The sequence below is a fragment of the Rhinoraja longicauda genome, chromosome 41, assembly GCF_053455715.1.
Source record: "Rhinoraja longicauda isolate Sanriku21f chromosome 41, sRhiLon1.1, whole genome shotgun sequence".
In the NCBI taxonomy this organism is placed as follows: domain Eukaryota; kingdom Metazoa; phylum Chordata; class Chondrichthyes; order Rajiformes; family Arhynchobatidae; genus Rhinoraja; species Rhinoraja longicauda.
The window spans coordinates 4,980,520-5,124,698 of NC_135993.1; the positions used below are offsets into that span (position 1 = coordinate 4,980,520).

General features: G+C 44.9%; 3 protein-coding genes across 3 annotated transcripts; 1 reads left to right on the forward strand and 2 right to left on the reverse strand.

The window, feature by feature from the left end:
• Positions 1 to 4,108: 4,108 nt before the first annotated feature.
• Positions 4,109 to 58,055, reverse strand: LOC144611846 (striatin-3-like). Its single transcript, XM_078431148.1, has 18 exons — positions 57,796 to 58,055; positions 49,707 to 49,810; positions 48,575 to 48,648; positions 43,829 to 43,910; positions 38,938 to 39,117; positions 34,408 to 34,567; positions 32,496 to 32,637; positions 31,516 to 31,620; positions 27,559 to 27,680; positions 26,184 to 26,359; positions 24,959 to 25,006; positions 24,252 to 24,373; positions 23,077 to 23,244; positions 19,330 to 19,470; positions 16,776 to 16,874; positions 15,854 to 15,940; positions 12,995 to 13,201; positions 4,109 to 11,043 (listed from the first exon to the last, which is right to left on the reverse strand). Exons 1-17 carry the CDS (start codon positions 58,012 to 58,014, stop codon positions 13,032 to 13,034), a joined length of 2,199 nt encoding a protein of 732 aa, XP_078287274.1. The 5' UTR covers positions 58,015 to 58,055; the 3' UTR covers positions 4,109 to 11,043; positions 12,995 to 13,031.
• Positions 57,604 to 67,488, forward strand: fkrp (fukutin related protein). Its single transcript, XM_078431149.1, has 2 exons — positions 57,604 to 57,641; positions 63,838 to 67,488. Exon 2 carries the CDS (start codon positions 64,005 to 64,007, stop codon positions 65,508 to 65,510), a length of 1,506 nt encoding a protein of 501 aa, XP_078287275.1. The 5' UTR covers positions 57,604 to 57,641; positions 63,838 to 64,004; the 3' UTR covers positions 65,511 to 67,488.
• Positions 67,489 to 107,580: 40,092 nt separating this feature from the next.
• slc1a5 (solute carrier family 1 member 5) lies at positions 107,581 to 142,296 on the reverse strand. Its single transcript, XM_078431172.1, has 8 exons — positions 141,348 to 142,296; positions 124,658 to 124,700; positions 121,852 to 121,938; positions 119,690 to 119,856; positions 112,780 to 113,013; positions 111,834 to 112,028; positions 110,712 to 110,846; positions 107,581 to 108,522 (listed from the first exon to the last, which is right to left on the reverse strand). Exons 1-8 carry the CDS (start codon positions 141,986 to 141,988, stop codon positions 108,297 to 108,299), a joined length of 1,728 nt encoding a protein of 575 aa, XP_078287298.1. The 5' UTR covers positions 141,989 to 142,296; the 3' UTR covers positions 107,581 to 108,296.
• Between the last annotated feature and the right edge of the window lie 1,883 nt (positions 142,297 to 144,179).

Sequence of the window (144,179 nt, forward strand, 5' to 3'; positions counted from 1 at the left end):
AAACTAAACCAATTGCATGACAAGTCTTAAAAATAAATCAACTGTTAATTAGATCAGCGGAATAATATAAAGATGCTGCTTCAAAATTCAAGTAATGGAAATCTTGGCTCAACTTTCAAAGCAGCCCTTTCGCACCTCCTGGTGGTTGTATCAGGAACTGCAAGGATTTAAAAATCCTGAATTTCTGTAGCTACTTTCACAGCTCATTTGGGATGTTCCAGAGTAGTTTGCAACAAGTGGGAGATATCCTGACATATTGAAATGTGATAAGGACATTGATCAGTCCTGGCTGGCTCCTCTGTCCTGGGTGTTGAGTTGGTTTCACTGGAGATTAGGGTTCCCAACTGCCCCATATTAGCCGAACATCCCATATTTTGGGCTAAATTGCCTTGTCCCTTATTAGAAACATAGAAAATAGGTGCAGGAGTAGGCCATTCGGCCCTTCGAGCCTGCACCGCCATTCAATATGATCATGGCTGATCATCCAACTCAGTATCCCGTACCTGCCTTCTCTCCATACCCCCTGATCCCTTTAGCCACAAGGGCCACATCTAACTCCCTCTTAAATATAGCCAATAAACTGGCCTCAACTACCTTCTGTGGCAGAGAATTCCACAGATTCACCACTCTCTGTGCGAAAAAAACCTTTCTCATCTCGGTCCTAAAAGACTTCCCCCTTATCCTGAAACTGTGACCCCTTGTTCTGGACTTCCCCAACAATGGGAACAATCTTCCTGCATCTAGCCTGTCCAACCCCTTAAGAATTTTGTAAGTTTCTATAAGATTCCCCCTCAATCTTCTAAATTCCAGCAGGCCCGGACGGCACTGTAGGCCCGAACACAGTAGCCCAGGGGCCACTGCTGTCCCGGACAGTGTAGGCCCTGGCGGCGCTTATTGGAGGTTGCTTAGCAACCCGCCTCCCGGTCTGGGCTGCCGCCATTGCTGGAGTGGGAGCATCTGGCCGCTGCCTCGGTGACGTCACCCTTTGTCCCTTATTTGGGAGTGAGGAAGTTGGCAACCCTACTGGAGATGGTCTTGGAGGGGAGGATGCTTCTCAAACTGCGGAGCATCTTGGATAATACAGCTCACCCACTCCATGACACACTGGTCAACCTGAGGAGCACCTTCAGCAACAGACTGGTTCCACCAAGATACAGCACGCCAAAGGAGAACCTTTTTCCCTGTGGCTATCAAACTCTACCACTCCTCCCTCTTCTGACAGGGGGTAGACTGACTCCCCCTCCCCCTCCTCGGGGTGAAATGAAAGTATGACCAGGGTGGTGTGGGTCTCTAATGATGCTGGCTGCCATTTTGAGGCAGCAACTCTTGTAGATCCCTTCGATGGTGGCGAGGTCAGTACTCGTGGTGGACCAGGCAGTGTTCACCACTCCTTGTAATCTTCTTTGGTCCTGGGCGTTCGAACCAGTTGTTGAACCAGCCCCCAATGCAAGTAATGAAAATCGTGGCTCAACTTTTAAAGCAGTCCTCTGCCACCTCCCACTGGCTGTGACAAGAACTGCAATGATTGTAGGTTAATATAAAATCTTGAACTTCTTTGTAGTTCCTTTCATAAACAGGGCACACATTAAAGGTGAGAGGGGTAAGATTTAATAGGATCATGAAAAGGCAAGTGGAGAGTATTCTATCATGCTCTTCATAGAGGGTGGAAAGGCTATGGGGTACCAATAGTCATTCACTCATGGGGTACATGGAGTGTGTCACTCATGGGATACCGAGCCTTTGACTCTGTTCTAGATCGTCATCACAGCCTTAAGCTCAAAGTGCTTAAATCTAGGTGAAGTTAGAATAGGGTTGCCAACTTTCTCACTCCCAAATAAGGGACAAAAGATGTCACCGCCCAGCGCGCCCTCACCCAGCCAGCGGCCACGTGCTCCCGCTCCACCAATGGCGGCCGCCTGGGCTGGGAGGCGGGTTGTTATGCAACCTCCGTTAGGTGGTGCCCGGACCCGTCCAGGCCTAATACGGGACAAACCAATTTAGCCCAACATACGGGATGTCCCGGCCAATACGGGACAATTGGCAACCCTAGGTTAGCGTGACATCGAGGAGGCCTGGTAAAACTGCAAACACTACCATAGTTGGGGGCCATACCTACCACATAGGAAGATAGCTGGCTTAGGCGGCAGGGCAGCACCGTGGCGCAACGGTAGAGTTGCTGCCTCACAGCGTTAGAGACCCGGGTTCGATCCTGACCATGGGTGCCATCTGTACGGAGTTTGTACATTCTCTCCGTGACCCGCGTGGGTTTTCTCCTACTCTAAAGACCTACAGGTTTGTAGGTTAATTGGCTTAGGTGAAATTGTAAATTGTTCCTGGTGTAGGAAAATGTTAGTGAGCGGGGATCGCTGGTCGGCGTGGACTCGGTGGGTTGAAGGGCCTGTATGTCTAAATTAAAGAAAAAACAGTAGTTGTTGATCGTGCGTTAGTAAGGGTGTTGGATCCTCTGCTGAAGAAGGCATTCCCTGCCCGTTGTGTGGGGTCAAAATTACTTCTCACTTTCCAGCCCTTGCCGGCCTATTTTCTAGGGGGGCACTGCTGCAGAATCACAGATGGAATTGAACATTGTAGAGTCATTGGCGAGCTTCCAGTTTCTAACTGGAATGACATTCATTGGTGAAGCAGCTCAAGGTTTCACGAAGGACATGGCCCTGAGGAATTCTAAAGTGAGACGCAAGGTCGAGGACAATTGATGTCCAACCAAAAATGGCTTCCTTTGACTGAGGTCACGATTCCACCAATTGCTGTGATGTCCGACTAATACCCATTATTTTCAGGTGTACACAAGCTCCTTGATGGCAATAAAGGGACGATGATTATATTCTTTGGCCCTGTGAGGAATTGCTTCTTGTGAATTATCTTGCAATGCTTTACCATTTTGGAGACTTTGTACAAATGTAAATTGTCAAATGGGGGGGTGCTTTTGAAGCTTGCCATATTTCTGGGCAGAATGTAGATACAAAGGGTTTGTTGGTTAATTGGCCTCTGTAAATTGCTACTCGTGTGTAGAAAGTGGGATAACATTGAACAGGTATGAATGAGCAATTGATGGTCGACATGGTCTCGGTGGGACAAAAGGCCTGTTTCCATGTTGGATCTTTCATTCCATCATTCAAGTGAATTTAGGACAAGAGGCCAGATACGCTGAATGACCTACATCTAGGTGGCACAGTGATAGAGTTGCTGCCTTATAGTGCCAGAGACCCGGGTTCAATCCTGACTGGGCCAGTTTCGATGCTGTATCTCTAAAACTAAAATGAGGAACTGCAGATTGTCGTTTACACAAAAAGACATAAAGTGCTGGAGTAACTCAGCGGGTCAAGCAGCGTCTCTGGAGAACATGGATAGATGATATTGCAGGCTAAGACCAGACTTTTTTTTGAGAAGGAGTGAGTTTGAAATGAGTGAAAGTTAGTAAACTAAAATAGTTGATATCATGCAGGCAGTTGGGAATAAAAAGGTCCAGACAAGGTAGAGGCTGGCACAGGGGATCTAAGCAGAGGGGGAATTGCAGAGATGGGAGAAGGGCTTGTCACTTCTGTTTGAAAAAGGGTCCCGACCCAAAACATCACTTATCCATGTTATTCAGAGATGCTGCCTGACACGCTAAGTAATTCCAGCACTTTTTGTCTTTCAGAAGATCATAAGTGATAGGAGCAGAATTAGGCCATTTGGCCCATCAAGTCTACTCTGTCATTCAATCATGGCTGATCCATCTCTCCCTCCTAACCCCATTCGCCTGCCTTCTCCCCATAACCTCTGACTCCGTACTAATCAAGAATCCATTTATCTCTGCCTTAAATATAACCAACTTTGCCTCCACAGCCTTCAGTGGCAAAGAATTCCACAGATTCACCACCCTCTGACTAAAGAAATTCCTTCTCACCTCCTTCCTAAAAGAACATCCTTCACTATTCTCCATTATTTAATCAACCAGCTTTCTGTGTTCAGATTATGTTGGTGAAATCTGGAAATACTATCACTGAATCTGTAGAAAACAAACACTTTACTTTCAGACCTTTCCACATACAGAACACTGATTAATCAGAAGACAAAAGTAAAATAAATATACATGAAAAAACAAGTGCCATAAAAAAGAGTTGCAGTAGTCTCTGATAAATACACAACTATTTGAGATACAGTGAGATGTACAAAATATCACATATTTAAAATTTTACATCATTTACAATAAACTTGTAGAGGAAGAAAAAGTTATTTTTTTTAGAAAGGAAAAATCGCACTGGCTGGCCAGTGGTGAATGATACCCCCCAGGCCACTGTGCAAAACAAGACCCTAGTCACGCAATTTCCAAAGACTTGCATTGATTTTGTTTGAACTGCATGTAATAATTTTTTTTTTAAACAGTCATTTTTCAGAATTATTTCGCTTTCGGTCGGCAGTGATAGAGATAGGGATTGATCACTCTTAGGTTTATAGTTGGGGGTGAGGGAGCAAACTCAGGTGGAGGGAGAAAGTAAGAGTAAAATGGCTCCAAAGAATGGCAGTCTGTCAAACACTGTTACTGCAAAACTAAAAACGTTCCAATAAAAGATTTGAATATCGCTCCCAAATGTAATGTTGCCGATTCAGGAATTAAAAAGAAAAAATGTGGGTAGGGTGCTGTTTAATAACTATACTCACCTGAATAATGATAGATTCTCATTGTTCCAAAACCAAGCCCATCTGATTTTGGAGATAGAGGGGAAAAATACATCGACTATTCTTGCAATGACCTGCAGTGTGCAGAATTGGACTAGATCCCCTGTTATCTGGATGGAACGTATGGGACTTTATTAAAAACTGAATGATTTGCAACAAGAGCACTTTGGACTGCATGCAACCAATATCAATCACTGGACAAAATTCTTTCCACCACATTCATGCCAGCCACCATTTAAGTAATCACAGAACATTTATTTTTAACCAGTACAAGTTTAGGTGCAGAACAGGGATCATGGTACCGAGTACCAATAAAAAATATACACCGGGAATTCTTTTTTGTGCTTCAGCCATATAAGTGACTGCAGACAAGTGCCCATTGTTGATGGCACATCTTACACCCAAAGCAAAAATTAGGGCAGGCGATAATTCGGGGTAGCACTGATCCACAAAGGATGTTTGTGCCAGTTATTATTTGTCTACCGCAGGCTGCCTGCTGTATGAAGGAAAATTTGAGAAGGGGAAAGCAACAGAGGTTCAATCTTGAAAGTTTGCACCTCGGATCTTTATAAAACAATATGGTGATTACCGTTTTTACTATGCGGACGGAATTTTTTGGGGGAAAAACACCAAGACATTTACCGATCGGTTCCTTTTCTTTTCTGAGCCATTATTTGAGATTTCATTGATGGCTGTTATGAAACATATGAAACCCAGCTCAACGTCAAGACAAATCTGGTGATAAGACAGGTAATAAATTATCAGGATTAAAAATATAAATTGAATCCTTAACCCCCTAGAGTTAAGTGTTCAACATTTCATTCCAAGGCAATCTAGAATATCCTGCTTGCAAACAAAACATACTTGTGACCAGAGATTCTAAAGTTGTGATCTTGGCTGCTTGCAATATTAACCTAACTCTGCACACATAGTAGAAAATGCCAGACTCTTGAGTGTTAAAAATAAATCTCCTTCCAAATGCACATAGACACATAGAAAATAGGTGCAGGAGGAGGCCATTTGGCCCTTCGAGCCAGCCATTCATTGTGATCATGGCTGATCATCCACAATCAGTAATCCGTGCCTGCCTTCTCCCCATATCCCTTGATTCCGCTATCCCCATGGACATTTGGATGAAGAGTCCACACTCAACAATGCTCCAACATTCAGTTCTCAGTACACGGACTGAACTGCTCACTATCAGTTAAAAACAAAAAAAAATTGAAGGGAAACTGACAGAAGGCCAATGTTCAGGTATATTATCGACGGGAATTTAGTTGAATATTGAGTTGTAAAAAATTCAGGTTTTAAGCTGAAGACCTATGACTGGGAAGTGGTCCCTTTACAATAGGAATGTCCAAACCAAGGTTCACGAGGCCCAGGCAATTTAGGCTTGTTTGCACTCGTTATTTGCCAGTTTACGTTGCTTGGATTGTGTGGAACTGGAGGTTTGAGATGTTGGTTCTTGCCAACAGATTGGCAAATCCTAACTAGGTAGCAGCAACACGTTGAGGTAAAAGCAAAGAATTCTCCAGGCTGGAGGAATCACCCAAACATCCCATGAAGTCCAAAAACCTTAGACATTCCCATTGTACAGAATTTAGTACTGAATGTAATAGAACGGTTTTTAGCACACCTATTACAACATAAATGATCTGAAATATATTTAAAGTCTTTGAACTGTATCTGTTATGTAAGTTTTTGCTTCCTAGATTGCTACATGGCTTGATTATATTTGTTAAATGCATCATGAAGGAAATGTTAGTCCGGAAATAAACAAAAGGGTAATATCACCTTGAGGCCTTTTGTTCACATTTATATAAATAACTGGAAGGCTACACTTGCTCATTTTGCTTAGCTTGTAATATAATAAAATACATTTAATACTTTCCTGCTGCCCCAATGCTTTGTTCTTGAAGATTACTATGCCATGACTACAAGCCGATATTCGGTATCTTTCCAATAAGTACGGCCTGGATATTTGACTGTGAAGGGGGAATCAAGGGGGGTATATCATAGCAAGACTGATCATATTTTCCCCAACGTTCACATGAGTGCTTTCCCCAGACAGAATCAGCTAACAGGAATCCTAGTACCAAGTGGAAATCCATTGCAGAAACCCAAATGGATAAATGAGATACGTGGTAACTGAGCACAAGAACCTCTTCATTAGTGGACCGTTGTGGGCTCCACCTTTCCTTGATCATCGTTGCTTTTTGCACATCTTTCTTTCATTTGTTCAATGTGTCGCCCAAATCTCTCCTTCTCCTTTCCCCCTGACTCTCAGTTTGAAGAAGGGTTTCGACCAGAAACGTCACCTATTCCTTCTCTCCAGAGATGCTGCCTGACCTGCTGAGTTACTCCAGATTTTTTTGAGTGCAACCTCTTCATTTGCATGCCTCACAATATCACTTCACCACTAAACCAGGACAGCAAGCGAATGCACTAAATACAGTATTTTTGTGAGGCTAATGCTGGGATTGCAGTGAAAGTATTTTTTGAGTTTGTTTGCTGATTTAACCAGATGCACAAGTCATTGTTGTGGGGTACCTCACAATCAAGCCAGCTTTGCATTCAAAGCCCATGCATAACCCAGTAACTCCCACCCTCCCTCTAAACTGCACTCTTCCCATCCTCACACACCTCTACCCCCAATCACTCAAACTGCAATCATCTCGATTAGAACATTTTCCACTAAACCTGTCCTCCCTTTGAACAGTTTCACCCAATGTTCCCTACTCACCGTCTGATCTATATTCATTCAATGCACACCAACATCTTCATTGGAGCGGCGTTAATTTGAGGTCCACACATTCTCAAGGGACTCGCCTGGCCCCTGCGAATGGACTAGCAACAAAACCAGCTGTACCCACCACTGCAGCCATCTGCATTGACTGGGGATTAAAATGAGAACTTTCCCAGCCTATAGAGTTCCACTACAAATAGAGATTCCGCGGAAGGCCAAGGTATTAACCGTACAAATAAAATAATAATCCCAATTGGATACCACATAATCTATAACCGTCTAAGCCCAAGAAAGCCAGAAGCAATTAAAACACATGAGAGGATGCCTCTTGATGTTACTGTCCCTGTGTATTTACATTCACAATAGTATTCGCTATTATTGGTTATCATAGTCTCATTTCGGAATCACTGATTTAAAAAACTTACTAGCAATGGGTTGGTGCGATGCTCAATTTATATATTCTCCTTGGAACAGTTGACTGAAGCTTTGCACTTGTTACTTAACTACGTGATTTATTAGGTATAAAGATATTAATAAGACATGAAGAAAAGGATGCCGTTATTTACCCAGTGCAATTCACAGCATTTTCTTTCCCTTTTCCCTCCTCTTCTGAAGGCATGCTCATATTGAGGTAAGAGTTCCACTAGCAGCCGCCACCCAAGTGTAAGCCTGCAAAGCGAGTGTTGGCAGGCTATTTCACTGCGGAAGAGCATTGGAATAGTTGTCATCTTAGAGAAGCACCTTGTCTCTCAACCCCAGCCCAAAATGGCTCATCAGGCTTGGATCAGGAATCACTGCCCTGGTATTTCTGTTCAACGACCCAGGGTCATGCTGGCGAGATATTGAGTTATTAACAACAAACACTGCCTCAGTTCCTCACCCACCAAATGTAAATATTCTTAGAATATGGGGAAGTGAAGGACAAATGTTTATTGACAGTTGTAACCAAGAGGATCATGTCCAACTATCTTATTAAATTGAGACTAGTTTGGTATATGTGATTTGCATGCCCGTCAATGTTAAAGGCAGTTAGGGGTAGGGCTAGAACAGGAAATAATTTCTTTCCTGGAAGAATTTTAGTGAATCAGATGTGCTGAAATAAAGACTTAAGAATCAGATTGTTATAATCCAGTAGCTTCTATGGTTACATGTACTATTATATATATTTTTTTAAATTCCAGAATCCTCAGCTGTAGTGGTAAGATTTGCGTTTAAGTCTCTGGACTTTGCCCTTTGCATTTTCATAATTGTATCCACAACAGCATACCTTATGGAAGTTGGCATTTCTTATGCAACGAACAAATAGGAAATGTGTTGTTGTTTGCCGGGGGTGTGTGCTGGAAAGGCAGGGAGTGAAAGTGAATCCCTTGAAGAAATAGACATATGTGATTCCTGAAGAGAGAAAGCACGATGGAACAAGTGTTTATTTTTGTTCTGGAAGCTCTTCTGAGTGAGTTAACACCAGGCTGGACATTGAATTGGTCCAAGATGGCCAGAATTTTATTTTTGTGTGTTTCTATCAAGAATGTTAGATTTAAAATGCTGGGCTTAAACCAGCACTCTGAGTGAGAGACATCGGTGGCAACATAACTAGTCTAAGCTGAAAAAATAACGATCGAGGTATGCAAAACTATAAAGGGAATGGTCAGAAATTGCTCCAGATTGCTGGTGCTTAATTGGAGCATCAAACTCTATTTTTAAAGCACCGCAGCATCACATTTTGCGGACAATATCATTGCAAGCTGAAATCTGGAGAAGCAACAGAGAATGAGGTGCCCATGACCTGTAATGGCATTGTGGCAGGCATTTCCTTGCTTGCGCTTCGCTTCTATAAGGATTTCAATGTGACATTCTCCTCACTGAAATGAAAGCCACATTGGGTGAAGTCAACTAGATTTTCTGCATAACACCCACCACACTGTGGCAGACGTTATGTTAACACCATATTACCACGGAGGGTTCCCACAAGATCTTTGGAGAAGCCAGTCCACAACCGTGCACATACACCGTCATCTCATTTCTACACATTCTTCTTCTGAGGGGTCGTCTCCCTCACCAGGCCTCTGGGTTTCGCCATTCCTTGACTCATTGGAACGTTGAGGACCACGCCACCCTTGGTAAATGGTCACATCTCTTGAGCAAGCCTTGGTAGCGATGCCTGACCAAGGGGGCAGCTTGGCACCAATCCAACGTCGCTCTGACCAGACGACTGCAGATTGCCACTTCCAGCAGGGGCAAGCGGCTAACTTGCGACAGCAAAGTAAGCAGAGATAGCATGATCAAATAACTGCAGATGCTGGTTTAAATCGAAGGTAGATACAAAATGCTGGAGTAACTCAGCGGGTCAGTCAGCATCTCAGGAGAGAAGGAATGGGTGACATTTCGGGTCAGTCTTTTCGCTGACAGGATAATACGCAACAAAAATCTTTTCGCTGTACTGACCCGAAACGTCACCCATTCCTTCTCTCCAGAGATGCTGCCTGACCCACTGACTTACTCCAGCATTTTGTGTTTACCTTCGATGAATACTCAGATGTTAAGTCACTCCTTCCTGGGACACCCAGAGCATCGTGGTCACAGGCCTATCCTCTGATCTCTGCAGAGTTTGCCAACTTAAACACACTTAACCAAGGCAGAGAAGTAGTAATCAAGAAACCAAAAAGATGCTGAACTATGCTAAGAACGGAAGTAGTCATGGCTAAATTGCACTTGGCAACACTAAAAAAGACATTCAAGCATTGGGGACAATGCCAAAAAGAGCCACTAGGCTAGTTATTAATGGCCTGAGTAATGGGGAAACATTAAACAAGTGCAGAGCTTTGAGTCTTCAAAGGATTCGTTAACAGAGTGAGCTGAAATGTTATGGAAAATGGTAAATCAGAAATACTTGCTTTAAAATTAAATGTTCAGAGTCAGACAAACAGGAACATTAATTTGCAAAATCTACCCCATTGTGTTAACAGAGTACATTCAACCGTCGGACTAAGTGATCCTCAGATGAGGGGAGGGGTAGTCACAACCACCCAGGTTGCACATTACATTTGTATTCTTGCATGCCCATGATACGGGACAATGGTCCTCTCCTTGTGATGGCCTCACAGAATTCCCAGAATTTGTGAAGAGGGCAGAGAAAAATAAAGATATTCTCTGTGTCAATGATATATTGGTTCTTAATGGAAAACTGTCTGGGAAAGGAAAATAACTATCGAGGTACCAGGCTGTATTAAAAAAGTAGTCCAACTGTTTAAAAAAATAATTTAGCAAAGCACAAAACCTATTCTTGCACCTTTTTTTCTGGTTTGACCCAGACCTTTGCTAGACTTTCTACTAATTTCACACAGCCCACTAGTGGGTACCCATACAAAATTTACCATTTTTCTTTCTAAAAGTTTAAAACTTTTACATGTTCTATAGAAAGTTCAGTGAACATAAGCCCAGAAAAGGTTTAAATGCAAACCCTGAGCTTAGTTGAGAAAAGAGTGGATAGGGCACAACCCAGGACTATGAACCCAGGACTAGTAAATGTCAAGGCTGGAGGCAAATCATTTTCATTCACCGATTCAAGGCAACCATTCAAAGAGAAACGTGGGATCAACCCTTGTAGACGAGCAGAAACCAGTCTGTAAAAGGAAGAGGGAAAGAAATGTAAATTGGAAGGAAAGATTAACCAGAGACTTATTATATACGTACATGCACTTGTTTTACTTTCAACCATAAGGTGGCAGAAGTGGGCTATTCAAACTGTGCAGGTATCACAAAATGCTGGAGTAACTCAGCGTGTCAGGCAGCATCTCTGGAGAGAAAGAATGGGTGACGTTTCGGGTCGAGACCCATTCTTTCTCTCCAGAGATGCTGCCTGACCCGCTGAGTTACTCCAGCATTTTGTGACACCTTCGATTTGTACCAGCATCTGCCGTTATTTTCCTATTCAAACTGTGCAGTTTAGTTTAGTTTAGAGATAGAGCGTGGAAACAGGCCCCTCAGTCCACTGAATCCGCGCCGACCAGCGATCCCCACACATTAACACTACCCAACACATACTAGGGACAAGCTTATATTTATACTAACCCAATTTAACTACAAACCTGTACGTCTTTGGAGTGTGGGAGGAAACCAAAGTTCTCAGAGAAAATCCACACAGGTCAAGGGGAGAAAGTACAAACTCCGTACAGACAAGCACCCATAGTCAGGATCGAGCCCGGGTCTCTGGCGCTGTAAGGATCTACCGCTACGCCACCATGCCGCCCTGACTTTCAGCCAGAAGGTGGCAGGAGTGGGCCATTCAAACTGTTCAAAAATTTTCTTAAAGCTACAAAATATTATCTTCCTTTATTTTGTTTTTTCACCTTTTGTGGCAGGGCTAGATTTTACTGGGAAATCAGACCTATGTTGTTGAAGTTTTGTTGACTTGTCAAGTTTGAATTTAACCAGTTTCAACAAATACCATATTGTCAGAGTCTAGATAGGAAAGATCTTTTTCTCTATAAAGCAATTGAAAAAAACATTAAAGGGAAAACGAGAGGTTCCTTTCACCCAAAGAATGTACGGTTTTGTAGACTTAATGTATAAGAACCTACAAAGCAGCAGAAGTCAGATTAACCCAAGCAGTTCTTTCTTGGCCAGCATGAACACAGGTCAATTGACCTCCTGGTGTACTGATCAATTCTATGACCAAGACAAACAATTTGTGTACAAGTTCATGAGAGGAACAGATTGGGTAAATGCACAGTCTTTTGCCCAGAAAAGGTGAATTAAGAACCGGAGAACATAGGAGGGAAGATTTAATAGGAACACAGGAGTATATTTTTTTTTACATGAAGGGTAGTGAGTATATGGGCCGAGTTGCCAGAGGAGGTAGTTGAGGCAGATACTATCATAACGTTTAAGAGACATTTGGACAGGTATATGGATAGGATAGGTTTAGTGGGTTACACGCCAGTGCAGGGAGGTGGGACTAGTGTGGATGGGGGCAAGTTGGTCGGCGTGGGCAAGTTGGATCGAAGGGCCTGCTTCTATGCTGTATGACTATTAAAACTTGGGCAATTTGGGCCAAAGGGCCTATTTTCATGCTGTGTGACTCTACGACTAATCATGCTGTGTCTTGCAAGAGTGAAAAGTAATGGCCCAGAAGGCAAATACAATCTGTCTGAACTTGCTTAAGATAGCACGGTAGGCATGTCAGGCTGCATCGACTTGAGAGGCAGGCAGTAGTTGCTTGATTATCGTTGCCAATCCTACTCTTGACCCCATCCACAAGAGAGTGGCAGTGAAACAGTTGCAGGAAATTGGACAACCTCTCAACCCCCTACATCAGGTAGTCGTGTGATTCAAGCATCAAATGCAATTATCCCGCCAGTTAAACTAAACCTTCTACTATTTTACCATATTGCACAAATGCATGGTGCCAATATTACCCCAACAATCCCTCACAGTGAAACAACTAGGAAGGGTCTCGACCCAAAACACCACCCATTCCCTCTCCCCAGAGATGCTGCCTGTCTCGCTGAGTTACATCAGCATTTTGTGTCTACATTACAAAGTGCTTTTCTACCCTAATACACTGATGCTCACCTGCTCAGAGGAATGAGACCAGGGAGGCCAAGGTCTGTCATACAAACACTTTAGCAAGGGCGTCTGCTCCAGCACTAGCAATGTATGCTTTGCTTGGGTGGAAGGTGACATCGTGGATTGCTTCATCGTACTTCTTCCGGTGGGCTGTGATTTCCTGAACGCAGGTCTTATTGTCTAGGTTCCAGAGACGTATCGAGCAGTCATGGCCTGTGCAATCAAGTACATTCAGGAATTTAAACCTGCAAAGTTTATATTAGCACCCACTCCAAATAATTCAAGCATTTGCTGAGTGCCCATCATTGTCCACGATGCTGCAAGGTACTTCACAGCTGATCAAATACAGTCCCTGTTATTATGCAGGTAAGTTTAGTCAATTTTCACACGGAAAGATCCCACAAAACAGCAATGAGAAAAATAAATTGGGATAGTTGGCCATACATCTCCTAAGCCAGTGGTGTCCAAACTTTTTTCAAAGAGGGCCAGATTTGATAATGTGAAAATACCCAAGGGCCAATGTCCCCCCCCCCTCCGGACCTTTAACTAATGCCCCCCCCCCCCCCCCGGACCTTTAACTAATGCGCTCCACCCCCCCCCCCCCGGACCTCGCGTCTGACAATCCACAGATCGGGCAGCACTGACCGCTGGGAGGTGTAGTCGCCGTCGCCTCTCCCGCTCGGGGCGGGGGTGGGATGCGGCACCTGCCCGACTGACGGGAGTGCCTGCCAATGAGCGTGCGGGGTGACGAGAGCTCAGCTGCTGCTCTCCCGACCCCCCCCCCCCCCCCCCCCGCATGCCCTCAACCCCGTCGCCGGGAAGTGTAGTCGCCGTCGCCTTTCCCGCTCGGGGCGGAGGGGGGGGGGGGGGGGGGGGGGGGGAGGTCGGGCAGCGCTGACCGCCGGGAGGTGTAGTCGCCCGCTCCCCTCCTCTCTCCCCCTCCCTTCATTCTGTTACAGTGCTGGCGGGCCATAAATAATACATTTTAAGATGGAAGCTGCGGGCCGTATAAAATCTGACCTCGGGCCGCGATTGGCCCCCGGGCCGGACTTTGGACATGTCTGCCCTAAGCCTTTCAATATCATGGCTGAACTTCTACTTCAAATCTTTCTTCTTGATTCAGCTCAGGAATCCTCGATACCCAAAAATCTATTGATCCCTGGCTTGAATGTACTCATCCACCGAGTATCCACAAGGCCAGTTTAAGCACGCTAGGGTAGAGTTCCAAAGGCGTGTGACATTCTGACTGAAATAATTCCTTCAACTATCCTATAGCCTGGAACTATAATCCTAATTCTAGACTCTCCAACCAGGGAAAACAATCTCTTCGACAAGGTTAATAAATCTATGTGAGCACTGTGAGAAGCTCACTGTTATTAAATCAGTACTGTCTGGAGTAGATGGGGCTCTGTTTAACAATTCATCCAAAATACAGAGTGAAGCAATCCTTCCATTGTACACAATCCCTTTGATTTGACTCTGTGGCAAGTGTTTCCAACTGAGCCACGTGTTTATTGTAGTTGTAAATTATCAATACAGCTCTTTAAATCTCAAATTCTTCCGTTTTTTCACCTTTCAATACAAACTATGGGACATTCTTTTTTGAAATTACCAATGGATATCTATCAGCTACAAAAAATGAGTGTATCTTCTCGTGTAATAAAACATTTCATGGATTCACCTTCTAGCCGTTGGCAGGTTTATCACTTCCATTTTCCAAATGGAATTGGCAAGGGATCAGAAACAAAGACCCATAAAGTCACTAATCTACAAAGTAATCAGAAGTGACAATAGACCAATGGGATTTAAATGAAGGGTCTCGACCTGAAACATCACCCATTATTTTTCTCCAGAGATGTTGTCTGACCTGCTGAGTTACTTCAACACTTTGTGTCTATCTTTGACAATAGACCAAATTAGTTCAAATGCCCCCATTACACCAGCACCCCTGTTCCATTATTTTCTCTGGTCTACTCTCAAACGAGGAGAGGGAGGTTTTGATAGTCTCTCTCACTGGGACAATCTTCCTCGTTGTAGACCTTGCACTTTTTTTAATCCCTACTTTCTCCGTGGCTGTAATGTTATATTCTGCACTCTGCTTACTTTCTCTTTTTGCACTACCGGTTGTACTCGTAAACATAAAAACTAGGTGCAGGAGGCCATTTGGCCCTTCGAGCCAGCACCGCCATTCATTGTGATCATGGCTGATCATCCACAATCAGTAACCTGTGCCTGCCTTCTCCCCATATCCCTTGATTCCGCTAGCCCCTGGAGCTCCATCTAACTCTCTTTTAAATTCATCCAGTGAATTGACCTCCACTGCCCTCTGTGGCAGAGAATTCCATAAATTCACAACTCTCTGGGTGAAAATGTTTTTTCTCACCTCAGTTTTAAATGGCCTCCCCTTTATTCTTAGACCGTGGCCCCTGGTTCTGGTCTCCCCCAACATTGGGGAAAAAAATCCTGCATCTAGCTTGTACAGTCCTTTTATAATTTTATACGCTTCTACGAGCTCCCCTCTCATCCATCTAAATTCCAGTGACTACAAGCCCAGTCTTTCCAATCTTTCCTCGTGTATTAAGACAGTACAATAATCAATTAAAATCAACACCAATCTTTACTTTTGTTCCTCCCCAATATCAAGCAACGCATGTGATGTGATGCTGTGGCTGAGATACTGGCAGATGTTTTCTAACAAGTGAACATCCTTCAAGAAAAGTGCACTTAATAGGCTCAGAAATGTTTAGTGATGTCTTGATGTCTGATAAATTTAATCTTGTTGTACAGAACATGACTCAATAAAAAGCACAAATCGTCAGGCAATTGGATTAAGATTAAAATTAAAAGTGGTGTGTGGGCACTTACTTCCAGACATCAGGAAAACTCCATTGGGATCTACTGCAAGAGAAGTGACGGCATCCAAATGAGCCACCATTGAATGGATCATTTTTCCTAAAAAGGTAAATTGAGGAATATCACAGACAAGAAAGAGGCAAGTATCGCAGCCTTATCTAGCCGACTCCATTATGCTCCTGTTCAGTTATCATCCAACCTCTTCCCATATTCACACAGCATTCTGCATCGCAACAGTGTTTTTTTGATTTGTTTTCTTCCTTTCCCAAGATAAGCTACCCTCAATTAACTGGTGTGTGTGCGCATATATTTGTATACATACATTATACAGTACACACACACATATATGTATATATATATTTGTATACACATATATGTATTTGTACACACACACATGTATATATATACACACATACACACATCTATATATAGTGTGTGTATGTATATATAGTGTGTATATATAAATATAAATATATATATATATATATATATATATATATATATACACACTCACTCTCACACACAGACTTTTCATGTTGTTTATTATGGTGTCTACAGAGTACAATGTTAACATATCTGTTGTGCTGCTGCAAGTAAGAATTTCATTGTTCCGTTTCGGGACATTTGGCAATAAAACACTCTGGACTCTAAACTCATTGATGCAAAGTTTTAATAATTGGGGGGAGATACTAAATATGTTAAATTTAAGGTTGCAATTACCATCAAGATCACGCTAAGACAAGCACCGGGCATCCAAAAAGTAAACACTTCACCATTGATGGTCAAATGATCAAATCTTTCAAGAGGTAGTTGCATGCTGTGACAGCGTGCAAAAACATATGACAGACTGTACCATTCAGAGCAATTTCATTGCCTCTTGTCTTACTGCTACATACGCAACCTTGTTAGAAACCAACATTGCACCTTTATTTACCTGTTTTGTTATCAAAAAAGCGAATACATCTGTCATCGTGTGCAGTGATGGTGACTGGCAGTTTGGGATGGGCGACAATCCGGTTAATCTGATTAGCAGCTGAGAAAGGAGAGAGAATGAAAGCATGTTATCCGGGCATTATCTTATTTTATTTTTAGAGACCCGGAAGCCCATTCAGCTTATTGGATCCACTCCAACTCGAAGTGGTGCAATCCTATTAGTTTCAGTGACAGACAGATTACACCAGCAGATTACAAAGGTCAGAAATGTCTGCTTATTTATCCCAGGGTTATTTTCTAAATTGAATGCATTATATCTCAACAATATAATCAAAACCTGCAGATGCAGGAAATCTGAAGTAAAGATGGAAAATACTGAAAATGCACAGCAGGCCAGGCATCTTCTGTGGAGAAAGAAACAGTTAATGTTTCAGGTCTGGTCAGTTGATTGTTTCCAGTATTTTATTTTTATGATGCAACTTCAAATTGCATCACTTTGAAAGTGGCGGCGCCTAGCGGCTGCGGCTCGCTAGCAGTCTGTTCGTCTTTTTTCCTTTTTTTGTTGTTGTGTGTCGGTGTTGGGATGTTTTTTTGTTTTTTTTGGTTGTGTATGTGTGGGGGGTGGTGGTGTGGGTGGGGGGGTGGTGGTGTGGGTGTGGGTGGGGGGGGGGGGGGGGTGGGGTAAACCTTTCTCTTTTAGGTCTCTTCCTCACGGCGCGGGGTGCGGCTCGGCTGCGGGGCCTTCCATCGCCCGGTGCGGCTCGGCCGCTGGACTTAACATCGCCCGGTGCGGCTCGGCCGCTGGACTTAACAGTGCCCGGTGCGGCTTGGCCGCGGGGCCTTCCATCGCTGGTACGGCTCGGCCGCTGGACTTAACAGTACCCGGTGCGGCTCGGCCGCGGGGCGCAACATCGCCCGGTGCGGCTCGGCCGCGGGACTTTACATCGCCCGGCGCGGCTCGACTGCGGGACTTTACATCGCCCGGCGCGGCTGCGGGACTTTACATCGCCCGGCGCGGCTCGGCCGCGGGACTTTTCATCGCTGGTGCGGCTCGACCGCTGGACTTAACATCGCCCGGTGCGGCTTGGCCGCGGGGCCTACCATCGCCCGGTGCGGCTCGGCCGCGGGACTTAGCTGCGCAAGGCTCGGTCGCGGGGCCTTCCATCGCCCGGCTCGGCCGCGAGACGTTTCAGCACCCGGTGCGACTCGGCCGCGGGGACTTCCATCCCCTTGCGGGGACTGTGCGGGTCGGTCGGGGACGAGCTGTCTGTCCGTAGGCGTGGGGAAGAGAGTGGAAGTTTTGTTGCCTCCATCACAGTGAGGGGGTGTTTGGAGTCACTGTGATGGACGTTTGTGTTGGGGTTATGTGTCTTGTGTTCTTTTTTGTGTATGACTGCTATGTAGTTTCGTTCGGTACCTTGGTACCGAATGACAAATAAAGCTCTGTTGAACTGTTGTTATTGAACTGAAATAGTTATCATCTCTGTATTAAAGTAGCAGCATCAATGGGATCATTTATGGAATCAATTGGATGGATGGAGTGGAACGATACAATGTGGATATAGGCCCTTTGGCCCACCGAGTCCATACTGACCATCGATCACTTGTTCTATGTTATCCCACTTTCTCACCAGCTTGTTACACAGTAGGTGCAATTTACAAATGGCAATCAATCTACAAACCCACATTGTTTCGGATGTGAGAGGAGACCCACACATTCACAGGGAGAACATACTAACTCCACACAGACAACCCCCATGGTCAGAATTAAACCTGGGGCTCTGGTGCTGAGAGGCAGCGGCTCTACCAGCTGTGCCACTGTGCCGCCCTGGTGCAGGATTTAGTTTAGAGATACAGCGCGGAAACAGGCCCTTCGGCCCACCAGATCCGCGCCGACCAGCAATCCCCGCACTATCCTACTACACCCACTATGGATTTTTTTTTAATTTACCATGCCAATTAACCTACAAACCTGTACATCTTTGGAGTACGGGGGGAAACCGAAGATCTCGGAGAAAACCAACACAGGTCACAGGGAGAACGTACAAATTCCATACAGACAGCACCCGTAGTCGGGATCGAACCCGGGTCTTCTGGTAAGACTTCGTTTTAAATTGGTAGTTGATTTACAAAACTTTGTACTTTTAAGAAATGGGAATAAATAATATGCCGCCTTACTCCCCCTTGTATGTTATACGAATCACCTGCTTTACAAATATACTTACATATGAGACAGAGTACTATGTTTAAATTAAATTTCAAAAATACAGGTGCTCCCCGGCTTAAGATGCGTTGACTTGTGATATTTTGACTTTGCGATGGTGCAAACGGCAGCGACCCATAGCTCGCTTCCGGCCACGCGATTGCATGTATTAAATGCATTTCGACTTACAATATTTTCGGTTGCCGATGGGTTTCTCAGAATGGAGCCCCATCGTAAGCTGAGGAGCACCTGTACGCCAAAAAAATGTTTTTAAGCCAAGAGGCCGACCTCGACGTGCAGGACAGGACTTAATTGCAGGATTGCCATCTTTCCACGCCTCCAGTCAGCTTACCACTGTCTGACGTTGTAGAGTCCAGGGTGATCACTGCCTGCGTTGTCTCCAAATCGTAGATGACCACATCCCCGCTGGTGAAGGAAGTCACAGCATGTGCAGCGTCACTCAGGAAGGCAACCGACGTAGGAATCCCATTTTCTGCAAATATGGAATTAAATCTGAATTAAGAATCCAAAGTTGAGTTCAAACAGAAAACGTAGTTATATTCATTGACCACTGGCAGTTCTATCTTGCACCCCCAATACAAATCACACACCCTCTGGGTCTACTAATAAATATTCACATTCCCCAGGTCTACCAGTAACAATTCTCACACTCCCCAGACCCCTGCAAATATTCACATTTTGATACTTTTGTTTTCCAACTATGGACGTGAATAATACAAAATGATGCATCAACTCTTGTGTGCTCTGTGTAATCTACTATTCTTACACTCTGTGTAAGACAGAACTGCCGATGCTGGTTTAAATTGAAGGTAGACACAAAATGCTGCAGTAACTCAGCGGGACAGGCACATCTCTGGAGAGAAGGAATGAGTGACGTTTCGGGTCGAGACCCTTCTTCAGTCTGATGTCAGGGGGGAGAACTGGGAAGGGGGAGGGGATAGAGAGGGAAAGCAAGGGCTATTTGAAGGTAGAGAAGTTAATGTTCATACGACCCAAGCAAAATATGAGGTGTTGTTCCTCCAAGGTCAGATTTGGAATGCGAGGGAGAGTTGAAGTGCTGAGCAACTGAGAGATCAGGTAAGTTAAGACGGACTGAGCGGAGGTGTTCAGCGAAACAATCGCCGAGCCTGCACTTGGTGTCTCCGATGTACAGAAGTTCACACCTGAAACAGCGGATACAGTAGATGAGGTTGGAGGAGGTGCAAGTGAACCTCTGCCTCACATGGAAAGACTGTTTGGGTCCTCGGATGGAGGTAAATGGACAGGTGTTACATCTCCTGCGGTTGCTGGGGAAAGTACCTGGGGAGGGGGTGGTTTGGATGGGAAGGGACGAGTTGACCAGGGAGTTTCGGAGGGAACGGTCTCTGCGGAAAGCAGAAAAGGGTGGAGATGGGAAGATGTGGACAGTAGTGGGATCACGTTGGAGGTGGCGAAATATATCCTCCGTTGGAGGATTATATGCTGTATGCGACGGCTGATAGGGTGGAAGGTGAGCCAAGGGGGACTCTGTCCTTGTTACGAATGGAGGGAGGGGGAGCAAGAGCGGAGCTGCGGGATATCGAGGAGGCCCTAGTGAGAACCTCATTTATAATGGAAGAGGGGAAGCCCCGTTTCCTAAAGAATCAGGACATCTCCGGTGCCCTGGTAAGGCAAACCTCATCCTGGGCGCAAATGCGGCGTAGACGGAGGAATTGGGAGTAGGGGATAGAGTCTTTACAGGAAGCAGGGTGGGAAGAAGTGTAGTCTAGATAGCTATGTGAGTCAGTAGGTTTGTAGTAGATGTCGGTCAATAGTCTGTTTCCTGTGATAGAGACAGTGAGATCGAGAAACGGTAGGGAGATGTCGAAGATGGTCTAAGTGAATTTGAGTGCAGAATGGAAATTGGTGGTGATGTTGATGAAGTCAGTGAGTTCTACATGGTTGCAGGAGGTAGCACCAATGCGGTCGTCAATGTAGCAGAGGTAGAGTTCGGGGATAGGGCAAGTGTACGCCTGGAACAGTGATTGTTCGACATACCCTACAAAGAGGCAGGCATAGCTAGGGCACATGCGAGTGCCCATAGCCAGGCCTTGGATTTGGAGGAAGTGGGAGAAGTTGTTGAGGGTAAGGACCCGCTCTGCTGGGCGGAGGAGAGTATTGGTAGACGGAAATTGGCTGGTTTTGTGGTCGAGGAAGAAACGGAGGGCTTTAAGGCCTTCCTGGTGGGGGATGGAGGTGTAGAGTGACTGGACATCCATAGGAAAGATGAGGGAGTGGGGGCCTGGAAAACAGAAGTCATTGAGGAGACGAAGAGCGTGTGAGGTGCCTTGGAAATAGGTAGGGAGGGATTGGACCGGGGTAACAGGATGGAGTCGAGGTATGTGGAAATTAATTCGGTGGGGCTTGACCAAGCAGAAACAATGGGGTCGCCAGGACAGTTCTGTTTGTGGGTTTTGGGGAGAAAATAAAATCGGGCCGTGCGGGGCTGGGGAACGATAAGGTTGGTGGCTTTAGAGGGCAGAAAGCCAGAAGTGATGAAATTAGTAATGGTGTTTGAGATTAAGGCCTGGTGCTCGTCTGCGGGGGGGGGGGGGGGGGGCATGGTCCAAAGATAAGTAGTGAGGATGTGTCTGAGAGTTGTCGCCTAGGCTCAGTCCAGTAGAGGTCAGTGCGCCAGACTACTACTCTTGTACTTAAGCATGATTGTGCCTATTTATTATTAATGTAATAATTATTATTACTGAATTGAATGCAAAAAAGGATTTCACTGTATCTTGGAACACGTGATAACGAAATACCATTGCACACTTGCAAGTGGTACAAACTTTTAATAGTCATTATCTAACACACAACACTGCACATCATATTTAATTTACGATGAGCAAATCTGCTTATCCCTACATGGCTCTTCCGTTTATTCGTAGAAGTATATAGAAAATAAGGCTTTGATATTTCGTGTCTGTACAAGTCGAGGATGTTTTTCAGACTAATCCCAGTTTTCACCCTCTAGGCTATGGATCCAAAAGTACTCTTTAAGTCAACACAAGCAGGATTTTGCCTCAACCCCCTCTCGGGCAGTGAGTTCAAGCATCCCTAAATGATGAAGTGAGAAGGAAACTACTAAGACCACATTATAATTAAGAGTTAGCCAAACTGAACTCGGGTGTAGAAACAATCTCTCTGTTCCATTGGTTAAGGAAGGGAAGAGATTGCTGCTTATGCTATCCTTTTAGTGGAAAGAGTCTGAGAGTCATGGAGAAATAGATCAAAGAAGTAGCCCTTTAGCTCACTGAGTTCATGCCACCATCAAGCATTTATTTTTATACTAATCCCAACCTAACCTATTTTATTCCTACCCATTATATTTCCATTAACTTCCCTTTCCACACGAGATTTTATTTCTCATCTTCATACCATCGACAATTTAAAGCAGCCCATGAACTTGCCATTCTGTACGTTTTTGTGATGTGGGACGAAACCAGAGCATGCAGAGGAAATCCACACCATCACGAGGAGGATTATGTAAACACAGGCAGCACTAGAGGTCAGGATTTAACCTGGGTCACTGGAGCTGTGCCTCCCAGGCTTTCATGTTTGTGTTGTGCACCTTTGCTACCCACACAATCAACTCCCTCCAGCTTTTAACAAAATCCTGGTGACATTCTGGTTCTCGGAATTGAACAAGAACAACAAATTTGTTGAGTTATCAGAAGATGGTGTAATCTAAGGGATTATCTTCCAATGAAGAATGATGGAACATTATGAATGATCGGGGGAAAGACTGAAAAACTAACAATCCAACTGTACTATGGTGCCACTTACTTATTTTCCTCCTTTTTGCTTTAGATCTTACAGTAAAAAAGTTTGGTTTAATCACAATTAATGACGGAGGAAAGGATTAGCCTGAAAGAGGTATATCTGGGAATGAAACATCCTTTACCACCCTTCATTCCAATCCAACAGGTCACTCAGCTTATGACACCCTACCCTACCCTTCCTCCCTGCCAGCATTGTCCATGTATATGTCTCCCTTCCAGCGATTAGCCGCAATTATTCCATGAGACCTATGCATTTGCCTACAATTCTTTCCTTCACTCACCTTTTTCTCTATTGTATGTACTAACACAAGCTGGATTCGCAGTTGCATCCCACAGTCTGACAGTCCCATCTGCTGAACATGAAATCAGGCGATTCTTCAGGATAGTAAACGCTAGCCCCCAAATCGCATCTGTATGACCATTTAGTGTTCTGGATAAATTGCTGTCATCTGTAAACAAAAAAATGTAGATTCAATGCGCTGAATGTCAAGGATGAAGTAGCCCATTTTATCTTGGAATGGCCTATCCATTAGTATTGTAGTATCTTCACCACAATAGCACCTTCACCAAATGGACTGAAGGAAATGAAATGGGCACCTTCTCAATAGCTTCTCAAAAGTTTCCAAAAATAAACTTTAATCAGAATAAAAAATATATTCAAAGCAAAACACTTTTTTAGACAATCTCAGAGCACCTGTACATTCATTAGTGTCATATGCAGTAGTGCTCACACCTATCCTTAAGCAAAACATCCTTGCCATTATTGTGGCCCGCCTGAGGTAATATCCCTTCTTTGTCTGAGGGATGTCCCCACCCAACTCTGCCCCTCAAAGTCCAGCAGCAGAAGGCCCTGAGACTGTGGTCCTTCCCCACCTTGGCCTTGGCTGTACCAAGCTTCAATGAGTCCTTCAGTACGAACTTCTGCAGTCTGGAATGGGCCAGCCGGCAACATTTCCTGATGGACATCTCGCTCGGCTGGGAGCCAACACATTTTGGGCAGATGTCAATGTTAAAGAGGCGTACAGCTCCAGGGAAGATCCGACCACAACCTGGTTCACCTCCTACCCAGGTGTAAGCCGATGGCCCAGAGGCTGCTCAAACTTGGTTCCTCAAACTGCGGAGCATCTTGGACAATACAGCTCACCCCCTCCATGATACACTGGTCAATCTGAGGAGCACTTTCAGCAACAGACTGGTTCCACCAAGATGTAGGACAGAACGCCACAGGAGATCCTTCTTCCCTGTGGCTATCAAACTGTACAACTCGTCCCCTTTCAGTCCTGGGGTAGACTGAGGCTGACCCCTCCCCCCCCCCCCCCCAACCTTTGCAGATCCCCAATCCTTTCCACTTGTCACTTTAATTTCATGTTTCATGTATTTTGTGTTTTTATGACTGTTGGCAGATCAATTTCCCTCCCGGGGGTAAAGTTATATCATATCGTATCATAGTACATACCGTAAGTGTCATACGGGTCAGTGTTCAAACTTGGGATATTCCAGCAGCAAATCGTGCCGTCAAGCCCTCCACTGAAGCATTGATCACCTTTAGAACTAACAGCTATCGCTAACACTGGGTCTCTGTAACAGCAGGAGGTAAACAGATCAACAATCTACAGTACAAAACGACCAGATAATATACCAGCAATGCAGTAAAGTACAAGCAGCAATTTCTCTCTGAATCATGTTGGAGTACAGACACGCACCCTAATATTTTGTCGTAGTAGGCTACAAGCACACATTCAGGTGCACTGATGAGATCAGTTTGGCACAGAAACTGGAACATATCAGGGACTTATTCTGCTACAGAATAAAGCTATGATAGTTTTAACTCATCAGCAGTTGATATTAGGAAAGAAAACTGCAGAATCTGGTTTAAATCGAAGGTAGACACAAAATGCTGGAGTAACTCAACAGGTCAGGCAGCATCTCTGGAGAGAAGGAAAGGGTGATGTTTTGAGTCTCCAGAGATACTGGCTGGCCCGCTGAGTTACTCCAGCATTTTGTGTCTACCAGCAGTAGATATTAACTGTTTGCACTAATAATGTTGTTAATCAAGAATTCTAGTAAGATAACATAATACAGCATGGCAGGAAAAATATCTAAATTATGTAATTTGTATTTTTAATAAGACCGATGGAGTAGCAGATTCCAAATTATACTCACATATGGCCCCTGAACGTGTAAATGGGTTCAACATCCAATGCAGTACTCCTGAAATGAGAATAATTAGTATGGAAACCATTTAGTTTTCAATGTAACATTCTACCTTATTTATTCCAAACAAAAACTAAAACCACTCCTCAGGGGGCTACTGTTCAGTGTACAGTGTTCAGCGGCACGGTGGCGCAGTGGTAGAGTTGCTGCCTTACAGCGAATGCAGCGCCGGAGACTCAGGTTCGATCCTGACTACGGGCGCCGTCTGTACGGAGTTTGTACGATCTCCCCGTGACCTGTGTGGGTTTTCTCCGAGATCTTCGGTTTCCTCCCACACTCTAAAGACGTACAGGTATGTAGGTTAATTGACTGAGTAAATGTAAAAATTGTCCCTAGTGTGTGTAGGATAGTGTTAATGTGCAGGGATCGCTGGGCGGCGCGGACTCGGTGGGCCGAAGGGCCTGTTTCCGTGCTGTATCTCTAAATCTAAAAGTCCTCCATGTTGGCGGTGTGGGAAGTGAAAGTCCTACTCTGGTATGACTTCCCAAAATGCAATATCTCACATTTATCGGAATTAAACTCCATTTGCCATTCCATTTTCCACTTATCCAGCAGAACATCTGAAAAGATCCTATTGTAATTCTTGATAACCTTCTTCACTTTCTACGATGCCATCTATTTTCGTGCCATCTGAATATTACTAACCATGATTTAATCATTCACGTCCAAATCGTTCATATAGATGACAAACAACAAAGGGCCCAGGACCATCCACGGAGGCACACAACTTGCAGCAGAGTTTAGACGGAGTATAAGGGTTTGGGGAGAAGATTCCAGACAACAAGGCTATACTACTGAAACCATCCTTTCAAAGGTAGTGCAATTATAATCAGGGACGTGGAAGAGGCTTCAATCCAGTATATATACCTATCTTGCAGGATGTAGGGTTGTCGGGAGATTAGGGAGGGATAAAGAAGGCTGTCAAAAGCAATCTTTGAACTAAAGTCATTTTGCTTTTGTGGATATTTGCCTGCAACGATTTGGGTTAAAACTAGCCACACTCTCATCCATGTGGATGGATCTGAAGCAATCACAGTGTGTAACCTACTGCTATACATAGTTCCTAAATAAGGTCCAGGACTACATGTAGATTGTGAATATCCCTTTATCAACCAGTTTTCCCTCTTTATTTTAAATACACAGAAATATTGTTCCAAACAGAAACAAGTTTTACTTTTTGGCAGGGACTGTTTTCTGCAGGTTCCACAGCTTGAGTGTGCGATCCTCTGACGCAGTAACAAGCACTGGCTCTTCCGGGTGAAACGCCAGTGCTCGGATCCCATCAAAATGACTCCGCAGCGTATATTTAGGATTCCAGGTCTTCCTGAAGGCATCCTTACTGTCAGACATCTGAAGCCAAGCAAGAGAAACTTCATTAAAGTGACCTCTTTTCACAGCATTGATGGAGGAGTATCTTACAGGGGGGAAAGACACAAAATGCTGGAGTAACTCAGCAGCATCTCTGGAGAAAAAGGATGGGCGATGTTTTGGGTTAGGAATCTTCAGACATCTTGCAGGGATGAGCCTTGTATGGTAGCTAGTTAGCTTCTACTATAACAAAGCAGTTTGTTCTAAAGGTTGCAAATAAAATCCAGCTTTAATATTACATTTTATGAAATTAAAATTGTACCCACTGACCCTGGAATAGAAGAGGTGAAGGAAAAAAAAATGTTCATAGCCCGTCACTGTGCAGCAAGATGAGATGCTCTAAGGACATCAGACAAGCATAGTGTGAGATGACAAATAAGAGTCTTACAGCGTGGAAACAGGCCCGTCGGTCCAACTTGCCCAACATGTCCCATCTACACCAGTCTCACCTGCCCGCGTTTGGCCCCTATCCATCTAAACCTGTCCTATCTATGTAACTGTCTAATTATTTCTTAAACATTGCGATAATACCTGCCTCAACTACCTCCTCTGGCAGCTCATTCCGTACACCCACCACCTTTTGTGTGAAAAAGTTACCCCTCAGATTCCTATTAAATCTTTCTCCCCCCCCCCCCCCCCCACCTTAAACCGGTGTTTGCTGGTTCTCGATTCTGGGCAAGACAGTGCATCTAGTTTAGTTTAGCTTAATTTATTGTCACATGTACTGAAGTACAGTGAAAAGCTTTTGTTGCCTGCTATCCAGTCAGTAGAAAGACAATGCATGATTTCAATCGAGCCATTTACAGCGTACAGGTATATGATAAAGAAATAACTGACATGGTAAGGGGAACTAACCAATCTATTCTTCTCATAATTGTGTACACATGATTATGTCCTCCACGGTTTAATATTCTACTAACACTCACTGTCTGGGATCACACTTGCTGAGTAGAATCTTGATGAATCAAGGTTGCTCATGCATGTGGAACTCAGCAAATCTGTGTCTTCAGGAGATGCAAGGATAAAAATAATCTAATTCAAAGTATTTTCTCCTTGGGTCAGCACTCCAGTGCACAATGTGGCTAGTGGTTCACAGATCAAGGTTTCAGCCTGGTAATTACTTAAAATTGTGATTCTCTTGCAGTTCCGGTGAAGAAGTTGAATTTTTGAACAGTACTTACATCATTGTCATTAGTGACAGTCAGGCCTGCCAGCTCACCCAAGCTCATCTCGCTGTCTCCAACCGTATCCGCTCCAAGTATAAATGGTTTGCTCGCATGTGGAGGAAATGCAATGGGAACAGCTGGGGGAGAACACAACAGGGCAGAACTTTAAAAAAATCATTATCAGTAGTCCAGAACAGAATTATTTTGGTCTTGCCTATTACTTCAATCTAACGTGTGGTTGAGGAGGATTTAAATCCCCACAAAATAAAACTAATTGTTATATTTGGATTACTTGAAGTAATGCAAAACAAAATTGGCGAGAGACACCATTGCTCCAGGATCAAAGAAAGATTATTTCTTTCAAGAGATTTCCAATCAATTAACTACTTGGTTGCACATTGGTGCAGTGGTAGCATTGCTGCCTTACAATACCAGAGACCTGGGTTCGATCCGACTACGGGCGCTGACTGTACAGAGTTTGCACGTTCTCCCTGTGATCACGTGGTTTTTCTATGGGTGCTCCGGTTTCCTCCCACATTCCAAAGATGTGCAGGTTTGTAGGTTAATTAACTTCTGTAAATTGTGTCTAGTGCGTACGATAAAACAAGTGTATGGGTGATTAACGTGGATTTGATGGTTTGAAGGGGCTGTTTCCACGCTGTATCTCCAAACTAAACTAAATATAATTACTGCTACATTGTAGGAAAGGTAGCCAATTTGGAGACAAGAATCCCAAAACAAAAAATATGACAGAGAAAATAACTTGTTTTAGTTTTGTAATACAAAATAAATAATGGCCAAAGTATCATGAATTAAGAATAATTCCCATTTTTCTTTGAAGACAGTGCTATGGGATTTTTGACGTCTGCCTGCTAAAGCAGAAAGAGCCTCAAGTTTAATTTCATTCATTTAGATTAGGATGTTCACATTTAATGTCATGAAACATTGTCCAGTGTCATCTCTTGATGAATGTTGCATGTTCATTTTATCCAGGCATTTATTCAGATTAAAACGGCCTCATTTGGAGGGCACCACAATCACACAGGAGTTAACTGAAATATTTGTTCTAAAGACACACAGTCTATTCAGACTGGCTAATACGTCTCAGTTTAGTTTATTGTCACATGTACAGAGGTACAGTGAAAAGCTTTTGTTGCGGGCTAACCAGTCAGCGGAAAGACAATACGTTTTCAATCGAGCCATTTGCAGTGTATAGATACATAAGGGAATACGTTTGGTGCCAGGTAGAGCCAGTAAAGTCCGATCAAAGATAGTCCAAGGGTCACCAATGAGATAGACTGCTCTCTAGTTGTGGCAGGATGATTCTGTCAAGGCCATAGTCAATCAAGAGGGGAATCATGTGATACTGTAATGCGCACAACATGTACAGACCTGTTTTTTTAAAAATAGTTAGTCCATTCCGTTGTTACCTAAAGGTTTGACTCAGCATTAAAAGTAATTGGATATCATTCCCAGTATCAAGTTTACTGTCTCATCTGAATGATAGCTTTTCCAACTGCGTAGCATTCCTCCACTACATAATTCATCTATTTTTATGCTTAAGCTTCTGGAATGGAATTTGAATTCTCAATCTGTTGACTCACAGACAAGAGCACTGTATGCAATGTCAGTAGTGTAACAATCCCGTGCTCTTATTTGGATAGAGCACAAATTAATGCAAAGGTGCACGAAACACTTTTATCGACTGGAACGGTCTCAGGTTATTTATTCAGAATAAAACTGCCTCATTTGGACGGCACCACAATCACACAGGATTTAACTGAAATATTTGTTCTAAAGACACCCAGTCTATTCAGACTGGCTAATACATCTTAGTTTAGTTTATTGCCATGTGTACAGAGGTATTGTGAAAAGCTTGTTTTCAAAATTTCAGAATTTTTTCAGAAACTATTTAGCAGCCTGCAAATTAAACTAGAGACTTCCAGACTGGATTAGCTACCATCAATGTTGCTTCATTGTTTCCTGATTTAGTCAAGTCAAGTCAAGTCAATTTTATTTGTATAGCACATTTAAAAACAACCCACGTTGACCAAAGTGCTGTACATTTGATTAGGTTCCAATAGAAAAAAAATGAAAACATACAGTAGCACGCAAACAGTTCACAGCGCCTCCTCAATGAGCCTCAAACGCTAGGGAGTAGAAATATGTTTTGAGCCTGGACTTAAAGGAGTCGATGGAGGGGGCAGTTCTGATGGGGAGAGGGATGCTGTTCCACAGTCTAGGAGCTGCAACCGCAAAAGCGCGGTCACCCCTGAGTTTAAGCCTAGACCGCGGGATAGTGAATAGCCCCAAGTCGGCCATAGTCAATCAAGAGGGGAATCATGTGATACTGTAATGCGCACAACATGTACAGACCTGTTTTTTTAAAAATAGTTAGTCCATTCCGTTGTTACCTAAAGGTTTGACTCAGCATTAAAAGTAATTGGATATCATTCCCAGTATCAAGTTTACTGTCTCATCTGAATGATAGCTTTTCCAACTGCGTAGCATTCCTCCACTACATAATTCATCTATTTTTATGCTTAAGCTTCTGGAATGGAATTTGAATTCTCAATCTGTTGACTCACAGACAAGAGCACTGTATGCAATGTCAGTAGTGTAACAATCCCGTGCTCTTATTTGGATAGAGCACAAATTAATGCAAAGGTGCACGAAACACTTTTATCGACTGGAACGGTCTCAGGTTATTTATTCAGAATAAAACTGCCTCATTTGGACGGCACCACAATCACACAGGATTTAACTGAAATATTTGTTCTAAAGACACCCAGTCTATTCAGACTGGCTAATACATCTTAGTTTAGTTTATTGCCATGTGTACAGAGGTATTGTGAAAAGCTTGTTTTCAAAATTTCAGAATTTTTTCAGAAACTATTTAGCAGCCTGCAAATTAAACTAGAGACTTCCAGACTGGATTAGCTACCATCAATGTTGCTTCATTGTTTCCTGATTTAGTCAAGTCAAGTCAAGTCAATTTTATTTGTATAGCACATTTAAAAACAACCCACGTTGACCAAAGTGCTGTACATTTGATTAGGTTCCAATAGAAAAAAAATGAAAACATACAGTAGCACGCAAACAGTTCACAGCGCCTCCTCAATGAGCCTCAAACGCTAGGGAGTAGAAATATGTTTTGAGCCTGGACTTAAAGGAGTCGATGGAGGGGGCAGTTCTGATGGGGAGAGGGATGCTGTTCCACAGTCTAGGAGCTGCAACCGCAAAAGCGCGGTCACCCCTGAGTTTAAGCCTAGACCGCGGGATAGTGAATAGCCCCAAGTCGGCCGATCTGAGGGACCTGGAGTTAGAGAGGGGGGTTAGAAGATTTTTGATGTAGGGGGGGGAAGTGTCCATTTAGGGCTTTATACGTGAATAGGAGGAGCTTGAAGTTGATTCTGTACCGTACAGGGAGCCAGTGGAGAGAGGCCAGAATCGGGGTGATGTGGTCCCTTTTACGGGTACCCGTCAGGAGTCTCGCTGCGGCGTTTTGGACCAGTTGCAGGCGGGACAGGGAAGATTGGCTGATCCCAGTGTATAGGGAGTTGCAGTAGTCTAGGCGGGAGGAAATGAAAGCGTGAATGATTTTTTCTGTGTCGTCGAATTGGAGGAAAGGTTTGATTTTAGCTATGGTTCGAAGTTGGAAGAGGCTGGCTTTTACCACAGCGTTGACTTGCTTATCAAATTTTAATGCAGAGTCAAATATCATGATTTAGGAAGTGACAGAGTCAGTGGCCACGACTCTGAAAGCCAGGAACATGTTTTAGAGACATTTTCTATTAACTTGTGAGACGTGGTTGTTAAAAATTGTACGCCATAAGAAACACAGGAATAATTTCAAGAATTTTATTCAAAATTTAGACAGCCACAAGTATAATCTGTGCTACACTGTGTATTTCAATCACTTTGAGAATTCTGATGCACATTTGTTTGGGGACAACATTAAATACTGGATACCTTCGTTTGGCTTGGGATGGCCAATCGCCCCAGATGGAATGGAAGGCAAACCGTCAATGTCTGTGAAATCAGTCAGCACATCCTGAAGTTTGGAACGGTCGTTTCCTGCGAATCAATTATGAATACAGGAATATATAATCAGCAGAAAATTAAATTCACAAAATATTTTCAAAATACAGATTTACAGAACCATCCCACCAACAACTCGAGAGCAGTCCTGGGCTACTGTCTGTCTTATTGGAAACCCTTGGACTATCCTGGATTTTATCTTGCACTAAACATTATTCCCTCTTTATCATGTATCTGTGCACTGTGGATGGCTTGGTTATATTCATGTATTGACTTTCCGCTGACTGGTTAGCACACAACAAAAGTTTTTCACTGTACCTCGATACACGTGACAATAAACTAAACAATGAACAAAGCACTAAAATAAGCAGATGCAAACCATATGAACTGGTTGACAATGCTGTCTTCATTGTACACTAGCCCATAGCATACTTAATGCAATATTTCAGCTCTCTCCCATGCTATTGACATATCATTCTTCAGTACCATCCATGATCAACCAGTTGCTGATTTTTCACTCCCTAACCTGTCCGTACTCCCCTATTACTTTTAGTGTAAGAAAATAACTGCAGATGCTGGTACAAATCGAAGGTATTTATTCACAAAATGCTGGAGTAACTCAGCAGGTCAGGCAGCATCTCAGGAGAGAAGGAATGGGTGACGTTTCGGGTCGAGACCCTTCAAAATTTCTCACAGCGTAAAACCTATCCCCTCGATGACTCCAAACACTAATCTAGAAGAGACACTGGACTGAATACGGTTGCATACTTCAGGTCTATGTGACCGAGCCAAATAATTCATTTTTGTAGAAGATGCGATGAGGTGAAAATCTCCATCTTATAATTCTCCAACAGTCGCGGAATGTTCACTCTAACGACATTTCAACTTACTCCATTTATGACATATCTTACCTAGTTCTTTCCCATCCCCCGAGTGCCTCGAATCTTCAGTCCTTTCTTCGTCCTCTTCAGTGTCCAAGAAGTGAAATTCACTCAGAGCATCCACTGTCTCGCAGTCCATGCCCGAATCAACAGCGGTCATTTCAGAGCCTATCTGTAATTACAGATATTTCACCAGTAACACCAACTTGTACCCAAAATACGAAATCAAGTGAGTCACCTGAATGGCTAAGAAATTTACCAAATTATCTCCATGGCTATTTTTCCTAAATAGATTTAATTGGTTATAGAGTAGAACCTGCAGATGCTGGAATCTTGTGAAGAACACAAAGTGCTGGAGTAACTCAGCAGGATAGGCATAATCTCTGGAGGACATGAATATGAGAGGAAAGAAAACTGCAGATGCGGGTTTAAACCGAAGGTAGACCTCATTGCATCTTCTACAAAATGCTGGAGTAACTCAGCGGGTCAGGCAGCATCTCTGGAGAGAAGGAATGGGTGACGTTTCAGGTCGAGACCCTTCTTCAGACTGATGTCAGGGGATGGGGCGTGACGAAGATAGGATGTAGTAGGAGGCAGGAAGACTGTTGGGAGAACTGGGAAAGGGGATAGAGAGGGAAAGCAGGGACTATCTGAAGTTAGAGAAGTCAATGTTGATACTGCTGGGGTGTAAACTACCCAAGCGAAATATGAGGTGCTGTTCCTCCAATTTGCGCTGGGCCTTACTCTGGCAATGGAGGAAGCCCAGGACAGAAAGGTCAGATTGGGAATGGGAGGGGGAGGCGACGGAAGAAGAGGTCTACATCATGGCGGACATGGAACTCGTTGGAGGGTTAAAGAGCCTGGTTCCATGCTACATATCTAAACTAAACTAATGTAACAAGTATATTGAAGACAGCAAGGAAAGGTTGGTCAGTGCATGCTATATCACAGCAGGAGAAAATTTAATAAAGCTGTGGAATTCTTTAAAAATTCCTTTGTATCCAACTTTCAGTATTAAAGAAACAAAATAACCAAACATGGATATCTGTCAAGGTAAATTCTTTTCAGCATTTAAAAGTCTGCAAGGTGGCACTCTTAACACACCACTCAATATCCATCAAGAAAATAACTTCCAATAAGATCTGTCCTGCTTACCTTCACATTTCCCCCCCCATTTTTTTTAGAGATACAGCTAGCAACTAGTTCATTCAACTAGCAAGGATTGAAACCAATCAAATAATGAATCCCAAGATACAAGGGATTTTTTTAAAAAGAGCGATCATTTAGAACATTTTGCAATTATTTTTTCCATGGGCAGTTTTCAGATCTAACAGGATTGATTAATTATAGCTTGTGATAGTAATGACAAGAAACTACCCCCACCCCCTGGTAATTAGGTAGGGATACAACACACAACACGATTTAAATAACAACATATGATTGATTGAGACAGAGGAGGACGAATTAGTCCTCCTGTCTCAATCCATCATAGGAAGAGTTCAAAATAAACAGTCATGGATGTGATCTGAAATTTATATTGCTGTCAAGGAAGACATTAATGTTATGAATAATCTGGGTTGGTTACGGGTAGTTGGCAGTGAAAGAGGTGGAGTCATACCTAGGTATTTAAGTTGGATAGGAAGTAAAAGATGATGGCGTCCCTATATTTAGTTAATAGAAATATTTCTTCATGCAAGACTGGATGTTGGACAAAATGTCAACTAAGAGGCATTGAGAAGAGTGAAGCAGAGGTCGAGCTAGGTCTTGTCAGAACAAATGCTCCCATACCCTGACAAAGACAGGAAACTTATTGAAAGGACTTAACAGGTTCTGGGTAAAATTAATTTACCTTAATTCTGAACCCAATGCTCACCTTCTACATGTACACATGAAATTAACAAAACATCTGAGAAGTTGACAAGTTAAAGGCATTATTGCTTACCCTTTGTTTCTTGCTTAGTCTCTGTGTGACAGAGAGCTCTGATGGAATGCTGTCCAATTCATCATCGTCCTCATCACTATCATCGTCCACATTCCGCAAGAAAGGCATCTTCTCCAGCATCGACTTTCTTAACCCATCCCGAGACTCATTGCCTGCATTTCTGTAAAAGTCAGATAGAAGTATTAAACTAAAGCAACTTAAAAAACGAGAAATATGACTCTCTTTTCATTTATTAGACCAGGGAAAAAAAGAGGCTAATTTTATGATCCTCTTATTGACCGTTATATTAAGCCAGGGCGGCACGGTGGCGCAGCGGTAGAGTTGCTGCTTATAGCGCTAGGGACGGGTTCAATTCTGACTATGGGCGCTGTCTGTATGGAGTTTGTATGTTCTTCCTGTGACTGCATGGGTTTTCTCTGGTGCTCTGGTTTCCTCCCACATTCCAAAGATGTGTAGGTTTGTAGGTTAATTGCCTTATGTAAATTGTCCCTAGTGGGTAGGATAGAACTAGTGTAAGGGTGATCATTGGTCGCGCGGACTCGGTGGGCCAAAGGGCCTGTTACCACGCTGTATCTCTAAACTAAACTACAAATTAGAATTTCTTGTTTGCCTCCTCATATCAGACTTAATTTATTTTTAAATACCACTGTGCAAAGTTTTGATAAAGTGTCTTTGACGTTTCTTACATTTTTGTTAGATAAAGTCCTGCTCACAATGATCAGAAAGGGTGTAGTGCTGTGCTCCCCATGTTTATAATATACATTTATCATCTCGATATTGAAGTCAAACATCAGACTGTCAGATCTAGAGAGAGAAATGAAGTACGGCACATAACACAGCCATGAGGAGGCAATAAAACAGTCTGCAACTGAGCAGAGGAACAGCAAATAAAATGTAAATCTTTTCCCACATTTCTCTTAATCACATGCGTTATATAGACAAATAATTACTTTATGATTTTTTTGGGACTTATGAGAATGTGAATTTGCTTTCACAAAGTGGACGAAACAGAAAGATTGACCTATTTACAGATTCTCATTGCACACACAAGGGAGAAGGGAATAAAAGATATTGAGTCAAAGTAGGTCGTGCATGAATACTGACAGAGAACACTTGGTTCAAGTAGCTGGTTTAGTTTAGAAATACAACGCAGAATCAGGCCCTTTGGCCCACTGAGTCCGCACCGACCAGCGATCCCCTCACACTAACACTATCCCACACACACAGTACAGACAATTTACACTTGTATCAGCCAATTAACCTACAAACCTGTGCGTCTTTAGAGTGTGGGAGGAAACCAAAGATCTCGGAGAAAACCCATGCGGTCAAGGGGAGAACGTACAAACTCCTTACAGACATCACCCATAGTCGGGATCAAAACCATCGAACTGCAAGCGCTGTAAGGCAGCAACTCTACCACTGCACCATCGTGCCCCGCCCCCCACCAGCTGGTGTTGAGATTCTGCGTTATACATTAAATGGGAATTTGCTATGAGAGTTATAATGGGATCTTGGAGAGATGGTACACACACACTTTCAATGTCTGGAAAATAGTTGTTTTAACATAGGTGTCTACAAAATGAGGAGATTGTACGAAAGGAGAATGAGCTTTAATGGCTTGTGCAGTCAGCTTAAGGATCTTTTTGTCCAAACCTTCTACCTGGGCCTCAAGGATAGATGAAGGTATGATGTCTCCCCTGACTGAAGTGTTCAGAACCAGGGGTCACAAGGGTGTTGGAAGGAACAGCAGATGTAAATTGACTCCGAAGATAGACACAAAATGCTGGAGTAACTCAGCGAGCCAGGCAGCATCTCTGGAGAAAAGCATTAGGTGACGTTTTGGGTCAAGACCCTTTTTCAATCTATCTTCAGGGGTCATAAGTGTTGGCCATTTACAATGAAATGAGAAGAAATTTATTAACTCAAAAGGGGAATGAATTATTGGCATTCTCTGCCCAATGAGGCTGTGGATACTCAATTGTTGGGTTTATTCAAGATTGATTTTGATGGATTTTGTTTGTATATTGAGCGAATTGAGGGATACGGAATTAATGCTGGAATGTGATGGTAATAAAAGACTAATCATGATGTTACTGAATGGTAGAGCAAGCATGAGGGGCAAAAGATCCATTCATGAAAGTATTTTTTATGTTCTGACCATCTTGCCTTCAAGCATAACTCCATTCACTAGTTTATTTCTTAAATGCCATTGCTTACAATAATAGTGAATTCATACACCAACGTTCATGCAGTAAGCATGTTAAGGGACTTCAGGGGATTGTTTTATTGAATATAATTTGACAATAAGCCACATAACTAGATATTCAGTCGCACTATTTTGAAGAGTAGGGAGTACTTCCCAGAGCCCTGACCAATATTTGCATTTCATCGCATTTCACCCAACATTATCATTGATTTATCTAGTCATCATAACAGGGCCATTTGCGAGGACTCACTGTGTGCATATTATCCTCGGTCTTTCCTGCATTCAAATAGTTCAAATAAAAGTAATTCCATTGAAAGTAAAGTGTTCTGAGGCCCCAACAGCATCAAATACATGTTTACGTATGAAATTAGGGAAATAAACTAAAACTAAAATAGTGAAGCCTGAGGAATGCCTGAAAGGAAGAGAGATTGATAAGAGATATTTAGAGGGAACTAGAGCAAGTGGACCCGTGGGGCCCAAACCTCTCCTGCATTGGTGCAGCACCCTCTCCTCCCTCCCTCTCCCCTCTACCTTTCTTCTACCTTTCTCCCCCCTCCCTCCCTCCTCCCCCCCTTCCCCATCCTCCCTCCCTAGAACATAGATTGAAACTTTAAAATGTGAATAACTTTAAAAATATAACACCGATTTCAATGAAACTTCTTCCAATAGCACTAAAGGGACGATGGTGCGTAAGGTGGGCCTAAAATTGTTACGCTATCGTGTACTATTTTGGCTGTAGTTCAGGAACAATCAAACAAACGAGAGTTTTAGTATATAGATTTCAGAGCCAACTGTTTCTACACACCTTTCTAATTACGTTCATTGTGAATACGGGCTTGATTAAATTGTCTCTCCATCTATGAGCTCAGAGTAATTCTAGTCCCCTCCTGCGTTTATGGTCGACAAAATCAACACAAATCACCAGAGATTAAATGTGGGACCTTCTGACCCGTGCAGCAAATCAGGCAGAGCTTTATTCACTCAGTCACTGAGAGATTGATTGCATTGCAGAACAGAAGCACGCAGAGGGAACAATAAAATCCACGCCTGGTGCTGTACCTAGACTGGCAGATTATTAACCATCTGCTTAAAGCAACAAGATTCCTTTCTCCTTACTATATTCCCTTAATAAATTAGTGAGTTCCACCTCATCTCCCAACATGACCGAGTAATTTTTAGTAAATTGAACCAGAGGCTGTTAAATGATTGTTGGATGTCAATAATTAATTAACAACCACAAGATATTAAACAAATTACTAAAAGGTTACTGTTAAAGGTTAAAAGATTAAGAACTCCTAATCTTAAAGCTCCAAGTTCTAGCCTTTTCCTCCCAAGCCAAATTCATTATACATTTATTTTTCTTCACTAATTTTAATTCCAACTCTCCTCCAACAGTTATCTTTGCACATTTCATGTAGGTAATTATTCTTAAACTCCTGACCAAGCATCAGGGGATGCACAAAAGCAGCCAAACAAGGTTGTTGACACTTCAGTATATGGGCATGTACTAGCGTGGTATGTGACACTTACTTTGCTACAATAACAATCTAACCACCTACTTTTAATAGTATTATCCATTTGAGTCTCTCATCATCAACTTGGGGATCAATATTGACCAGAAACTTAACCGTGCCATAAATAATGTGATTCCAATAGTTCAGAGTCTGGGTATCCAGCAGTAAACAAATATCCTTCAGATTCCCCAGTCTTTTGACTACTAGACAATGCTTCATTTGTATCTTGAAATATTCTCTACTTAAGTGGATGCAGCTCTAAAAAACATTCAAGAGTCTTAATATAACGCAGGCCAAAACATCCCACTTTACTTGTACCCAACTTACCAATCTGAACACTCATGCCTTTCACCACCGGAACACCATGGCAGTATTGTGTACTTTATACAAAATGTCTTAAGAGTAACCTACCAAGATAACTTCAGTAACGCCTCCTAAACCAGAGACCTCTACCAACAAAGTGGGCAACAACAGTAACTGCTTGGGAAGCCTATCAATCTACAAACTTCCCATCTTTCTTAACTATTGCTGTGGTGGTATTTTCACCAGAAGGACTGCAGTGATTCATGAAGGAGCCATATTTCCACTTTCTCAAATGCCTCTGGGATGCACAATAAATAAGGGGTGAATAAAAGAAAACCTCAAAGCAGCTTTATGAGATACAACCAAGGGTATTAATATAAAGCAGTGCCAAAGCAAATTTGGGTATGTCTTTGTTATGCGTTAAGAATCTCACAGCTAATGGGCCTATAAATGGACAGTAGCTAGGAGCATGCCAGAAAACAATTCCCTCTTGATTCAGCTACATACCGCTTAATCTGTTCTTCTATCTGTTTAACTAATGGAGAGTCACCGCCATTGAGAATCTGTCCCAAGCTGTTGGACTCTGCTGCTGCGTTGTGCTCAGGACTGGAATGGCCCAACATGGATCGAACCCTCTTTGTTCGCACGTCCAAGATAGTATCTGTATAACCGACCTCCTGTAAATATCTAAAAAAAAAGTTCAGAGAATTGTATGCAATGAGTGGCAACATTAGAAAGTTTAACATTCGAAAAGAATTACATGTCAGTACATTTAAAACTTCTTGGCAAAATCTCTAAAAGATCTCATTCCGTAGCTCATGACGATTGCTTTCTAAGATTTCAACAAGAAAATTACCTTCAGATTCACATGAATTTCATAGTGGAGGGAGAAATTATAGACTAGTATAGGCAGAGCCGTTTTTACAGTATTATGGGCCCCCGGGCAAAGCAGTGTACTGGGGCCCCTACCGTTACTCTCCCCCACCCCCCTTTCCCTACCAGCCCCCCCCCTGTCGTGCTGGCGAAAAGCACTTACCGATGGATTTAGGGTGCTACATTGTTGCGAAAAGCACTTACAGATCGCTGTGAGAAGCACTTAGTGACCGAAAATGTTGCGAAAAAAGCACTTATTGAACCTACATTTTTAAAGTAGTATTTATTTATTGCAAGTCACTTAACATACACAGATCAGCATGGGGCCCCTATGCTCGTGGGCCCCCGGGCAAGTGCCCATCAGGCCCATGCGTTAAGACGGCCCTGAGTATAGGTACCTTGCGGATATACGAGACTGTGTATGCTGTAATCTGGAGCAAAATAACAAACCTTTGGAGTAACGTGGTGGGTCGGGCCAAGTCAAATCAAGTTTATTGTCATATGTACAAGTACAATAGGTGCAGTACAACAACATCACAGCATTTAGACTGAGAAAACAAATTATACAAGACAGTGAAATGAAAGACTGTGCAAAAGATATTAGTGCAAAACATAATGACAAATTAGGGTTGTGCCAGTCGAGAATTTGACGGATATAGGAAAGTAGATATTCATGAATCTGGTGGTGTGGAACTTCAGGTTCCTGTACCTTTTGCCTGACGGTAGCAGTGAGAGGGGAGATTGGCCCACATCTTGGGAATCCTTTAACAGATGCCATTCAGATGCACCATATCATGTACATACTTTTACTGGAGTAGAAGGCCATGTCCATGCTGAGCCTACCACGCCCCACTGTAATGCAACCAGTCAGGATACTTTCTGCAGTGCATCTGTGGAAGAGTAGTTGGTGAGATACTGAATCTCTTTTAAATAGCCAGGAAAATAGAGGAAGACACCAAATAGTGACAGACACATTAACTCAGCGGGTCAGGCAGCAACTCTGGAGAACGCGTTGACGTTTCAGGTTGGTACGCTTCATACATTGGAAGAGAGGTGCTGGGATGCTTTCTTTCTAATTACATCTTTGTGCTTGGCCTTGATGATCTGAGATATTAACACTGAGGAATTTAAAGTTGATGACTCTCTCCACCGCCAATGACAAACCAGCATGTGGTCTTCTGACTTCCTCTTTCTGGTCAACGATTAGTTCCTTGGCTTTGACAACATTGAACTGGTTGTTGTTGTAACACCACTCAACCGAGTATTCCATCTCTCTCCTTTAAGCTGACTCATCGCCTGCCAACAACAGTGGTATCAATGGCAAATTTATAATGTAATTTGAGCCGTGCTGAGCCACACGTAAAGAGAGTAGAGCAGAGGGCCAAGCACGCAGCCCTGCAGTGCACCTGTGTTGATGCGTCATGGCCACTTATGCTATTTGGTTTCACCTTGCAGGAAATGATAGCGTGCAAGCCCTGCCACCGTTGCTGAGAGTCTGTCTGCAACTCCAGCTTAGTCTGGAATCATTTCTTCACTTTCGCGATGGACTTCAGGAGAGCATACCCGGACTTCTTGTATGACTCTGGATCAAATCCCAAACTCCATAAATCTAGCCTTCAGCGGATTACAAATCTCTTGGTACATCCTAGACTTTTGGTTGGGGAAGACTTGGAATGATTTATAAGGCACATACGTCCATGCATTTATGAAGGTAGGCAAAAAATGCTGGAGTAATTTCAGTCTGAATCTGAAGAAGGGTCTCGAACGAAATGTCACCCATTCCTTCTCTCCAGAGATGCTGCCTGACCCGCTGAGTTATTCCACCATTTTTTGTCTACCGTCGATTTATACCAGCTGCAGTTTTTTTTCTACACATGCATTTATGAAATCAGTGACGACTGTGGCATATTCATTTAGGTCTGTGAACGTGGTGTAGTCCGCCTATTCGAAGCAATCTGACAATCACCCCTCTGCCTCCCTGGCCGACAGTTTGGAGTCCACTTCACCAGTGCTGTGCTCCTCAGTTTGTCTGTACACAGGAAGAGGCAGCACAGCCAGATGGTCAGATTGTCCAAAGGGATGGACCAGCAGGCCGGTATCCCGATGATCATATAGGATGGCCAAGTGTGTTGGATCCTCTAGCGTTGAAGTTGATGGTAGTTAGGTAGATACTTCTACTAGCAAGCCTGGTTGAGGTCCCCAGGTAATTATGAGGAAGGTGCCAGGGGATGCCAGTTTACACTATTGATCATGATGCTCAATTTCTCAGGTGCTAGTTCGATATCAGCCTGAAGTGTGATGGACATTTCAGTTAGGATGACAGCGGAGAACACCCTCGGTAGCACCCAATGGCGCGGGACAACCGACTTTTGCGGCAAGACCTTGCATCAGGATTTGAAACATGGGCGTTCCTTTTGCCTCCGGACTGCTGCTTGATCTGCTGAGTTCCTTCAACAGTTTGTTTGTAGCAGCATATTTAACAAATTGTGTGTGTGTGTTTAAAATCATACCCCAGCATTTGGATATAATTAATTTCATTTTTTTCTAAATTACTACCATATCGGCCAATCTTACTTTCCTCTCCATAGCTCTTCAAATCAATGTTCATCTTTCCGTAAGTCCATAAAATATTCCTGCCACAACACTGAAATGTCCCATAGTCATAAATGACATTATATTAAAAGTGGGCCATTCCATCTACAGCATTTCTTTGTCCCCACTTTCCTGCTGTAATACCTCTCCCCAAATGTCTTGTTGAGTGCGACAACCAATCTCTGCAAGTTTGACGTCTTATGTATATTGGGGACAAGGCTCTGACAACTTATCTGTGCCAACGTGAAATCATTTATTTCTACCCAGAACTTATTGCAGCCCCGACTCAAGTTCAGTTAAGTTGTGCTGAAACCTGGATTTATACATTTGTTGTGCCTTGGCCTCATCTTTCTAATTGGCCAACCCCCAAAATCCCAACCTTCATACACACAAGTTTATGCAAATTCATGAACCCACCAGCCCTAGTTTGAATCGGAAGAGAAACAAAGACATTGCTTGAGGATGTGTTTGCTGGAGATGAGATCCGGAAAACAGAGAAGGAATCAGTACATATAAAATCCTGCCGAATACTAAGAAAAGGAAATAGAAATTAAGAGAGAATTAATGGCTAGAGAGAGGCTGACAACCAAGTTATATTAGAAACTATTCACAATAACATCTAGGGAATCACTAAGATCCAGGGAATCTCTCTCGTTGCGCCCCCTCTGTGATTTCTCCTGCCCTCCTACTCTACGGCCACATCTTGCAACTTTAGATAGTTCCTCTGTCCCTCCGGTCCCCTCCTCCTTCCCAGATCTCCCTCTATCTTCCTGTCTCCACCTATATCCTTCTTTTGTCCCGCCCCCCCTGACATCAGTCTGAAGAAGGGTCTCGACCCGAAACGTAACCCATTCCTTCTCTCCCGAGATGCTGCCTGACCTGTTGAGTTACTCCAGCATTTTGTGAATAAATACCTTTGATTTGTACCAGCATCTGCAGTTATCTTCTTATACTATATATTGAATCACTAAGATAGTTGTCTACTAGTTTTTGTATGTTAAACGCATACATAATATTTTGTTAGATCTACAAGGTGGAAGTTTTCAGAGAATGTCAACGACATCTAGACTAAATATGCTTGGCACAATATGGTTGCTGTACCGTTGCGATTTAAATACTGAAACAGCAATGCAGACAAGGACATATTTGTCCAACATGAAATAACAAGCACATTTTAATGTTTTTCTGCTTGGTTTGTGTATAGGTTCCAATAAATACCATTGCAGGTGCAAGCAGACATGCAGCATTCATGCCGTGAGAATGTGAGTATTCAAAATCATAAGGTTCCATGATTTTTGTGACTTTGGGAGTCATTTCCATCGCCCGGCGCGGCCGCGGGACTGAACAACGCCCGGTGCGGCTCGGCCGCGGGGCCTTCCATCGCCCGGTGCGGCGCGGCCGCGGGACACCATTCTGCTTTAGTTAAACATTTTGTTCATGATGGCCGCGCCGTTGTGTTTGGCTGCCTGCCACTGTATGTTTCTTTTTTTTTTCCTAATCAGATGTGCAGCACTTTGGTCAACGTGGGTTGTTTTTAAATGTGCTATACAAATAAAATTGACTTGACTTGACTTTAGTGCATTGCATATAGACCCACACATCACAGAATACTCAAATTCAAGATCCTATTAATTTCTATATACCTTGAACTCCTGATTTGAGCAGCTCCTGTTGTTCCAATTTAGCATTTATATACTTCTGAGATTCTGAAATTTATGACAATTATGCCCAGTTCCCCGAACTCATGCAAGACAAAACAACAGGTATTAGGAAAACTCAAGACAGTTGAGTTTTCTCAGCTCTGGGTAGTGGATTGTCAGTGGTAAAGGCTACTTTAGATCCATAGTTTAGATATCTACGCACAGAGTTACTTCCCTTTCAAAGGAATACTCTACTGCTATGCATCAGAAACAGGAGACAGTGAGCTACTTACTGTCTTAATAGCTGGCGTCCTTCTTTCCACGATGATGGACTGTTCTGTTCTAATGTTGATATATCAGGACCATTATTGATAACTAAAAACACAAAAAAAATGTTGGAATGTTGTGCCACCATAAGATCCCAAATTAATCTCAGAAATACAAGATATTGGATTATATTTTTATAGCAGGACATTTAAACCTTTAGCTAAATATAACTTTGAGGGAATGAAATGGTTGCATATTGATCAATGGCTGTACTATAATTCAAAAAACATTTGAAGAAAAACTTCACAATACAAGTGGAACAATGCCTGAAAACAAAAAAAATGACAATAAATAGCAGCACAATTTACTGTTTCAAGAAGGCTAAGAAGAATTCTGATCATCAATGAGTGGAACTGACCAATGTAAACCAGTTACTGGCTGGGTTTGAAGAAATCTATCAAGATCACTGCAAATTCATGCCAGCTAGTTTTCTTGACGTTGACAAGATTGTGGTATACTACCATCTTTCACGTCAAACTTGGATAGATTTAAATTGTGAGGGGTCAATTTTGCAATTGTGGATTGGATCCATGAACCTTGTAGATCAGCGTTGCAATTTTGCTGCTGATTAAAACGTGATCAGCATATTGTCCAACGGTGATTCCTCAAGATATCAGTGTTGGGGGATTAGGCAATGGCACTAAGCATTAGAGGCAGATGGCAGGGACTTTTCTTTTTAAATGTTCATTAGCTAGTATTGATGTGAAATAGATATCACATTATTCAGGTAATGCTGCATGGCTGGCAGGAACAACAAGACAATCTGCTCATTACATGGTCGGCACGAATAAGGACTTATTTTTAATTAGATTAGTTAGCGGAATTTACATTCCATGGCTGCCACATTGCAATTTGAAATTGTGTCATGCTGTAAGATTGGCACACAGCTTTATTATCCGAGGAGTTGCAGTACAGCTAAGCACTAGTGAAGTGGACAGCAAAGAGCTTTGGTCCAGAGATTATGACCAGCAGAAAGCTCACCGAGCCTGACAGTCCACAGCTGAGGAATTACTGCAGACGTGTCCAGATGAGTAATGACTGCAACCTACTGTGCAAGTCCAGAGACTGGAATTTTTTTCTTCAAACCATCCGACCAAGAGGCTCTTAGTCGAGTACCTGAACATGATTCTGGTAAAATCTGCTGATTTTTTTTAAAAAGTGAGCAGTTATCAATTTCTGCCATTAAGCATTGTTTATGATCTCCCATTTCTTTAAGATAACAGGGAGCAGGTTGAAAATATAGTAGCTTGATTACTTTTCTCAACGATAGCATGTACCTGCAAACTTCCAGTGTACATTTGGAAATGTAATTTGGAAAGTTAACAGCATGTTTTTCTTTACTGCAAGGAAAATTGATTTCAAAAGCAGGGATTCTATGCTTCAGTTCTAGAAGACGCAAGACCTCTTCTGGCATATTGTGTACAGCATTGGTCTCTTTATTTACTGTAACATGCAAATGAATTTGAAGCCGTTCAACTAGATTAGTTGTTGAGTGGGCCATTATCTTATGAAGAAAGGTTGGACAAGCTCATCAGCTGTTTGGTGGAGTTTAGCAGAGTGAATGGGGACATGACTGAAACACACATGATCCTAAGAACTCACTATAGTAAGTTTCCTCTTCTGCGTTGATCAAGAATTAGGAAGTTTCAAATTAAGGTGTCATCTATCCGAGGAGAGGCGAGATGATTTTTTTCTCTCACCAGAAGTTTCTTAATATCTGGAACTAACTTCCTCAAAGGGTAATAGAGGCAGAGTTAAAAATATATATTTTTTAGGCAGAGGCAGATAGATTCTTGGTAAGGAAAGGTTATCAGGGATAGATGGGAATGCAGAGCTGAGGTTACAATCAGATCAGACTCCATCTTATTGAATGGCAAAGCAGGGCTTCAGAGACCAAGTGGCTAACTCCAACTCCAAATTGATCTCTTCAGATAGTTCAATTAAAGCACTAAATAGCATATGGACTCCTCTCTGCAAATTTTCAGCAGTTCTAACAGGCAATCCTTCAATTGTGCAATTGTCCAAAGTGTTTAATCAATGCTACTAACACAACAACCACCTCACCACAAATCATGTTTGAATTTGAAAGCTATTATCCTTTTCAAGAAAATTAAGCATTACAGGTTTAAATTCAGTGGGTTTTCTGCAGGTATAGATAAAGCAGAACTTAATTAGCACAGCAGATGGACTCCCAGTCAATGTCCAGCCTGACTGGAGTTAACTGACAACATCCAATGTCTTCACTGCCACTTCATAACTGGCTTTAGTAACTGAGCCTAGGTGGCTAAAGGGAAGAAAAAACATAATCAGCAGCCTACAAGTGTGTAGCAATGGGACCGCAATCAGCTACGTGGACCTCCACAATCTGAAATTACTGTCAGCAGGTACGTAGATTCAAATTTAAATACAAACATATGGCACACTGGTGGCACAGTGATTAGTTACAAGACTAGTAAATCAGAGGCTTGCATGATTAACAGCATGGATTTAAGATTTTTGAATTTGAAATTGCTTATGGTGGAATTCTACGCATGCCTATTGGAGATACTGAAGATTTTCAGTACTAAATATATATATATTTACTAAAATCACATCTGACAGAAGGTTTGGGATCATCAGTCATCGTAATCTTGCAGCAATGTCTGGAACAGGGCTGGCTGCTTTTCATTTCCAGTTCACCACAAACCCTCTGAGGATCATGCCAGCCCAACAGCTTGGCTCAAACTAAAGATGAACAATGACAACTATGCAAGTTAAATTCAGTAGAATGATCTAATTTTTAAAAACCTGATCATAATAATGGTGACCCTAATGATCAGATTATAAAAGCCTAACTGGGTCACTAATGTCTTTCATGAAACGTGCTGTTCTTTTCCAGTTTGTACTAGGTGCCACTTAGTATGCCATAATCTGTAAACCTAAGGCCCAGAATATCTCACTCTCCATTCCAAACAAGGAGTAGAACCTGTTTGAACGAGTATGAAGGGTCACACAACGAGCAGAAACAAATTGTTCCATAAACCCTACATAAAATAGAAAAGGGACAAAACCAGATAAGACAACTGGCATCAAGATAAATATTGTATTTAGGTAAGGCAAAGTTGTTCCCAGTCCAATTCACCTCCTCAACCAAAAGTCTCTAAATAGGAAAATCTACCTCAGACTGGTCAAAGCAATAATAGACACAAAAAGTTGGCGTAACTCAGCGGAACAGGTAGCATCTCTGGAGAGAAGGAATGGGTGACGTTTTGGGTCGAGACCCTTCTTCAGACAAATCAATATCCTGATGTGATCATAGTCATACAATTATACCTTTTAGACGATATGATGGGCTCTTTCCCTCAGATCCCTGGGTTCATCCACTGCCAGCAGCAGGGCAGAGGCATCAGATCTGGGAGTACTGTGGTGCATAGCGTACAATACTGACTTCAGATGCCATGAATTCTCAAACAAAGGCAAGGAAACCTCTTTCTGATTACTTACTGTCTTGTTGGCAGAAGCACTGGAAATAGAAAAGGCACATTACCTATCCTGATTTGGAAATTAAATGTCTATAACTAAGAGTGGCTCGGAAGAACCATCAGTCTGAAGAAGGGTCTCGACCCGAAACGTCACCCATTCCTTCTCTCCCGAGATGCTGCCTGACCCGCTGAGTTACTCTAGCATTTTGTGTCTACCTACCAGTAGAGTTGGATGAATTGTGGAGAACTACTTTGCTGGGCAAGGTCTGAAGTAGGTGAAGAGCAAACAAAACACAAAGAATAAAACCATGTGTTCATCAATCTACCCGTTGAAGATATGTCTATCCACTACAGCATTAATAGAGTGACAACGACAAGTTCTTTTGAGACAAAGTCCATCATCACATCCAGAACATAAATCATTGTATAAGAGCAAATTGAGAACAGATCTGCAAGCTCAGAACCTAGTATTTAGGAGGCACCATAGACCATGAGCAGCAGAAAAACATTCCACCATATCGCACTCTATCATTACAAACAAGGAGATCAACCTGTTGAATGAGTTTGGAGGGGCACACCAAATTGTTCCTAATAAAAGGTGCCAACTTGACAAAGCTGCAACTGTGGATAGCACAGTGGTGCAGCTAGTAAAGCTGCTGCCTTACAGCTCCAGTGACCCATGTTCTCAATTAGCTTGCACACTCCACTGTGGCAGTATGGGATTTTACCCAGAACCCTCCTTTCTTCCTAGATAATGAAGATGTGTGGCTTGGGAGGTTAATTTGGTCAGTGTAAATTGCGAGTAGGTGAATTATAAAAATGGGATTAGTGTAAATGGGCTTGGACTTGGTAGGCTGAGGGTCTGTTTCTGTGCTGTCTGACTCTATGATTTACATAGGTGCCAAGCAGCATGCATAAACAGAAGCTAAGTGATCCAAACCTAACTCAAGTTGCCAGACTTAATTTTTGATACTGCACTGGACAGTACATCAGGTTCAGGATGAATGGCCAGACTCCAAGTCCTGATTGTAACGCATTAACGATTTCAAAGGGCCAAACGAAAATACATACTGTTCCAGAGTACACTGACAGAGAAAGGAGAGCGAGTGCAGCATCAACATGTAGAGTCTTGAGATATTTTTCATTATTTATGGTCCTATAAAAATGCTGACTACTTAATCTACTTAACAGCGACTTTACTTAAATATATTAATTAGATTTTAACAAAAGCATGAATAATAGCCTGAGTACCCGATTCAGACGTGTCTGTCTTCGTGTCACCTTGAACTGGTTCAGTTCCATACTTCAGCTTGTGGTACTTTGTCCTGGAAAAGAAAATTGAAATAAAAATAAAACTAACAAATGAAGCATTTATACAGCATCACCTTGGGAGAAAGAAAATAACAGATTTTATTTTTTTTCAAATTTGGACACCTACTCCTTAGGCAACCTGGAATTTATTTCTGCGAATCTCATTGCTTCTTGACAAGTATGCCAGGGGTAAATTTACTTTCTTCCTTTACTAGCAAGTTGTTTGAACATGTTTTGGGCAAGATGTTTTTGCAACTAGGTTGAAAAGAAACTTTTATCATAGACAAATGTTTTTTTTAAGACATCAAGTCTTGTCTGATAAAATTTTCAAGAGCCTTGCAGCTCTTCGATACTACATTCAAAAGTCTGTTCATCTAATGAGTCACTACTACTCACTACTGGTACAGGCTCACTACTACTGCAGTCTCACAGTCACTCACTATTTTCCTGGAATTTCCCAGAAGTTTCACTGATGAATCGGAAATGAGAACACTGACAGAATTCTTTCCAAGACTAGTTAACCAGAGCAAAGGCTCACAAGCATTAATGTAAAAAAATATTATTACCACACAAGTGGTGTTTTATTGGTTAATTCCCTTCTCTTCCAACTGCAACATATTCATGTTTTATAGAAAGACAACCTACTATGATCATTTTTATAATGCACACTTATTAGGTTTAAACCTTTCAAGTCCCATTTGGGTTAGTTTTAATCATTTTCCATTATCTGAACTTCGTTTATGGAGCAAATTATTGGAAGCCAGAAAATAAAACAGGAATGTTTCAGAGGCAAGGAAAAAAATACCCAAGCAGTTTCAGGTCAAATCAGTTTTGATCAGAACTGGGAAAAGTTGGACATAAACAAGTTGAAAGATACAAAGAAAATTGAAAATGGGAATGGTAGCAAAGAAGAACAGGGAAGGTCTGTGAAAGGATGGAAGGGCTGAAGGGATTAAATAGCAAAATGGTGATGCAAGATGAAAGAGGAAGTTAAAGTATTATTTCTCATTTTAGGTCATTCCAAAATATTCTTGGTGGAGGAAGGGGATGACAGGAGGATCACAGCGCTCACCTTTCTTGCTTTAAGGCATATTCCAGCATCTTAATTCTCCGGACTAGATCCTTCTTGAGATTCTCCTGACCTTTTCTCTCTCCTTGGAGAAAGGCTACTCGTGCCTGAATAATAAAAGCCAATAATCACTGAAGTAACGGTAAAGCAGTTGTAATAAAACTTCTATACTGTGAAGCACTAAGCCTAAGCACAACTAAATTGCCGTGTAATTTCTGCATTTTGCTGCTTTACTTTAATAACATATCTTTAACATTGGTACATCCTTCAAATTGACTAAATAGTCATAATCACTAAATTATTGTGTGAAGAATTTGCTTGAAAAGGTGAATTAATTATGTTCAGATTACAATTATGGAAAGAAAAAAATCCATAAATGTAGACCGATGAGTATACACTACTGGAGAAGACTCACACACAAGTAATACTATTTGAATCAAATTTTATCTGTGTAGGTTATTTTAAATTAAAGGTACATTGCACAAATTGCAGGTGTTTTCAACAATGGATTGTTCCTGCGCCTGTATTTATTTTAAAAAACTGAAAAAATATATGCCAACATCAGTTTCCTTCAAGAATTTTTTTTCTTCCTTTGGAAGTACCTATTTGGTTATTTTTCAGGACTAATTTCCATTATTTATACCAAAATAATCTAATAAAATAATCAAGTTGTAGTCTCAAGCAGTTCTTGTTGTTAGTTGCTGAACTCCTCAACACTAGCCATGGATCGATTTCCAATGGCATCAAACTTGAATTTCATTGAAGTGCAATGATGGATGTGCAAAATTATCATACATTTTCTACTTGACATGAGATTTACTCAACATAATGAGTCTCAATATTGTCAAGCTTGAAAGGGGTCAGAAAAGATTTACAAGGATGTTGCCAGAACTAGACGGTGCGAGCTATTGGGAGAGGTTGAGTAGGCTGGGTCTCTATTCCATGGAGCGCAGGAGGATGAGGGGAGATCTTATAGAGGTATACAAAATCATGAGAGGAATAGATCGGGTAGATGCACAGAGTCTTTTGCCCAGAGTAGGGGAATCAAGGACCAGAGGACGTAGTTTCAAAGTGAAGGGGAAAAGATTTAATAGAAATCCGAGGGGTTACTTTTTCACACAAAGGGTGGTGGGTGAATGGAACAAGCTGCCAGAGGACGTAGTTGAGGCTGGGACTATTCCATCGTTTAAGAAACAGTTAGACAGGCACATGGACAGGACGGGTTTGGAGGGATATGGACCAAGCGCAGGCAAGTGGGACTAGTGTAGCTGGGACATTGTTGGCCGGTGTGGGCGAGTTGGGCCGAAGGGCCTGTTTCCACACTGTATCACTTTAAGACTCTAATAAACTAAAAATACCCAAGCTTGTAAAATGTAACTATAGAGGGGATTTTGACTTCTATATCAACATTACTGCTGAGTATTCCACAGGAATTAGTTACATAATATTAGGGTATATTAGCTTAGGAGCAATTTTCCTTAAAATGACATACATAAGCCAAATGATAATATTCGTAAAATACCGATTCAAAATGTATTTTTCAAATAACGATGCAATCCGTGGTTGGGTGTTGTAGCTCTAAAAGCAAAACTATTTTTTTTATTTTCAAAAAAGATCTATTGATTTCAGGCCTGCCAATTTACATGTGTAATGCTTGTTATTAGAGCGACTGAATTCAAATGCTACACAAATATTTACATTTTGTTGCAACACATTATCATCACTTCCAGCAATTATATTGAATGATAACATGCTGCGCCTGCAATCAAAATGTCAATATTACACTATTACCAATTTCTTAAAATCATCAGATTAATTTCCTACGCCAAGCCAATCCTGATCTGTAATCAGTTACAAATTGCACAACCATCCATGTATGATCTCCATTTATCATTTGTTTCATTAATTCCAAGGTTAAAGAATAATCCTTTGGATCATAATGGCCCCTAATTACTTCATGTTGAATATATCTCTAGTATAAAGGATTTCCATTATAGTGCAATGCTCTGGGTATACTCAAAGCCTGATTACGTAATCATGATTTAGTCCACAGAGCGGCATAGTGGTGTAGCTAGTAGAGCTGTTGCCACACAGCGCCAGAGACCAGAGTTCGATTCTGACCTTGGATGCTTTCGGGTGTGGTGCATGCACGTTCTCTCTGTGACCGCGTGAGTCACCTCAGGGTGCTCCAATTTCCTCCCAATATCAAAGACATGCAGGTTTGTCGGCCTTTTTGGCCTTTGTAAAATTGCCCTTATTGTGTAGTGAGTGGATGAGAAAATGGGATGACATGGAACTAGAGATCAATGGTAGGCGTGGACTCGGTGGGCCAAAGGGCCTGTTTCCATACCATATCTCTAAAACTAGATTAGGTTATTCCTTATGCTATTTTTCCCTTCTTTCTGCCCTACTCCTTTCTTGTCCATATTCCTTCTAGAAAATACTTGCATCAGCAGGCTTTCAGCACACTGACCAGAATGTTTGTTTACACATAAACCTAATTGTTAGAATGGTGGTTAGATCATCATCTCAGTCAAAAAAATGTAAAGTTCCAAAGTCATTCTGAAATTGAATACATTTAAACCATTATCTCCTTTCTCACCTCATCTACCCTCACACAATTTGCCTTTTAATTTCTGCCCTTTGTCCAACCATCTGCCAATCAAAACCATTAATCTGTACCAACCTGTCACTTGTGCAGGAAGGATATGCAGATGTTCGTTTACACAGTAGACACAAAATGCTGGAGTAACTCAGTGGATCAAGCAGCATCTCTAGAGGAAAGGAATAGGAGACATTTCTTCAGCCCAAGGGTAACCTGTGAGTTGATCTGAAGAAGGGTCTCGACCCGAAACATCAGCTATTCCTTTTCGCCAGAGATGCTACTTGACCAGCTGAGTTGCCCCAGCATTTGTCTATCTCTAACCTATCACTTGTCAGGCTTTGTCCTGCCCCCACCTCTCTTACAATTTTCTCCCATCTCCTTCAATCAGTTTGAATAAGGGATCCGGCCCAAAACATTGCCTATCCATGTGTCCAGAGATGCAGTCTCACTGCAGTTACTCCAGCAGAGTGTGTCTTTTTTTTTTACACCAGCATCTGCAGTTCCATGTGTCTACTCAGGATATCATGCTAGCATAGTAACGAGAGTGTGCTCAATTGTCAAATGAGCTTGGACACAAAATGCTGGAGTAACTCAATGGGTCACGTAGCATCTCTTGTGGAAAAGGATTGTTGACATTTCAGGTTAGGATCTTTCTTCAGACTGATATTAGGTTAGAGTAGGGGATGTGTAAGTTGGAAGAGAGAAGAGGCAGGACAAAACCTGGTAGGTAATCAGTTGACATAGGTAAGGATTTTCTATTGATAGGCAGGTAGTTGGACAAAGGCCAAAGAAGAAAAGGCAGATTGATTTATTCACAAAATGCTGGAGTAACTCAGCAGGTCAGGCAGCATCTCGGGAGAGAAGGAATGCGTGACGTTTCGGGTCGAGACCCTTCTTCAGACTGAAGTTGTAAGAAGGCAGAAGTTGTAAGACAAAAGGATTAGCGAGTTGTGAATTGTGGGTAAGGTATGCAGGTGGAAGGGGAAGGAGAGAAATAGGTCCAGGTGGAGCACAACATGGGGGGGGGGGGGGGGGGGGGGGAGGAAAGAGGGAAGGTCGTCCAAGGTTGCCAAGTCTCTGCTTGGTCTCGCGCATGGAGACAAGGCTAAATTGGGAGCACCAGATGTAGTCGATGAGATTAGAAGAGGTGCATGTGAACATTTGTCTCACCTGGAAGGATTGCTGGAGGTCCCTGGATGGAGAACACCAAGATCCTATCTGGTGAACTAAAGGCCCATGGCGCTATTCAAAGTGACAGGGAACTTCTCTGGTGTTCTAACGAACACCTCAACTAACTACCTGGTCATGGTTATCAGTCATTTTTGTAGGACCTTGCAATCTGAATTTGAAGACCGATTTAACTTCTGCAACGACAAGCTAAATGTGCAGAATCTTCATTCATCGAACCGTTTATGTCAACAAGGCTTCTTAATTGTGCGGAAAACCATAACCACAGTCAAATCAACCCCATTTCAATGCTTAAAACACGCGCACTTTCCCAAAGATGTAAATCAGGGCCTTTTCTACTAACTATGTCAATGTTGCAAATGTATTCCCATTGCAGAGGTAAAATCTGATATCCCATTGTAAATTAGTCTATCCACATAGTTGTGCAACCATGACATTATCAACTGAACCAATGGGGTAATTACAAAACAGTTCATTTAGAAATTATTTTCCTCCAGACATGCAGCGAGCACACAAGTCATGTACCTTCACAGTCAATTTATCCCAGTAATTGTAACACAAATAAAAAGATGCTATTAGCATCCATCTGCCATGGAAAAAGGTGTAAAATTCCACAGCATATGCTAGGCTTCCAGTCGGGGATCATTAACTTAAACCAAAGACAGACACAAAATGCTGGAGTTACTCAGCGGGACAGGCAGCATCTCTGGAGAGAACTCTGAAGAAGTGTCTCGACCCGAAACGTCACCCATTCCTTCTCTCCAGATATCCCATTGTAAATTAGTCTCTCCTGTGGGCAACAAGACTGTTTATTTCAGAAATATGTGAATTTAACAAGGGGGCCTTGAATCAGATACTTTGAATTACAGTATCTTACTTGACCACAGCTAGGGAACGGGAAGGTCTGAACAGAATGAAAATGCGAAAATGAACCGTTAATAAAACAGGTAATTCCCCTGTTAGTTTAGAGGATATTTGAACCATGCAGCACTTCACACAATCCACTGGAACTCCTTTGACTTAATTATCGTACCAGCTGCTCCCAAAATATTCTCACACTCTTTCTTTCTCTTTAAATCATGCCACTGACCCATACTATCACTACCCCAACTCTAGCTTTCTTATTTCTCTCGTTTCCCTTTGCCCTGACTAGTCTGAAGAAGGGTCTTGACCCGAAACGTCACCCATTCCTTCTCTCCAGAAATGCTGCCTATCCCATTGTGGCTATTCTAGCTTTCTTTTATCCTTAGTATAGGAAAATAACCGCAGATGCTGGTACAAATCGAAGGTATTTATTCACAAAATGCTGGAGTAACTCAGCAGGTCAGGTAGCATCTCAGGAAGGGTCTCGACCCGAAACGTCACCCATTCCTTCTCTTCTGAGATGCTGCCTGACCTGCTGAGTTACTCCAGCATTTTGTGAATAAATACCTTTTTTTATTCTTCTTTAGTTTGGAGATACAGCGCAGAAACAAGCCCTTCGGCCCACCGAGTCCGAGCCGACCAGTGATCCCCACATATTAACATCCTACACACACAAGGGTCAATTTTACACATACACTAAGCCAATTAACCTGCATACCTGTATGTCTTTGGAGTGTGGGGGGAAACCCAAGATCTCAATGCACATAGCTATTAAAGTTAGCCAACAAACATTCACAATGCAGCTCTAAGACTTTGGTTAGGCATTTGAGTATTGCATACAGTTCTGGTCACCCAATTACAAGGATGCAGAGGTTTACTGGAATGCTGCCTGGATTGGAGGGTTTCAGCTACAGGAAGCGGTTGGATAGACTTGGATTGCTTGCACTGGAATGTCAGAGAGTTTGAGAGGAGACTTGATATAAAATTATGAGAGGCATAGATAGGATACAGAACCCTTTTCCCCAAGGTGTAAATGTCTAACACTAGAGGGCACAGCTATAAGGCGAGAGGGGGAATGTTTAAGGGAGATGAGCAAGGCAAGTTGTTTTTTTACACAGAGTGATGGGGGCCGAGAAAGCAGTGCTAGGGGTTCTCGTGGAGACAGATATGATAATGGCGTTTAAGAGGCTCTTAGACAGGCACATGGAAGTGCAAGTACTAGAGATATGGATCACGTACAGACAGATGAGATCATATTAACATGGCATCATGTTCAGCACAGACATTGTGGCCGAAGTATTCCTGTGCTGTACACCTGCTGGAACAAGAGGCAACATAGACAAAATACCACTCAGTAACAAGCAAATCAGACATGGACTCCCTCAAGCATCTCTAGCAGCTATATTTATAATAGAATACTCTCCACAGGCTTAGCTTAATATAACATAACACTTATTCAATGTATGACAGTGGGATGCATGTACCAAAACAATAATTCAATAGCACTTCAAAAACCAAAAACCTCCACCAGCTACAATTACATGGACAGTGGATGAGTAATGACAAGATTACCTCCAAGCCAGGACAACATCTTAGCTTAGAAATATAATTGGAGGTGGTGACAATCAAGCAACAGCAAAGCCCTGTAACTCCCAGTTAAAAAGCAATAAGAGCAACTTTACCACTTAAGATTAAAACGCCTTTAAAAGGCTTACTACTATTTTGAGGTATCTACAGAAGACATAATTGTCAACCAGAGTTCATAGTGAGATAAAGTTCAACTCTGTCTGTTGACCCAAAGTACATTTTTAGAAATGCCAAAAGAGGAGTTTACAATATTCCCAATTTTCTACTCAAACCCACTTAAGAGGTCACTGACCTTTAAGCTAATGCAGTATGGTCACGACAGCAGATTTAGCCTATTGGAGGTACTGTCGTGGGAGGACAGGAAGGGGAGGGTCAAAGTTAGACAAACATCCTGGGATAATATTCAATAGTTGCATAGCAACCATCACAATATAACTGACAGTAGGTCACTGGCCTGTCTATCTTCCTCTTCCATAATAATTGTGAAATATTAGCTCACAGGAGCATACATATTCTCATTTCATCAATCAACACATGACCGTTTAGTAAGTGTGCTATTGCACAACTTCACAGTTGCTTGTCAGGGAGAATCACTCATCGCTACGCTTTGCTGCATCAGTGCCACCTTATTTTATCCTTGCTGACTACAAATTAACCTTCAGTACAATAATGTCAGTGTGTATTTTATTTCTTTATAAATCTATCTGAGTATTGCAATACTGTTATAAGATTTGTATCAAGGTGACTGCAACCAATAGGGAATAAAAACTTTTACAATTGACTGTCCCAAATTTAGGTCTGTGTCCTAGTTTAATAAAAATGGCTCTGGGGTTTCTAAAAACAGTCATCACCCTATAGAATAGATTTTATACAATAGAACAGCTAGAATGGCTGCAGATCATATTTAACAGCAAACAATGGAGAAACTAAAGCAACCAAATCAGTTTTCTGTGTAAAAAAAGTCAAAATCAGGGAAAGTGCCCTTGGCACAACAGGCTGGTTACACAAAGGTTGCTCAGACCTTTCTTTCCTCTGTCAGTAGCTACAAATCTGAACCCAAGCAATGATAAGATGAAGTGCACTATTTTTGGAACAGGCACCCACATTAATTTGATGTTGAATCAGCAAATTTACTGCTGGGGAATAAAATCATACACAAAATGTTAAGTGAGGTTTGCAAACAACATCTATTTTTCTTGTCTTTTGCATAATGAGACAATTTAAAATTAAATCTACCTGCTCACTTAAGCAATATAAATATAATTTGGGGAACTTGGCAACTGTCCAAAACCGACAGATCGATGCAAAAGACAAAGTCAGTGGCAGTACAAACCAGCCGCACACTACCAAGTAAGATCTGCCCTGACAGAACAAGTGCATTTACCAAGTTACGAAATCTATGTACACATAAACAAAGGAATAATAGATCATTTGCATCAAGAAGAGGTCTGACATTTGGGGAATTGCCTCCAGCAAGCCTGGTACTTCTAACTTGCAAACTGGAAAGGGAAATTTAAAAAACGTAGCAATGGTGGCAATGCATTGGTGTATTAATTGCAAGTTTGAATGGAAATAAAGTGTTAGTAATTCCAATTATTCCTTGCCTAGAGTACCTTGGCTAATGACATAACCACAGGCCGCCATCTTTAAATCCAAGATGGCGGCGCACCAGCGACCCTCCGCAACAATAGAAGGTAAAATAAACTGCAGCGTTTCCTCCGCGTAAAATACATTTTCGAACTGCTTTTTCCTCATAGATCGACCTGTTTTGAGGTAAAGAGCTGGCCGGGAGGTTTGGAGCGGGGTTTTTTTGTGGGTAGATTTTTTTTTTTCACCTCCCTCACTTACTTGCAGCTCGGCTTTTTCCGCTTCCCATCGCGTTTTTTCCATCTCGAATCGCGCCCACTCGTGCTGGATATAGTGTAAAATCCCCGGCACCGTGTAGGCGTCGGGCTCGCCCGAGTTGTCTGAGGGGATTTTATCCAGCGCCGCCGAGGCGAGAGCCGGGCTGGGACAGCCTGAGTTGGCGCCCGTTGAAGCCATGGCGGCCGCTGCCTGTCCGTCCATCGCCGCCGCCGCCGCCGTCTGTCCCCCTGCCAGATAGTGGGAGCCCCGCCGCGCAGCCGCACTCGCCGCGCTGCCCAGAGACTTCCTGCCAAATAGTGCGCCATCACAACATCCTCTGCCTTCAGCATTGAGAGAGAAAGGGGAAGAGAGAGGGAGAGAGAAAGGGGAAGAGAGAGAGAAAGGGGAGGAGACAGAGTAAGAGGGGGAGGAGAGAGAAAGGGGGGGGAGGAGGGAGAGAGAAGGTGAAAGAGAAAGGGGGAAGAGAGAGAAAGGGGAAGAGAGAGAAAGGGGGGGAGAGAAAGAGGGAGAGACAGAGTAAGAGGGGGAGGAGAGAGAAAGGGGGGGGGGAGAGAGAAAGGGGGGGAGGAGAGAGAAAGGGGGGGGGAGGAGAGAGAAAGGGGGGGGGAGGAGAGAGAAAGGGGGGAGGAGAGAGAAAGGGGGGAGGGAGAGAGAAAGGGGGGAGGGAGGAGAGAGAAAGGGGGGGAGGAGAGAGAAAGGGGGGGAGGGAGAGAGAAGGTGAAAGAGAAAGGGGGAAGAGAGAGAAAGGGGAAGAGAGAGAAAGGGGGGAGAGAAAGAGGGAGAGACAGAGTAAGGGGGAGGAGAGAGAAAGGGGGGAGGGAGAGAGAGAGAGAAAGGGGAAGAGAGAAAGGGGGAGGAGAGAAAGGGGAGAGACCGAGTAAGAGGGGGAGGAGAGAGAAAGGGGGGAGGGAGGGAGATAGAAAGGGGGGAGGGAGAGAGAAAGGGGGGAGGGAGAGAGAAAGGGAGGCGGGAGGGAGAGAGAAGGGGAGAGAGAAAAAGAAAGGGGGAAGAGAAGAGAGAAAGGGGAAGAGAGAAAGGGGAAGAAAGAAAGGGGAAAAGAGAAGGGGGAGAGAGAAGGGAGGGAGGGAGAAAGAAAGTGGGAAAGAGACAGGGAAGGGGAGAGAGAAAAACAAAGGAGGAAAGAGAAGAGAGAGAAAGAAAGGGGGAAGGGAGAGAGAAAGAAAGGGGAAAGAGATAGGGGGAGGGGAGAGAGAAAAAGACAGGGGAAAGAGAAGAGAGAAAGGGGAGGAGAGAAAGGGGAAGAGAAAGATTTAGGAGAGAAAGAAAGGGGGGAGGAAGAGAGAAAGGGGGAGGGAGAAAGAAAGGGGAGGGGAGAGAGAAAAAGGAAGGGGGAAAGAGAAGAGAGAGGAGAGGAAGAGAGAAAGGGGAGGGAGGGAGGGAGGGAGGGAGGGAGGGAGGGAGAAAGCAAGGGGGGAGAGAGAAAAAGAAAGGAGGAAAGAGAAGAGAGAGGAGAGGAAGGGGTAGGAGAGAGAAAGAAAGGGGGAGAGGAGAGAGAAAAAGAAAGGGGGAAAGAAAAGGGAGAAAGAGGAGAGAGAAAGAGAAGGGGAAGAGAGTAAGAGAAAGGGGTAGGAGAGAGAAAGAAAGGGGGAGAGAAAGAGAGAAGAGAGAAAATGGAAGGGGGAAGAGAAAAAGGGGGAAGAAAGGGGGAGGAGAGAAGAGAGAAAGGGGAGGAGAGACGAGAGAGAGAGAGAGAGAGAGAGAGAGAGAGAGAGAGAGAGAGAGAGAGAGAGAGAGAGAGAGAGAGAGAGAGAGAGAGAGAGAGAGAGAGAGAGAGAGAGAGAGAAAAAACAAAAAGCGAGTGAAGGAAAGAAGGGGAGGGTGACGGAGTGAATGAGAGTGAGGGAGAGAGAACAAGATAGAGTGTAGAGAGGGAGAAAGTGGAGGGAAGGAGAGAGTGAGAATGAAGGAGATAGAGAGAGAGTGACAGAAGGAGGGTGAATGTGAGAGTGAGTGAGTTAGAATGAAGGAGAGAGAGAGAGAGAGAGCAGAGTGGGAGAGAAGTGGGGAGAGTGCAGAGAGGGAGAAAGTGAAGAAGAGAGAAGAAGGAGGGAAAGAGAAGGGGCGAGAAAGTGTGAGGGAGGTGGAGAGAGAGTATGAAGGAGATGGAGGGAGAAAGTGAAGGAAGGAGAGAAAGGAAGGATAGGGAGAGCTAGGGGGCGAAGATGAATATTCTGCCAGTGCTGCTTGGGTTCGGATGTAAAGAATAGGTGCTGGAGAGCATATTCAGTTTTATTCAGAAGAAGGAGAAGATTTCTGACAATTAAGTGTCTGGGTTTTTTTTGCATGCTCTTGAGGGTGAGTAGAACATGCGTGGAAGGACATGACATTTTACAATATGATAAAAAGGAACTGCGGATGGTTTAGACCAAAGATAGACATAAAATGCTGGAGTAACTCAGCAGGTCAGGCAGCATCTCTGGAGAACATGGATAGGTGACGTTACAGATTGGGACCCTTCCCATGTTCTCCAGAGATGCCACCTGACCCGCTGAGTTACTCCAGCATTTTGTGTCTATCTTTGGTATAAACCTTTTAATCTCAGTCTATTCCATCATTCAGTGGCATCTTTGCCCATATACCTACATTTTCTCTTTGTCACGGAACATTTTTACATCATAAAGATCTATCTCTGAAAAGTAACAGAGAAACATAGAAAAATAGGTGCAGGCCATTCGGCCCTTCGAGCCAGCACCGCCATTCAAGATGGTCATGGCTGATCATCTAAAATTAGTACCCCGTTCTTGCTTTTCCCCCATATTCCTTGATTCCTTTAGCCCTAAGAGCTAAATCTAACACTCTCTTGAAAACAATTGCCCCACTCACAATTGGAGTTTATGGAAGATAATTTTTTTTAACCATCCTTTGCTTTTTTTCTGAGTTTAACATCTGCAATACCTGACTTTATTTTTTAAGCCATGTCCTACTTGACCTAGATTTTCCCACCAGAACTCAAAAGATTTAAGCACGTAATCCAGGCTTACATCTCAGGGGGAGGTAGACACGTGGGCAAATTGCTATAGCACTGGTACTTATTCTGTTTTATTTCCAACCTGCACTATCAATAAGCATCAAACAGACCCCCAGTTATGTCACATGTTCTCTCACAGTGGGTCAAACTTGGATTTTCACAGGATCTTGAACTTGGTAACACTTCCCAAGGCACTTCACGAGATCAAATCTGACACCAAGAACCCATTAGGACAAAATGAAATAAAGTTTGGTTTTAAGGAGTATCTCAAAAACATTTGAACAAGTGCAAGGAGAGGACAGGTTTAAAGGGAAAAGGGCCAAACGCAGGCAAGTGGTATTAGTGTAGTTGGGGGCATGTTGGTCGGCATGGGGGAAGTCTGGCTGAAAGGCCTGTTTCCACATTGCATGGCTCTTTGACTCTTAAAGAACTTTGAAGAAGCAGAGGTATTTACTGAGAAATTCAAAAACCCAGGGCCGGGCTAACTGAAGTTGTGACCACCACTGCTGGACCATTGGAAATTGTGGATGTGCAAGTGGAATTTGGACATTGGAGCATAGGAATCTGAGAAAATTAAGAAGCAGATAGAGTACAGTCCAAAACTATAGACAACAGGCAATAGGTGCAGGAGTAGGCCATTTAGCCCTTCGAGCCAGCGAGATTTGGGCAGTTTATCCAGATGTTCTGAATAAAATCTTAGAATTAATCTTAGAATATAATCTTAAATTAAATGGTCCCAACCCGAAACGTCACCTATCCATTTTCTCCAGAGATGCTGCCTGATCTGCTGAGTTACTCCAGCATTTTATGTCTATCTTCTGAATAAAGTGCTGTTTTAAAAATAGTTCGGAGAGAAGGTTAAAAAAAATAGTTCGGTTGGAAGGTAAAGAAAATGTTTACCTAGATGTTCTGAATAAAATGTTATGTTAAAAATGGAAGGTTAAAAAAGGGTAAAAGAAAGTCTTGAAGTAGCAATCAGACATCTGAGTCAATAAAAAATGCAAGCATTCCTGCTGGAGCTTCTAACCCAGATAGGCACCTGACTGAAATTTGGTCAGAATATCACAAGACATAGGAGCAGAATTGGGCCATTCGTGTTGTTGTTGTTGTTCGTCCTTCGGGTTCGAAGATGACCATGACTTCACTTTCAGTTGGAGGATTGGTGACTGTGGGTCCGGAAGTGACTGGTGAGGCCAATCCGGGCCCGGAAGGCATGCCCACATGTAGGACACAAGTGGATGGGTGCTGAAGTGGAGGTAGCCCGGGCCTTGCGCGTGGTGCGTTTCCTCTGGGCCTCTGCAGTGCGTCTGTTCTCTGCTGCACGGGCTCCTGTGGTGAGCTTGCTACGCCAAGTTGGACGGTCCAGAGCAAGAGACTCCCAAGTGCTGAGGTTGATGTCCAAGTCTTTGAGGGACACTTTGGGGCAGTCCTTAAACCGTTTCTTCGTGTATCTGCATACTGGCCACTTGTGCTGAAATGAGGTTGCTTGAATGATTGAATCAAAGATACAGCACGGAAACACCAAGGCCATGCCGACCATTTTGTCCCACCAAGGCCACGTCGACCATCGATCACCCGTTCACCCTGGTTCTTTGTTATCACAATTTCTACACACTGGCGGCCTATGAAACCCACACGTCTTTGAGATGTTGGCAGAAACCGGAGCATCCATGTGGTCACACAAAAACGTGCAAATTCCACGCGGACAGCACCCGAGGTCAGGATTGAACCCAGGTCTCTGGCGCTGAGAGGCAGCAGCCCTACCAGCGGAGCCCCTGCTGCATTTTGAATGGAACATAAACCTATCTGCCTTCGGTATATGTGAAAGATTCATCGCACTATATATTTTAAAAAGCATGAGAGTGTTCCCCTGTGTCCTCTCAATCAACAGTAAGGAAAGAGATGATCTTGCCTTGTATTACTGCAGATTGCAGTAACATGATGTGCTGAAAATGACCGCTGTGATTTTCTACTGTATGAGAGACTGCTTCAAAGCAGCAGTAAAATCTTTGGAATGTTCTTGGAAGCTGACAGTTGCTGCATACATGCACGCTCCCTCTTTCGTTTCTGGGTTACAGATAGAGTGATATGGTCTATCTGCGCCTAACCTTATTAAAGGCCAAGGTGTTTCACTTTTGTTTAACCCCCTGGAATCTTGAAAACTGTGGGCAACACCCTGGGCATTTTTATCGATGACAAGTTCTAACCCCATTCTTTACAGAATAAAATGGATTCAATGGCGAGAATTTATACGCAGCACACGTAATATAAGTCGTTTTGCGTAGGAAGGAACTGCAGATGCTGGTTTACACTGAAGATGGACACAAAAGTAACTCGGCAGGTCTGGCAGCATCTCTGGAGAACATGGATAGGTGACGTTACAGGTTGGGACCCGTCTTCAGACTGATTTCAGTGGTGTTGGTATTCTTAGTTTGATGACCTGGGTCTGACACAGAGCAGAAGCAGAGAGTAGCAAAAGGAGATGAAAGAAATTGCAGATGCAGGAATCTTGGACAAAACAGTTAAGTGCTGGAAGAGCTCAGTGGGTCAGGCAGCATCTGTGGAGGGAATGGACAGGTGACTTTTTGGGCCGGGATTCCGTAAGTATGAGGTCCCGACTCAAAACATCGCCTGTCCAGTCCTTCCACAGATACTGCCTGACCACTGAGTTCTTCCGGCACTTTGTCTTTTGATAGGGAAAGGATATGGAGTGACACGTTCAGAGAAATCGCAGAGGGGTTTTAAGGAAAATAATGCCCAGAATGACACTAAGGATGCAGAAATAGAGCGATCAGAAAGTTTGCAGGTTCCTTAAGTTCCAATCTGTGGGTACTTATCCAGTCACAACGATATGTTTTAGTTTAGATTATTGTCACGTGTACCGAGGTACGGTGAAAAACTTTAGTTGTGAGCTAACCAGTCAGCATAAAGACAATACATGATCACAATCGAGCCGTCCACAGTGGTTTTAGGTTCTTCATAACATTTTCTTTTTATTGTTTAGCTTCTTCATAAAAGCTTCTTTGTATTTTTAGATCCAATCACGACAATACATTCCTGATGAATTAATTGCACATGTAAGTTGACCAAGAATCTCGATCCTGGCACATTTGTTACCTGTTATGATGTCAAAAGGCCACAAGAAATTATTTCAGAAAAGCAGCTATTGAATACCAACACCACTGGAATCAGAAGCAGCACAATGCGGATTAGTTTATGCCAAATACTGCTGACTGGGGCAATATTGATTAATCTGGTGGTTCTTTACTGCGTCTCGAGAACCCAGCAGCAAATGCTGAAGCACAAAGAGCCAGGAAAGGCCGCATCGCGGAGGTTATCGGTTTCGCGAGTCGCTGGAATCACTGTGCTGATAAGAGAGTTTGAAGACTTTGAGAACTGGGTGGTGGGCGTTGTGAAGTCCTTCATGAAGGTACGGTCAGATCAGCCCATCCTGGTGGTGGCTGACAAACTGCCCTACCCGCCGCTGGGCCTGCCCAACAAGCGGACCCTGCAGACGATCCTGTTGAAAGCATCTCCCGATCAGCCACACTATGTCACGAGACCCGAATTCTACATCAAGACGGAGTACACCCTCTTGGTGCCTGATGGAATACAGCTGGACTCAATGCAGCAAGTCGACCGCCTTCTTCAGGAATTCGAGGCCAACAAAGACAAGGCCCGGATGGTCGCAGCCCCTGTTCAGCCTTCTGGAATGTTCAAGTGTCTAAACCTGCGGGTTAACCTGAAGGAATGGAGCGCAGTTTACAGCCCCTCGAGCGGTCAGCTTTGCGATGCCATTGCGGGAGACGCTGTAGTCCTTCTTCGGACGGAAGACTTGTTCAACCTCTCCCAGCCAATGCTGAGGCCGCTCACGACCTCCCTCTTCATCCAGTCCTCACTGCACGGCTGGAGGGTGAAGATGGCGGAGAGCGTGGTCTTCTCCTCATACCCCCGCTCTCTCTACATGTCAGCCCACAACCAGTGGAAGGCCGACAACCACGTCAAGGCCAGGCTGGCTCACCTATTCGGAGACTTTGGCGTGAAGCGCGTGGTCCAGGCCGACGGGAAGGAGCAGTGGTACGGATGCACCAAGGACACTCCGCGCTGCTTCGGCACCGTGCACGACGACACACCGGACTACCTGTATCTGAACAGGTGGACTCCTCCTTGCTGCCTCAAGGCCTTGCGCGAGACAGCCAGGTACGTCATAAAGATCCTGGAGTCCTCGGACGTCCGCTACTGGATGGAGGGTGGCACCCTACTGGGAGCAGTGCGCCAACAGGACATCATTGCCTGGGACTACGACGTGGATCTGGGAATCTACTTGGAAGACGTGGAGAAGTGCGAGTTGCTGCGGAATCTGGACTCTGGCTCGGTGGTCGACGGGAACGGCTACGTGTGGGAGAAGGCGGTGGAAGGGGAGTTCTACCGAGTGCAGTACAGCGAGAGCAACCACCTACACGTCGACCTGTGGCCCTTCTACGCCAGAGAAGGAATCATGACTAAGAACACCTGGCTGGACCACAAGCAGGACGTCGAGTTCCCCGAGCATTTTCTCAAGCCGCTGGTACCCATGCAGTTTGCCGGGGTGACTGCTTATGCACCGAACAATCACCGACGCTTCCTCGAGTTGAAATTCGGTGAAGGGGTCATCGAAAACCCAGAGTACCCAAATCCTGCAAAGAAAAAGTTTGTGAAGACGGACTAAGTGGAGGATATTGGCCATCTCAGAAGGAGATGTGGGCCAGTTACACTTAGGGTCTCCCAATGTTAGAGTGGTTTAGTTTAGTTCATAAGATATAGGAGCAGAATTAGGCCATTTGGCCCATCAAGTCTACTCCGCCATTGAATAATGGCTGCTCTAAACTTCCTTTTCCCCATTACTTCTGACACCCATACTAATCAAGAATCTGTCAATCTCTGCCTTAAATATATCCATTGATTTGGTCTGTACACCCCACTGTGGCAACGAATTCCACAGATTCACCACCCTCTGCCTAACGAAATTTCTCCTCGTCTCCTTTCTAAAGGTACGTCCTTTTATTTAGTTTTGTTTATTGTCACGCGTGCCGAGGTACAGTGAAAAGCTTTTGTTGCATGCTAACCAGGAAAGCTTTTCACTGCACCTCGGTACAGGTGACAATAAACGAAATGAAACTAAACTAAACCACTCTAACATCTGGAGAAGTACTATTGATAAGTCCCATTGCAAAGTAACGTGATATCCCACATATGTAAGAAGGAACTGCAGATGCTGGTTTTCACTGAAGATAGTCACAACGTGCTGGAATAACTCAGCGTGTCAGGCAGCATCTCTGGAGAAAAGAATAGGTCAAGTCAAGTCAATTTTATTTGTATAGCACATTTAAAAACAACCCACGTTGACCAAAGTGCTGCACATCTGATTAGGAAAAAAAAAAAAGAAACATACAGTAGGTGATGTTTCGGGTCTAAAGAAGGGTCTCGACCCAAAACGCCACCCATTCCTTCTGTTCCAAGATGATGCCTGACCCGCTGAGTTACTTCAGCATTTTGTGTCTACCTTCGATTTTAACCAGCATTTGCAGTTTTTTTCCTGCACATATTGTAATGGGATTACAGTTCATTTTAGTTTATTGTCACATGTACCGAGGTACAGTGAAAAGCTTTTGTTGCATGCTAACCAGTCAGCGGAAAGACAATACATGATCACAATCGAGTCATTCACTGTGCACAGACACATGATAAAGGGAATAACGTTTAGTGCAAGATAATGCCAGTGAAGTCGGATCAACGGTCTTCATTGAGGTAGATGGTAGTTCAGGACTGCTCTCTAGTTGTGGTAGGGCAGTTCAATTGCCTGATAACAGTCGAGAAGAAACTGTCTATCTTAAGACTTAACCACTATTTATATAGCACTGGGAAAAAAGTGACCCAGTGTTATTATATAAATGCACATCTTGAAATGTAAAGATATGCAGAGCTCTAGAGGGTGCTCTGCAACAGTGCAGGGTCCGTGTTGAACATGTCCCAATTACAGCCACATTTCTGATGTATTACTTGCAAAACCTGCTGCTAACTCTGCACCCATAAGCCAAAACATTATGACCACTGACAGGCGAAGTGAATAACATTGATTATCTTGTTACAATGGCAGCTGTCAAGGGGTGGGATATATTAGGCAGCAGGTGAACAGTCAGTTCTTGAAGTTGATGTGCTGAATGCAGGAGAAATGGGCAGGAGTAAAGATCTGAGCGACTTTGACAAGGGCCAAATTGTTCTGGCCAGACGACTGGGTCAGAGCATCTCTGAAACGGCAAGGCTTGTGGGGTGCTCCCGGTCAGCAGTGGTGAGTACCTACCGACAGTGGTCCGAGGAGGGACAAACCACAAACCGGCGACAGACAGGGTGTTGGGCGCCCAAGGCTCATCGATGCGCGAGGGCAACGAAGGTTATCCCGTCTGGTCCGAACCGACAGAAGGTCTACTGCGGCACAAGTCACAGAAAATGTTAATGGTGGTCACGGGAGGAATGTGTCACAATACACAGTGCATCGCACCCTGCTGCGTATGGGTTGCACACGGAGGACCAACAGCATATTAGGCAGCTGGTCATCATTATTTGGCTCATCAGGTCATAATGTTTTGGCTGATCGGTGTATGCATACACAATTTGATGAACTAAACTATTGCCCATTAAATGTGGTTTTTACAGTCCATGTATACTTGTCATTTATACGCATGGGGCTTTATCCATTCTGTTTCTCCAGTTCTTACTCTGATTCAATGGTACTTTACTTGTCACCTACCAAGGTTCAGTGAAATTCATTTTTGTATGCAGTTAAGTACATATATCACTGTACATCAGCACTTAGATGCATCTTAGGGAAGTATCTCAGATACAATATAAGTGTATAGTAGTAGTACACTGAGACAGTATACAGAATCACCAGTTTTGGTGCAATTTTCAAGTCCCAGTTTGTATGTGCAAAGTTCTTGAGCTGACCACAGGTGCCGACTGTATGGAGTTTACACATTCTCCCTCTGACTACGTGAGTTTTGCCCGGGTGCTCTGGTTTCCTCCCACACTCCAAAGACATAAGGGTTTGTAGGTTAATTGGCTTCAGTAAAATTGTAAATTGTCCCTAGTGTGTACAGGGTCATAAAGAATAGGAGATGAATTAGGCCATTCGGCCCATCAAGTCTACCCCGCCATTCAATTATGGCTGATCTATCGCTCCCTCCTAACCCCGTATGCGTTGTCACACCTATACCTTTTGCCTGATGGGAGAGGGGAGAAAAGGGAGTGGGCAGGGTGCGACTCGTGTCTAAGTATGCTGGTGGCCTTGCCGAGGCAGCGTGAGGTGTAAATTTTTTAGATTTTTAGATTTAGAGATACAGCGCAGAAACAGGACCTTTCGGCCCACTTGGGTCCGTGCCGCCCAGCGATCCCCGCACACTAACACTATCCTACACCTACTAGGGACAATTTTTACATTTGCCCAGCCAATTAACCTACAAACCTGTACGTCTTTGGAGTGTGGGAGGAAACCGAAGATCTCGGAGAAAACCCACGCAGGTCATGGGGAGAACGTACAAACTCCGTACAGTACAGCGCCCGTAGTCAGGATCAAACCTGAGTCTCCGGCGCTGCATTCGCTGTAAGGCAGCAGCTCTAACGCTGTGCCGCCTGAAGTCAATGGAAGGGAGGTTGGTTTGTGTGATGGTCTGGGCTTCGCCCACTATTCTCTCGAGGTCTTGGATGGAGCTGTTCCCAAACCAGGCTGTGATGTATCCCGATTAAAATGCTTTCTACGGTGCACCTGCAGAAGTTGGTGAGAGTTGTTGGGGACATGCCAAACTTCCTAAGCTTCCTAAGGAAGTAGAGGCTTTCTTGTCCAGGTATTTCATAGTTCACTTTGTTTCTCCACGGGTGATGCCTAACATGGTGAAAATTTCCAGCGTTTTCTGATTTTAATCTCACAACATCTCAAACTGATTTGCAGCATACTTGGAAGTGTCAACAAACTTTAGTTATATAGGACATTTCCAACGGAGGCCAAAAGGGTAGTTGCTTTTCCCTCCAACCACAAGATGAATATTCAAACAGAGCAAAGCCAGACACAAAATGCTGGAGTAACTCAGCGGGTCAGGCAGCAGCTCTGGAGAGAAGGAATGGGTGATGTCACCCATTCCTTCTCTCCAGAGCTGCTGCCTGACCCGCTGAGTTACTCCAGCATTTTGTGTCTACCTTTGATTTAAACCAGCATTTGCAGGGTTTTTTTCTTCAAACAGAGTAAGTTCACCATACTGGGCTTTGAATCAAGGGTTTTCTGCACCATTTAGCCATTTGTTATCGGTAGTTAAGTGTAGTACTTTCACCTCTGGAGTCAAAGTCCTCAGCCTCCTCCACTACCAGAGTGAGACCACATGCAAGCTGAAAGAACAGCACTTCACTTGTAGGAAGGAACTGCAGATGCTGGTTTAAACCAACGATAGACACAAGTTCAGCCTAGTCTATTGTCACGTGTACCGAGGTACAGTGAAAAGCTTATGTTGCGTGCTAACCAATCACCAGAAAGACAATACATGATTACAATAAATCCATTTATAGTGTATAGATACGTGATAAGGGAATAACGTTCAGTGCAAGGTAAAGCCAGCAAAGTCCGATCAAGGATAGTCCGAGGGTCATCGAAGAGGCAGATAGTAGTTCAGCACTGCTCTCGGGTTGGTCTAGACACAAAAAGCTGGTTTAACTCAGCGGGTCAGACACATCTCTGGTGACGTTTCAGCTCTGAAGAAGGGTCTCGACCCAAAATGTCACCTCTTCCTTTTCTCCAGAAATGCCGTCTGACCCGCTGAGTTACTCCAGCTTTCTGTGTCTAGAACCGCACTTCATGTTCTACGTGTTCTGTATATATAAGTGATGGTCTTGGCATCATGTTTGGAACTCAGCAGGTCAGGCAGCCTCTGTGGAGGGAATGGGATAGATGGTGTGTGAGGCTGATGGGGGTAGAAATCTAGTAAAGAGAGGCGAGGGGAAGGGGTTGGTCAAAAACTGGCAAATGATAGGTGGAAGATAGACACAATAAACTGGAGGAGCTCAGCGCATCAGGCTGCATCTCTAGAGAATGGTAATAGACGTTTCGGGCTGAGACCCTTCTTCAGACTGAGAGTCAGGGGAGAGGGAAACTAGAGAGGTAAACTAGAGAGGTTCTCTGTACCTTTACATACCTCTCGTTTCCCTCTTCACTGACTCCCAGTCTGAAGAACGATCTCAACCCGAAACGTCTATTCCTTCTCTCCAGAGATGCTGCCTGACCTGCTGAGTATCTCCGACTTTTTGTGTCTTATCTTCGGTGTAAACCAGCATCTGCAATTCCTTCCCACACAAATGATAGCTGGATTTAGGTGAGATGGGGCGATGGGCAGCTGGATGGACGATACCAGTCAAGGTTGGAGGTGAAATGTGTTGTACTTCGTGGTCCGGTATCTGTTGTACCGTTGTTATGACTCTGGAATGACCACAGGTACACGTATTTAGGGGTTTGAAGCTGTGCATAAATCAAGACTCCGTTTATTTCACGGCCACCTGGAACCAGAGTGCCTTGCCCATATTACGTCATTCCCACATATACATGTCACTACGCGGGCAAACAAAGTTATCCTTGTGATATAACAAAATAGTCCTTGCAATGTCACAACAAAATGGAGACAAAAGGGTGGAATTTTGGTAGGACAAATCAAAATAGGACGTACAGGGTAAATGGTAGGGAATTGAGGAATGCAGTGGAACAGAGGGATCTGGGAATAACTGTGCATTGTTCCCTGAAGGTGGAATCTCATGTGGATAGGGTGGTGAAGAAGGCGTTTGGTATGCTTGCCTTTATAAATCAGAGCATCGAGTATAGAAGTTGGGATGTAATGTTGAAATTGTACAGGGCATTGGTGAGGCCGAATCTGGAGTATGGTGTGCAGTTCTGGTCGCCAAATTATAGGAAGGATGTCGACAAAATGGAGAGGGTACAGAGGAGATTTACTAGAATGTTGCCTGGGTTTCAGCACTTAGGCTACAGAGAGAGGTTGAACAGGTTGGGTCTTTATTCTTTGGAGCGTAGAAGGTTGAGGGGGGACTTGATAGAGGTTTTTTAAATTTTGAGAGGGACGGACAGAGTTGACGTGGGTAGGCTTTTCCCTTTGAGAGTGGGGAAGATTCCAACAAGGGGACATAGCTTCAGAATTGAGGGACAAAGGTTTAGGGGTAACATGAGGGGGAACTTCTTTACTCAGAGGGTTGTGGCTGTATGGAATGGGCTTCCGGTGGAAGTGGTGGAGGCTGGCTCGATTTTATTATTTAAGAGTAAATTGGATAGGAGGGGATTGGAGGGTTATGGTCTGAGAGCAGGTAGATGAGACTAGGTCGGGGAGAATGGTCGGCGTGGACTGGTAGGGCCGGGCAGGCCTGTTTCCATGCTGTAGTTGTTATATGTTATATATAAATGAGGAAGGAAGAGGAGAAGAGTTATGTAAAACTTGAGGGACAATGCGGTGGAGGGGGGATTAAAAAGTAAAAGGGGGATTTGGAGACTGGGGTGAGCAGAAGGAGAAGGAGCAAGGATCTGGGTGATGATAGACAAAGTGCTGGAGTAACTCAGCGGGACAGGCAGCATCTCTGGAGAGAAAGAATAGGTGACGTTTCGGGTTGAGACCCTTATTCAGACTGCTGGGCGATGAAGGAGGGCAGAGGGTCACCTCTGTATACCGGACTTTAGAGATACAGCGTGAAAACAGGCCGTCAGCCCATACACTAACACTATCCTACACACACACAAGGGGCAATTCACAGAAGCCAATTAACCCTCAAACCTGTACGTCTTTGGAGCGTGGGAGGAAACAGGAGCACCCGGAGAAAACCCCTCGCGGTCACAAGGGGAACGTGCAAACTGCGTACAGTCTGAAGAAGGGCCTCGACCCGAAACGTCACCCATTCCTTCCCTCCTGAGATGCTGCCTGTTCTGCTGAGTTACTCCAGCATTTTGTGAATAAGCACCCATAGTCAGGATCGAACCTGGGTCTCTGGCGCCGTGAGGCAGCAGCTCCACTGTGCCACCGTGCTGCTGTGCAGAAATTGGCTGCTGTTTCTTACAACAACAACAACAACAGCACTATTTCAAAAGGGCCCTCAGTTGCTGTAAAGTGCTTTCTGGGCATCTCGCGGTGTGAAAGGTTCTGTTTACATGCAAGTTTTTCTTCCTGTCCTACCCATGTTTACTCAGGGCACTTTCTAAACAACCTACAGATGTTGTGTATGACTATTTGGTCAAAGAGGTCCATTAAAGTCTGCCAGCAGCGTCCTTTCACTGGGATACAGAGCAAATACCACAAATCAAAATCAAATATTCTCCTAGCAACCATGTTGTCTGAATGATCAGAACTCCAAACCAATTAAACTACTTTGTCCATTCACACCTATGCCAGCTGTGACCTCCATAAGTGAAGTATGTGCTTAGTTCTGGTAGGTATATTTATCCAGTCTGTAGACACAATATGGAAAATAATTACAAGGTCAATGTGAGAGTGTCGCGGTGGAGACCCAGGTGCGATCCTGACTAAGGGTGCTGCCTGCACAGAGTTTGTGCGTTCACCCCATGAGTTTCCTCCAGGTGCTCTGTTTTCCTCCCACACTCCAAAGACGTGCAGGGTTGTAGCTTCACTGGCTTCTGTAAATTGCAAATTGTCCCTCGTGTGCAGAGATAGTACTGGTCGGCACAGACCTGGAGGCCAATACGTACTTTGGAGATGGAATTCATAGAGTTGTGAAGTGTTTAAAGGCCAAATATTGAGCCAAATAGGCATTCCTGCCAGTATATGATTAATTGGCTTAGAATATTGGCCGGTGCAGTATTGAATGCCTGCAGTTAATAGCAACCAGACTGATTTATGTAAAGGAGGAAATGCATAATGAGGGGTAATTATGGCATGTATTTACAAGAAAATGAAGGCTGAGGATTGAAACAATATGAGAATATATGAGTCATTGGAGCAGACACTTGGAAACGTGTAGTCAGAATCATGGAGTCACACAGCATGGAAATAGGCCCTTTGGCCCACTGTGCCCATGTCGACTATGATGCCCTTTCTACACTCGTCCCACCTGCCCGTATTTGACCCAGATCCCTCTAAACCTTTGCCATCCTACCTGTCCAAATGTCTTTTAAATGTTGTTATAGTACCTTCCCCAACTCCCCCCTATAACAACTTTTTCCATACACCCACCGCCGTGTAAAAAGGTTGCCCCTGAGGTTCCTATTAAATGTTTATGCTCTCACTTAAACCCATGTCCTCTGATGCTTGATTCCCCAATTCTGGGTAAAAGACTGTGCATTCACCCTATCTATTCCCCTTATGACCTCAAGTTCTTATGCACCTCTATAAGTTGCCCCTCAGGTTCCGAATAAATCTTTCCCCTCTCACTTTAAACATAAGTACTGGTGCAAAAATTATATTCTAATTTAAGTAGAGACTTTGGACACAGATATGGATTGTACATCGATCCGATAGATAGGGCGGCACGGTGGCGCAGCGGTAGAGTTGCTGCCTTACAGCGAATGCAGCGCCGGAGACTCAGGTTCGATCCTGACTACGGGCGCCGTCTGTATGGAGTTTGTACGTTCTCCCCATGACCTGCGTGGGTTTTCTCCGAGATCTTCGGTTTCCTCCCACACTCCAAAGACATGCAGGTTTGTAGGTTAATTGACTGGGTAAATGTAAAAATTGTCCCTGGTGTGTGTAGGATAGTGTTAAATGTGCGGGGATCGCTGGGCGGCGCGGACTTGGTGGGCCGAAAGGGCCTGTTTCCGCGCTGTAGAATCTAAATCTAAAATCTAAAAAAAAAATGTAGAGGGCTATGGGCCAAACGCAGGGACTAGCCCAACATGCCAACTTGGCTGGTACGGACTTGGGCCGAAGGGCCTATTTTCACGGATAGCCCATAGCCCTCTAAATCCTATCGGATCGATGTACAATCCATATCTGTGTCCAAAGTCTCTACTTAAATTAGAATATAATTTTTGCACCCAGTACTTATGTTTAAAGTGAGAGGGGAAAGATTTATTCGGAACCTGAGGGGCAACTTATAGAGGTCATAAGGGGAATAGATAGGGTGAATGCACAGTCTTTTACCCAGAATTGGGGAATCAAGCATCAGAGGACATGGGTTTAAGTAAGAGCATAAATATCTAATAGGAACCTCAGGGGCAACTTTTTCACACAGAGTGTACGGAAAAAGCTGCTATAGGGGGAATTTGGGGAAGGTACCATAACAACATCTAAAATCTAGAGCCTAAAGGTGGATCAAGGCAGTTACTTCCAAAAGAACTCCATAGCTGCAAGTTAAAAAAAAAACAAGATGTGGATATCACCAGCAGGAACCAAGATCCAGCAAATACTGAGATTGACACCACCAACGTTTAATTATCAGTCATCAGATTGGCACTGAAGACAATCCTTCCGATTAGAGGTGATGTCTTTCTGATGAGACAATAAAACAAGACCCTATAGACAATAGACAATAGGTGCAGGAGGAGGCCATTCGGCCCTTCGAGCCAGCACCGCCATTCAATGTGATCATGGCTGATCATTCACAATCAGTACCCCGTTCCTGCCTTCTCCCCATACCCCCTGACTCCGCTATCCTTAAGAGCTCTATCCAGCTCGCTCTTGAATGCCCTATCTTTCCTTTCAATCAAATGTAAAGCATCTTACTCTTAAAAAGGCACTCTCACCAACTAGATGGTGATCCTGACCTACCATCTTTAGTTTAGTTTAGCGATACAGCACGGAAGTATCCGGCACTCGGGCCCACCCACCCGCCGACCAGTGACCCTCGCACACTCACACTATCCTACACACACTAGGGACGATTTACAATTTTACCAAAGCCAATTAGCCTACAAACTGGTACGTCTTTGTAGTGTGGGAGGAAACCACAGCACCCGGAGACAACCCACACAGGTCAAGGGGTGAACGTGTAAACCCCAGACAGACAAGCACCCATAGTCAGGATCAAACAATAGACAATAGACAATAGGTGCAGGAGTAGGCCATTCGGCCCTTCGAGCCAGCACCGCCATTCAATGTGATCATGGCTGATCATTCTCAATCAGTACCCCGTTCCTGCTTTCTCCCCATACCCCCTGACTCCGCTATCCTTAAGAGCTCTATCTAGCTCTCTTGAATGTATTCAGAGAATTGGCCTCCACTGCCCTCTGATGCAGAGAATTCCACAGATTCACAACTCTCTGACTAAAAAAGTTTTTCCTCATCTCTGTTCTAAATGGCCTACCCCTTATTCTTAAACTGTTGACCCCTGGTTCTGGACTCCCCCAACATTGGGAACATGTTTCCTGCCTCTAACATGTCCAACCCCTTAATAATCTGCCTCTAACATGTCCAACCTGGTTCTCTGGCACTGTAAGGTCAGAGTAACGCTGTAAACTCTAGCGATGCGCCACTGAGCCACGCCTTCTACCTCACTGGTGACTGTCGGGCTATCTTTAAACGGACTTTACCTTGCACTAAATGTTATTCCTTTTATCATGTACCCATATACTTGATGTAATCATGTATAGTCTTTCCCCTGACTGGATAGCGTGCAACGAAAAAGCTTTTCGCTGTACATCGATCCACATGACAATAAACTAAACGGCACGGTGGCGCAGCGGTAGAGTTGCTGCCTTACAGCGAATGCAGCGCCGGAGACTCAGGTTCGATCCCGACTACGGGCGCCCTCTGTACGGAGTTTGTACGTTCTCCCCGTGACCTGCGTGGGTTTTCTCCGAGATCTTCGGTTTCCTCCCACACTCCAAAGACGTGCAGGTATGTAGGTTAATTGGCTGGGCAAATGTAAAAGTTAATCCGTAGCGGGGATCGCTGGGCGGCGCAGACCCGGTGGGCCGAAGGGCCTGTTTCTGCGTTGTATCTCTAAAGCTAAATCTAACTCTAAATCTAAAAATCTCATGCCTGAATAAACCATAGCTAATACTAGAGATTCTCACATAATTTGGAAGCCTTTTTCACAAACCACCCCTGAATTCCTTCTGCAATAATAAAGCTCACCAGTGCTTTCAGCTCAAGCCAACTCGAGCGATTCTTGGAATCAACAAACAACATACATTTAAATGACCTTTGACATTAAAACAATGTACTCATGCCTCTAATCAAAAAAACAGAGAGAGCAAACAACGAACGTCCCGGGTGCAAATGCAGCAAGAAATGGTAATTTTATAAATTCATGGATCACATTTTATCGTAAGACTGTGCCAGCTACATGAGTAGAGGGAGTTGGGTGTTGGTTGGCTATTGGAGGGTGGCATTGTACCCAATGTGCCACCTAGTAAATCTCATATATATCTCCATTGACTACTATTTTCCACAACCCCAAACCCTCCACTCCCACAGCTTTTGATTTTTTTTAAAGTATAAAAGGCAGGTATTGGATTCTGTAACATAATGCTAGTTCCTGGTTAAGGGAAGCGAGCCAATATAAATCCAGCCAACTTTCTCTTTTTTTAAATAACAAGAATTCAACAACAAAAAAGCACTCAATCATATTTTCTGAAATGTTAACTGTTTCTCTTCCTGCAGATGCTGCCTCTCACGCTGTGTGTTTGCACCAGTGTCCAGTTTTATTTAAATTTCTGTACTTGCATTCAAAACAATAATTCTCATTAATTTTCTGAGATTTGCATGTAACAGAAGGGTGCCACTTTTTGTGCAGCGGTAGAGTTGGTGCCTAACAGCGCCAGAGACCCAGGTTCGATCCTGACCACCGGGTGCTGTCTGTACGGAGTTTGCACGTTCTCCCCGTGACCTGCATGGGTTTTCTCCGGATGCTCTGGTTTCCTCCCATACTCCAAAGACGTACAGGTTTGTAGGCTAATTGGCTTGGTAAAATGTTAAAAGTTGTCCCCAGGTGTGTGTTGGATAGTGTTAATAGGCAATAGACAATAGGTGCAGGCGTAGGCCATTCAGCCCTTCGAGCCAGCACCACCATTCAATGTGTTCATGGCTGATCATTCTCAATCAGTACCCCGTTCCTGCCTTCTCCCCATACCCCCTGACTCCGCTATCCTTAAGAGCTCTATCTAGTTCTCTCTTGAATGCATTCAGAGACGGCCTCCACTGCCTTCTGAGGCAGTGAATTCCACAGATTTACAACTCTCTGACTGAAAAGGTTTTTCCTCATCTCCGTTCTAAATGGCCTACCCCTTATTCTTAAACTGTGGCCCCTGGTTCTGGACTCCCCCAACATTGGGAACATGTTTCCTGCCTCTAACGTGTCTAACCCTTTAATAATCTTATACGTTGCGATAAGATTACCTCTCATCCTTCTAAATTCCAGTGTATACAAGCCTAGCCGCTCCAGTCTTTCAACATGTACGGGGATCGCTGGACTCGGTAGGTCGAAGGGCCTGTTTCTGCGCTGTATCATTAAACTAAGCAGACATTAATGGCCAAGTCTAGTTGGCCTTGAGAAGATGGCAGTAAGCCATTTTCTTGTTCCACTTCCATCCTTCGAGTGAAAGTGCTCCCACAGTCAGGCAAGGCGGTATTTAAGCTGAATAAAAATGAAGCGTAAGGCAATATTATTCCAAGTCAGGAACCCACAACTTTCAGACTCAGCGGCAAGAGTGCACTTCTAAACAATTATTGAAGAACCCCACAGACTTCAGTAACCTGTTGAACCATCTGGACACAACATTAAAAACAAAAAACGTCATGTTCTCCACAAGTTCATAAGTTCTCAGAGCAGAATTAGGCCATTTGGCTCATCATGTCCACTCCACCATTCAATCATGGCGGATATACACAGATCAGCCAAAACATTATGACCTGATGAGCCGAAATATTATGACCACCTGCCTAATATGCTGTTGGTCCTCCGGGTGCAGCCCCATACGCACGCATTGTGTATTATAACACATTCCTCCTGTGATCACCATTAAACTTTTCTGTGACTTGTGCCACAGTCGACCTTCTGTCGGTTCGGGCCAGACGGGATAGCCTTCGTTGCCCTCGCGCATCGATGAGCCTTGGGCGCCCAACACCCTGTCTGTCGCCGGTTTGTGGTTTGTCCCTCCTCGGACCACTGTCGGTCGGTACTCATCACTGCTGACCGGGAGCACCCCACAAGCCTTGCCGTTTCAGAGATGCTCTGACCCAGTCGTCTGGCCAGAACAATTTGGCCCTTGTCAAAGTCGCTCAGGTCTTTACTCCTGCCCGTTTTTATCCTGCATCCAACACATCAACTTCAAGAACTGACTGTTCACTTGCTGCCTAATATATCCCACCTTAACAATATAATCAATGTTATTCATTTTGCCTGTCAGTGGTCATAACATTTTGGCTGATCGGTGTATCTTTCCCTCCTAACCCCATTCTCCTGCCTACTCCCCATAACCCCAGCCACCCTTACTAATCAAGAATCTGTCAATCTCTGCCTTAACAATATCCATTGACGACCTCCGCATGCAATGAATTCCACAGATTCACCACCCTCTGACTAGAGAAATGCCTCCTCGTCTCCTTTCTAAAGGTACATTGCTTTATTCCGAAGCTATGGCCTCTGGTCCTAGACTCTCCCACCAGTGGAAACATCCTCTCCACATCCACTCTATCCAGTTATCTCCTCACCCAAAGATAAATGCACATGAACTGCTGTATACTATTACATTTTGCATATTTTTTTACTGAAATCTATTCGTGCATGGTTTTAAACTGTTGAGCTAAAGCCTCTTTTAATGTTACATAGTTATAATTTTCTGAAAGCAAAGTGTAAATTGATCAGTCATTCAATCCATTGGATTCACTCATCAACAGGATTTAGAAATACATATTTTGTACAATCATTCTGCAACTCCTGAATTTACAGTGTAAGTGTTTGACATTGTGATTATTGCCAGATTTTAATTACACTTCCTGTCAGTAGGGGAACTTTAGATAGTTCCTCTGTCCTCTCTTCCCCTCCCCCTTCCCAGTTCTCCCTCTATCTTCCTGTCTCCACTTATATCCTTCCTTTGTCCCGCCCCCTGACATCAGTCTGAGGAAGGGTCTCGACCCGAAACGTCACCCATTCCTTCTCTCCTGAGATGCTGCCTGACCTGCTGAGTTACTCCAGCATTTTGTGAAATAAATACCTTCGATTTGTACCAGCATCTGCAGTTATTTTCTTACACTGTCAGTAGGGGTGATACTTTGGCTAGGAGTCCAATGTAAACAGTGCCCAGTATGTCTGGACTTAATTATAATGGAGCAATGAAGATAATGGCCAAAAATATGATTCTAAGAATTACTCCAATGCACTCTGGCCCAATTATTACATGTTCCAAGCCTACTTTATCAGAATCTCATTTCTTCTCTTACTGCCAAACCCAAAGATAGTTTGTTTATCAACTCGAAGGTTATTTAGTTTTGAGACACCAGAATGGAAACAGGTTCTTCAAGTCACCGAGTCCATGCCGACTGTCAGTTACCTGTTCACACTGGTTCTGTTATCTCACTTTCACATCCACTCCCTACACACACCTTGCAATATACAGAGGGCCAATTAACTTACAAACCCGCACGTCTTTGAGATGTGGGAGGAAACCGGAGCACACAAAGGAAACCCATGCAAACTCCACTCAGACAGCACCCACTCAGACATGCAAACTCCACTCAGACAGAATTGAGTTATACACCGATCAGGCAAAACATTATGACCACTGACAGGCAAAGTGAATAACATTGATTATCTTGTGACAATGGCACCTGTCAAGGGGTGGGATATATTAGGCAGCAAGTGAACAGTCAGTTCTTGAAGTTGGATGCAGGAGAAATGGGCAGGTGTGACTTCGACAAGGGCCAAATTGTTCTGGCCAGACGACTGGGTCAGAGCATATCTGAAATGGCAAGGCTTGTGGGTCAGCAATGGTGAGTATTTACCGACAGTGGTCCGAGGAGGGACAAACCACAAACCGGCGACAGGGTGTTGGGCGTCCAAGGCTCATCGATGCGCGAGGGCAACGAAGGCTATCCCGTCTGGTCCGAACCGACAGAAGGTCGACTGTGGCACAAGTCACAGAAAATTTTAACGGTGGTCACGGGAGGAATGTGTCACAATACACAGTGCATCGCACCCTGCTGCGTATGGGGCTGCACACGGAGGACCAACAGCATATTAGGCAGGTGGGCATAATGTTTTAGCTCATCAGGTCATAATATTTTGGCTGATCGGTGTAGAGTCTTGCAGTGTGGAAACTGTCCATTCGGCCCAACCTGCCCACACCGACCAACATGTCCCATCTACACTTGTCCCACCTGCCTGTCCAATCACTCAGTGTCTATATGCCGTTTTAGACATTCACAGCTCACATTCACACATTGTTTTGTATTATAGGAAACTTTACAACAGATTCTATATCTAACGTCGTTTTCATAGATTATAAATAGTAGAAGGGTCTCGACCCGAAACGTCACCCATTCCTTCTCTCCTGAGATGCTGCCTGACCTGCTGAGTTACTCCAGCATTTTGTGAAATAAATACCCTCAACTCTAGTATAAGAAAATAACTGCAGATGCTGGTACAAATCGAAGGTATTTATTCACAAAATGCTGGAGTAACTCAGCGGGTCAGGCAGCATCTCGGGAGAGAAGGAATGGGTGATGTTTCGGGTCGAGACCCTTCTTCAGACTGATGTCAGGGGGGCGGGACAAAGGAAGGATACAGGTGGAGACGGGAAGATAGAGGGAGAACTGGGAAGGAGGAGGGGAAGGGAGGGACAGAGGAACTACCTAAAGTTGGAGAAGTCGATGTTCATACCACTGGGCTGCAAACTGCCCAGGCGAAATATGAGGTGCAACTCATATACCCTCAACTCTATACCTGTGAGTTAACCAATTCAGTGCTGACAAACTTTAAGAGTGGAATGAACTGCACTCCACACCAAAGGATGTGTTTACAAACTGACTCAAAGACACCCAAGACCTCAAAAAACCTCAATGGATCTGAGGAAGGGTCTCGACCCAAAACGTCACCCATTCCTTCTCTCCAGAGATGCTGCCTGTCCCGTTGAGTTACTCCAGCATTTTGTGTCCATCTTCGGTGTAAACCAGCATCTGCAGTTCCTTTCTGCACAAAGACTTCAATAGTTTAATTTAGTGATACAGCATGGAAACAGACCCAATGGGTCCACGCCGACCATCCATCACCCGTACACTAGTTCTACGTTATTACACTCTCTTATAGACAATAGACAATAGGTGCAGGAGGAGGCCATTCGGCCCTTCGAGCCAGCACCGCCATTCAATGTGACCATGGCTGATCATTCTCAATCAGTATCCCGTTCCTGCCTTCTCCCCATACCCCCTGACTCCACTATCCTTAAGAGCTCTATCCAACTCTCTCTTGAATGCATTCAGAGAATTGGCCTCCAATGCCCTCTGAGGCAGAGAATTCCACAGATTCACAACTCTCTGACTGAAAAAGTTTTTCCTCATCTCTGTTCTAAATGGCCTACCCCTTATTCTTAAACTGTGGCCCCTGGTTCTGGACTCCCCCAACATTGGGAACGTGTTTCCTGCCTCTAATGTGTCCAACCCCTTAATAATCTTATACGTTTCGATAAGATCCCCTCTCATCCTTCTAAATTCCAGTGTATACAAGCCTAGTCGCTCCAGTCTTTCAACATATGACAGTCCCGCCCTTCCGGGACTTTTGTCTCACAACGTCAGTTTTAATCTCTGGTATTTGTCCAATCTTGTGCCTATCAAACCCCCTCCTCCCCCTCTTCCCTGTGTTCCCCTATTACCTGCCACGCTTTGTCCTACACCTATTCTAGCTTCCCTCCCCCCCCCCCCCCCCCCCCCCCACACAATCAGTCTGAATAAGGGTCCCAATCCCGATCGTCACCTATCCATGCTCTCCAAAGATGCTGTTTGACCTGCTGAGTTACTCCAGCACTTTGTGTCTTTTTTCCCCCCCGAAAGTACCTTGATGCTCAAAATTCATTCGAAAAGGAATCACACAATAGGTGTTTACTGAAAATATACTGAAAATTACCTCGTCTTTCTGTTTTTCAACCTTCAACTAATCCTTTCTACGTTGCCAGTTCATGTCCCTCATTAACCTTGTGAGCCCTTATCTTCTTCAAACACCTACTGTGGAATTCCTTATCGAAGGTATTTTTAACATCAAGGTGTTTATCATGAATTTTTTTATAAATACATGCCGTAGGGTGTAGTGTAGCGGTGGCCAATTTACTCTCTCTTCAAATTTGTTTGTGCTAAATTTGTTAACTTCCACCAAGGATTGCACTAGGAGTGACATAAAATACTGGAGTAACGTGTTCAATGTTCAGGCATCATCTCTGGAGAACATTACGAGGTTAGACAATAGACAATAGATGCAGGAGTAGGCCATTCGGCCCTTCGAGCCAGCACCGCCATTCAATGTGATCATGGCTGATCATGCTCAATCAGTACCCCGTCCCTGCCTTCTCCCCATACCCCCTGACTCCGCTATCCTTAAGAGCTCGATCTAGCTCTCTCTTGAATGCATTCAGAGAATTGGCCTCCACTGCCTTCTGAGGCAGAGAATTCCACAGATTCACAACTCTCTGACTGAAAAAGTTTTTCCTCATCTCAGTTCTAAATGGCCTACCCCTTATTCTTAAACTGTGGCCCCTTGTTCTGGACTCCCCCAACATTGGGAACATGTTTCCTGCCTCTAACGTGTCCAACCCCTTAATAATCTTATACGTTTCGATAAGATCCCCTCTCATCCTTGTTGCCAGGACCTGAGGGCCTGAGCTATAGCGTGAGATTGAGCAGGCTAGGACTCTATTCCTTGGAGCGCTGGAAGACGAGGGGTGATCTTATAGAGGTATATAAAATCATGAGAGGAATGGATCAGGTAGATGCACGCTTGCCCAGAGTAAGGGAATCGAGAAGCAGAGGCCATAGGTTTAAGGTGAGGGGGGAAAGATTTAATAGGAACCTGAGGAGTATCTTTTTCATGCAAAGGGTGGTTTGTGTATGGTATGCGCTACCGGAGGAGGTAGTTGAGGCCAGTACTAATGCAACATTTAAGAAACATTTAGACAGATACATGGATAGGACAGGTTTAGAGGGATATGGGCCAAGTGCGGGTAGGTGGGACTAGTGTAGATGGGATACGTTGGCTGGTGTGGGCAAGTTGGGCCGATGGGCCTGTGTCCATGCTGTAAGACTCTATGACTCTATAACATGGATAGATGACATTTCAGGTCAGAACCCTTATTTGGAAGGTCTGAAATGTTCTGACCCGAAACGGCACCCATTCCTTCTCTCCAGAGATGCTGCCTGTCCCGCTGAGTTACTCCAGCATTTTGTGTCTACCTTTGATATAAACCAGCATCTGCAGTTCTTTCCTCCTCATGTTCCTTGTTATTTGATTGCACTGGAGTTTCTCAAAGTTAGGGGAAGATAGTGGTAAGGAGCTTGGAGATCAGGGGGTCCAGCCAAGGCAACTATTCCTGAGCATGGCCTGAAAGCACACACTGCCCAGACAGTGAGTGGGTAGAGTCATGTTTATTGAAGGCCTCTCCCCATTGTCTGGGCTGCATCTATGTACTAAAATACTTGTTTGTTTGTTTGTTCGTTCCTGAACTACAACCAAAACGGTACACGGTAGCGCGACAATTATAATAATAATAATGCATTACATTTATATAGCGCTTTTCAAACACTCAAAGACACTTTACAGGGATTACTAGAACATAGAGAAGTGAATAAATAGATAAATAAGTAAACGAACAGAAAAAGGAGACAGAAGGTGAGGTGACGGTCAGTGGTTGAAGGCAGTGCTGAACAGGTGAGACTTCAGTGATGTTTTGAATGTGGTGAGTGAGGAGGAGTCTCTGACGGTTTGGGGTAGTGAGTTCCATAAGGTGAGAGCAGCGATGGAGAAAGCCCACCTAGGCCCACCTTACTCACCGTCGTCCCTTTGGTGCTAATGGAAGAAGTTTCATTGAAATCGGTGTTAGATTTTTAAAGTTATTCACATTTTAAAGTTTAAATCTATCTCCTAGGGAGGGAGGGGGGAGGGAGGGGGGAGGGAAGGGGAGGGGCAGGGGGGCTGAAGGGGAAGGGGGAGGGAGAGGGGAGGGAATGGAGAGGGGGGAAGGGGGGAGTGGGGGAGGAGAGGGTGTTGCACCAATGTAGAAGAGATTTGGGCCCAACGGGTCTTGGTCTAGTTACTGTTAAAACACAAAGTATCTGGTCTAACACCTGGATAAGCGTTCAGCCAAGAAAACCAAGCCCGATGCCAAAATAGTTTAGTTTATTGTCATGTGTGGAGTGAAAGGCTTTGGTTGCCAGTCAGCAGAAAGACAACACATGATTACAATCGAGCCATTCACAGTGTACAGATACATAAGGGAATACGTTTAGTGCAAGGCAAAGTCCAATCAAAGAGAGGCTGACGGTCTCCAATGAGGTAGATGATAGTTCAGGATTGCTCCCCTGTTGTGGTAGGTTGGCTCAGTAGTATCTGAACGACCTATACACACTTATGCTTACTTTAGTTTAGTTTAGATATACAGCGTGGAAACAGGCCCTTCAGCCCACCGAGTCCATGCCGACCAGCGATCCCCGCACATTAACACTATCTTTACACACTGGGGACTCTTTACAATTATACCAAGCCAATTAGCCTACAAACCTGCACATCTTGACATTGAAGGGGGGGGCACAGTGACGCAGCAGTAGAGTTGCTGCCTTGCAGCGTTTGCAGCGACGGAGACCTGGGTTTGATCCCGACATCGGCTGCTTTCTCAAATTTCATGTATTTCATGTAACTCAAATTTCACTGTACCATAATTGGTACATGTGACAATTATCTTGAATCTTGAATCTTAATAATAATAATAATGCATTTTATTTATATAGCGCTTTTCATATACTCAAAGACGCTTTACAGAGATTTTGAGAACATAGGGAAATGAATAAATAGATAAATAAGTAAATAAATAAATGAACAGAGAAAGGAGACAGAAGGTGAGGTGACCTTCAGTGGTTGAAGGCAGTACTGAACAGGTGAGACTTCAGTGATGTTTTGAATGTGGTGAGTGTGGAGGAGTCTCTAACGGTTTGGGGTAGTGAGTTCCATAGGGTGGGAGCAGCGATGGAGAAAGCCCTGTCCCTTGTCTGTACAGAGTCGTGACCTGCGTGCGATTTCTCCGAGATCTTTGGTTTCCTCCCACATCCCAAAGACGTGCAGGTTTCAGGTAAATTGGCTTCAATATAAATGTAAATTGTCCCCAGTGTGAGTAGGATAGTGTTAATGGGCGGCGATCGCTGGTCGGCACGGACTCGGTGGGCCGAAGGGCCTGTTTCAGTGCCGTACCTCTAAACTAAACTAAACATACAACGCAGTCTGAGGGAATCGTGCTGTAAAACATCACCAGAATATAAATCGCTGAAGGCCTCAAGATGGATTGAAAACAACACTCTCAATGTTCGCTCCTCTTTACCACCCAAAGAAAATATGTTTTGCTGCAATTTGAGCAGCTGCAGTAAGGACTGGCCACTGTTCAGCTAAACAAACAGGAATGATTGATTCACTTCATAACTATTTTACCTCACAAACCTGCCCAGCTAAAAGCCTCCAATGAAAAGACAGTTCAGTTTTGTCACGTGTTCCGAGGCACAGTTAAAAGCTTTTTGTTGTGTGATATCCAGTCAGCGGAAAGACAATACATAACAAAACAAATACATTGCAAAGAGGTCCTTCTGCAGTTGTACAGGGCCCTAGTGAGACCGCACCTGGAGTACTGTGTGCAGTTTTGGTCTCCAAATTTGAGGAAGGATATTCTTGCTATTGAGGGCATGCAGCGTAGGTTTACTAGGTTAATTACCGGAATGGCGGGTCTATCATATGTTGAAAGACTGGAGCGACTAGGCTTGTATACACTGGAATTTAGAAGGATGAGAGGAGATCTTATCGAAACGTATAAGATTATTAAGGGGTTGGACACGTTAGAGGCAGGAAACATGTTCCCAATGTTGGGGGAGTCCAGAACAAGGGGCCACAGTTTAAGAATAAGGGGTAGGCCATTTAGAACGGAGATGAGGAAAAACCTTTTCAGTCAGAGAGTTGTGAATCTGTGGAATTCTCTGCCTCAGAAGGCAGTGGAGGCCAATTCTCTGAATGCATTCAAGAGAGATCTGGATAGAGCTCTTAAGGATAGCGGAGTCAGGGGGTATGGGGAGAAGGCAGGAACGGGGTACTGATTGAGAATGATCAGCCATGATCACATTGAATGGTGGTGCTGGCTCAAAGGGCCGAATGGCCTCCTCCTGCACCTATTGTCTATTGTCTATAATTATAATCGAGCCATTTACAGTGTATAGATACGTGATAAGGGAATAATGTTTAGTACAACGTCTGATCAAGGATAGTCTGAGGGTTACCGATGAGGTAGATAGTAGTTCAGCACTGCTCTCTGGTTGTGGTAGGATGGTTCTGTTGCCCGATAACAGCTGGGAAGAAACTCTCCCTGAATCTGGAGGTGTGCGTTTTCACACTTCTATCCCTTTTGCCTGATGGGAGAGGGGAGAAGAGGGAGTGGCCGGGGTGAGACTGGTTCTTCATTACGCTGCTGGCCTTGCCGATGGGGTGTAGATGGGGTCAATGGAAGGGAGGTTGGTTTGTGTGCTTGCAAAAGTCACATGCGGCTAATTTCAAATGTCGAAGACCCGAAACGTCACCCATTCCTTCCCTCCAGAGATGCTGCCTGACCCGCTGAGTTACTCCAGCATTTTGTGTCTACCTGGGAGTGTAGTCTAGTTTAGTTTAGAGATACAGCGTGGAAACAGGCCCTCAGGCCCACCGAGACTGCACCTACTAGTGATCCCCGCACACTAACACTATCCAATAGACAATAGATCCTGCACACACTGGGGACAATTTTACATTTATACCAAGCCAATTAACCTACAAATCTGTACGTCTTTGGAGTTCCTCCAGCCCTTTGTGCATTGTTCCTTTTACAGTTAATATATGGACATGAACTTTGAAATCAGTGAGACATTCTTAATTTTTCTATTTGCAATTTGTTACTTTTTAATCAACCTCTTTGAACTATGGATTGACTGAGCATTCATGCTTATCGATTGATATTCACGTCCTTCAGCATCATTATATGGGCTGTTGGAATCGGTCTCAAAGCCAACCGTACTGGAAGGTGTGCAGCTAACTCAAATCAAATAGACTTCGCTGATCACAGAGTCGCTAACAAACTTTAGATTTAGATTTTTTTTTAGATTTAGAGATACAGCGTGGAAACAGGCCCTTCGGCCCACCGAGTCCGCGCCGCCCAGCGATCCCCGCACATTAAGACTATCCTACACACACTAGGGACAATTTTTACATTTACCCAATCAATTAACCTACATACCTGTACGTCTTTGGAGTGTGGGAGGAAACCGAAGATCTCGGAGAAAACCCACGCAGGTCACGGGGAGAACGTACAAACTCTGTACAGACGGCGCCCGTAGTCAGGATCGAACCTGAGTCTCCGGCGCTGCATTCGCTGTAAGGCAGTAACTCTACCGCTGCGCCACCATGCCGCTGAGACCCAGGTTTGGATGCCAACTATCTCACTCCCAAATATAGGACAAGGTGACGTCACCGCCCCACGCCACCTCACCCAGCTAGCGGCCACGTGCTCCCGCTCCACCAATGGCGGCCGCCCGGGCCAGTGGGCGGGTTGCTGTGCAACCTCCGTTAGGCGGCGTCCGGGCCTCCACACCTACACTGTCCGCACCTACAGCGTTGGGGCCTGGAGCGTCCGAGTGTACAGCGTCCCCCAGGCCTAATACGGGGACAAGGGCGGTCCCGTGCGGGACAAACCAACTTAGCCCAAGATTTAATAGGAATCCGAGGGGTAACTGTTTCACCCAGAGGGTGGTGGGTGTATGGAACAAGCTGCCAGAGGAGGTAGTTGAGGCTGGGACTACCCCATCGTTTAAGAAACAGTTGGACAGGTACATGGTTTGGAGGGTTATGGACCAAGCACAGGCAAGTGGGACTAGGGTAGCTGGGACATTGTTGGCCGGTGTGGGCAAGTTGGGCCGAAGGGCCTGTTTCCACACTGCATCACTCTATGACAGTATAACTAAGCGGGCCAGACAGCATCTCCGGAGAACATGGATAGGTGACATTTCTGGTCAGGACCCTTCTTGTGGTGGTGGGGAGAAAACTGGAGAAGCTGCAAATGTTCACTCTCTGTCTCATGATTTTGTCTCCTTCAACAAGATGCACCTTTTCAAGTACCCAACTCAACCTCTTAAGCTCAAAGGTCCCAGCATATCTAACATCTCCCTATAACTCAAGCCTGCAAGTCCAGGCAGATGAGCTGCAATAGTTCACCATCTTTCTCAGCCGACATCACCACCATTTGTGTCATTCGGTCTCAACCCTGTCACAGATATTCCTTTTGTTCTCTCCACTTCCCTGCGATTAAAAAAAATCCTTACTTTAGTTTAGATTAGTTTAGCGATACTGTGTGGAAACAGGCCCTTCGGCCCATCGAGTCTGCGCTTACCAGAGATCCCCCGTGCACTCGTTCTAACCTACACGCTCGAGGCAACTTACAGAAGGCAATTAGCCTACAAACCTGCCCGTCTTCGGAGTGTGGGAGGAAACCGGAGCACCCGAGGAAAACCCACCCAGGTCACGGGGAGAACGTGCAAACTCCGTACAGACAGCACCCAAAGTCAGGATCAAACTCATGTCTCTGGCGCTGTAAGGCAACAGCTTTACCGCTGTGCCGCTGTTCCCTTTATTACCAAGAAGATAACTCATTTTGTTAGGATCCAATTACCTGGTATTGAGCAGCACCTCAACTGGGACGTTTGGCAGTCCATGTACATTAGTGGCCGCTCAAGGGTATCACCTTAGCCCATCTTATCAGGTGGCTGGATCACCATCTTCCAAGAGAGGGAATTGAATAGAGGTTCATTATTCAGTCTGTAAAGGTAGGGAAGTTGGAGAGCGGACGACCATTGGCTGAAAGTAAGTGCCTGTTAATAGTGGTAGGAACGGCAGTTTAAAAAGAGCGCCAATAGGGCACTGTTAATCAGTCTGTAAAGGTCGGGAAGTTGGAGAGAGGACCACCATTGGCTGTAAGTGAGTGGGAATTACAGTGCAATAAGTCAGTCAGAAGAGAATACGTGGATTGGTTGATCATTTAAGTGAGAAGTCTGGTAAATTGGACAATCAGGCAATTTAAATTGGTGATATAAGCAAGACTTGCAAAAGGGTGCAGCCCAGTTAGGGAAGTGCCCTGTGAGAAAAGTGTGAGTCTTTGGCTACGAGTCAAGGGCTCGATTGTAATCATGTATTGTCTTTCCGCTGACTGGTTAGTACGCAACAAAAACTTTTCACTGAATGTTGGTCATCGTGGCTATCCCTTGAGGTCGAGGTCGAGGATGATGTTCTACGGTCCGATGTCGGAACGAAGACGCCCGTGTGTGTGTGTTTGTTTAACGTGTACTTGATGTTGCACTCCAAGAAGCACACGGTCCTTCAAAAATCGATCAACTAATTCCAACGGCAAGGAAACCAAGACGATTGGAGCTGGTAGACAATAGACAATAGGTGCAGGAGGAGGCCATTCGGCCCTTCGAGCCAGTACCGCCATTCACTGTGATCATGGCTGATCATTCTCAATCAGTACCCCGTTCCTGCCTTCTCCCCTGTAAAGGTCGGGAAGTTGGAGAGAGGACGACCATTGGCTGAAACACCTCCTTCCTCTTCCGCCCGACGTCATTCGTGCCCTGTGAGAAAAGTGTGAGTCTTTGGCTGCGAGTCTTTGGCTGCGAGTCTTTGGCTGCGAGTCTTTGGCGAGGAGGCTGAGGTGAGGAGGGTACAATTGTTTTAAGCCTGAACTGTTTATCGACACAAGGTAATGGCGGAAAAGTTGGTGCAGTGTGTTTCCTGCAGGATGTGGGAAGATAGGGACGTCGCTGGAGCTTCTGGGAGCTACACCTGCAAGAACTGTGTCCAGGTGCAGCTCCTGAATGGACGTGTGGTGGAGTTGGAGAGGCAGTTGGATGACCTCAGGGCCATCCGGGAATGCGAGAGTTTCCTCGACCGGACCTATTGTGAGGCTGTCACGCCTAGGGTCCAGGTCGAGCGAAGGTGGGAGACTGTTTCAGGGGGGAGTGGACGTGGACGTGGACTACAGGAGACCCCAGTGGCTGTGCCTATTGCAAATAGGTATACCCTCTTGGGAACTGTCGGGGCAGAAGACGTTTCCGGTCCGAGTGGCGGACCTGTTGGCAAGGATACTCGACAGGGGAGACCGAAGTCTGGAAGAGCCGTAGTGGTGGGTGACTCCATCGTCCGAGGGACGGACAGAAGATTCTGTGGCAGCAGGAGGGACTTGAGGATGGTCTGTTGCCTCCCTGGTGCCAGGGTTCAGCACATCACGGACCGGCTTCAGAAAATCCTAGTGAGGGAAGGCGATCAACCTGAAGTCGTTGTGCACGTGGGCACGAATGACGTCGGGCGGAAGAGGAAGGAGGTGGTACAGCGGGAGTTTAGAGAGTTAGGAAAAAGACTGAGAAGTAGGGCGTCGAAGGTGGTTATCTCTGGACTGCTACCGGTACCTCGTGCTGGTGAGGCCAGGAACAGAGAGATAGAGGGTATGAATTTATGGCTGAGGGGCTGGTGCAGAGAGCAGGGATTTAGATTTCTGGACCACTGGGATCTCTTCTGGGCTAGGGGTGACTTGTACAAAAGGGACCGGTTACATCTTAACAGCAGGGGGACAAACATTCTGGCAGGCAGGTTTGCTAGTGTGACACCTGTGGCTTTAAACTAAGTAGTGGGGGGGAGGGGTTAACAAATTGGGAATATGAAGATGAGGTTAAAGGGAATACAGGAGATATTGCAGAAGACTCTCGGAAGAATGGGAACAGAAGTTCTAGAGGGGAAAAGAGATTAAGGGCAGGGCCATTTGTGACCGATGTGAGAGGGGAGGTAAATACAGAAGTTAAAGTGTTGTACTTAAATGCTTGTGGTATAAAAAATAAAGTGGATGAGCTTGAGGCTCAGTTAGTCATGGGCAAGTATGATGTTGTAGGGATCACTGAGACATGGCTACAAGAGGACCAGGGCTGGGAACTGAATATTCAGGGGTACACAACGTATAGAAAAGACAGACAGGTGGGCAGAGGGGGTGGGGTTGCTCTGCTGGTAAGGAATGATATTCATTCCCTTGCAAGGGGTGACATAGAATCAGGAGATGTTGAATCAGTATGGATAGAAATGAGGAATTGTAAGGGTAAAAAGACCCTAATGGGAGTTATCTATAGGCCCCCAAACAGTAGCCTCGACATAGGGTGCAAGTTGAATCAGGAGATAAAATTGGCATGTCACAAATGTAATGCTACGGTGGTTATGGGAGATTTCAACATGCAGGTAGACTGGGAAAATCAGGTTGGAAATGGACCCCAGGAAAGAGAGTTTGTAGAGTGCCTTCGAGATGGATTCTTAGAACAGCTTGACAGGGAGAAGGCAATTCTGGATTTAGTGTTGTGTAATGATCCTGATCTGATAAGGGGACTAGAGGTAAAAGAGCCATTAGGAGGCAGTGATCACAACATGATAAGTTTTACTCTGCAAATGGAAAGGCAGAAGGAAAAATCGGAAGTGTCGGTATTACAGTATAGCAAAGGGGATTACAGAGGCATGAGGCAGGAGCTGGCCAAAATTGACTGGAAGGAGGCCCTAGCAGGGAAGACGATAGAACAGCAATGGCAGGTATTCCTGGGAATAATGCAGAGGTTGCAGGATCAATTTATCCCAAAGAGGCGGAAAGACTCTAAGGGGAGTAAAAGACACCTGTGGCTGACGAGGGAAGTCAAGGACAGCATAAAAATGAAGGAGAGGAAGTATAACATAGCAAAGAAGAGTGGGAAGACAGAGGATTGGGACTCTTTTAAAGAGCAACAAAAGTTAACTAAAAAGGCAATACGGGGAGAAAAGATGAGGTACGAGGGTAAACTAGCCAATAATATAAAGGAGGATAGCAAAAGTTTTTTTAGATACGTGAAGAGGAAAAAAATAGTCAAGGCAAATGTGGGTCCCTTGAAGACAGAAGCAGGGGAATTTATTATGGGGAACAAAGAAATGGCAGACGAGTTAAACCGTTACTTTGGATCTGTGTTTACTGAGGAGGATACACACAATCTCCCAAATGTTCTAGGGGCCGGAGAACCTAGGGTGATGGAGGAACTGAAGGAAATCCACATTAGGCAGGAAATGGTTTTGGGTAGACTGATGGGACTGAAGGCTGATAAATCCCCAGGGCCTGATGGTCTGCATCCCAGGGTACTTAAGGAGGTGGCTCTAGAAATAGTGGAAGCATTGGAGATCATTTTTCAATGTTCTAGATTCAGGATCAGTTCCTGTGGATTGGAGGATAGCAAATGTTATCCCGCTTTTTAAGAAAGGAGGGAGAGAGAAAACGGGTAATTATAGACCAGTTAGTCTGACATCAGTGGTGGGGAAGATGCTGGAGTCAATTATAAAAGACGAAATTGCTGAGCATTTGGATAGCAGTAACGGGATCATTCCGAGTCAGCATGGATTTACGAAGGGGAAATCATGCTTGACAAATCTACTGGGATTTTTTGAGGATGTAACTAGGAAAATTGACAGGGGAGAGTCAGTGGATGTGGTGTACCTCGACTTTCAGAAAGCCTTCGACAAGGTCCCACATAGGAGATTAGTGGGCAAAATTAGGGCACATGGTATTGGGGGTAGGGTACTGACATGGATAGAAAATTGGTTGACAGACAGAAAGCAAAGAGTGGGGATAAATGGGTCCCTTTCGGAATGGCAGGCAGTGACCAGTGGGGTACCGCAAGGTTCGGTGCTGGGACCTCAGCTATTTACGATATACATTAATGACTTAGATGAAGGGATTAAAAGTACCATTAGCAAATTTGCAGATGATACTAAGCTGGGGGGTAGTGTGAATTGTGAGGAAGATGCAATAAGGCTGCAGGGTGACTTGGACAGGTTGTGTGAGTGGGCGGATACATGGCAGATGCAGTTTAATGTAGATAAGTGTGAGGTTATTCACTTTGGAAGTAAGGATAGAAAGGCAGATTATTATCTGAATGGTGTCAAGTTAGGAAGAGGGGATGTTCAACGAGATCTGGGTGTCCTAGTGCATCAGTCACTGAAAGGAAGCATGCAGGTACAGCAGGCATTGAAGAAAGCCAATGGAATGTTGGCCTTCGTAACAAGAGGATTTGAGTATAGGAGCAAAGAGGTCCTTCTACAGTTGTACCGGGCCCTGGTGAGACCGCACCTGGAGTACTGTGTGCAGTTTTGGTCTCCAAATTTGAGGAAGGATATTCTTGCTATTGAGGGCGTGCAGCGTAGGTTCACTAGGTTGATTCCCGGAATGGCGGGACTGTCGTATGTTGAAAGGCTGGAGCAATTAGGCTTGTATACACTGGAATTTAGAAGGATGAGGGGGGATCTTATTGAAACATATAAGATAATTAGGGGATTGGACACATTAGAGGCAGGAAACATGTTCCCAATGTTGGGGGAGTCCAGAACAAGGGGCCACAGTTTAAGAATAAGGGGTAGGCCATTTAGAACGGAGATGAGGAAGAACTTTTTCAGTCAGAGAGTGGTGAAGGTGTGGAATTCTCTGCCTCAGAAGGCAGTGGAGGCCAGTTCGTTGGATGCTTTCAAGAGAGAGCTGGATAGAGCTCTTAAGGATAGCGGAGTGAGGGGGTATGGGGAGAAGGCAGGAACGGGGTACTGATTGAGAGTGATCAGCCATGATCGCATTGAATGGCGGTGCTGGCTCGAAGGGCTGAATGGCCTACTCCTGCACCTATTGTCTATTATAGAAATCTTGGCTGAGTTAAAACATTTCCATTCCAACATAGCCTCTTGGTCTACGCGTGCAACAGCACTATATTGAAGCCAAGATGGCTTATTCAGGAATCTAATGCTTCATGTCTTTGTGTGTTTGGCTCTTTGGAGAGGGCATTTGAACCATTAAATTTTATTTTAAAAAGAAAGAACAATGTACTTTGCCAGCTTAGAAAGCTTGGCTGAGCGGCTGCATTCTCACCTCTGAATCAGATGGGCGCAAGCTCAAGACCCAACCCAACACCAAGATTGAGATCCCAGTGCACTCTCAATTAAGAGCTGTGCCGCAAGATGCTATCTGATTGAATTGATTGAAAGGTAAAGCATAGAAACATGCCCACAGAGTGTCGCAATGACCATTGGTCACCCGTTCACACTAGTTCTGGCATTCCACTTTCTCGTCCACTTCCTACGCACCTGGGGCAATTATCCGACACACCCACACGTCTTTGGGATGTGGGAGACAACCGGGGTACACCCAAGAGAGAGTTGGGGCTAACGGAATCAAGGGATGTGGGGGAAAACAAGGAACGGGGTACTGATTTTGGATGATCAGCCATAATCATGATCAGCCATGAATGGCGGTGCTGGCTCGAAGGGCCGAATGGCCTACTACTGCACCTGTTTTCTATGTTCCACACGGAGGAAACCCACACAATCACAGCGAGAACGTGCAAACTCCACACAGGCAGCACTTGGTCAGGATCGAACCTCGGGTCCCTGGCGTTGCAAAGCAACAGCACTGCCGTCTGCGCCACCGCGCCGTCTTTTTCCTGAGATTTCAGAGTGAAGATCTGCCCACAGCCGGATGTAAAGGATTGTAGACTCAGTTTGAAGAGTAATGATGCTAATGTCCATAGAGTAAAGCAGCATAGAAGCAGGCCCTCATGGCCCAACTTGCTCATGCCAACCAAGGTGCACCATCTAAGCTAGTCCCATATCTCTCCAAATAGCACAGCTGATAGAGCTGCTGCCTTCCAGCACCAGAGACCCAGGTTTGAGCCTGTGTGGAGTTTGCAAGTTCTCCCCGTGACCGTGTGAGTTTCCTCTGGGTGCTCCCATTTCCTCCCGCATCTCAAAGACGTACAGGTTAATTGACCTCTGCAAGATTGCCTTTATTTTCACAAAATGCTGGAGTAACTCAGCGGGTCAGGCAGCATCTCGGGAGAGAAGGATATGGGCGACGTTTCGTGTCGAGACCCTTCTTCAGACTGATGTCAGGGGAGGGGCGGGACAAAGGAAGGATATAGGTGGAGACAGGAAGATAGAGGGAGAACTGGGAAGGGGGAGGGGAAGAGAGGGACGGAGGAACTATCTAAAGTTGGAGAAGTCAATGTTCATAATGCTGGGCTGCATGCGGCAGATACTGTTGGAACCTGTAGTCCGAGTTGGGTCCGAATTGGGAGGTCTGTAATATTGCCCCTGATGTGCGGTGAGTGGATAAGAATGTGGGATAACATAGAACTAATGTGAACGGGTGATCAAAGGTCATGGTGGACTTGGAGGGTCTGTTGCCATGCTGTATCTCTAAACTAAAACTCTGCTATCCAAATGTTGTTGATGGTCCTGTCTGAACTACTTCCTCTGGCATTTATTCACAAAATGCTGGAGTAACTCAGCAGGTCAGGCAGCATCTCGGGAGAGAAGGAATGGGCGACGTTTCGGGTCGAGACCCTTCTTCCTCTATATATCCACCACCTGTGTGAAAAAGTTGCCCCTTGTCTGCATTGTAAATCGTTTGTCTGCACATTTAGTTGTTCAAGACGTACAGGTATGTAGGTTAATTGGCTGGGTAAATGTAAAAATTGTCCCTAGTGGGTGTAGGATAGTGTTAATGTTACGGGGATCGCTGGGCGGCACGGACTTGGTGGGCCGAAAAGGCCTGTTTCCGGCTGTATATATATGATATGATATGATATGATATGCAATACTATTCACTGGAATTTAGAAGGACGAGAGGGGATCGTTTCAAATTTTTAAAGAATTGGACAGGCTAGATGCTGGAAACATGTTCCCGATGTTGGGGGAGTCTAGAACCAGGGGGGTCATAGTTTAAGAATAAGGGGTAGGCCATTTAGGACTGAGTTGAGGAAAAACTTTTCCACCCAGAGAGTTGTGAATCTGTGGAATTCTCTGCCACAGAAGGCAGTGGAGGCCAATTCACTGGATGTTTTCAAGAGAGAGATTTTGCTCTTGGGGCTAAATGAATCACGGGATATGGGGAAAAAGCAGGAACGGGGTACTGATTTTAGATGATCGTAATAAATGGCGGTACTGGCTCGAAGGGCCAAATGACCTACTCCTGCACCTATTGTTCTATGTTTCTATGATTCTACGACCACACCTTTTCTCTGCGTAATGCCTCAGGGTATATGAAAGGTAACGTTGAACCTGGTGACATTGGCTGGTCAATGTGATGAATTTGACAACAGAATTGTGGTGGAAGTATTCATGTGATAAAGAGGGGAAGTTTGACAGGAATATCAATACAGGTTCTAAAGAAGGGTCTCGACCCAAAACGCTACACATTTCTTCTGTCCAGCGATGCTGCCTGTCCCGCTGAGTTACTCCAGAATTTTGCGTCTATCTTTAGTTTAGTTTGGAGATGCAGATCGGAAACAGGCCCTTCGGCCCACCGAGTCCATGCCGACCAGCGATCCCCGTACACCAACACTGTGCTACGCACGCTAGGGACAATTTTCAATTTTACCAAGCCAATTAACCTACAAACCTGGAGCACATCTCCGGCGATGTGAGGCAGCAACTCTCCCGCTGCGCCACCGTGCCGCCCCTGTCAGAGTCCTGAACTCAAGACCGTCTGAGTAGCCCATACTGCAGGGCCTCACACACGTCTGTTAAATACCTGCTCCAAATTAATTTAGACGCTCGGATTTATTGATGCCCAAGGGGCCAGCCCCAAGATCACCCCTCCCAGACCATCCAGACTCCAGGAATCTCATACAGCAGAAGCAAGCATCTTTGAATTACCAGCAGCCCACTTACCAAGACTCACTAACTCCACCACTGCCCATTAACCTCAGATTTTACACGCCTGGCCAAGCCTATATATAGACAACAAAACAATATCACTTTACAACTTCTGATAGGATATTCCCTAGGACATTGAGGGAAGTTAGTGCAGAAATAGCAGGGGCTATGACGGAAATATTTCAAACGTCATTAGAAACAGGGATGGTGCCGGAAGATTGGCGCATTGCGCATGTTGTGCCTTTGTTTAAAAAAGGTTCTAAAAGTAAACCTAGCAATTATAGACCTATTAGTTTGACGTCTGTGGTGGGAAAATTAATGGAAAAGATACTTAGGGACAATATATATAATTATTTGGATAATCAAGGCCTGATTAGAAACAGTCAACATGGATTTGTGCCTGGAAGGTCATGTTTGACTAATCTTCTTGAATTTTTTGAAGAGGTTAGCAGGGAAATTGATAAGGGCAAGGCTGTGGATGTTGTCTATATGGACTTCAGTAAGGCATTTGACAAGGTTCCACATGGAAGGTTGATTAAGAAGGTTAAATCGTTGGGTATTAATAGTGAGGTTGCAAGATGGATTCAACAATGGCTGAATGGGAGATACCAGAGGGTAACGGTTGACAATTGTATGTCAGGTTGGAGGCCAGTGTCTAGTGGAGTGCCCCAAGGATCTGTGTTGGGTCCACTGTTGTTTGTCATTTACATTAATGATCTGGATGATGGTGTGGCAAATTGGATTAGTAAATATGCAGATGATACTAAGATAGGTGGAGTAGTTGATAGTGAGGTAGATTTTCAAAGTCTACAGAGAGACTTGGGCCTTTTGGAAGGGTGGGCTGAAAGATGGCAGATGGAGTTTAATGCTGATAAGTGTGAGGTGCTGCATTTTGGTAGGACAAATCAAAATAGGACGTACAGGGTAAATGGTAGGGAATTGAGGAATGCAGTGGAACAGAGGGATCTGGGAATAACTGTGCATTGTTCCCTGAAGGTGGAATCTCATGTGGATAGGGTGGTGAAGAAGGCGTTTGGTATGCTTGCCTTTATAAATCAGAGCATCGAGTATAGAAGTTGGGATGTAATGTTGAAATTGTACAGGGCATTGGTGAGGCCGAATCTGGAGTATGGTGTGCAGTTCTGGTCGCCAAATTATAGGAAGGATGTCGACAAAATGGAGAGGGTACAGAGGAGATTTACTAGAATGTTGCCTGGGTTTCAGCACTTGGGCTACAGAGAGAGGTTGAACAGGTTGGGTCTTTATTCTTTGGAGCGTAGAAGGTTGAGGGGGGACTTGATAGAGGTTTTTAAAATTTTGAGAGGGACGGACAGAGTTGACGTGGGTAGGCTTTTCCCTTTGAGAGTGGGGAAGATTCCAACAAGGGGACATAGCTTCAGAATTGAGGGACAAAGGTTTAGGGGTAACATGAGGGGGAACTTCTTTACTCAGAGGGTTGTGGCTGTATGGAATGGGCTTCCGGTGGAAGTGGTGGAGGCTGGCTCGATTTTATTATTTAAGAGTAAATTGGATAGGTATATGGATAGGAGGGGATTGGAGGGTTATGGTCTGAGTGCAGGTAGATGAGACTAGGTCAGGGAGAATGGTCGGTGTGGACTGGTAGGGCCGGACAGGCCTGTTTCCATGCTGTAGTTGTTATATGTTATATGTTATATGTTAACAACGATTGCAACAAATTCAATTTCTACAACACTTCCTTATCTTCGAACATTTGACAACTGATTATGGTTTTTACTGTTGCATATACATATCCTCGTTTAGCATGCTGGAGTAACTCAGCGGGTCAGGCAGCATCTCAGGAGAGAAGGAATGGGTGACGTTTCAGGTCGAGACACTTCTTCTTTCTCGAACCGAAACGTCACCCATTCCTTCTCTCCTGAGATGCTGCCTGACCTGCTGAGTTACTCCAGCATTTTGTGATGCCTTCGATTTGTACCAGCATCTGCAGTTATTTTCCTACACTCCTCGTTTAGCATGTTTAGTTTCCCCGTTCCTATTCTTCATCCAATATCATTTCATTTTCCTTACACTGCCGCCTCTCAACTCATTTATTCCCACCATCTCCCTGTCAGTCTTTCCCCTTTGCCCTATTCTACACTTACCTGCAGCTACCTGATACCTGGTGACATTGGCTGGTCAACAGTGAGCTTTGTAATTTGTGATGAATTTGACAACAGAATTGTGGTGGAAGTATTCATGTGATAAAGAGTTTGACAGAAATATCAATACAGGTTCTAAAGAAGGGTCTCGACCCAAAACGCTACACATTCCTTCTGTCCAGAGATGCTGCCTGTCCCGCTGAGTTACTCCAGAATTTTGCGTCTATCTTTAGTTTCGTTTGGAGATGCAGAGCGGAAACAGGCCTTTCGGCCCACCGAGTCCATGCCGACCAGCGATCCCCGTTCACCAACACTGTCCTACGCATACTAGGGACAATTTACAATTTTACCAAGCCAATTAACCTACAAACCTGTACGTCTTTGGAGCGTGGGAGGAAACCGGAGAGCCTGGAGAAAACCCACGTGATCACGGGGAGCACATAGACATCTTGTACAGACAGCACCCGTAGTCAGGATCAAACCTGGGTCTCTGACGCTGGGAGGCAGCAACTCTACCGCTGCGCTACCGTGCCGCTCCCTTCAGCAAAATCTCATTTGGATGGCGATTTATTTCAATATTGATCTTCATTCCAAGAAACTATTTTGAATTTTGTTTAAACCATATCCAGGCAGAATTGAATGCAGTAACATTGTGACCAGGTTAATGTTCTTCTCCAAATGTAAACTGAGTAAACCAAATATAGTTTTGCAATGCATGGTAGTCACAAATATGTCCATGGAAATTGTTTTGAAGGAATAAAGGCGTAGGAGTGCTGCTGCAGGATTCACAAAAGGTCAATTTGCAGGTTGAGTTATTAGTAAGAAATGTAAATATTATATTATCATTCATTTCGAGAGGACTAGATTATAAAAGCAAGGATGTAATCCTGAGGCTTTATACGGTGCTGTCATGCTGTGAAAACGGAGAGGATGAGACGGAGTTTCTTCCCACAGGCCATCAGGACTGTTAACTATTATAACTACTCCAGGGACTAAATTTTGTCTTCTCTGTATTAACTTTAATTTATATGCTGTGACTGTAATTCTTTTTTTGCACAATCCGCAGGCATTGCCACTTTCATTTCACTGCACATCGTGTACGTGTATGTGACAAATAAACTTGACTTGACTTGGTCAGACCACATTTGGAGTGTGGTGAACAAATTTGGGCCCCATATCTGAAGGAGGATTCAGTGGCATTGGAGAGGGTCCAGAGGAGGTTTACGAGAATGATCCCAGGAATGATTGGGTTAACATACGAGGAGCATTTGATGACTCTGGGCCTGCACTCGCTGGAGTTTAGAAGGATGAGGGGCTGGATCCCATTGATACCATCCAAGTAATGAAAGGCCGAGACAGAGTGGACGTGGAGAGGACGTTTCCAGTAGTGGGAGAGTCCAGGACCAGAGGGCACAACCTCAGAATTACAAGGACTTACCTTTAGAATGGAAACGAGGAGGAATTTCTTTAGCCAGAGGGTGGCGATTCTGTAGAATTCATTGGCGCAAATAGCAGTGGAGGCAAAGTCATAGCGTGATTTTTAAAGAGAGGATTGAGAGATTCTTGAATAGTGCGGGCATCAAAACTTACAGGGAAAAGGCAGGAGAATGGGGTCGAGAAGGAAAAATAGATCAGGCACGATCGAATGGCGGAGCAGACTCAATGGGCTGAATGGCCTAACTCTGCTCCTGTCGTCTCAAGGTCTAATGAAATAGGAGGTTCATCAACATCAACTTGCAATTGACAATATGCTTTCCGCAGGTTGAGGCCAAAGTTCCTTAGTCTTATTGAATAGTGAAAGGCCTGGATAGAGTGGATGTGGAGAGGATGTTTCCACTAGTGGGAGAGTCCTGGACCAGAGGGCACAGCCTCAGAATTAAAGGACGTTCCTTTAGGAAGGAGACGAGGAGGAATTTCTTCAGTCAGAGGGTTGTGAATCTGTGGAATTCATTGCCACAGAAGGCTGTGGAGGCCATGTTAATGGATATTTTTAAGGCAGAGATAGATAGATTCTTGATTAATATGGGAGTCAGAGGTTATGGGGAGAAGGCAGGAGAATGGGGTTGAGAGGGAGAGATAGATCGGCCATGATTGAATAGATATGATGGGCCGAATGGCCCAATTCTGCTCCTATCGCTTATGAACTTAAGGCAGGCACGGGTTTATTGATTGTGGACAATCAGCCATGATCACAATGAATGGCGGTGCTAGCTCAAAGGGCCGAATGGCCTCCTCCTGCACCTATTTTCTATGAATTTAGTCAGGAAAGGCAGTGTGGTCAAACTCATCGGTGAAGCTAGAGATGGACACAAAACGCTGGAGTAACTCAGCGGGACAGGCAGCATCTCTGGAGAGAAGGGATGGGTGACGTTTCGGGTCGAGACCCTTCTTCAGACTAGGATTGGTGAAGCTGTTGGCTTGTCAGAAGAAAGAGATAAGCAGGGGAAAAAAAAGTAAAACGTACACACTGAGAGCTAAGCGAATGTGCCTCTGAAGCTTACAGTACTACGAGCTTCAGACTGCTGGTTCTTGATGTTAACATGAGCATAAGGAAAAAAATATTTATTTTCAAAACAAATAATTAAAAGACCATTTCAATTTAGCTCAACTTGCAAAGACGTATTTATTGACCTTTTTTTTAAATGAGATTTTATTCTTCTTCAAAATACACATCAAATGCTAATCATCTCCCCACCACACCTGCCCATTTTGAACTTTGGGAATGGGTGAATGGTTAGACCCAAGCTGTATTTTGACAGAGAGACAGACAGACACACGCGTGCCCACACACACGCACACACACACACACACACACGCGCACACACACACCCCCAGACTGTACAAACACACAACAGAGACAACGTGGTTCTCTAAATGTTACTTAAATCACCTTCACACACTTTTCTGTTAAGAGACCGACACACAGAAAATTAAAAAAAAATACAGGCCACAAATGCAATCAGGAATAGAGTTGTATTAAAAAAAATACTAAAGGACTGAACATCACAACTCGGCCAATCTGTGACGAGAATATCATCCTCTGGAGGACTAGGGAGGGGGCACGTATTTTAGTTCAGAGATACAGCATGGAAACAGGCCCTTCAGCCCACCTTGTCCGCACAGACCAGCGATCACATCGTACACTAGCACTAATCACACACACAAACACAAAGGACAATTTACGATTTCTACCAAAGCCAATTATCCTACAAGCCTGTATGTCTTTGGAGTGTGGAAAGAAACCAGAGAACCCGGAGAAAACCCACGAGGTCACGGGGAGAACGTCCAAACTCCGTACAGACAGGATCGCACCCGGGTCTCCGGCGATGTGAGGCAGCAACTCTACCGCTGCGCCACCGTGCCGCCCCTGTCAGAGTCCTGAACTCAAGACCGTCTGAGTAGCCCATACTGCAGGGCCTCACACACGTCTGTTAAATACCTGCTCCAAATTAATTTAGACGCTCGGATTTATTGATGCCCAAGGGGCCAGCCCCAAGATCACCCCTCTCAGACCATCCAGACTCCAGGAATCTCATACAGCAGAAGCAAGCATCCTTGAATTACCGGCAGCCCACTTACCAAGACTCACTAACTCCACCACTGCCCATTAACCTCAGATTTTACACGCCTGGCCAAGCCTATATATAGACAACAAAACAATATCACTTTACAACTTCTGCATTCAACAACGATTGCAACAAATTCAATTTCTACAACACTTCCTTATCTTCGAACATTTGACAACTGATTATGGTTTTTACTGTTGCATATACATATCCTCGTTTAGCATGCTAGAGTAACTCAGCGGGTCAGGCAGCATCTCAGGAGAGAAAGAATGGGTGACGTTTCAGGTCGAGACACTTCTTCTTTCTCGAACCGAAACGTCACCCATTCCTTCTCTCCTGAGATGCTGCCTGACCTGTTGAGTTACTCCAGCATTTTGTGATGCCTTCGATTTGTACCGGCATCTGCAGTTATTTTCCTACACACCTCGTTCAGCATGTTTAGTTTCCTCGTTCCTATTCTTCATCCAATATAATTTCATTTTCCTTACACTGCTGTCTCTCAACTCATTTATTCCCACCATCTCCCTGTCAGTCTTTCCCCGTTGCCCCATTCTACACTTACCTGCAGCTACCTGATACCTTGAGCTGAACATATAAAGTGCAGGAGTAACTCAGCGGGCCAGGCAGCATCTGTGGAGGGAATGGATGGGCAACGTTGCAGATTGGGTCCGTCTCCTATCCGTTACCTCCTGTGATGGGCAGAACAGTGAGTCACAGTGCCTGAGGCCCAGGTATGATACCGACTTCAGATGCTGTCTCTGTGGAGTTGGCATGTTCTCCCTGTGACCACGGGGCGTACCACCAGGAGTTTCAGTTCCCTCCCACATCCCAAAGACGTGTGGGTCTGTAGGTTGATTGTCCTCTGTACATTAGCGCCAATTTATGGGGAAGTGGGGTTACACACAACTAGTGTGAACGGGTGATCGATGGTTGGCATGAACTCAGTGGGCCGAAGGGCCCATTTCCATCCTGTAATTAGATGAAACCAAAAGCTGCTGCCTGGCCCGTTGAGTTACGACAGCACTTTGTTTTTTGCTCAAGGTTTTCAGCATCTGCAGTTCCTTGCTCCGCCATTCCACGACACCTTCCAGTTCTGCCTTGGAGCCATCGAACTGAAACATCGCTGCTGATTATTCCTACACCAGGTCTTGCCTCTCCCATCCACTCCCCTCCTGAATGCCCACGCTTAATGAAGGAAACCAGGAGGCAGAAAAGATTCTGAGCACATCGCGTTGAGCCGATCTTTCGATGTCCCAATCGACAATTGTGTGACATTTACGGTTGAAGTTGTACAGTGGTCCCAATATTAAAATGCCACAAACTTCAACAAAAATGGCTTGAAAGGCCACAGGTGATAAATGCCCGTGAGGGATTGCGGCTGTTTCTAGTTTGACTGAACAAATCTAATAATCGATCACACAGGCGAGAAAATTGTAACCCTCCCCGTCATTTTGCTTTCATGGATGGCAGGAAATCGCATGCTTTCAATCGAAAGCATGCTCTTAGTGTACAGAAAGGCACAAAATGCCGTAATAACTCAGGGGGGGGGGGGGTGTCAGGCAGCACCCCTGGAGAACGTGTGGAAGTGATGTTTCAGGATCAGTCTGAAGGTGGGTTCCGATCTGAAACGGACCCACTGTGTTACTCCAGCATTGAGACAGCATCTTTAGACAGCAATCTCAATCCCTTGTTTCTACTTTTAGTGTAAGTTGTCTTTGATGCAGTGTCTTTGATGCAGTGTTAGAGACAAAACTGTTCCCCATCAAAACTGTATCCACCTGTCATACAGCAATAGGGTTCATGACCACCAGTGTTTGGACTGAGTGTTACACAGTTACTGACCCATATTCTCAGAACTGTGCCCATCACACTCGAGATAGACATTGGAGAAAGACTGGAGCCAGTCTGAAGGAGGGTCTCGACCCAAAAAGAGACCTGTTCCTTTCCTCCAGAGATGCTGCCTTTCGACACGCTGAATTACTCCAGCTTTTTGTGCCCATTATACTGAAGTCTGATGTTGGATAGTGGACCCACTAATATAAAACACCTACATAACATCATGACAGATCTGTACGCATCAGTACAGCAGTTTTATATTGTGACACCATTACTGTTGGATACCAGTGTTTGAAATCCTCAGTGCAGAAATAAGCAAATGAAAACGTGAGGGGAAGGAAATAAACTTAGAGCTACAAGGGAAAGAAGATGGGTGATGTAACCAGAAAGTGAATAGATGGCCTGGAAAATTGGCACAACCAAATGAAAATTCCTCTTGCGTTTGAGAATGTAAACCGGTCCATTTTCAACCCAAGAAATCAATTTGGTAACTTTGATATGAATTTCTTATAATCTAATATAGTTACAAGTTAAAGTGAATCCTTAGTGTTCTACAATATACACACCAACCTGTCCACCCACTGACAGGCTACACCTGGACATCTGTTGTAATAATTATTTTGTTAAATATCTTTTTTTTCTTCCTCTTTTTCCTGGCGAGGTCACCTTTTTTCCAAGGAGACCCAAGCCTTTAATCCCCTCTAAACACAGGAGAAATACTCTTATAATCAGGATTGCTCACAAACAAGTCCCAATGGGGAGGGAGCACTGGAATCTTGGGAGGCAGAGTGGAGACTTGTCTGCCGGATGGGATGTGTGTAGGAAAGTGTTAGGAGCTTGCTGCAAGAATAACATAAGATGGCTTTCACTCCCTCCCCTGAAAATAAAAATCGAAAAATGTTGGAAATACAGATGACAGAGTTTTTGAAGCAGGATGGATTAACAATCCTCAGTGCCAGCCAAAACTCTTCCCCTTCAGATGTGTGCCATTTTCATATTTCATATTTTATATTTATTTCATATTTCATATTTTTTTCATTTTTCATTGTCTCTGTGTATCTACCATTTATTTACCCGTCATTTCAATTCATCTTTTCCCCTTCAAGTTAACGTTTCTGTCCGGCAAATCTAGTTAATATTTTTGTGCCCGTCCAGTTGTATTCCTGAAAGTTACAAATTATATTAATCTAACAGGCTGCTGGATTTGCCAACCACATTTTTACATCAATACCATTTTATCCTTCCCCACATTCCTATCAACTCCTCTCAGGTCGTGCCACCTAGGGACACACCTGCACACCAGGGACATCAAACAGCAGCACAATTAACCTACCAACCCCGCGCGTCTTTGGGATGTGGGAGGATAGAGCTCCTAAAGGTAGCGGAGTCAAGGGGTATGGGGAGAAGGCAGGAACGGGGTGCTGATTGAGAATGATCAGCCATGATCACAGTGAATGGCGGTGCTGGCGCGAAGGGCCGAATGGCCTCCTCCTGCACCTATTGTCTATTGGAACCGGAGAACCAGGGAGAAACTTTGCAGACTACTGAACGGTCTCTCCAGAAGATAGGGTATGCTCCTGATCTCTCAACCTACCCCATTGCAAACTTTGCACTTTTAAAAATTAAAAAAGACCCTGCACTTTCCCCAATAACTATAACGCTACGACGCTGTGGTACTGTATTCTGCAATCTGGTGCTTTACTCATTGCACAATCAGTTGTACTTTCATATGGCTTGGTAGTACTCATGCACAGCATGATTTGACTGGATAGCAGACAAAGAATGTTTGTCACTGTATATCAGTACATTTGACAATGATCAACTAATACTCGATCTGTGTGGTCACGGGGGGGAAACGTGCGAACTCACAGACAGCAGCGGAGGTCAGGATTAACCCAGAATCACTGGTGCTGTGAGACAACAGGTCTTAACTGCATCACTGTGGATTTGCCAGTAGTCCACTTAATTGGGTCATTTCCCCTTTTCTCACCGTTCATTATAACTGGGAAAACCACACTGCCTAAACTCAATAAAGGAAGTAAAAAATGTTTAAAATCCCAAATGATTTGTTTGACTCCCAAATCTTGCTTATTACAAAGTCTTTAGCTCTAACAATTTTTGATAGTCACTGGAGTGTTAATACCGTTACTTAAGGCCAAAGGGACTTCTGAATGAGAAAGCAAATTGAGAGTCTGATGAAGGTTCCTGACCTGAAACGTCACCTGTCCATTTCCCTCCACAGATGCTGATTGACCCGCCTAGTTCCTCCAGCACTTTTGTTTTTATTAACCTCAAGATTCCAGCATCTGCAGTTACTAGCATCTTCAAGCTACATTTTTGCCCAGTCTTATTGCATAGGTTCAAACAATGGGTTGGTACCTGACAATCTCTCGTTTTGTGATGTTGGGCCAATTGGATAAACTTCTGGACTTGTTCGAAATGTTACCCAAAGCTGCAGGACGCAAGGAATTGCAGATGCCGGAGTCTTGCACAGGACACAAAGCGCTGGAGTAACTCAGCGGGTCAGGCCGCATCGCTGGAGGATGTGGATCGGCGACGTTTTGGGTCAGGACCCTTCTTCAAGACATTGTAGTAACAGGGAGAAAGCTGGAAAAGAGATGGGGGTGGGACAGAATATGGCCCAGAATGCATTCAAGAGAGAGTTCTTAAGGATAGCGGAGTCAGGGGGTATGGGGAGAAGGCAGGAACGGGGTACTGATTGAGAATGATCAGCCATGATCACATTGAATGGCGGTGCTGCCTCGAAGGGCCGAATGGCCTCCTCCTGCACCTATTGTCTATTGTGGATACAGGTGAGGGGGGCTGGGGGTTGATTGGCAGATGGGTGGACAAAGACCAGAGATGATCAGGAGACAAAAAGGGGGATATTTCCCTATATTTCGTCCTGGTTTCCCCAAAAGTTTGCCCCTTTCCCAACCCCATAAAAAAAAAAAAACCCCGATTAAGCCAAAACGTAAAGAGCAGATGTGGACTGCTCCTAGTATTAGAAGAGCAAAATACTGCAGATGCCTGAAAGCCGAGATTTAAAATAATTAGAAACTGCTACAAAACCCCAGGTCTAGCACCATCTGCGGCAACAACCAGAGTTGACATTTTCGATGAAAGGCAAGCAACCTGGAATACTAAAGATGGATACAAAATGCTGGAGTAACTCAGCAGGACAGGCAGCATCTCTGGAGAGAAGGAATGGGTGACGTTCTGGGTCGAGAAACGTCACCCATTCCTTCTCTCCAGAGATGCTGCCCGTCCCGCTGAGTTACTCCAGCACTCTCTGTGTATATCTTCGGCGTACACCGGCATCTGCAGTTCCTTCCTAGACAACCTGGAACACCAATTGTTCTCACGGACTGCAGATGTTGCCTGATCGATCTGCTGAGTGCTTCTGGTATTTGTTCCAGATATTAAGTTCCATCCCTCCTCTCACCACTTGCCTCCCCCCTCGAGCCGTCTCACTGTTCGCCGGTGAGATTAAAGGGACGCAAATACCCACAACAGCGAACCCCAGCAAGGCCGCTGTGAGACTTGTAACATTATAAAGGGGGAAAGGCAGGATAGTGAGCAGGCAATCAAGTGCAGCATTGACATATTGAGGGCCAACTGGTCATGGTAGTGCCACCTCCTTTTGGTTCACGGAAACAGAAGATTAAAGCTGGTTTCCTCAAGTCCACCTCTGTGCTGACAAAGAGACGCCAGATGAGAAGCATCGTCAGAATCTTCATCGGAGACTGTGAAAGTTTAGGTGCTTCAGGTAAGAACGGTTTCTAGGCTGAAATATCTAGGGGAGAGATGGGAAGGGGGGTGGGGGGTGGGGTGGGATAATGAATATTGTCACGGGGTTCCCAAAACCCTCCATCGCCCACGTCATGTCTTTGAGTGTTAGTGTGGGGTTCGGGGTGCAAGGAGCCGGTCGAATCCACTGCAATTTCATCAGCACGATGTTCTCAAGTGTTTGTCCAGGGTACGTACGGATAATCCGATCCTCACATTGAAGTCTCACATCACCGACTCCTTCTCCAGCGCGCTCTTGTGGCCTTCAAGGGAGACCATCACGCCTTTGAGGAGGGGCGCCCCTTCCTCGTCGGGCTTCATTCCTTCCGTCTTCACCTCGGTGAGCTCCTCCACCTGAAGCGCTCGGCTCTGCTGCTTGTCAACGTAAGCTTGCAGGAGACCCGCTCCAAAGGCGTCACCCTCCACGTTGATGACTGTGCAAGAACGATCTCTGCATTGATTCAAAAGACAAAATGGGGAGGCCATTTAGGACCAAGATGAGGGGAAATTTCTGCAGTCGTACAGGGCCCTAGTGAGACCGCACCTGGAGTACTGTGTGCAGTTTTGGTCTCCAAATTTGAGGAAGGATATTCTTGCTATTGAGGGCGTGCAGCGTAGGTTTACTAGGTTAATTCCCGGAATGGCGGGACTGTCATATGTTGAAAGACTAGAGCGACTAGGCTTTTATACACTGGAATTTAGAAGGATGAGAGGGGATCTTATCGAAACGTATAGGATTATTAAGGGGTTGGACATGTTAGAGGCAGGAAACATGTTCCCAATGTTGGGGGAGTCCAGAACCAGGGGCCACAGTTTAAGAATAAGGGGTAGGCCATTTAGAACAGAGATGAGGAAAAACTTTTTTAGTCAGAGAGTTGTGAATCTGTGGAATTCTCTGCCTCAGAGGGCAGTGGAGGCCAATTCTCTGAATACATTCAAGAGAGAGCTAGATAGAGCTCTTAAGGATAGCGGAGTCAGGGGGTATGGGGAGAAAGCAGGAACGGGGTACTGATTGAGAATGATCAGCCATGATCACATTGAATGGCGGTGCTGGCTCGAAGGGCCGAAAGGCCTACTCCTGCACCTATTGTCTATTGTCTATTGAAACCTCTTCACCCAGAGAGTTGCGAATCTGTGGAATTCTCTGCCACAGAAGGCAGTGGAGGCCAATTCACTGGATGTTTTCAACAGAGAGTTAGGGCTAAAGGATTTAAGGGATATGGGGAAAAAAGCAGGAACAGGGGACTGGTTTTAGATTATCAGCCATGATCATATTGAATGGCTCGAAGGGCCGAATGGCCTACTCCTGCACCTATTTTTCTATGTTTCTATTTTTTTCCTAAAACATGGATGAGTCCAGCCAGCCAACCGCACCCAATCGTTCCCGTTAGCAATTGACTCAAGGAAAAATTATATTAAATATCGGGCAAAAGCCAGGGAACAGAAGATTGTGGAGGCCAAATCAATGGATATTTTTAAGGCAGACATTGATAGATTCTTGATTAGCACGGATGTCAATGGCAGGCAACAGGTGTCGACTGTGGCAATGAATTCCATAAATTCACTACCCCTTGCTAAAGAAAGATTATGAGGGACCCCAACCACCCCAGCAACGGACTGTTCCAGCTGCAACGGTCAGGCAAACGCCTCCGCTGTCACGCTGTGAAAACGGAGAGGATGAGACGGAGTTTCTTCCCACAGGCCATCAGGATTGTTAACTTTTATAACTCCGGGGACTAAATTTTGTCTTCGCTGTATTAACTTTAATTTATATGTTGTAACTGTAATTCTTTTTTTGTGCACAATCCGCAGGCATTGCCACTTTCATTTCTCTGCACATCGTGTATGTGTATGTGACAAATAAACTTGACTTGACTTGACTTTCTAAAGGTACGTCCTTTTATTACTGAGGTTATGGCCTCTGGTCCAAGACTCTCCCACTAATGGAAAGTTCTTTGATAATCGTACGACACAGAAACAGTCTCTGCGGCCTAACTGGTTGACTAAGCTGCCCCATCTACACTAGTCCCACCTGCCCGCAGTTGGCCGAATTCCCGCTAAACCCTTCCTATCCACGTACCCGTCCAAATATTTTTTTTAATGCTGTTATGGTGTCTGCCTCAACTCTGCCCTCTAGTAATTAATTCCATCTCTTCCCAGTCCCCGCTGTGCAAAAACGTTGCCTCTCAAATTCTTATTAAACCTCTTAAAGATTTGATCTACCAATTAAATATTAAAAAAGCAATTCTAAAATTTAGTTTAGAGATACAGCGCTTTGGAAACGGGCCCTTCGGCCCATCAGGTCCGCTCCGACCAGCGAGCCCTGTACAACAACATTATCTTACGCGCCAGGGACAATTTACAATTTATTTTTAACCAAAAAGCCAAATTAACCTACAAACCTGCACGTCTTTGGAGGAGACCGGAGCACCTGGGGAAAACCCACACGGGTCACGGGGAGAAGGTACAGACAAGCACCCGTGGTCGGGAACGAACCCCCGTGTCTCTGAGGCAGTGACTCTACCGCTGCGCCATCTTTTGTTACACTCAAATCGCCGTCCTTTTGTTACACTCAAATCCCAGAAAAAAAGAACGAGAATTTCTTGCTACCCCTGGACATGGAAAGAATGAGATACTTACACCAGCCAGTCGACAGCGAGGATCAGTGAGATTTCGCTGGTGGGCAGCCCCACGGCCTCCAGGATGATGGCGAGTGTCAGCACTCCCCCCGCGGGGATTCCGGCGGCCCCCACACTCGAAGCAGTGGCAGTCACTCTGTTGAAGAAAGCAACCACCATCAACATTAGTACACAACACGGTATCTCGGCGGTAGGGCTGCGGCCATACAGCGCTTGTAGCACCCGGTTCCGATCCCGACTACGGGCGCTGTCCGTACCTTCTCCCCGTGACCTGCGTGGGTCCAGATGCCACAGCCTTCGAATTAAAGGGCGTTCCTTTAGGAGGGGATATGTGGAGGGATTTCTGTAGTCAGAGGGTGGTGAATCTGTGGGATTCTTTGCCACCGAAGGCTGTGGAGGCCAAGTCAATGGATATTTTTAAGGCAGAGATATAGATTTTTGATTAGTGCGGGTGTCAGGGGTTATGGGGTGAAGGCAGGAGAATGGGGTTAGGAGGGAGAGAGATGCAGGGAAATAACTGCAGATGCTGGTACAAATGGAAGGTATTTATTCACAAAATGCTGGAGTAACTCAGCAGGTCAGGCAGCATCCAGGAGAGAGGGAATGGGTGACGTTTCGGGTCGGGTCGGGCCACAGTTTAAGAATAAGGGGTAGACCATTTAGAACTGAGATGAGGAAAAACTTTTTCAGTCAGAGAGTTGTGAATCTGTGGAATTCTCTGCCTCAGAAGGCAGTGGAGGCCAATTCTCTGAATGCATTCAAGAGAGAGCTAGATAGAGCTCTTAAGGATAGCGGAGTCAGGGGGTATGGGGAGAAGGCAGGAACGGGGTACTGATTGAGAATGATCAGCCATGATCACATTGAATGGCGGGTGCTGGCTCGAAGGGCCGAGTGGCCTCCTCCTGCACCTATTGTCTATTGTCTAAATGGCGGAGTAGACTCGATGGGCCGAATGGCCTAATTCTACTCCTATAACTTGTGAACTTGAGACCGGAGGGAGGGATAGATCAGCCATGATTGAATGGCAGAGTAGACCTGATGGGCCGAATGGTCTCATTTCTGCTGCCGTCACCTGTGAGCCTGAAGAGTTCCGTACCGCACTGTGGAAAGCGAGTGTACTCACAGTATGGTGATGACCTGCACGAAGTCCAGAGGGATCTTGTTGAGCTGAGCGATAAACACGGCGGCAACGCACTGGAAGAGAGCAGCACCGTCCATGTTAACGGTGGCACCGATGGGCAGAATAAACCGGCTGATCTGCTTGCTCACGCCATTGTTTTCCTCCACGCACTTCATCATGAGGGGCAACGTGGCAGAGCTGAGGACCAGAGGACAAAGGGGGTTAACTGAGAGGAGCAAAATAAAGACAGAGGATGCATTGACAGGGCAAACTAAATTCTAGCCGACTAAGACGCACCATTTAAGCTCGTCCCATTTGTTCCATATCCCTCTTAACAAGGAACTGCAATACAATACAATACAATATATCTTTATTGTCATTGTACAGGGGTACAACGAGATTGGGAATGCGCCTCCCATACGATGCAATAAATTAATTAGCTAGTCAGTATTAATTTAAACAACCCAATTAATGCTGATTTACAAAAGGCCGGGTTGCTGGAGTAATTCAGCAGTGCCTGACAGCATCTCAGGAGAACACATGTAGGAAGGAACTGCAGGCGCTGTTTTACAAAAGGCAGAGTGCTGGAGTAACTCAGCAGTGCCTGACAGCATCTCAGGAGAACACATGTAGGAAGGAACTGCAGGCGCTGTTTTACCAAAGGCAGAGTGCTGGAGTAACTCAGCAGTGCCTGGCAGCATCTCAGAGGAACACGTGTAGAAGGAACTGCAGATGTTGGTTTAGGTCAACAATAGACACAAAATGTTGGAGTAACTCAACGGGACAGGCAGCATCTCTGGAGAGAAGGAATGGGTGGTGCTTCTTCAGACCTGAAGAAAGTTCTCGAGCCGAAACGTCACCCATTCCTGCTCCCCAGAGATGCTGCCTGACCCGCTGAGTTACTCCGGCGTTTTCGGCACGTTTGCTCTGCCTGGCTCTCCGAACCTACCTGGAGGCAGTTCCGTAGGCGGTGACTAGTGCCGTGAAGATGCCCCACAGGAAGGTGTAAGGATTCCGGCGCGTGAAGATGAAATAGATGAGGGGCAGCAGGATCAAGCCGTGAATCAGGTGCCCCACGATGCAGCAGCAGATGTACTTCCCCAGGCTGCTGAACAGCAGCCAGACATTCTGCATCTCCACAATCTTCCCGGCAACCAAGAACATGATACCAAAGGGCGCGTACCTAAAGGAGAAGGAGCATCACATTAATGAGACAATTCACGACGATATGTGAAAGGAGCAGAATTAGGCCATTCGGCCCATCATGTCTATACCGCCATTCAATCATGGCTGATCTAACTCTCCCCCCTAACCCCATTCTCCAGCCCTCTCCCCTTGACGCCCAAACGAATCAAAACGAAATGCCCATCTCTGCCAAAGTGCTTGAAAGCTTTTCCAAACTTTGTTGCTCAATTACATTTATTCTCTTAAAAATCGAAGAACAAAATCAATAGCCGACTGTCAAGCCTTTGTACATTGAGCCACGGAATTTGGATTGCTGGAAGGCCAATATCTATTGGCCATCGCTAATGGATGTCTGGCCTGAAACATCACCCATCCTTTTTCTCCAGAGATGCTGTCTGACGTGCTGAGTTATTCCAGCACTTTGCGTCTATCTTTGGTATAAACCAGAATCTGCAGTTCCAATTAACATTAATTAAATGGGTAGGTCATTTATATGTACTTAATGGATATGAATTGATTATTTCAAACACCAGTCAAAGGTTATTTCATTGTGGGTAGACACAAAATGCTGGAGTAACTCAGCAGGACAGGCAGCATCTCTGGAGAGAAGGGATGGGTGACGTTTTGGGTCGAGACCCTTCTTCAGACTTCTTTGTACATCTGGACACTGGAGATAATTTAGTTTAGAGAGATACAGCGTGGAAATAGGCCCTTCAGCCCACCGAGTCCGTGCCGACCAGCGATCAACCGGGAATTCACTAGTTCTAACCTACACACTTAGGACAATTTACAGAAGCCAATTAACCTACAAACCCGCACATCTTTGGAATGTGTGAGGGAAAATGGAGCACCCGGAGAAAATCCACGCGGGTCACAGGGAGAACGTACAAACTCTGTACAGGCAGCACCCGTAGTCAGGATCGAACCCGGGTCTCCGGCGCTGTAAGGCAGCAACTCTACCGCTGCAGGGCTGTTAATATTTCATTTCCTTCAAGATTTATTCAGTGATATTTGTGGCAACGCAAACAATTGATTTATCGAACGTAAATGTCCTTGTTGACACAGTGGGACTTGAACTCATGGCCTGAAAACATATCAGACTCAACCTCTGGATTGGTACTTCATTAGCTTAACCATTATGCTATCTACAACCGATTACAAGTATTTAGGTTCAGGTTTATTGTTGCCACGTGTAGCACAGCGGTAGAGTTGCTGCTTTACAGCGAATGCAGCGCCGGAGACTCAGGTTCGATCCTGACTAAGGATGCTGCACTGTAAGGAGTTTGTACGTTCTCCCTGTGACCTGCGTGGGTTTTCTCCGAGATCTTCGGTTTCCTCCCACACTCCAAAGACGTACAGGTATGTAGGTTAATTGGCTGGGTAAATGTAAAAAATTGTCCCTAGTGGGTGTAGGATAGTGTTAATGTGCGGGGATCGCTGGGCGGCACGGACTTGGTGGGCCGAAAGGGCCTGTTTCCGGCTGTATATATATGATATGATGATGATGATGAAAAGCTTTGTATCAAACAGATCAGATATATTATACACGAATACAATCTAAAACCTTTAAGCTTCCGTACCTACAGCCCAACAGGAGCAGGAAGAAGTAGGGTTGGCAGATGACCCACTAAGAATGTTCAGTTGTCAAAAAAATAAATCGTTTTGGATGATAAGCTAGATGATTTGTGCATGGGATGGTTATCTACACACATTAACCTGGGCAATTTGAGACAATTAACATCGGCAGTTTATGTCAAAGGTAGAACCAGGGGCCATAAAACTTGAGATAACCAGCAATAAATCTATGAAGGAATTCGGAAACTCGATAAAACTGATTACTTTCTCTGGAATGAGCTGCCAGAAGCAGATACAATTTACAATTTAAAATTTAAAAAAAACATTTTGTACATCAGTCACTGAAAGTAAGCATGCAGGTACAGCAGGCAGTGAAGAAAGCTAAAGGCATGTTGGCCTTCATAACGAGGGGATTTGAGTATAGGAGCAAAGAGGTCCGTCTGCAGTTGTACAGGACCCTGGTGAGACCGCACATAGAAACATAGAAAATAGGTGCAGGAGTAGGCCATTCGGCCCTTCGAGCCTGCACCGCCATTCAATATGATCATGGCTGATCATCCAGCTCAGTAGCCTGTACCTGCCTTCTCTCCATACCCCCTGATCCTTTAGCAAAAAGGGCCACATCTAACTCCCTCTTAAATATAGCCAATGAACTGGCCTCAACTACCTTCTGTGGCAGAGAATTCCACAGACTCACCACTCTCTGTGTGAAGAAATGTTTTCTCATCTCGGTCCTAAAAGACTTCCCCCTTATCCTTAAGCTGTGACCCCTGGTTCTGGACTCCCCCAACATCGGGAACAATCTTCCCGCATCTAGCCTCTCCAACCCCTTAAGAATTTTATATGTTTCTATAAGATCCCCCCTCAGTCTTCTAAATTCCAGCGAGTACAAGCCCAGTCTATCCAGTCTTTCCTCATATGAAAGTCCCGCCATCCCAGGGATCAATCTGGTGAACCTTCTCTGTACTCCCTCTAAGGCAAGAACGTCTTTCCTCAGGTTAGGAGACCAAAACTGCACACAATACTCCAGGTGCGGTCTCACCAAGGCCCTGTACAACTGCAGCAGAACCTCCCTGCTCCGAAACTCAAATCCTCTTGCTATGAATGCCAACATACCATTCGCTTTCTTCACTGCCTGCTGCACCTGCATGCTTGCTTTCAATGACTGGTGCACCATGACACCCAGGTCACGTTGCATCTCCCCTTCTCCCAATCGGTCACCAATCAGGTAATACTCTGCTTTCCTGTTCTTGCCGCCAAAGTGGATAACCTCACATTTATCCACATTATATTGCATCTGCCATGCATTTGCCCACTCGCCTAATCTATCCAAGTCACTCTGCAGCCTACTAGCATCCTCCTCGCAGCTAACTTAGAGATGTTGCATTCAATTCCCTCGTCCAAATCATTAATATACGCTGTAAATAACTGGGGTCCCAGCACTGAGCCTTGCGGTACCCCACTAGTCACTGCCTGCCATTCCGAAAAGGACCCGTTTATTCCTACTCTTTGCTTCCTGTCCGCCAACCAATTTTCTATCCACCTCAACACTGAACCCTCAATACCGTGTGCTTTAAGTTTGTACACCAATCTCCTATGTGGGACCTTGTCGCACCTGGAGTATTGTGTGCAGTTTTGGTCTCCTAATTTGAGGAAGTACATTCTTAATATTGAGGGACTGCAGCATAGGTTCACGAGGTTAATTCCCAGGATGGCGGGACTGTCATATGAGGAAAGAATGGAACGACTGGGCTTGTATTCACTGGAATTTAGAAGGATGAGATGGGATCTTATAGAAACATATAAAATTATTAAGGGATTGGACACGCTAGATGCAGGAAACATGTTGCCGATGTTGGGGGAGTCCAGAACCAGAGGCCACAGTTTAAGAATAAGGGGTTGGCCATTTAGAACTGAGATGAGAGGGTTGTGAATTTGTGGAATTCTCTGCCATAGAAGGCAGTGGAGGCCAATTCACTGGATGAATTTAAAAGAGAGTTAGATAGAGCTCTAGGGGCTAGCGGAATCAAGGGATATGTGGAGAAGGCAGGCACGGGTTACTGATTGTGGATGATCAGCCATGATCACAATGAATGCGGTGCTGGCTCGAAGGGCCAAATGGCCTCCTCCTGCTTCTATTTTTTATGTTTCTATGAGCATTTCATTCCTTACTGAGTGCACCCACAATCAAGAGTAAAAGGCCATTGGGTACTTAGTTGGACCGCCAGTTTGACAGTGATTTCAATGGTGGAAGGGCCTCACGAGGCTAAGCGGCCCACCTCAGCCCAGACTATCACATACACCAACCTCCCTTTGACTCCATTTACACCTCACGCTACCTCAGCACGGCCACCAGCGTAATTAAGGATGATTCTCACCCCGGCCACTCCCTCTTCTCCCCTCTCCCATTGAGCAAAAGGTGCACAAGTGTGAACACGCACACCTCCAGATTCAGGGACAGTTTCTTCCCAGCTGTTATCAGGCAACTGAACCTACCAACCCTACCTGAAGAAGGGTCTCGACCCGAAACGTCACCCATTCCTTCTCTCCCAAGATGCTGCCTGACCCGCTGAGTTACTCCAGCATTTTGTGACACCTTCGATTTGTACCAGCATCTGCAGTTATTTTCCTACCAGTCCTATCAATAACTTGAGAGCAGTCCTGAACTAACATCATACCTCGTTGGAGACCCTCGGACTATCTTTAATCGGACTTTACTGGTTTTATCTTGCACTAAATATTATTCACGTTATTCCCTTTCTCACGCACCTGTACAATGTGGATGGCTCGATTGTAATCATGTATTGTCTTTAAATTACATGTTGTCTTTTCGCTGTGATTGACCCCATTTACACCCAACGCTGCCTCGGCAAGGCCACCAACATAGTTTTCGCTGTTAGCACACAACAGCGGCACGGTGGCGCAGCGGTAGAGTTGCTGCCTCACAGCGAATGCAGCGCCTGAGACTCAGGTTCGATCCTGACTATGGGCGCCGTCTGTACGGAGTTTGTACGTTCTCCCCGTGACCTGCTTGGGTTTTCTCCGAGATCTTCGGTTTCCTCCCACACTCCAAAGACGTACAGGTATGTAGGTTAATTGACTGGGTAAAATGTAAAAATTGTCCCTAGTGTGCGTAGGATTTTTTTAGATTTAGAGATACAGCGTGAAAACAGGCCCTTCGGCCCACCGAGTCCGCACCGCCCAGCGATCCCTGCACATTAAAACTATCCTACGCACACTAGGGACAATTTTTACATTTACTCAGTCAATTAACCTACATACCTGTACGTCTTTGGAGTGTGGGAGGAAACCGAAGATCTCGGAGAAAACCCGCGCAGGTCACGGGGAGAACATACAAACTCCGTACAGACGGCGCCAGTAGTCAGGATCGAACCCGGGTCTCCGGCGCTGCATTCGCTGTAAGGCAGCAACTCTACCGCTGCGCCACCGTGCCGCCCTAGGATAGTGTTAATATGCAGGGATCGCTGGGCGGCGCGGACTCGGTGGACCGAAGGGCCTGTTTCTGCGCTGTATCTCTAAATCTAAATCTAAAAAAAAATAATCTATAAGCTTTTCACTGTACCTCAGTACACGTGACAATAAACTGAAATTTAAACTCTGGTCATCTTCTTGTGTATGGCGTGCACAGCCTAAAGTTGTAGGCCAAGGGTGGACATCCAGGCCAGGGCAGCAGCAGTTGCTGGGTAGATGGCCTTGATGCCACCAGGGAAAAGCCTCAGTGAGCGGTCACTCACCATGTGTGGGATGGTGTGGTCTGGATATCCGCAATCGCAAGCAGGGCTGTCTGTCTGTCATCCCCCACTTGTGCAGGTGATGGGCTGTTCTTGCATGGAGGGTGGGGACCCTGTTCAGGGTCGGCCATTGCTTGCCATGGAGGTCAAACCCCGGTGGTTTCACTGTGGGGTATGTGATCACTCCATTGTTGGTGTGTGATATGAAAGAGACATCTTCTGGTTGAGCTGGGAACGCATCCTCAGTGATGTGGCCTGGAGCCATGGGGTGTTTCGGGTCTCACAACATCAGGCACCATCGCCCGGCCGGGGTTGATCAGGCCCCATCTTGCATCCCAGCAGCAACCGCCCACGGTTCTGCCCTCTTAATAACTACTCCGCAGGGGTTGGGGGACTGGGCTCTGTGGGGCAAGTCCTAGCCGGGCTCCTCCTGCGTCTCAACAGGTTCAGGGCCTGGGCACTGCACCTCTTTCTCCTTCTCCGAGCATCTTGCCTGATGGCATAAGGCCTTTCCGTAGCTTATTGGGTTTCTTTCTCACGAAAGACACAGACTGGGGTGCCAACCCATCCTGTCCCGGGTGCCGTCTTTCCGTGCCGTCAACTGTCTCTCCAGTAGTCACCAAACTATTCTTGGTTATCACCCAGTCTATTCCTAGGTGTCACTGGCTGAGCGAGACTTCTATGTACCTATATATATATATATATATATATATACAAGACCAAGTGGACCCGTTGGGCCCAAACCTCTCCTGCATTGGTACAGCACCCTCTCCTCCCCCCTCCCTTCTCCCCCCCTGCCCCTCCTCCATCCCCCCTCCCCCTCCACTCCCTCCCCTCCCCCTCAACCCCCCTTCCCCTCCCCACTCCATCCCCGTCAACCCCACTTATCCTCCCCCCAACCACCCCCCCACTCCATCCCCCTCAACCCCACTTATCCTCCCTCCAGCCCCTCCCTCCCTCACCCCCCTCCCTCCCTAGGAGATAGACAATAGACAATAGGTGCAGGAGGAGGCCATTCGGCCCTTCGAGCCAGCACTGTCATTCAATGTGATCATGGCTGATCATTCTCAATCAGTACCCCGTTCCTGCCTTCTCCCCATACCCCCTGACTCCGCTATCCTTAAGAGCTCTATCTAGATAGATTTAAACTTAAAAACGTAAATAACTTTAAAAATATAACACCGATTTTAACAAAACTTCTTCCATTAGCACCGACTGTGAGTAAGGTGGGCCTAAAATTGTTGCGCTATTGTGTATCGTTTTGGCTGGTATTCAGGAACAAGTAAACGAGAGTACGCACTGTACTACAGCATAGAAGCACTTGAGAAGGCCAAGCCAGCCACTCACCACATGATCCAAGAGACCAGGATCATGGTGGCCTCATTGAAGGTGCTGAAGAAATTGATGAGGTTCTCCCCCTCTGTTCCAAGTTTCCGCAGGGCAATTCCAAAGACAATGGCAAACACAACCAACCCCAGGATGTTCATTCCTTCCACGTTGGATGGAATAGGAATCTGGAACAATGAAGAGGCAATAAAAATAAGAGATTGGATTGAATTTTCTTTCAGTGTTATTCACATCCTCTTGAAATTCCAAAGCATCTTTTTAACCTGTAGTGCAGTCACATCGGTCATGTAGGAAACTTAGTAGCTAATTTGTTCACAGCAGATCTCCATAAACTACAAACTGATCACAACCAGATAAAGTTGAATGAGATATATTTCCAGGAAAATCTCCCTTATCATTCCAACAAAAACCTTTCCTTGTAACGATAATACACCAATAGGTCGCTGTTTGGAGATACAGCGTGGAAACTGGCGCTGGGGGCAACTATTTCACAGAGAGGGTGGTGGGTATATGGATTGAGCTGCCAGAGGAGGTAGTTAAGGTAGGTACTAAAATAAGAGTTAAAAGACACTTGGACATGGATAGTGTAAGAAAATAACTGCAGATGCTGGTACAAATCGAAGGTATTTATTCACAAAATGCTGGAGTAACTCAGCAGGTCAGGCAGCATCTCAGGAGAGAAGGAATGGGTGACGTTTCGGGTCGAGACCCTTCGTCACCCATTCCTTCTCTCCTGAGATGCTGCCTGACCTGCTGAGTTACTCCAGCATTTTGTGAATAAATACCTTGGACATGGATAGGAAAGGTTTCGAGGGGTGTGAGCCAAAGGTGGGCAGATGGGACTAGCTTGGATAGGGCATCTTGATGGATGAGGATGAGTTTAGTTTAGAGATACAGCACAGAAACAGGCCCTTCGGCCCACTGAGTCCACGCCGGCCAGCGACCCTCGCACATTTACACTACCCGACGCCCACTAGGGTCAATTTTTACATTTACCGAACCAATTAACCTACAAACCTGTACGTCGGTGGAGTGTGGGAGGAAACCGAAGATCTCGGAAAAAACCCACACAGGTCACAGGTCACAGGGAGAACGTACAAACTCCGTACAGACGGCGCCTGTAGTCGGGATCGAACCCGGGTCTCCAGCGCTGCATTCGCTGTAAGGCAGCAACTCTACCGCTGCGCCACCGTGATTGTCAAAGAGTTGGGCTAAAGGGCCTGTTTCTGTATTGTTAGCTATGACTTAGCCAAGAGTACCCTACACTAATGGCAACCAATAAACCTGCCACACAATGCTGCTTTGTGAGATCTTAGTATGTAAAACAGCTGCCACATTTACCCCAACAGTGACAGAACCTTAATGTGCAAAACAATATAATCATTTGAGAGGGGTGATGGGCACCATATAAATGCACCAAAGATATGAGGTTAATCCCTGGGATGGAGGGACTGTCATATGAGGAAAGATTGAAAAAACTAGGCTTGTATTCACTGGAGTTTAGAAGGATGAGTGGTGATCTTATAGAGACGTACAAAATTATAAAAGGACTGGACAAGCTAGATGCAAGAAAAATGTTCCCAATGTTGGGGGAGTTCAGAACCAGGGGATACAGTCTAAGAATAAAGGTGGAGGCCATTTAAAACTGAGGTGAGAAGAAACTTTTTCACCCAGAGAGTTGTGAATTAGCGGAGTTCTCTGCCACAGAAGGCAGTGGAGGCCAATTCACTGGATGAATTTAAAAGAGAGTTAGATAGAGCTCTAGGGGCTACCAGAATCAAGGGATACGGGGAGAAGGCAGGCACGGGTTACTGATTGTGGATGATCAGCCATGATCACAATGAATGGCGGTGCTGGCTCGAAGGGCCACATGGCCTCCTCCTGCACCTATTGTCTATGTTTCTATAAACACAAAATGCCTGAGAAACAGCAGGACAGGCAGCATCTCTGGATGGAAGGAATGGGTGATGTTTTGGGTCAAGGCCCTTCTTTAGACTCAAAACGTCACCCATTCCTTCTATTCAGAGATGCTGCCTGTCCCGTTGAGTTATTCCAGCATTTTGTGTCTATCTTCAGTGTAAACCAACATATGCAGTTACTTCCTACACTATATAAATGCAAACATTTTTATGGGCATCTTTAACCCTTTCTTGTCCACTCACCTTAATCTCTGTCACTGTCACGTTAACATTTCCAAACTCGTCAGTAATATTTTGTGGAACCTTTATGGTCGCGTAAGCGGTAGCGTACTGGAGAATGAAAAAAAAACAAAGCATTTATGTATGAGGAATGAAATAAAATAACCTTCATCATAAAATTCCTGGATTACTGTAAAACTTCTGCCAGTTCAAGAATATTCTGAGAGTCTGAAGAAGGGTCTCGATCTGAAACGTCACCCATTCCTTCTCTCCTGAGATGCTGCCTGACCCGCTGAGTTACTCCAGCATTTTGTGAAATAAACACCTTCGCTATGTACCAGCATCTGCAGTTATTTTCTTACACTGAGAGTCATCCGGAGGGCCGGATCTCCAACAACGATGAGAAGGCCTACCGGGAGGAGGTGGCTGATCTGGCACTCTGGTGTCAGGACAATAGCCTCCTCTTGAATGTCACTAAAACAAAGGAGCTGATTGTGGACTTCAGAAGGGCTAAACATCCAAGGACGTACACGCCACTGGAGATAAATGGGTCGATTGTGGATAGGGTGAGCAGTTTTAAATACTTGGGAGTCCGCATCGCAGAGGATCTGACGTGGGCAACACACATTGCCGCACTGGTGGGTAAGGCTAAGCAGCGCCTTTACCGCCTTAGACTCTGGGGCTGTAGAGAGCATCCTGTCCGGCAACATTACAGTCTGGTTTGGGAACAGCTCTGCCCAGGACAGGATGGCCCTGCAGAGAGTAGTGCGTTCGGCAGAACGCACCATGGGAACTACACTCGTCCCCCTGCAGGACCTATACAGCAGGAGGTGTAGATCCAGAGCAAGCAAGATCATGAGGGACCCCTGCCACCCCAGTAACGGACTGTTCCAGATGCTACGATCAGGCAAACGCCTCCGCTGTCACGCTGTGAAAACGGAGAGGATGGGACGGAGTTTCTTCCCACAGGCCATCAGGACTGTCAACTTTTATAACCCCAGAGACTAAATTTTTGTCGACACTAATAGTAACTTATTAACTTTATTTATATGCTGTAACTGTAATTCTTTTTGTGCACAACCCGCAGGCATTGCCACTTTCATTTCACTGCACATCGTGTCTGTGTATGTGACAAATAAATTTGACTTGACTTGATTTAGCGTGGAAACAGGCTCTTCGCCCCAACTTGCCCAAACCGGCCAACATGTACCGGCTACACGAGTCCCACCTGCCAGTATTTGGTTCATATCCCTCCAAACCTGTCCCATCCATGTATTTGTCTAACAGTTTCTTAAACGTTGGGATTGTCCCAGCCTCAACTACCTCCTCTGGCAGCTCGTTCCGTACACCCACCACCCTTTGCGTGAATATGTTACCCTGCAGATTCCTATTAAATCTTTTCCCCTTCATCTTAAACCTATGTCCTCTGGTGCTCAATTCACCTACTCTGGGCAAGAGACTCTGTGCATCTACCCGATCTATTCCTCTCAGAATTTTATGCACCTCTATAAGATCACCCCTCATCCTCTTGCGCTCTAAGGAATAGAGTCCCAGCCTACTCAACCTCTCCCAAGAGCTCAGATCCTCTAGTCCTGGCAACATCCTCGTAAATCTTCTCAGAAAAGAAGAAATATGCCACCCTTGCCCCACGCGACCTTCATGCGAATTCAAAACTTCAGTAACATGCTTGTCTCTGGGCTGTCTCTAGATATCACCCAGCAAGTTACTCCATGAGGAGAAACATGAGATGGTAATAAAAGCTAGGCTTGTCAGTGCTGGCTTCAGCCTCATGTAAGAACTAAACTTGTATAAGAAAATAACTACAGATGCTGGTACAAATCGAAGGTATTTATTCACAAAATGCTGGAGTAACTCAGCAGGTCAGGCAGCATCTCGGGAGAGAAGGAATGGGTGACGTTTCGGGTCGAGACCCTTCTTCAGACTTCAGTCTGCACACTAACACTATCCTACACACACTAGGGATCATTTTACAATTTTACCAAATCCCCCACCATCTAATTCTCCCATCAACTGTCTCAAAGAGACAAGGAAATAAATACAAATTGTACATATATGGTAAAATAGCAGCATTTGAAAGACATTTGGGTATATCCATGGATATTAATGATTTAAAGGGATATGGGGCAAATGTAGGCAAAATGAGACTAGTGTAGATGGATTTCAAAGTTGGAGACACTTTTACCAAGCCGAAAATACTATTCCCAGTATTTCTTTTTGAAATGAATTCAGTCTCTGGTGGGGTTGGAACATGCTCTGTCCAGGTCTGATGAAGGGTCTCGACCCGAAACGTCACCCATTCCTTCTCTCCAGAGATGCTGCCTGACCCGCTGAGTTACTCCAGCATTTTGTGTCCATCTCCAGGAACAGTGCTGCCACCCTGATATTTTTCAGCTATTTCCTGTGCATCACTGCAGAAACATTATGATGCACATCAAATGCATTTCAAGTTAAGGTATAGAAGTGTGAAAACGCACACCTCTGGAATCAGGGGAAGTTTCCTCCTAGTTGTTATAAGGCAAATGAGCAATCCTACCACCACTAGAAAGTCATCCTGAACTACTATCTACCTCAATGGAGACCGTCGGACTATCTTTGATCAGACTTAAATGGACTTTATCTTGCACTAAACGTCATTCACGTTTTCCCCTTATCCTCAAGTCAAGTCAAGTCAAATGTACACTGTGGACGGCTCAATTGTAATCATGTATTTTCTTTCTGCTGACCGGTTAGCACGCAACAAAAGCTTTTCACTGTACCTCAGTACACGTGACAATAATCTAAACTGTTGTTATAAATGTAAATAACTCACCGATCTAAAGGCAGCTGAGACAAGGTTGGAAGGGAAGATGTTCCTAAGGAGAAAAAAAGTGTAAAAAGAGTGAGGATTTGTTTTTTATTTTAAAGTTTTTTTAGTTTTAGAGATACAAGGTGGAACAGGCCCTTCGGCCCACCAGGTCCGCACTGACCCGCGATCCCCGCACATTAACATTATCCTACTATTAGGGACAATCCCTCTGGAAGGCGACTCCGGACTGTCAAAGCAGCCACAGCCAGACATAAAAACAGCTTTTTTGTCCCCACGAGTGATATTCTACTCAACAACCAAAGTCTGTAGTCTCTTTTTTGCTCTGGTTTATTTTCACCCACACGTTTAGACCGTAATGGTGTATCCTTATTGTTTTGATGTGTTTATGCTTTATACTTAATTGTTAACTGTATGTTTGTGTTGTCATTTGTGAGCGGAGCACCAAGGCACATTCCTTGTATGTGCATATACTTGGCCAATAAACTTATTCATTATTATTCAATTTACCCATACCCAAGCCAATTGACCGACAAACCTGCACGTTTTTGGAGTGTGGGAGGAAACTGAAGATCTGGGAGAAAACCCACGCAGGGCACGGGGAGAACGTACAAACTCCGTACAAACAGTGCCTGTAGTTGGGATTGAACCCGGGTCTCCGGCGCTGTAAGGCAGCAACTCTACCGCTGCGCCACCCTCTCAGAAGCTCTTAAACGTTCTGCTTTTGTGATCACTTTCACATACACCGTTTAACGCTGAAAGCCACTATTAATCTGGCAGTCTTGTCTCCAGTCTAGAAGGTTAAAGAGTCCAGACCCAGTCTAACCAGATGCAAACACTTTACATATAAAGAACACACCCGGATACACTTTCAGAAAACATTGCCTTTTGGCCCCACCTTGACTACAAACAACTCAAGGCAATTTATTTCCCTGTGCCTGAGCCAATATTTAGCACCTAATCTAACAAGCAATTTATTCCAATGAAAATTTTCCGATAAAGGTTAATGGAGCCGAAACCTGGATGGTTTCCCTCACCTTCACGATAAGCGATTTTATATCTCTTTTCCAGCACCTGCATAATTTGACCGCAGTAAGAAAGATCAAGACTCAAGAGTGTGTTGGAAAGAACTGCAGATGCTGGTTTACACCAAAGATTAACACAAAATGCTGGAGTATCTCAGCGGGTCAGGCAGCATCTCTGGAGAGAAGGAATGGGTGACGTTTCGGGTCGAGACCTTTCTTAAGACACTTCGAAACATCACCCATTCCTTCTCTCCAGACACAGACGAAGGGTCTTGACCCGAAACGTTAGCCATTCCTTCTCTCCAGAGATGCTGCCTGTCCCGCTGAGTTACTCCAGCATTTTGCGTCTATCAAAAATCAAGAGTGTTTAGTTGTCATTGGTACCAACAATGGAACAATGGAGCTCCAGCATCCCTGGAGAACATGGATAGGTGATGTTTCGGATCGGGAGCCTTCTTCAAAACATCATCTCTCCATTCCCTTTATAGATGCTGCCCGACCCGCTGAGATGGAACCTTATGCTTTGCTTGGGACAGAATTCAGCTGTTGCTTACGCATTGGCCAACTTCAATGAATTGATTCAAGAGGTTTATGTGAACACACAAATTTGGAACTTGCTGCACCTGGCAAGTTGCCTTATGGTGATGTGGACACACACACACCAACATCTCATTAAAAAAAGCCCAATCTCTCAGCATTTCGTCAGCACACTCCATCTTTCTGAGGTGTAAATGACCTTGCATTTTTCCATATTATACTCCATCTGTTATGTTCTCACCCACTTATTCAGCTTGTCCATACTCTAAAGGGGCCTCTTTATATCCTACTCTTTACATTCCAAGCAAAGATACTAGAGGAACAAGATAGACCACTCGACCCTAAAAACCGTAGTGTGTCACGGCGGCCATTTTAGTAGGCAGAAACTTGCAGAAACATTTAAAAAGAAAAATAACAAAAATCTGTGAATTGATAGAGGAGATATATTCTGCATTTTAATGGTATCGTCACACATACTGTTCCCCCACAACACTGCGAGAGGCATAACGCATGGCGGGTTTTGCTTACTAAAATGGCTCCTTTGCGTACTACACTTCAGTATAGGTGATTTCAACGGAGTGGTTCATCTTGTTCCTCTAGTATCTTTGATTCTAAGTAGCTTCATATCAACAGCAAACGTGGAAAAATTACATTTTATCCTCTCAGCAAAATCGAGGACATAGGTTTAAGGTAAGATGGCAAACAATTAAGTAGGAATCTGATGGGCAATGTTTTCGGGTCAGGACCCTTTTTCAGATTGATTGTAATGGGGGGGGGGGGGGGGAGGGTTGGGGAACTGGGGAGAAGTCAAAAATCAGGACATATCGGGGCTGGCAAAAGATGTCCAACTTTAGATAGTTCCTCTGTCCCTCTCTTTCCCTCCTCCTTCCCAGATCTCCCTCTACCTTCCTGTCTCCACCTATATCCTTCCTCTGTCCCGCCCCCCCTGACATCAGTCTGAAGAAGGGTCTCGACCTGAAACGTCACCCATTCCTTCTCTCCTGAGATGCTGCCTGACCTGCTGAGTTACTCCAACATTTTGTGAATAAATACCTCAGATAGGAAGGTTCCCCGACAGGCTGATTGTTGACGAGAGTAGGTGTAAACCCAAGAGATATACATTGTAGTGAACTGTGGGGCTGGCCAACAGACTTTTAATGGAGAAAGAGGGGTGGGGACGAGGGAGGTGTTTGGAGAATGATCACACAGCTGGGTCGATATTTCATCATTGTGAATGAGATGTTAAAATTAAGGCACAGTGTGTTCTCTTTGGCAGATATAACAGATCATGTGACACTGGAAAAATTAATAAAATAGTCTCAGTGCCAGTCCACTATTTATCTCCCAATGTTTATACAAGAGCTTTCATGTCCAAAAAATATCCAAGGTCTTTCACTGGAGTGGCATCAAACAATATTGCACTAGTAACCAGAAGATGGTATTTGGAGAGTCCTCTTTAGGGTATGGAGTGCTCCAAGGGTTAGGTCTCAAGGGAAGGTCTACAGAAGGAATTCCAGAGCTTTGAAGCATTGGCAGCTAAAGACAAGGCTGTCCTGGACTCTCCCCTGAGTGCAAACATCCTCCCCACATTCACAACAAGGTGTGGAATGTGAAACATCCCGTTTATTCCCCACCCCGATACAAATCTGCATCGTCATGATGTTACCTTTTCACCTCTCCCTCAAAGCAACAGTGTCACTCAATACCAGGAGGAGATGGGAACCCTTTGAAGGATCCAAATACGTCACCCACCACGACCTGCAGATGCTGGTTTAAACCGAAGACAGACGCAAAAAGCTGGAGTGTCTCAGCGGTTCAGGCAACATCTCTGGAGCAAAAGGAACAGGCGAGACCCTACTTCAGACTGAGTCAGGTGGAGAGGGAAACGAGCAATAGAGAGGGTGATATTGAGAGACGTGGAACAAATGAATGAAAGGCATGTAAAAAGCATCTATGATCAAGGGAAGGTGGAGCCCACAATGGTCCATTGTTGCCTTGGGGGGCAGGTGATAACGAGTTACACAGACAGTGGAAACGTTGTAAATGGCCAACATTTTATGACCCCTGAAGATAGTCTGAAGTCGGTCTAGACCCGAAACGTCACCTATTCCTTTTCTCCCGAGATGCCGCCAGACCCAATAGACAATAGACGCAGGAGGAGGCCATTCGGCCCTTCGAGCCAGCACTGCCATTCAATGTGATCATGGCTGATCATTCTCAATCAGTACCCCGTTCCTGCCTTCTCCCCATACCCCCTGACTCCGCTATCCTTAAGAGCTCTATCCAGCTCTTTCTTGAAAGCATTCAGATAATTGGCCTCCACTGCCTTCTGAGGCAGAGAATTCCACAGATTCACAACTCTCCGACTGAAAAAGTTTTTCCTCATCTCAGTTTTAAATGGCCTACCCCTTATTCTTAAGCTGCGGCCTCGTTAGGAACAGGCCTCTTGGCCCACCGAGTCCGGGCAGACCAGCGATCACCCCGAACACTCGCACTACCCTACGCACCAGGGACAACTTACACAACCCAATCAACCTACGCCACTGTTGCACAGAGACGCATCAGACAGTTTATATGCATTCTGTACTGATACCGGCGATTGTTTAGTTTAGAGATACAGCACGGAAACAGGCCCTTCGGCCCACCGAGTCCGTGCCAACCAGCGATCCCCGCACACTAACACTATCCTACACACACTAGGGACAATTTACATTTACACCAAGCCAATTAACCTATAAACCTGTACGTCTTTAGAAGACTGGAATTTAGAAGGCTGAGGGGGGATCTTATAGAAACATATAAAATTCTTAAGGGGTTGGAGAGGCTAGATGCGGGAAGATTGTTCCCGATGTTGGGGAAGTCCAGAACCAGGGGTCACAGCTTAAGTGCTAGTCAGAGTAGGAATAGGAGGATATTTCATATGAATACGTGGCTTGAAAAATGGTGCAAGGGGGAGGGATTCAAATTTTTAGGACATTGGAACCAGTTCTGGGAGAGGTGGGACCAGTACAAACAGGACGGTCTGCACCTGAGCTGGAATGGAACCAATGTCCTAGGGGGAGTGTTTGCTAGTGCTGTCGGGAAGGATTTAAACTAATGTGGCAGGGGGATGGGAGCTGGAGCAGAGAGACAGAGGGGTGTAAAATGAGGGTAGAAGCAACAGGTAGCAAGGTGAAAAGTAAAAGTGGCAGGCAGACAAATCCAGGGCAAAAATCAAAAAGGGCCACTTTTCAACATAATCGTACAAGGGGTAAGAGAGTTGTAAAAACAAGCCTGAAGGCTTTGTGTCTCAATGCAAGGAGTATACCTAATAAGGTGGATGAATTAAATGTGGAGATAGTTATTAATGATTATGATATAGTTGAGATTACGGAGACATGGCTCCAGGGTGACCAAGGCTGGGAGCTCAACATCCAGGGATATTCTATATTCAGGCGGGATAGACAGAAAGGAAAAGGAGGTGGGGTAGCGTTACTGGTTAGAGAGGAGATTAAAGCAGTGGAAAGGAAGGACATTGGCTTGGAGGAAGTGGAATCGATATGGGTAGAGCTACGAAACACTAAGGGGCAGAAAACGCTAGTGGGAGTTGTGTACAGGCCACCTAACAGCAGTAGGGAGGTTGGGGATGGCATCAAGCAGGAAATTAGAAATGCATGCACTAAAGGCGCAGCAATTATAATGGGTGACTTCAATCTACATATAGATTGGGTGAACCAAACTGGCAGGGGTGCTGAGGAAGAGGATTTCTTGGAATGTTTGAGAGATAGTTTTCTAAACCAACATGTCGAGGAACCAACGAGAGAACAGGCCATTCTAGACTGGGTATTGAGTAATGAGGAAGGGTTAGTTAGCAGTCTTGTTGTGCGAGGCCCCTTGGGCAAGAGTGATCATAATATGGTAGAGTTCTTCATTAGGATGGAGAGTGACAAAGTCGATACAGAAACAAGTGTTCTGAACTTAAAGAAAGGTAACTTTGAGGGTATGAGGCGTGAATTGTCCAAGATAGACTGGCGATTGATGCTGAAAGGGTTGACGGTAGACATGCAATGGAAGGCATTTAAAGGTCGCATGGATGAACTACAACAAGTGTTCATCCCAGTTTGGCAAAAGAACAAACCAGGAAAGGTAGTGCATCCGTGGCTAACAAGGGAAATCAAGGATAGTATTAAAACAAAAGATGAAGCATACAGATTAGCCAGAAAAAGTAGCATACCAGAGGACTGGGAGAAATTCAGAGTCCAGCAGAGGAGGACAAAGGGCTTAATTAGGAAAGGGAAAATAGATTATGAGGGAAAACTGGCAAGGAACATAAAAACAGACTGCAAAAGCTTTTATAGATATGTCAAGAGAAAAAGATTAGTTAAGGCAAATGTAGGTCCCTTGCAGTCGGAAACAGGTGAATTGATCATAGGGAACAAGGAGTTGGCAGACCAATTGAACAAATACTTTGGTTCTGTCTTCACTAAGGAAGACATAAACCGTCTGCCGGAAATAGCGGGGGACCGGGGGTCTAAAGAGATGGAGGAACTGGGGGAAATCCAGGTTAGTCGGGAAGTGGTGTTAGGTAAATTAAATGGATTAAAGGCAGATAAATCCCCAGGGCCAGATAGGCTGCATCCCAGAGTGCTTAAGGAAGTAGCCTCAGAAATAGTGGATGCATTAGTGATAATTTTTCAAAACTCTTTAGATTCTGGAGTAGTTCCTGAGGACTGGAGGGTAGCTAATGTAATCCCACTTTTTAAAAAGGGAGGGAGAGAGAAAACAGGGAATTATAGACCAGTTAGCCTAACATCGGTAGTTGGGAAAATGCTAGAGTCAGTTATTAAAGATGTGATAGCATTACATTTGGAAAGTGGTGAAATCATCGGACAAAGTCAGCATGGATTTACCAAAGGTAAATCATGTCTGACGAATCTTATAGAATTTTTCGAGGATGTAACTAGTAGAGTGGATAAGGGAGAACCAGTCGATGTGTTATATCTGGACTTTCAGAAGGCCTTCGACAAGGTCCCACATAGGAGATTGGTGTACAAACGTAAAGCACACGGTATTGAGGGTTCAGTGTTGAGATGGATAGAAAATTGGTTGGCGGACAGGAAGCAAAGAGTAGGAATAAACGGGTCCTTTTCGGAATGGCAGGCAGTGACTAGTGGGGTACCGCAAGGCTCAGTGCTGGGACCCCAGTTATTTACAGTGTATATTAATGATTTGGACGAGGGAATTGAATGCAACATCTCTAAGTTTGCAGATGACACGAAGCTGGGTGGCAGTGTTAGCTGCGAGGAGGATGCTAGGAGGCTGCAGAGTGACTTGGATAGATTAGGCGAGTGGGCAAATGCATGGCAGATGCAATATAATGTGGATAAATGTGAGGTTATCCACTTTGGCGGCAAGAACAGGAAAGCAGAGTATTACCTGAATGGTGACCGATTGGGAGAAGGGGAGATGCAACGTGACCTGGGTGTCATGGTGCACCAGTCATTGAAAGCAAGCATGCAATTGCAGCAGGCAGTGAAGAAAGCGAATGGTATGTTGGCATTCATAGCAAGAGGATTTGAGTTTAGGAGCAGGGAGGTTCTGCTGCAGTTGTACAGGGCCTTGGTGAGACCGCACCTGGAGTATTGTGTGCAGTTTTGGTCTCCTAACCTGAGGAAAGACGTTCTTGCCTTAGAGGGAGTACAGAGAAGGTTCACCAGATTGATCCCTGGGATGGCGGGACTTACATATGAGGAAAGACTAGATAGACTGGGCTTGTACTCGCTGGAATTTAGAAGACTGAGGGGGGATCTTATAGAAACATATAAAATTCTTAAGGGGTTGGAGAGGCTAGATGCGGGAAGATTGTTCCCGATGTTGGGGGAGTCCAGAACCAGGGGTCACAGCTTAAGGATAAGGGGGAAGTCTTTTAGGACCGAGATGAGAAAACATTTCTTCACACAGAGAGTGGTGAGTCTGTGGAATTCTCTGCCACAGAAGGTAGTTGAGGCCAGTTCATTGGCTATATTTAAGAGGGAGTTAGATGTGGCCCTTTTTGCTAAAGGGATCAGGGGGTATGGAGAGAAGGCAGGTACAGGCTACTGAGCTGAATGATCAGCCATGATCATATTGAATGGCGGTGCAGGCTCGAAGGGCCGAATGGCCTACTCCTGCACCTATTTTCTATGTTTCTATTTCTATGTTTCTATGATAAGGGGGAAGTCTTTTAGGACCGAGATGAGAAAACATTTCTTCACACAGAGAGTGGTGAGTCTGTAGAATTCTCTGCCACAGAAGGTAGTTGAGGCCAGTTCCTTGGCTATATTTAAGAGGGAGTTGGATGTGGCCCTTGTGGCAAAAGGGATCAGGGGGTATGGAGAGAAGGCAGGTACAGGTTACTGAGCTGGATGATCAGCCATGATCATATTGAATGGCGGTGCAGGCTCGAAGGGCCGAGTGGCCTACTCCTGCACCTATTTTCTATGTTTCTATGTCTTTGGAGTGTGGGAGGAAACCGAAGGTCTCGGAGAAACCCACGCAGGTCACGGGGAGAACATACGGACAGCACCCGTAGTCGGGAACGAACCCGGGTCTCCAGCGCTGCATTCGCTGTAAGGCAGCAACTCTACCGCTGCGCCACCGTGACCGCCCTTATGTATGCCAATAATCTTGCTAATCTGCATGCTAAAAAATGAATTTCACTGTACCTTTGTGCACGGTGATAAAGAACCATTGATCATTCTCTGCCCCACCTATGCTTCCTCTCTGTATGTGGCATTGTCCCAGAGACTTAGTTTGCAAGTCACAGCTTAAGGATAAGGGGGAACTCATTTGGTCCTGAAACTCTATTGACTCGGCAATAACAAACCACAAACGTCAAGCTTAAGTGAACTTTAAAACAAAACAAAACATAGAACAACACAGGTCCTTCAAGTCCATAATTTTGTGAGTTTAGTTTCGGCCAGAGGTACGGCCCAGAAACAGGCCCTTTGGCCCACCAAGTCCGTGCTGACCAGTTACACTAGCACACTAGGGACAACTTACATTTTTTACCGAAGCCAATTAACCTACAAACCTATATGTCTTTGGAGTGTGGGAGGAAACCGGAGCACCCGAGGAAAACCCATGCAGGTCACGGGGAGAACGTACAAACTCCATATAGACAGCACCCGTAGTCGGGGTCGAACCTGGGTCTCTGGCGCTGTGAGGCAGCAACTCTACCGCTGTGTCTCCATGCAGAAATGTCCATGTTGAACATGTCAAGCTAAACTAATCACTGCCTGCCCGTGATCCATATCCCTCCAAATCTACATGCCTGTCTAAACGCCTTTAACATATCTGCCTCCACATCTTAAGAAGGGCCCCGACCCAAAACGTTGCCTATCCATGTTCTCCAGAGATGCTGCCTGATCCTCTGAGTTACCCCAGCACTCGGACTGCACGGTGGCACAGCGGTAGAGTTGCTGCCTTACAGCGAATGCAGCGCCGGAGACTCAGGTTCGATCTTGACTACGGGCGCCATCTGTACGGAGTTTATACGTTCTCCCCGTGACCTGCGTGGGTTTTCTCCGAGATCTTACACTCCAAAGACGTACAGGTTTGTAGGTTAATTGACTGGGTAAATGTAAAAATTGTCCCTAGTGTGTGTAGGGTAGTGTTAGTGTGCAGGGATCGCTGGGCGGCGCGGACTCGGTGGGCCGAAGGGCCTGTTTCCGCGCTGTATCTCTAAATCTAAAAAAAACAAAACTGTATCATTCTGTGACAATTAGCGTCTCCAGTTGATTGTTTCTTGGATTTGAACTCAAGTCTACAAATTGTTGGTCATGGTAACTTTACTGTATGTTTAGTAACTACAACCTTGTTCTTCCATTCAGTGGTCAACATCCCAGCTCTCGTGTGAAGATTTATTTACCGTAGCCTGTATAATATTTATGGTATTGTTAGTGACTTCACAACCGGCGATCTGTTGGAGTAACTCAGCAGGTCAATAGACAATAGGTGCAGGAGGAGGCCATTTGGCCCTTCGAGCCAGCACCGCCATTCAATGTGATCATGGCTGATCATTCTCAATCAGTACCCCGTTCCTGCCTTCTCCCCTGACTCCGCTATCCTTAAGAGCTCTATCTAGCTCTCTCTTGAATGCATTCAGAGAATTGGCCTCCACTGCCTTCTGAGGCAGAGAATTCCACAGATTCACAACTCTCTGACTGAAAAAGTTTTTCCTCATCTCCGTTCTAAATGGCCTACCCCTTATTCTTAAACTGTGCCCCTTGTTCTGGACTACCCCAACATTGGGAACATGTTTCCTGCCTCTAACGTGTCCAACCCCTTAATAATCTTATACGTTTCAATAAGATCTCCTCTCATCCTTCTAAATTCCAGTGTATACAAGCCTAGTCGCTCCAGTCTTTCAACATATGACAGTCCCGCCATTCCGGGAATTAACCTAGTAAACCTACGCTGCACGCCCTCAATAGCAAGAATATCCGTCCTCAAATTTGGAGACCAAAACTGCACACAGCACTCCAGGTGCGGTCTCACTAGGGCCCTGTACAACTGCAGAAGGACCTCTTTGCTCCTAAAGTCAGGCAGCATCTGAGAAGGGAATGGACTGACGGCATTTTGGCCCGACCCGCTGAGTTCCTTTAGCAGTTTGATTTTTGCTCAAGGTTTCAGCATCTGCAGTCGTGTGTCACCCATTCTTTACTGTCTATTCAAACTTTTTTGCACCTTGCCCTTCCAATGCATAGGTTTGAGGAGAGAGGTGTAAAGTTTAATGGAGATAGAAACATAGAAAATAGGTGCAGGAGTAGGCCATTCGGCCCTTCCAGCCAGCACCGCCATTCAAAATGATCATGGCTGATCATCCAAAATCAGTACCCCGTTCCTGCTTTCTCCCCAAATCCCATGATTCCGTTAGCCCTAAGAGATAAATCTAACTCTCTCTTGAAAACATTCAGTGAATTGGCCTCCACTGCCTTCTGTGGCAGAGAATTCCAGATTCACAACTCTCCAGGTGGAATGTAGACAATAGGTGCAGGAGTAGGCCATTCAGCCCTTCGAGCCAGCACCGCCATTCAATGCGATCATGGCTGATCACTCTCAATCAGTACCCCGTTCCTGCCTTCTCCCCATACCCCCTCACTCCGCTATCCTTAAGAGCTCTATCCAGCTCTCTCTTGAAAGCATCCAACAAACTGGCCTCCACTGCCTTCTGAGGCAGAGAATTCCACACCTTCACCACTCTCTGACTGAAAAAGTTCTTCCTCATCTCCGTTCTAAATGGCCTACCCCTTATTCTTAAACTGTGGCCCCTTGTTCTGGACTCCCCCAACATTGGGAACATGTTTCCTGCCTCTAATGTGTCCAATCCCCTAATTATCTTATATGTTTCAATAAGATCCCCCCTCATCCTTCTAAATTCCAGTGTATACAAGCCTAATTGCTCCAGCCTTTCAACATATAACAGTCCCGCCATTCCGGGAATTAACCTAGTGAACCTACGCTGCACGCCCTCAATAGCAAGAAATTTTTTTCTGATTTTTTTTACACATAAAAGATGATGGGTTCCTGGAACTCAGCCATATGATATTGGTGTTAAACATGCGTTTAGATGTGCACATACATATGCAGGGAGTGGAGGGATAGGGATCGCGATCATGTTCGGCATGGACACTGTGGGCCGAAGGGCCTGCTCCTGTGCTGTACTGTTCTATGCCTACGTAACACTGCCCTAAAGTCCAGGGGCAAATCCTTCCAAGTATATTGGACCCTTTAATCAACAATAGGAAAATATATTTATTATTGTTGACGCACAATTTATCCGCGCAAAATTTGATCGTCTCATCTCCTGGTCAATGTCGTCACGTTGACACAGCGTTAGAGTAGCTGCCTTACGTCGAATGCAGCGCCAGAGACCCGGGTTCGATCCCGACCACGGCTTCTGTCTGTACGGAGTTTGTACGTTCTCCCCGTGACCCGCGTGGGTTTTCTCTGAGATCTTCGGTTTCCTCCCACACTCCAAAGACGGACAGGTTTGTAGGTTAATTGGCTTGGTAAATGTAAAAATTGTCCCTAGTGTGTGTAGGATGGTGTTAATGTGCGGGGATCATTGGTTGGCACCGACCCGGCGGGCCGAAAGGCCTGTTTCCGCGCTGTATCTCTAAACCACCCTTCAAGGTGTTCATGGACTGTGCATCTGGGGGAGAGATACAACGATTCACCACCGTCATCTCAGTCCTAGACAACATGCAGGAGAAACCATCTCTCCATATACCCATTGACTTGCTGCAACTGCTCCTTCGAGCAAGGTATTCTGGATTAGAAGTCATTGTTGTAACATCGACGTTAATAATGACATGTGTAGGAAGGAACTGTAGATACCGGTTTAAACCGAAGATAGACACAAAAAGCTGGAGTAGCCCAGCGGGTCAGGCAGCACCTCTGGAGAAATGGAATAGGTGACTTTTCGGGTCCAGACTCTTCTTCAGACTGCTTGTCAGAGGAAAGGGAAACGAGAGATATAGATGGTGATATAGGTCAAATTAATGAAAGATATGCAGAAAAGTAATGATGATTGTAGAGAAGAGATAAGGAATCACAGAGATTCAGGGAGAGAAGATGTTGCAGAACTCTCGTTGGAGGGAGAACTTCTTAGAGTCATTAAATAAATCCCGTCCCCAAATTTTGCAAAACATTCCTTTCTTTAAAAAAAACTCTTTTGTGGTTTTTAAAAAAAATTTAAGCAACCTTTTGTTGCAAAGTAGGCATTCCTTGAGGAGATTTCACCGTGGGGATTTCCTGGAGCAAAATGTTTTTAAAATAATCATCGGGGTAAAATTTAACGAGGGAAAATCTAGGTACATTACCATGTACCTGGAGAAATGGGAACATTTATAACGGGGAATAGGAAATGGCAGAGAAGAAAAGCAAAAAAAATGTTGCGCGTGTCCCTGCGGCAGCCAGTAAAACGTGATAGAGTCAGAGATAGAGAGAGGGGGAGAGAGGGGGAGAGAGGGGGAGAGAGGGGGAGAGAGGGGGAGAGAGGGGGAGAGAGGGGGAGAGAGGGGGAGAGAGGGGGAGAGAGGGGGAGAGAGGGGGAGAGAGGGGGAGAGAGGGGGAGAGAGGGGGAGAGAGGGGGAGAGAGGGGGAGAGAGGGGGAGAGAGGGGGAGAGAGGGGGAGAGAGAGGGAGGGAGAGGGAGGGAGAGAGCGCGATTTACAGAGTTGCACCCTGGTCAGTGCAACGCCCGTCTGATGCAATCGAGCCGTGTCATACAGAAATGGGGAACAAAGGCTGAATATTCAGGGGCTTTACAGCAAATAAAAGAAGGAAAGACTGATCACTAAGTGATGAAAGTGGCTATTCCTGATAATAGCTGTTTGAGAATGTGTAGATGTGCTGGTTAACATCTTTAAAAATTCAATAATGTGGTTCCTGCGCATTGGAGCATTGCAAATATGACCCCACTATTTAAGAAAGGAGAGGGGGAGAAAACAGAGAGAGAGAGACACAAAAAGCTGGAGTAACTCAGCGGGACAGGTAGCATCTGTGGAGAGAAGGAATGGGTGGCGTGAAGGGTCTCGACCCGAAACATCACCTCTCCAGAGATGCTGCCTGTCCCGCTGAGTTACTCCAGCTTTTTGCGCCCATCTTCGGTTTAAGCTGGCATCTGCAGTTCCTTCTTACACAAACAGAGATAGAGACATTGGAATCAGTGAAGATGGACACAAAATGCTGGAGTAACTCAGCAGGACAGGCAGCATCTCTGCAGATAAGGACTAGGTGACGTTTCAGGTCGATACCCTTCTCCAGACTGAGAGTCAGGGGAGAGGGAAACGATATAGAAGATACATAGAAGAAATGAAAGATATAGAAAAAGCAACGATGATCAAGAAAGGTGGAGCCCACAATAGTGTAGATTCACTGCCTTGAACCCAGGAATTAGATGACTGCCTCAGGAAGAGAGGCTATATTTACTGGAGGTTAAAAGCCTGAGAATAAAGGGGAGGCCATTTAAAACTGCGAGAAGAAACTTTTTCACCCAGAGTTGTGAAATTTTGGAATTCTCTGCCACAGAAGGCAGTGTGGGGCAATTCACTGAATTTAAAAGAGAGTTAGATAGAACTCTGGGGGCTAATGGAATCAAGGGATATGGGGAGAAGGCAGGCACAGGTTACTGATTGTGGATGATCAGCCATGATCACATTGAATGGCGGTGCTGGCTCGAAGGGCCAAATGGCCTCCACCTGCACCTATTTTCTATGTTTCTAAGTGATTTTTTTTAACCATGCACTATGCCGTTGGAATGAGATGAGGAGATATATTGTGCAGTGTAAGAAAATAACTGCAGATGCTGGTACAATTCGAAAGTATTTATTTCACAAAATGCTGGAGTAACTCAGCAGGTCAGGCAGCATCTCAGGAGAGAAGGAATGGGATATATTATGCAAAGTGCTATAATTTGTGAAATTCTCCCTCAGGGCTGAAAGGGCTCATTCTCTGAGGAAGAGATTCATAGATATTTGGAAATTATGTAAATCAGAGTTGACAGATTTGGCAGCAGCATGGTTTTAAACCACATGATCTTTAATGGAAGCAAAGAAATAAATTATTTCTTTATTTATTCAGAGGATGTAGGTGTCACTGATATTGCCAGCATTTACTGTTCTTGCTCCTAAAGGACTGTCACAAGTAGCAGTGAATCAAATGTAGGCATACGGAACTGCAGATGCTGGTTTACCAAAAAAAAGACACAAAGTGCTGGAGTAACTCAGCGAGTCAGACAGCATCTCTGGTGAACATGGACAGGCGATATTTTGGGTCGGGATGTGTAGGATAGGTCTGAAGAAGGGTCTCGACCCTAAACGTCACCCATTCCTTCTCCCCAGAGATGCTGTCTGACCCGATGAGTTACTCCAGCATTGTGTCTTTCTTTTGGGTCGGGACCCTTTTTTAGATCCTTGTGAATTAAATGTGTCCCCCCCCAACCTTAAACAAATCCTACAGTTCACCTACTGATACTTTAAAAGAAAATGTATTTAATGATTCCAATTTAAAATTCCTCATCTTCCACAGGAGGAAGAAATTCCACCAGTTTATTTACTGATACATTAGCACGCAATTTATTTAATAATAATAATGCATTACATTTATATAGCGCTTTTCATATACTCAAAGACGCTTGACAGGGATTTAAAGAACATAGGGAAGTGAATAAATAGATAAATAAGTAAACGAACAGAGAAAGGAGACAGAAGGTGTCAAATTTTATCTCCCCCATCTTCTACTGGAGGAAGAAGAAAAATCCTGCAGTTTACACTGATATTTTAATACAAGATTTATTTAATGACGTGATATTCAAAATTCCTAATTTTCCATTCGAAGAAGAAAAATATCCCACAGGTTCCCAACTGATATTTTGGCATGAGGTTTATTTAATGGGTCTAATTTAAAATTCATCATCTTCCACTAGAGGAAAAAAAATCTAGTAGTTTACACATATTTTAATACAGGATTTACTTAATGAGACTCTAATTTGAAATTTCTCTATCATCCATTTGAAGAAATAAAGCCAGATTACTTACTAATACTTTAGCACAGGATTTATTTAATGACACTAATTAAAAATTAATCATCTTCCACTGGATTCAAACTCATGCTTCTGGCTGCTAGTTCGGGAGCCTAACCACTACACTACCCTGCAAGGACTTGGATTGAAAGGGCGATAAATGGCATAGCCTCAGAATTAGAGGACGTTCCTTTAGGAAGGAGGAGGAATTTCTTCAGTCAGAGGGCGGAATCTGTGGAATTCTTTGCCACAGAAGGCTGTGGAAGCCAAGTCAATGGATATTTTTACAGCGTAGATAGATAGATTCTTGATCAGTGCGGGTGTCAGGGGTTATGGGGGAGAATGGGGTTAGGAGGGAGAGATAGCCATGATTGAATGGCAGAATAGACTTGATATGCCGAATGGCCTCATTCTGTTCATATCACTTATGAGGAAAAGACAAGCTGGGTTGTGGTCTAAGTGGTTGGTATTCTTTACCAGGCGCCCTCACTACACTTCTCTGTATTTACTTCAGGCTTCGAGTGGTGTCAGTGCACCCACTATAACGCAGGTCGATTGCATCAGACACACCACATACACACACACACACACACACACGTTGCAAGGCACTACACTAACCAAGGTACAGCAGCTAAAACCAAATTTAGGGGGGCAACAAAATAAATGTATCTCCCCCCCCAAAAATTTTTTCACTCCTTTGTATTAAACAGCGACCGAAAAACCTGATGGCTAACCCGACCTTTTCACCTCCTCTGGCGCCAAAAGTTAGACACGGTCGTCCTACTGCACAGGAAAAGAGAGATTCGAGTTGTTTAGCCTGAATTAGACGTAAAATAGATTTTAAAAGCCACGTTACCACGTCTATTCATTTGATTAAGAGTCCGTCAACGGGACAATCGAGCTTTTTAAATATATATATATATATATATATATATAAGATTATTAATTTTAAATTAGTGTCATTATATAGGCCCCCGAACTAGCAGCCAGAAGCGCCAGTTCGAATCCAGTGGAAGATTATTAATTTTAAATTAGTGTCATTATATATATTTTTTTAAAAGTTCGACAATCGAGCTTTTTTACTATATATATATAATAATGACATATATAATCGGGACAGAATATATATATATATATAATCGGGACAGAATATTAATTTTAAATTAGTGTCATTATATATATATATAATGACACTAATTTAAAATTAATATTCTGTCCCGATTATATATGTCATTATTATATATATATATATATTTTTTTTTTTAAAGCTCGATTGTCCCGATTATATATATATTAAACAAGGGACAATTATAATTTAATTATATATATATATATATTATATATTATATATATATTATATAATAATATATATATATATATAATATATATAATATATATAATATATATAATATATATATATTATATAATAATATATATATATATATTATTATATAATATATATATAATATATATATATATAATTAAATTATAATTGTCCCTTGTTTAATATATATATATATATATATAAAATGACACTAATTTAAAATTAATAATCTAATATATATAATATAATTTAGAGTGTTATTTACCTCACCAAATCCAGAAAGGAGTCGGTGATTTCCTTGGGTTCCAGGGGCGCTGCTTCCAAGCCGGGCAGCTGGGGTCTGGATTCGGCGCCGTCTCCTGGTTTGATGATGAAGGCCATGACCACGCCGACGATGGAGGCCAGGAGGGTGGTGATGAAGAAGAAGAGGATGGCCCAGCCGCCCAGCTTGCCCAGGGCTTTGGTGTCCAGGCTGGCGGCTCCGGCCACCAGGCTGCACACCACCAGCGGGATGATGATCATCTTGAGTAGCCGGATCAGCAGTTCGCCGGGGAAGGAGAAGTAGATGACCTGGACTTTGCTGAGCCCCAGGCTCCTCACCGACAGGCCGATCACCACGCCGATGATGACCCCGGTCACGGTCAGGATGACCAGCAGGTTCCCTCCGATACAACTCTTGACTTTCTCCATCTTGTCCACTGGCTTTCGGACCTTGCTGGCTACAGTGTCGCCGCCGCTCGCTACATTGTTGCCGCCACCGGTCGCTACATTGTTGCCGCCGCCGCCGCTCGCTACATTGTTGCCGCCACCTGTCGCTACATTGTCGCCGTTGGTAGCCTTCTTGCCCTGGTAAATGTCACCGTTGGAGGTGCCCATCGGCTGTTGATCGTCTACAGTCGTGGCCATAATAAAACCTGCTCCCCGCCTTCCCAATCTGCCCCGCTGTCTCAACGCTGTCTGTAGGTCGGTGCTCGGGTTTTGTGTGCACTTTGTTTCCAAGTGAAGGGAGGACACGCCAGCTCTCCCCGGCCCTGGCACTGGCACTGGCACACGCGGGCGTCAATAGCAAAGGGGGAGGCCAGTCCTCCTGCTATTATAATAAGACGAGGAGGGCGTGGGCATTGGGGGGAGTATCGTGTCCGGTTTGCTCTCCTCCTCTCGGGCGGGGAAACAGGATGTGGAAACATGTTCTCCTCATTGCATCAGGACTCGAGGAACCAGTCGTACAAAACAAAAACAAAATGAGACATCTTTTCCTGATAGCCGACGACAATTACGCACCACACCCCCTCCCTCCCTCCCACCCACCACCTGGCTCTCACGCTTTCTCGTAACCCCCACCCCAACTAAAACCTGTCTGAAGAAGGGTCCCGCCCCCAAACGTCGCCCAGAGAGGCCACGTCCTCCAGAGATGCTGCCTGACCCGCTGAGTTACTCCAGCACTTTGTGTCCCTTTAGTGTTTTACTAGACCCAAACCTATCCTGCGTTGGTACAGCACCCTCTCCTCTTCCCCTCCCTACCCTTCCTCCATCCTACCCCTCCCTACCCCCTTACCCCTCCCCTGCCCCCACTCCATCCCCCTCAACCCCCCTTATCCTCCATCTCCCCTCCCCTACCCCCACTCCATCCCCCTCAACCCCCCCTTATCCTCCGTCCCTCCTTCCCCCTCCCTCCCTCCCCCCCCCCCTCCTTCCCTCTCCCTCCTCCCCCTCCCCTACCCCCACTCCATCCCCCTCAACCCCCCCTTATCCTCCGTCCCTCCTTCCTTCCCCCTCCCTCCCTCCTTCCCTCTCCCTCCCTCCTTCCCCATCCCTCCCTCCTTCCCCATCCCTTCCCCCTCCCTCCTTCCCCCTCCCTCCCTCCTCCGTCCCCCTCCGTCCTCCTCCCCTACCCCCACTCCATCCCCCTCAACACCCCTTATCCTCTCTTCTCTCCCCTCCATCCCTCCCTCCACCCTCCCCCTTTCCCCCCCTCCACCCTCCTCCTTTCCCCCCCTCCACCCTCCTCCTTTCCCCCCCTCCCTCCCTCCCTAGGAGATAGATTTAAACTTTAAAATGTGAATAACTTTAAAAATATAACACTGATTTCAATGAAACTTCTTCCATTTGCACCACAGGGATGACGGTGAGTAAGGTGGGCCTAAAGTTGTCGCGCTATCGTGTACCCTTTAGGCTGAAGTTCGGGAACAAACAAACAAACAAACAAACGAGAGTTTTCGTATATAGATAGATTGTCATGTGTCGCTGATCCGAACAATGAAATTCTTACTTGCAGCAGCAGCAGCAGCTCAACAGGTCTGTAAATTCGGCACTGAGCAGTTAATGTGGTGAACAAACAAAAAAAAAATTCAATTCAAACAAAACAGTATAGATCAACAAAAATTCCCATTATTATGCCCAAATCCCCTTGTGCAACTCAGGTAGTTTCGAGTTTAGTTGGAGTCCGTAGTGTTCAGTAGCTTGTGTAGGAAAGAACTGCAGATGCTGGTTTAAATCGATGGGAGACACAAAATGTCGGAGTAACTCAGCGGGGCAGGCAGCATCTCTGGGGAGAAGGAATGGGTGACGTTTCAGGTCGAGACCCTTCTTCAGTGTTCAGTAGCCTGATGGTTTGTGGGAAGAAGCTGTTCCTGAACCTGGATGTTACAGTTTTTGAGACTCCTATGCCTTTTTCCCATGGCAGGATTGATGCAAGGAGTTTGGCAAGTGATAGGTGGATACAGGGGAGGGGTTTCATTGGCATATGGATAAACAAAAGCGAGAGGTGAAATGGAGACCAAAGGGGGTACTATAAAGAGAGAAGAGAAATGTGAAGCCAGAGGGAGGGATATGGGTGGAAGGAGGAGAGGAAAGGGGGGTGGGATAGGGGGGTTAAATGGGTGCGCACCAGAGTAGAGCAGGGGAAGTGAGGGGTGGGGGTGGGATGAAAGGTGGAGGGGGTTGTCACACTGTGGACAGCTCGATTGTAATTGTGTATTGTCTTTCCGCTGACTGGTTAGCGCGCAACAAAAGAGATGCCTGGAGTCCCTTGCCCGGAGTAGGTGAACCGAGGACCAGAGGGCACAGGTTTAAGGTGAAGGGGAAAAGATTTAATAGG

Excerpts from the sequence above, each read along its gene's own strand:
- fkrp (XM_078431149.1), top strand. The coding sequence starts at position 64,005 with ATGCGGATTAGTTTATGCCAAATACTGCTGACTGGGGCAATATTGATT.
- slc1a5 (XM_078431172.1), bottom strand. The coding sequence starts at position 141,988 with ATGGCCACGACTGTAGACGATCAACAGCCGATGGGCACCTCCAACGGT. Across the intron at positions 121,939-124,657 it reads TCTCAGCTGCCTTTAGATCG|TACGCTACCGCTTACGCGAC; the intron begins GTGAGTTATTTA and ends TTCATTCTCCAG. Across the intron at positions 110,847-111,833 it reads GTGCAGGTCATCACCATACT|AGTGACTGCCACTGCTTCGA; the intron begins GTGAGTACACTC and ends TTTCTTCAACAG.
- LOC144611846 (XM_078431148.1), bottom strand. The coding sequence starts at position 58,014 with ATGGACGGACAGGCAGCGGCCGCCATGGCTTCAACGGGCGCCAACTCA. Across the intron at positions 32,638-34,407 it reads GACTAAGCAAGAAACAAAGG|ATAGGCTCTGAAATGACCGC; the intron begins GTAAGCAATAAT and ends CTGTAATTACAG. Across the intron at positions 31,621-32,495 it reads GGGGGATGGGAAAGAACTAG|GAAACGACCGTTCCAAACTT; the intron begins GTAAGATATGTC and ends ATTGATTCGCAG.